This window comes from Notechis scutatus, chromosome 4, assembly GCF_049901735.1.
Source record: "Notechis scutatus isolate UNSWTSFEM ecotype Mainland chromosome 4, rNotScu1.2, whole genome shotgun sequence".
NCBI classification, from domain to species: Eukaryota; Metazoa; Chordata; class Lepidosauria; order Squamata; family Elapidae; genus Notechis; species Notechis scutatus.
The window spans coordinates 26,688,606-26,832,784 of record NC_142012.1 but is presented as its reverse complement, the minus strand read 5'-3'; the positions used below and the strand labels follow the sequence as shown (position 1 = coordinate 26,832,784).

Here is a 144,179-nt window from a genome sequence, read left to right as displayed (position 1 = left end):
AATAAACATCGATTCATATCGGAAAAGAGGGTCACACTGTCATATATTATTTATTAAACTTATTCATCACCATCTTATCTCTGGGTGGCTTACACTATTAAATTGGAAGAGGGAATGCACTGAAGGGGGATGGATGTATGTATGTGTGTATGTGTGTGTGTATATGTATATATGTATATGTATATGTGTGTTTTTACAACTGTAAAAGTCTGACTCACAGACGAACACAATACAGAAGCCTGATGATGGCAGATGAGATTCTGCTGAAACGTTGCTACAACTTTAAAAGCACAACTATAATGACGTGGGAAAATAGCTTGTAAAATGCAGAGTTGCAAATAAAATGTTATATTTTATCAAATGTACATAATACTTAAATAGTATTCTTTTATATTTTACTAATGCATGGCTGTATAAAATCTTAATAAAGCATTCGGTATAGTCCATTTATAAGAGAAACATTGGTCCAGTGACTTAGTCACTTTTCTGGAATTTTAGAATACCAGTCATTTAATAGCAAATCTATAATAATAAATACTCTGCATTAATATTTTTCCTGTTATAAACTCGCCAAGCACCCAAATTGCAGCCACATGACTATGGGGATAGTGCAACGGTTGTAATTGTGAGTTTAGGTCATAAGTCACTTTTTCTGAGGCTGTTATAAGTTTGTCAAACAATCGTAAAACCAAGGATTACCTGCACAATGAAGTCTTTATGCATTAGTGCTATTTTATCATACTGAAACACCTGAAATCAGTCTGAATTTTATGTCTCTTGAAAATTCCAACCCCCAGACTGAACTCAAACGGCAAGTACAAAAAGTTGCTAACATAATAACACAAGTTGTAGCTATGATACCTATGTGTGCAACAACCACATTATTAAAAGCTGAAGTACTAACTCTTCTTTTCTGCGGTGCTGAATGTGCAAGGATATCACTTCCTTAGAAAACCCTTCTCTTGAAGGCCATTTGAGGTTCTGGTGGTTAAAATACTGACTCATGTCTTCAGACAGAAAGTGGTGGCTTTGGCTCAGCTTGTATTAAAAGAACTGAAATATTTCTGATATAAAAGCTGTTAAAAGATTCCAAGGTAACCAAGAAGTATATTTATAATTTTGCATTATTAGATCACATCCTGTAAAAAATAAAGGTGAGTTGTCTGTCTCATTTGGGGGAACATACCAAAAAGTTCCCCACTCCTTTTGTAAAACTTAATGTTTTTCCCGTTATAAAGTACATGATGTGAATGCACACAGAATGGAAATTGTGATTCAAGCCCTGAAACATAAAGCAACTTGCACATGAAACTGCAGAGCTGAGGCAAGATCAAGGCCTGTATATCTGTAAGGATCCTCCTTTTATGCTTGGAAGGCTAAATCTTAACAGAAGCTGAGAACCAGCTGCTTTAATGGCATATTTAAAATATGGTTTGCAGGCTCCATGTTTTCCTTTGGCAAAATAACATTTATTTTGCAATTTATCATGCTTTGTTTTTGGGTGGGGGGGGGGGGAAGCCAAATTAATCTGGAACTTCCTCTCAAAGTGTAAGGAGTGCAACCATGATCATGTGAACGTTTAGATGTACTTAAAATGTTCTTCTACAGTGCTTCCTCCCTACCCCCATCTTGTCACAAATTATTCTGAAGTTGACCTGATTTCAAGGGTAGTTTGTTATGTTGCAGGTTCAATTGCTGTTGAAGGGCAGCGGTCTACATAAACCAAATATATGGAAATGTGAACTTATTACCATAGAGGTTTTTGCATCACATCCTTAATGCTAAAATGTCATCTCTGTGTCTGTCTGTTTGTCTGTCTGTATGTATGTGTGTGTGTTAGAGAGAGAGAGAGAGTTTTCATCAAAAGTATAAATAATTTCAGTAGCTTATCGCCTATTCTTAAAATATGTATCTTCCTGTATCTCTTATCTATAAACAAATCCTTATAGCTGTATTGTTTCAGTCCTGATTAGCAAAAGTCTATTAAGGGCTACTAGAGATAACAGTGTATCTCTTTTAACCTTGATCAAATAAACCAGCTTTATAAACCTCTTTTAATTATTAATACGTCAGTTTCTTTTGTATGCCTTGTGTAACATCTTTCCCCATGTCATTTTTAAATCCACCTTTAAATCACTCTCAATCAAGTCAGCTAATATTTGTTCCTCTTCCATAGCATCTTTTAAACACAGTCCTGTTTGTAGAGGCAGTCACTCTTAAAATCAACTTCTCTGACCATTGTTCAAAAATATATTTCAATATGTCCAATGTTAAAATATTTTGCTTCATTCTGTATTTCTATGGGATTGAGTATTATTTTCTGTTAATTGTAATATTTAATTCCTTTTAGTTGTACCTATACTGATTTGTGACAGATTGTAGCTTTCCATTTCATCCAAACCTTACAAGTGTGGCTTACAATTGTAGTGTAGGAACAAGCCATGAGGAATGAGAAGAGGATATGTAATATGATACTAATTTAATACCACATGAAATCCATTTGAACCCCTTTAAAATGGATTTTATATTCAGGTGTAATATCACCAGTTTTTAGCCTGGAATAATATATGAATGTATCCATTATGAAGTAGCATTATATCAGTGGTTAATAACTCTATGTGAGAATAGATAATGGCTGAATTTATGCCACAATGCTTAGCCATAATCTGAATTTTTGGCTTAGCTATGTGTGTGAAGTTGGCCATTGTTACTCATAAAAATGGTTTTTAGCTTAGTGTTATGGGTAACCTAGCTATACTGATTTATAAAACATGATTAATAAAAGTTATAGCATAGCATATTGAAGCCCAGATAATAGAACACTACTATTATAGCAATAGCACTTAGACTTATATACCATATCACAATGCTTTACAGCTCTCTCTAAGTGGTTTACAGAATCAGGATATTGCCCCTAACAATCAGGTTCATCATTTTACTGATCTCAGAGGGATGGAAGGCTGAGTCAATCTTGAGCCGGTCAGGACCAAACTGTTGGCAGTAGGCAGAATTAGCTTGCAATACTGCATTCTATCCACTGCACCACCCTGGCTCTTTATGACACTTTGAAGACAATAATTGGTTGTAGAAGGACAATGTAATACTTCTGGGAGTTGGTTCTAGATTTGATGAAGTGATGTGCAAATGAGGGTATCTTGGCTAGTTTTATCATAGTGGAGAAAAGAAGTAATGGCTGTCCCTTTGTAATTTATAAGTCTGTAATAAATCAATGGCAATTTAATATATTGAACATCAGATGCTTTTTATTTTACTTGTAGGTGATTCCAGCAATGGGAAAAATTTCTTTCAGAGTACTTTTTCTTCCAGTAGAAGAAGGCAGTTTTGAAAGTTCATTATTTATAAATACCTCATCTCATGGAATATTTTCATATCAGGTAATTATTAATTTACCAGCTTGAGATACAGATTTCTAATGATGGTGTAATGGACCAACAACTGAAAGCTGTCAAAGTTATATAGTCCAAACAAATAGAATTTGCAGAACATTACATGCTGTATAAGAGGTTAACATTTTATGCTCCTCTAGCTGTTGCCATCATGAACGGATTCTGCATTAATATTGGTGACTCTGCATTAAAAATAACAATTTTTATGAATTTTTTTTAAAGACAAGCAGCCTTGTGGGGAATATTAATATTTTGATATTCATCTCACATAATTTTAAACTGTTATACTATTTGGCCTTGATTTATTTTTGCAAGGTATGAGGACACAATGTAAGTTTTATGCCAGACTCATTCTACAATGTAAGCAATCATGCTTCATTTGTATGTTTAATTGCAGAATTGGTCTTACCAGAGTGTGAGCAGCTGGCATGGGAAAGATACGTTTCCATAGTTTGTGTAGATGGCTCTGATTTTTAAGCAGTTCTATTGCTGGAGCAAAGCAGAATGTTTGATACACACTCATTCCTCTCTTTTCTACCAGGAAACATAATACATTCATCCTTGTCTTACAAAAAGCAAAGACCCTCATTTCACTATAGTGGAGACCAAGGCATCATGTCATCAGAGAATATAACACCTTTAATCATAGCCCTAGTTTTTATGCTAATGTGGAACTTGGGTAAAAAATGCCTCCTTTTTGAACCCAGCTTCTCTGGCAAATGTCTCTTACTTTCCTACTATTTTTCCTTCTTTCTGAAGACAGCACTGTCTTTGTAAACTTGTGCTGTCATCAGAGTGCCTTTGGAAAGACAGCACAGATTTCCAAAGATATCACAGCCTTTGGAAAGCTGTTCTATCTTTGAAACAAGTGATTTTGGAGACAACAGATTTCTGAAGACAGAAGCTAGAGAAGTTGGGTCTGATAAGGACACAGCAAAAAGTTAAAGGTCGGTGTATGAGACTAGCATGCTGGGGGAATGAAGGTTTGCTGGCACTGTTAGGCCACCCTGGGCAGCTGCTATAGATTTGGGAGATGTTTGCAGGACAAGCTGGATTCAAAAAGGAGACAGCAAAGACAGGGAGGTGCTTCTGCTTTGGCCATGGAAGCTGAATGTAAAAGATGAGAAGTTAGTGTGGACAATTGGAAAAGAAGACAGCGGGGTGAGTGAATGCTTGCTGGAATATCTGAAGCTTCCTGGGACACTATAAGCAGCCCCAGATCTCTGGTTTTGGGACCACTTGCCACCCTGCCAAGCAGCCTGCAGGGCAGCCAAAAGAGTAGAGATGCGGGGTGGAGGAGATAGATTGGGGGTTAGTTGGAGGCAATTTGTTAGTGAGCCCTGGGGTCTGGGAGGGGCCAATCCTGGAGTGGCTTGGATTGAGGTGGGTTCTCCCTTAACGATGTGTGATTCTCTGTTAGCAACAGCAGTGTGGAGTGCCAGAATTGTTGTCGTAAGTTAATGCGGTCAGATGACATTAACTATAACCACACTGACAACCCCAATCCCAATTGTGGTCATAACCTAAGGAATACCTGTAGCTTCTTCCTTTCAAGAACCCTGTTTGTAGTCAATGCTTTTATACCATATGAAAAATTCCTTTATTTTATTCTTTTATATTATATATTTTCTATAAATGTTCTTTTCAGACACTTAAAGAAAGAAAGCAACTCTGTGACAGAGGAGAAAGCTATAATTTTATTTTCATCCTGATTTTTAAAAAGATAATAACCATGCTGGCATGCAGAAACATTTTCTGTTATATTGCATTCCTTTCAACTTTACTTGAGGAAGAGGTTTTTGTTGTTGTTGTTGTTGTTGTTAATCCTGGGGAAGAAGCTCTTTTTAAAATGGACTATGTTTATTTTTAAATAGGACATCCTATTTAAGTACCAATAGTTGAAATCTTACCTGTACTTCAAATTGCTTTTTTTTTTTTTTTTAACGAATCCATCTTACAAACTAAAATGCATTTTTTGGAAATTTTGTTTTACTAAGCTTATTCAAATATATATTTATCTTTAATTTGTGGGGTCATGTGTATGATTCTGATACAAAGTTGTGGAAAGAAGTGATACCTTATTAATATAGGCAGCCCCCAGGGTAAGACCGTCTGACTTAAGGACAACCACTAGATTAAAAGCAGGCTGGCTATCACTAAAAATACCAGTGGCAGATGGTGCTGTCCTTCCTAAGCCAACAAAGCATTGAAGCCGCATAATTCTTTCAGGAACCACCGAAGCAGAGTATTTTTTATATATAGCCTGTTTTTAGCTGTTCCCAAAATATTGTGCAGCTTCATTGCTTCATTGGCTCAAAGAAGGATAATGCCACGCTCCCCTTTTTAATAATAAGCAGTCCTAGGTACAGGACAGAGATAGGGAACTGTTTCTTAACCAGACTACCTGCATGTTTGAAATATGTTTATTTTTAATCAATGTGCTAAAAAACCCCTTAATATATGAAATTTGAACATATTCATGCTGTCCCCACCTCCCACCCCCCCAAAATGTGTTTTAATTTTAGTAGGGATGAATTTAGAAGTATTTAGAGTTGAGGCATTCAAGGGTCTGACATGCATTTGGATCTGGCATGAATTTATTTATTATTATCCCACCTTCATTATTTTTATAAATAAGCAGTGAACACATACCTAATTCTCCTCCTCACAACAACCACCCTTTGATTTGTGATTTGTGCTGAGAGAGAGAGAGACAGAGTGAGTGCTTGGCCCAAAATCACTCAGCTAGCTTTTATGCCTAAGGCAAGACTAGAATTTGCAATGCTAACCCTAACCCTAACCCTGGTGGCTTACCAACTAGACCAAATTGGCTCTCCTTGCACCTGTTGGCTATCCTTAAAGGAATGATACCTTTTTCTGAACTTAAATGATAATCACAGTAGCTTAGGGAAATAGAAAATTGAGCATAGTACACTACAAAACCCCTTACCTAAATTACTAGGACTGTGCAGCTACTATGAGAGTTCAGAAAAGTTGTTGCTTCTTTACTTTGTGACACTTTTTAGGGATACATGAAGAGGGCAAATGGTATATCAACTTTCACTTTTTAAATTAAAATTTGGTCTGTTTGCTTGTTTTACAAAAAGTGAAAGCTAGATGGGATAGCTGGTTCAAATATATTGAAGGAAGGATTATCTATTTTATCTATTCCAGTAATAATATTATGTCATGCATGTCTTGAACACACACACACGAACATGCATGCATGAATGCACACTTACACACTTTTAATGCCAATACAATACAGTAAAATCTTGATTTATAATTATAAAACAATGGAGAAAAAAGTGTAATTAAATCTGAAGTTCTGTTAAATCTGAATTGGCAAAATTTACACCATTACTTCATTGCCAGTTTTGCATCATTTGCAGGCACATCATGTGCATAATTTAAAGCAAAATGCAAACAAATACAAATATTAATTTAATATTTTACACAAAACTATGTTACAAAGTTTTGAGGACTGTTTTGTAAGAAACATAATTTGTTGTTTAGGCAGGGAGTAGGTGTGATGTTCAAAATAAAATTTTGGTCAGTTGAATCTGAAGTTTCCTGAAAGGAAATTTTATTTGTACTCTCTGTTTACTGCAACAATATCTTTTTGCTATTTTAATACCGCAACATCTTATTTATTGTTAAAATAGCATTATATAAAAGTTTTTGTAAAAGACTGCAGTTCTTTATTACATTTATTGATGGAAATATTTAATATAACATGCTGTTTTTGCACTAGGTATTTGGGACTGGAACTTCAGAGGCCATTTCAGAAGATTCTAAACAGGAGTTAGCAAACACTTATTTGCTGTTTCCACATATCAATAGTATTCAGATCTCACAAACACTGGTACTGTATTTTTTTTTTTAATCTACTACTCTTAATGCCCATTATTAAGTAGAGTATTAATTGGAGTTTTAGGTGTGACCTGGAAATTGAGAATGGGTAAATGTATTGACATTTGAAGATTGTAATAATGAGTTTGCAAATGGTGGGAAAAATAACCCTATTGACGAAATAACCAATAACTAAAGGGCTGTGGTTTTGCAGACAAGTGTTTCCGTTGTGTTGAGGTTTTTGCTCTAAAAATAAAGCTAACTGTTTTGCTTTCTCATGCACCTATGCTTTGACATAATTCTCACTCACTTTCACCAGCTAATTTGAGCAGGCAAAATTTCTGACACACAAACCAGCTTGGCACATAACTGTTAAATAAGATACTGTCAGAAAGAGAGAATTTCTTAATGAGATTTTTAAAAGTCTTTTTCAATTTGCTTATAAATAAATGTTATTGAGGATTTCATTACATTGATTGCTGCTGTTACTTATTCATAACAACGTTGAGAAAGTTAGATCAATCCATAAATTGTTCTAAACCAGTCTTAAGTGCTTTTACATAGTATTATGTAATACAGAAATGCACAATCTGATTCCCTTGGCTGCATTCTTTTAAACATTGCAACATGTAATGTGACTGTGGAGAAATAATTAAATTCAGGACTTGGATAATCATATATTTAATTTTAATTTAGCAAATATTATTTAATTTTTTACAGAATTTAAACAATTTTTTAGAGCAATGTTTCTCAATCTTGGCAACTTTAAGATGTCTCAACTTCAACTGCCATGTTGTCTGGGGAATTCTGGGAATTGAAGCCCACACATCTTAAAGTTGCCAAGATTGAAAACACTGTGCTAACGTATTGTTTTGTGGTTTGTATTTGAAAAGTGTGAACCTCAGCTCGGAAAGAAATATGGATCTTTCTTTGTAGCACTTGTCTGCTGAAGCACTATCATTGATCAATAGTGATTGGCCATTTTATAATAGATTGTTATCCAGAACTGAATTAATTGAATTAGCATACTGACTGGCCACTTTAGAGTAGAAAAAGTAGGAATGAGAATTTCACAAACAAATCACTGTGCTTTCCAAGATTTTTTCCGTTTGTGTCATTGTCTTTAGAAACTTTGGCCAGAATAAAAATACATTGAAGTCTGCAGAACACAAATATTAGATTTATTTGTGAAAGAATATAACTAAAGGGTGTGATTTGCATGCTAAAGGCTGGGCTTCCCACTTTGCAAACAAGAAAATTTTTAAATGGAGCTAGAACTATGGACTGCTATGTGAACTGTTTTTTAAAAGCTCTAGCTTAATGAGGAAAAAGAAGTGTTTTATTGACTGTTTTATGGATAAATATGTTTTAAAGGGCAAGATACACTTCCATATACTAATAAACATAGAAAAGGGACAATAATAAGTCTACACCTTATTTTAAATTTAAAAAAAAAACATGCAAACTCGATCACTGGCTCTGCATGATGTAGCAGAAGCAAGGGGAACAGGTTTGCTAAATTAAACGTGGTAACAGAAGTTTACTAGCCTTAAATTAGCAAGGCTGCTTACTCTATACCATGACAACATAAACAGGCCCTAGTTTATTAAAAGATGGATTGATTATTTCAATTGTTATGCTGTTAGTCATTATACTGATTTAGTAAATATTCTTTTAGTGTAGGTATAAGTGTAGATTTTGCTGTTTCTCCTGAACTGTATTTTAACAAAGCTGATAATAAACACAAATTTGGACATTAGGTATTAATATTTCCACAAAATATAGTGCTTATAGAAAGAATTTAAATCTTAGATCTTATAGCTCCCACTTGTGGAAATTTAAAACTTTGAATGTAAGAATGAAATAAAATTAGTAATAATGCTATTTACATTTATTAAATTTTATATTATGTTTTTATAATTTATATTTTGGATGCAAACTCTTCAACAAGTACCTTTGACAATATGATTATACAAAATTATAAATACTTTTACAAGTGGTTACTTATTATTTTACAACAAATAACATACATTACAACATTAAAAAGCATACATGCCATTTGTATCTTGTTAAAATGTCTGAAGTACATTATATACCTTATATAAAGGAAGGCTTCTATGACCTTGAGTCTAGCAATTAGAGGCCCAAATTTCTTATTTTTGTTAGGAAGCCCAAGATTTTAACACAGAAGAAAGTACTTCTTTGTACTTTGACACAACCTTTGTTCTACTTAGATATTATCAGTTTCTCCTTATTTTCCTCTAGATTTCAATTTCTTGAACTATTTTATAAAACTACTGGTTATGTATTTTTTTCAGGCAGAAACTAGGAATGTCAGTCATGTAAAAGTTCGCCTTGAATGCAGTTTACATAACAAATTGTATCATTATTTTAAGGTATGGCGTGTATGTTTGCTGTTAAATTTGCTTTTACAAATATAAGCCTTTTATCTATGAGCAATAAATTGAGCTTCTGTTAGATGTGACTTGCACCAGTTCTGATTCATTGCTCAGGTATACATTACACTGGAGTTATCTTTTCAAAACTAATTTTCCCTTCTTTATCTTTATCAGATCTTTTTCAAGTAATATATTGTCTAAGTGAACATTATTATAATTATTTAATAATTGCTGTTAGATATTATCTTCTGTGAATAATTAGCTTTGTTAATCAAAGCCACTTTTATTCTAGATATTCTTTCTCTTCAACTTCAAGCTGGATATTATTTAACACAGGTTTCTGTGCTATGTTTCCCTTCTGTCTTCCTATATTGGGGATCTTAAAATGGTGTAGACACCACAATTTCTGTTATTAAAGTGACTCTAAGAATCTGCAAAACTTGCCATTTTAAATTCTAGGATGTTCCAATCCCAAGAACAGCTGGACTGGTGGTATTCAGAGGAAGAATGGAACATTATAGAATTATCCAGAATTATCCTTTCCCAGAATCAGCACTTTCACATGTATCTGTTAGTGTTTAGAAAATACTAATTTTATCATGTTTAGTACTCCATCTACGAAAAAAGTAATAATTAGTTTCAAGAACTCTTTCTTCCTGGATTACTTTTGTGGAAGGAGAAGTCGACATAATCTCATACTAGTAGAAGGTAGCATTTGGAGACTAGCATTCATAACTCTCATTTCCTGACTCCCCTTGGAGAACTAACAAAATGTAGAGGGGTTACAGGTAGCCCTCAAATTACGACCACAATTGAGCCCAAAATTTATGTTGCTATGTGAGTTTTGCCACATTTTACGATCTTTCTTGCCAAAGTTGTTGAGTGAATCATTACAGTTGTTAAATTAGTAACACGGTTGTTCATGGAATCTGGCTTCTTCATTGACTTTGCTTGTCAGAAGATCACAAAAACTGTTCACATGATCCCAGGACACTGCAGCCATGTTAAATGTGAACCAGTTGCCAAGCATCTGAATTTTGATCATGTGACCATGGGGATGCTGCAACGGTTGTAAGTGTGAAAAACGGTCATAAGTCACTTTTTTTGGGTGCCATTGTAACTTCGAACGGTCACCAAACTGCTGTGAGGACTACCTGTACTCCTGAATAATGGAGGATTTTGGAAGTTCTGGAATGAAGGGCAGTTAGCTTCCAAAAATGTTCTTCTACCAATACAATGTTGAATATCGAAAAAGCTTTTTCTTTAATACTCTTCATTCATCCTGTTTATTTAACATAATCAAACTTTTCAATTACATTTCAGATTTGCAGACTGACTTCTAGATGCAGTAGTGCAGGGGTGTCAAACTAGATTTCTACAATGGCTGGATCAGCATTATACTTGGCTTCCATGGGCCGGCCTTGGGGGGGAGGGGAAAGATGGAACAGATGTCTCCTGTAGCACCTTACCGGCCAAAATGGGGTGTGGAGGGCGTGGGGACCCCCACACCCCATTTTCAGCCTGGACTGCCTCCTGCAGCACCCTGCTGGCCAAAACAGGGTACAGGGGTGCCCAGTGCATGTGGCTTCGTGCTCCATTTTGGCTGCCAGAGGCACTGTGGGCTGGTCCTTTGCTATTTCCAGGCTGGCCCCGTGGGCCAGATTTAAGCACCCTGAGGGCTGGATCGGCTTGCAGGCCTTGAGTTTCACACCCCTGCAGTAGTGGATCTGACAACATTGCATCATCAATAGTGATATTACTACCCCTTCCATGGTTGTCTAATTATATGTAAATTATAAATTAAATTTACATATAATCATTAGATAGACTAAATTAAACTTAAACTATTTACATGAAAGCAACATAATATGTATGATACCGCTCTTCTTTGGGGTATCTGTCAAAAAATAAATAAATCCCTGAGCTAGTGCATACAAGAAGAATGCCATCAGAGCATCCCTTTGCTTGTCGCACCAACAGTTTTGTTTTGATGTGGCTAACACCCCTTTTATGACTTGTGTTTATAGGTTTTTAATTATTCACCTGTGGTCATTTTTGGATTTTCCTTTCATTTATATTAGAATTGTTGCTTTGCATCCAATGACCTGCTGCTAGAAATAAGCTTAATGGTCCGAATGAAAAATGTGCAGCATGAATTTGTGGATCTTAGACAATACTTACTGGAGAACCTTTTTGTAATTTATGTAGCAATGGATAAAACACAGACCTCAGGTAAGGCCAAGATATAGTACCATTTTAACTTTAATTTTTTTAGACCATAGTATAGTATTATAGTAGAGTTTACATTTGCTTCTGGTTTTGTTCTTTTTGTATAGATGGTTCTTCAGTAATCTTGTACGTATTACATTCGGGGAACAACCTTTTGTATGTGCAGGTAATTTTTAAATATATTATTTTTGTGCTTAATATTAGTTTTGCTCTACACTTTTATGTTTAATAAATTGCTCACAAATTCTTGTTGGTCCCTTTATGCCCAGGCAGTTATAATATAGCAAACTGTGATTGTATTTAAAAAGAAATTGGAATAGAAATCCCTTAATTCAAGGAACAAAATGCAAACAGGATTGTTACCAACATGTTTATGATCTTGAACATTCTTTATTTCACAATCTGATTTAGAAAAAGAGATTAATCCAGGTTCTTTTGAACGTCAAAATTAGAATTTAAGTATTGAATCAGGTGTGCAAGGAAGGAACTGTCCTGGAAACCAATATTGAAACTTGCTATAATAATGATGATGATGAAGAAGAAGAAGATGATGACACTTCCTGCAAAAACACCAGCGGAACTGCAAAAAACTGCGCTATTCAGAGATCGTACATTTTAAGAAGATACTTGATTGATACCTAGGACGCTGGCAGCAACCCGTATCAACCATCAGTGCCAGTCAATAATATGTGTGATACATTTTTAAATGTTCAGTTGGCTGAGTTTCAGGTTTAATGAATAAAAGTATAGTAGTAGTAGTAGTAAAATCAAAACAATATTGTCCCTTAAGTATCTTTTTCTCTGGATGATGACCAAATACTTTTGTGGAAAGGCTGCTTTACTCAAGAATCTTTTAGCCAATGAAGTGAGAAGTGGAAAGTTTTGTGTAGATTTCCAGCAGACTAAGGAGAGTGAGAGATACAAAGAAGTTTTCCATTTGGGGAAATATTTTTCTGTTCACTCTCTTTATGCATAATTAGACATTCCAACCACCTCTTTCTATCTCTTCTGAACAAAGGAGAAAAATCAATCAATTCCAATGAATATTGAAAAGGAGATTAGGACATAACTTTTTGTGTAAATTTGTGAATGAAAGAATTTGCATAAGTAGGGAGTGGGGAAGTGATAGCTTAAAAAGACCCAGAAGAATTTTCTAATTTGGTGCTAATTCTTAGTATAAAACTACGTTAACAGACTTGAAACTGTAATGGCTTTGTTCAGTAGTACGAGCTCAGAATAAGAATGGCTTGATGGGACTAACTGCAGGGACTTGAAATTTTGCCTGTTTATAGCAACTACGATAGTAATAAGTGTGATGTAACAGTATAATTTCCTTTTTTTACAGGATGTAAAACATTTGACCCAGGAAAAAATATTTTCTTTGCTTTTTGAGCCAATAATGCTGCCATCATTGACCATGAATTTCACAAATGTAGCTTCTATTATTTGTAAAGGTACAGTATTTTAATATGTTGTGTAGTAATAAGAAGTGGTATTTTGTGGGTCTGTTTTTGTTCAGAGGTAAAAACTATTTTCGTTTTAAGCATTTTGTCTACCTTTCTAGTAAAAGAACAAAATATATTAACCTAGCATACTGTATAATTTGGCTTTTTAAGAACATTTCAAGAATATATTTTATTAAAATTCATGGTCCTTTTGATAGGACAATTAAACATAAGTCACATTATATTATGGGAAAAATGCGTGTGTATGAAATACATGTAAGTATAAATGTATAATTTTAATCTCAATTTATTCATCTTGGTAAAACAGTATGATGCAAGTGAGAAATTAAAGTGGGTAAGATATCAGCATAAAGTGTGGTCCCCCTAGGAAAAATAATATTCTTTCCAGACAGTTGCTTTCTTTAAAAATATTTTGTGTTATGTAATAGATGCAACTTACATAGACTTCTGCAAAACCTTTGATTCAGTGGTACATGACAAACTACTGTTAAAACTAAACTCCTATGGCATTTCTGGATCCCTTCATAAGTGGATTACTGCATTCCTGTCAAACAGGCAACAAATAGTAAAAATAGGGAGCGCTATATCAAACCCTGCTCCAGTTAACAGCAGTGGCCCCCAAGGCAGCGTTCTAGGACCCACACTCTATATACTCTATATAAATGACCTTTGCGATCACCTTATAAGCAACTGCGTCCTCTTCACGGATGATGTAAAACTATTCAACACCACCGACAATGCTACTGTTCTTCAAAGTGACCTTGATTATGTGTCTGAATGGTCAAACATTTGGTAACTCCAAATCTCGACCAACAAATGCTTTGTCCTACACATTGGTAAAAAAAAAAATCAGTACACCAAATACAAGCTAGATGGATATGACCTTGTTGATGATCCTCACTCTGTCAAGGACCTCGGAGTACTCATATCTAATGATCTAAGCACGAGAGCTCACTGTAACAGCATTGCCAAAAAGGCATTAAGAGTTGTAAATCTAATCTTAATGAAGCTTCTCCTCTGGAAATATTGAATTGCTAACTACAGCATACAAAACCTTTGCTAGACCAATATTCGAATACAGCTCATCTGTCTGAAATCCGCACTGTATATCGGACATTAACACAATTGAGCGAGTCCAGAAGTATTTCATGAGAAGAGTACTATACTCCTCTGCTCGCAACAGAATACCCTATATCACCAGGCTTGAAATTTTGGATTTGGACAATCTTGAACTACGCCGCCTACGGTTCGACTTAAGCGTAGTACACAAAATTATCTGCTACAATGTCCTACCAGTCAATGACTACTTCAGCTTCAACTGCAACAATACAAGAGCACACAACAGATACAAACTCAATGTTAACCGCTCCAAACTTGATTGCAGAAAGTACAACTTCAGCAACAGAGTGGTCAATGCCTGGAATACACTACCTGACTCTGTAGTTACATCCTCAAACCCCTACTCCTTTAACCTCAAACTATCCACTATTGACCTCATCCCATTCCTAAGAGGTCTGTAAGGGGCATGCATAAGTGTATCATCATGCCTTCTGTCCCTGTCCTATTGTCCCCATTTATTCGTACCTATTTCCTGTATTCTTGCTCATGTTTATACTTTACTATTTTGTAAGCGATTGACAAATAAAATAAAATAAAAATAAAATAAAATATTTTAGGGTTTTTTGCATACTTAAATTCCCAACTGGGGATATGGTCAAAGGCATAGTAAGGGTTATAATTGTGTATATTTTTTTATTTTAAACCTGTTTTTCATTAATTTTCTTTCTAAATATCTAATTTCAAATGTGAGAAATTGCTTATCTTGAGTATGGTTTATCAGCCAGTTACAAATCCATCTACTGTTGATGCTGTCTTATTTTACATTTTTCTAACTTACCAGGAAGTGGGTTGTACTTTGTCAAATGCTTTACTGAAATCCAAGTATAATATGTCTTCAGCATTTCACTGGCCCACTAATTTAGTCATTTTGTCAAAGAATGCAATAACATTTGTTTGACATGATCTTTTTTTGACAAACCGATTTTGGCTTCTGGTTATAACTTTGCTTGCTTCTAGGTGTTGGCAGATCTGTTGCTTGATTATCTTTTCCAGAATTTTCCCAGGTATTGATGTCTGGCTGATTGGTCTATAGTTTCCTGGATTAATTTTTTCCCCTTTCTTTGACATAGGTACACTATGTGATCATGAAAGCAACCAAGAAAGAGTTAATCTTCTGGATAGAACAACTTTACTTAAGCCCTGTCTTTTACATCCAGTGATAGAAGGGTGAGTTTTTAATGCAAGTATGTAATAACATACTACAATGCAAAGTCCTCAAAAATAGAGGAATGCATATTCTATAATTTAGAATTAATCCAGATATCATAATTCATTTGACATGATTTAAAAGCAATTTCCAGAGACTCAAGATTGATTTTTTGACATTTGGAACAGATATATTTTATTATATATTGAGATTATATAATAATAATAATAGATAAATAAGTGGCAATGCTACATCAGGAGGGAGGAAGGGAGAGATGGAAGGAAGGAAGGAAACAGGAAGTTTCCAGATTAATTTTCATTTTCCTTTTTATTGTATTTTGAAAATCTTTATCCATTGTACTGTTTTGATTCAGAGATATTTATATAATATTAATTAAAATTATTGACAGTCTTCACATTTAATTGTGCATTTTATCTCTGTAGATATTTTGGAATTAATCCATTTGCAGTGGTATTTCACATAGAACCACATCACAATATTTCAGCATTTTGGTCTGTGTGGTTTACAAATAATTTCGATTTTAGCATTATGCTAAATGATGTGTATGTGTCAAGGCAAACTAAGGATATTCTAAAGGTAATTTTTTTTTAACTTCTGGTCTCATAATGCACTTTTCCTCAAATGACCATCTATATATAATAGCGCTTTCATTCAGCTCAGTCATACCTCCTTTCTTTAATTTGTGTATATATCTATATTTTTATTCATTCTACATAAAATACTGATACCTTATATGGTATAAACTATGAACATTTATATGAAACAAGGATTGAATCATAAATCATAAAATAAAATACAAAATACTGTATCATAAAATACAAAATTTCAAAGTCAATTCAGGGCATCCCACCAACAGTAATGCACAGTGCAAACACATCATATTGAACCAATGTGAAACTCTACTGTGATTTGGGTATTGTGTGTTAATGAGTACAAGGCCTCTCAAAAGGTCTAAGTAAACTAGTATGATCCAGTTTGGGGCCTTCCCAGTTTATTTTAGCATTTGGTAGCTGTGAAGTAAGCTGTTTAACTTTCTTATTCTAAACAGCTTCTAAAATGCCACTAAAGCATCCGTGCACATTTTAGAAATGATCCTACTTGTGATGGAATTTGTGAGGCTCAAGTGAAGTTGTGAGAACATTGAATGTTGAATTGGTAATCAAATTTCACTTTGGGGCAGTATATTTGAAGAATGATCAATAATCTTCCTAGTCTTGGCTTTATTGGAATTAATAGATATTGAAGGAAATATCAGAGAGGGAAGCAGCAGAGAGAAGTAGCAGGACAAACATAATCCTTGTTTGCTGTTTTATTTTCATATACACTAGGATTAGAATCAAAAGACGTAAAACCAAGTAGTATTTGTTTTTGTTTTTTTTACCATCAGCTAAATCTGAGGTTTTTGCCATAGGTCCTGAACTTCACAGGAGCCCTGACACTACCTCCTGGTTGTTGGAATGTGTTTTCCTTGAAATATCACATACAGGAATCTGTAACAAATTTATTTTCCAGCATTTTTGTGACTACAAATGTTGGAGTGATATTTGAGATTCCACTACAGATTTATTCTGCTTTGTCTCAGGTACTATATTGCTCTAAATTTATAAATACAGGAATGTATTGAATAGTAATATTATTACAAAAATGGTACTGTCTCTTCTACTTGCAACGTGTTATCTATGAAATTATTCTCCATAACATATAAAGACAGGAAAACTGTTAATGAAATAATAAATTGGTCCCAGATGGCACTTTCATCTGGAGAAATATATGAATAAGATTTTCCTGGTCACCTATTAATGTTTTGGATTTTAACTGACATTGTTTCATTTTTTTAAATTTATTGCCATCTGTAGTCATAATGTTTGAATGGTGCAGCCATATAAATTGTATTTAAAAGGTTAAATAAATAGCTAATTGAAGGAATTTTTTGCTGAATCTGAGTAGGACCCAGGATTTTCTGAAATAGGACCACAGGAGTTTTCTGCTTCTTTCTAAATTACTTTAAAAAGGCAGACACACATACTTTAAAATTATGTCACTTAATTTGTATTCTATTTGTATTTTAAAAATTCCCAAAACACATAAAACATAAGGATGAAACATAGTGCAAGCCGGCTTACATTCAGAAGCTTATTTTTGCAAGATAATTTTGCTTAACTATTTTCCCCCCAATTATCTTTCAGCCAGGAGAGAGACATTTTGAAGCCATAGCACATCATGATATGTACTGCTCCTTAAGAATGTCAGACAAAGGTAAATGTAGAAAAAAAATATTTTAATCTGTTATCAAGTAAAATACAACAACTAGCATTCATTTCTTTGCAACACTATTTATTCTTTAAATATCTTCTGTCCTTTCTGCTTAATTTTGTAGTACAAAGATACACACACACACACACACACACACACACACACACACACACATATATTCGTAGATTTTCATGGGTACAGGTATGTAGGTCTAGGTGTGTTCGGGTCTTTTCCTGTGTAAGATTAAGAGTATCTTGGCAATGTTTCAGCGAGGTCCCACTCGCCATCCTCAGGCTGGTGCTTTCGGCTTCATGCCAGTGCAAGCAGTGTGTGATCGGAGCTGCCGTCTCTCTATAAATACTGGTGGTGGGGGCTGGTGTGCTGGGCTGGTTGGCTGCGCTGCTGTGTCTTGATTGGTTGATGGAGTTGATGTTGGTATAATGGGGTGTAATTTCCTGAGTTTTCTGATGTGATATCCTGATATCACAGCCACCCGCTCAGGATATCACATCAGAAAACTCAGGAAATTACACCACAAGAACTCAAGAAGTTGCAACACAGCAAATGACCCAGGATATCACAGCACAAGACCAAGGATACCACAGCAATAAGTCTCACAAGGTCATCACACAACCCATTACCCAAGCCGTTACTACACAAGAGGCTAATGGAAAAGAGATCAAAACACAAATGACCCAGGAGATTACAATGCAGGACCCAGGATACCACAACAAAAGAACCTGCAAGCCCATCACACAACCCATTACCCAAGCCATTAAAACACGAGAGGCTAATGGAAAAAAAGATCACTACAAAACAAACGACCCAGGAGATTACAGCACAAGATCCAGGATATCTCCACAACAAAACTCACAAGGCCATCACACAGCCCACATAACCAAAGGTCCACATACAAATACCCACGAGAACCTCAGAAAACATACACACACACACACACACACAGTAGGAAAATAGGGCAAGGCAGTACATCAGAGGAAAGATAAGTCAGAAGCTGCCTCCAGCATTAGGAAGAGAAATAATGGCAAGGTTTTTTTTAAAATATAAGTCCATGTATTACAGGGGTGTCAAACTCAATTTCATTGAGGGACACATTAGGGTTTGAACATGGAGGGTCAGGTGGGTGTGGCCATGGTAGGCATAGCCAACTCGACATCACTTGTGTCGGGGGCACCTGTGGTGGCCCAGGCGGGGCTGGAGGGATCTACTTTTGCTAGTAGTTTGTTCTGCTAGCAGTCTGCCAGCGAAAACAGCTCGGGTGGCCCTGCGCAGCTCTCCCGGTCTTCATTTTCAACTGTGACAGGCTCCTGCAGCCCTCTGCTAGTGAAAAGGGCCACTGCACCTAGCCCTCTCGAGCTCAGTTTTTGCTGGCAGAGGCACCATGGGCCGGTCTTCACTGTTTCCAGGGCAACCCCATATGCCCAATCTAAGCACCCCATGGGCTGGATGTGGCCCACAGGCCTTGCCTTTGACACCTCTGATGTATTAGATAAAATTTGTTCTTTAATTTTTTAAAAAAGTATCGATTCTTTGGTACTTTCCTAAAATGAGATGATGATCAGAGAGGTATTAATTAAAATAAACATTGTATAACAATGCAACTGAGTATTATTTTTATTTTAGCAAACCTTCTTTGGGAAAGAAGTCTTTCTCTCGACAGCTCGACATGGAATGTGGATTCTGATCTTGCATATGAACTCCACGAAAAATGGCAAAAAATTAAGCAGAGTGAAATTTGCAGGTTTGCATAATAAATACATATATATTTATTTAGCAATTTTGTCTGAAGCTAGAGTTGTGGTTTATAATTAAATTTCTATATGTAACAAAAATAAGCATAACTCAAATTGGAATAAAGAAAAAGTTCTTCGCAGTCACTTATGGGTAAAATGCCAACTATAGAGTGCAACTTAGCTTTTTTCTGGCTTAATCAGACCATAGATTTGGGAGGAAGAGCTTGGAAGACAGTCTGGAAACAGGTCCCCAATTGGCAATTTCCTTTATCTCACATCCCATTGTCATCTTGTTTGTTCAGCCACTATCAAAATTAATCTTCACTTTTTTTCTTCTTAAAAATACAATAAGTAGTGGAGTAAAAGCACTGCCAAGGGTCCAGGGTACTTGAGGCACCCTATCATTCCACTGGGATTGGCCCGTCTCATCCATGCTGGCAGAGGAGGGATGCTGTAGGCCCTGTCAGCCTGATTACTGGGGTCCAGGAAAAGGACCTTCTTCACCATTGCACCTGCCCTCTGGAACATCTTGCTCCTCGGTGTAAGGTCGGACACAACCCTCCTGAGCTTTCCTAAGAGCTGGCCTGGCTTTGCCATTCAAGTTGGGGCCCCAATGGGGCATCACATCAACCATGGAGGTGGTTGATCAATTAACACCCCACCACCCCCAATCCCATCTGTATTTGGATCATAGTGTTTGCTTGTATTAATTTATATTTTTAATGTATATGTATATATGTTTTCTAGGATTGTAATCTGCCCAGAGTTACCCTGTGGGCAGCCAATAAATTTTATAAATAAATATTTTTTTAAAAAAACAAGAATTAATTTCACAAATATTCCCAACTAAAAATATATAATTGATACTTATAATCAAAGCACCAAATGTATTGACCATTGTTTTTCACGCATTATCTCAACAGAAGAAATCTGAGGGAAATTATTCAAGCTGTTTATCAAAAAAATCCTGAAGAATCATCGTCTGCATTATCTTTCCCCCACTTGGTATCAGAGGCAGGTCTTACACTGAACTTCAGTGCAGCTGCACCAATGAACAGCATGGTGAGATTATATTATTATGATCCTGAAAAAAATTATAATGTGTAGGTATTGTATCAATTTAAAAGAATTTTGACATCAACTGCTGTGTTGGAAAATTGTAGAACCAGGTTGAAGCCAATAATTTAGCTTAGCACATTGAACATACATTATAATTAGTGGAAAGAAAAAGTTCTGACATTTATAATCATGCTGTTTATATATAATTGCAAATATTTGAGAAAAAACATTAAAATTTATAACATTCCAAAATATGCCTCAAAACTGTATGTTAATAACTTGAATTCTTGTATTTTAATTATTTATAGGTAAAATATTTTACGCTAAGAAACCCTTCATATTTCCCAGTTACATTGCAACTCCTGCCTTTGTCTTTCTATCCTGATCCTCAAGCTCCACTGAGTCTACTCAGCAAATGGTAATTAACATAACTATTAAAGAATATGACTTAAACACATACAAAACAATTCCATCCATATCTATGGTACTAAATATATGTAGTGGGAGGGATGTGATGATAGCCATTAGTCCTCTTATTACTTTTACACCACTTGAGGTCACCCTGGAATAGAACAGATTATAAATAAATAAACTAAGTTTATTAGGTTTATCAAAAAAAAAAGTGTAATACAGTATGTGAAAACAATAGAGAAAACAGAAGAGACAGTATGTGTAGCTATGCATGTTTTAGATCTTCTGTGCTCTTAGTGAGTCCCCAATTCCAGTTGCTTTTTTTTCCATAGAAAAGAGCATGCATAGAGCATGCAGAGGTTGAGAATAAATGATAGCAGATGTGAGTCTGTACATTCATTCATTCGTTTGTTTGTTCCTTCATTCTTCATTTATTGTTTTGCAAGGTAGCAAAGCAAGGTAGCACTTCCTTACCCACAAACAACGACCCTGTGAGCCGAGTTGGGCTGAGAGAGAGTGAGTGACCCAATGTCATCCAGCTGGCTTTTATGGCTCGGGCTGGACGAGAACTCACAGTCTCTCCTGCTTTCCAGCCTAGTGCCTTAACTACCAGACCAAACTGGTTCTCAAGATTTGTAGCAGAAAGCTGGAAAAGTGGGGATGGTACAGAAGCAGAATGACAGAAACGGCATTGCAGTGATGCTTTGTCCCTTTTGTGCATGCATCAGGATGATATGACACTGCATTTTTTTTTCCAACTGGATGAAAGTACCAATCTCCTGTGGCTATTGTGTGGGGAAATTGGTCTAATTCTCTCAAAATTCTTAATGGTGGCCATATGTTTTCTGGCAATAAAATTTATAATATACTTTTGAACTGTATAATATCCTTTCTTACAGTACAATGACGAGCAATACAAAATATTTGAATTAAATAGAAACTTAAAATAACTTGACCTTTTCAGTTATTTCTGTGACATTTTCTATGTTTGGGGGTATAACTATTTTAATGCATTTGGATGCAGGTTTGGTGCAAATATAAAATCTATTAATTATACAACCACTGAATTCAGATTGACAGAAGAGTGTACTTACCGGGTAAGTTTGTCTTGTGTTAAAGTGATGTAATACATAAAAAATAGAGAACTTAAAAATAGATCTACATTAAATAAACTCTCCAGCAATTTACTTTTTTTCAGAATGTGTTGTTTATATACACAAAAGGTACTCAGCTATTCAGAATTATTATTTGCTAAAAATATAGAATTAACTTTTACATGAGGTATATTTATTAGTTTAAAAAAAGAAAAACCCATTGTCTCTATTGCAGGTTTTTCATTTTTATGGAACAATCAAATAATACAGGATAGGTCCCAGAAAGATAAACCCTATTATTAGAGAGTATACATTAAAAGAGCAAAGTTTAGTTAGAATACAGACTTTAATCAGTCAGGATTAAAAATGGGAAGAAAAACTGGCTCTGCCACTGAATAAAATGATTACCACAGGTAACTAATGACAGGAGTTAAGAAAAAGAAGTTTGGTAGAAACACCTCCATATTTTTAAGTGTATTGATGATTGCTTCCAATGCAAATGAAGAGAGAAAATCTTGAAGAAAGATTCACTTGCTGGTTGTAATCCATTTTTATTTATTAGGGTTACCATATCTTGGGTGCTGGGTGATAGCAAAAAGATACAGAAAACTAGTTATTTGATGCCATCTAATGGGTGCATAGATCTATCCATCCAAAGTATGATGGTTTATATTATTATATTGGAATCTAATCTACATATTAGATTATATGTAGAAGTGGAAATCATTTTGTCTTGGGCAACAAGAAGTTTTCCAAAGATTCAAGTGTGATATGCAGTATCTCTAGAGAAAAAGAAAAGAGTATAGAAAGACTTGCAAAATTTTTATTTGACTATATTGACTATGTGGCATGGATTCTGTGATGTTCAAAATTAGTTAATTTTATTACAGATGTAACGATCATGCTTAATGTGTTCATTGATTTAACCAGTCTATTAATTTTGATATATATGTTCTGTAGTCCTGATATTTCAGTTTTTTAAAGGGTGTTGCCCTGTGTGTTGCCTAAGCTATTGTTTATGCAGAAAGTAATACTGTAGGGCAGGGGTGTCAGATCTGGGCCACCGTGGAAACAGCAAAGGACCAGCCCATGGTGCTTCTGCCAGGGAAAACGGAGTTCAGGAGGGCCACGTGCAGTCCTCTTGAGCTCCATTTTCCCTGGCGGAGGGTTGCAAGAAGCAGTGGCAGCTGAAAACGGAGCTTGGGAACCCATTTTCATTGGCAGAGCACTCAGTCCACCACAGCCCCCCCCGATAGTGATATCGAGCTGGCCATGCCTACCCTGGCCCCCGAAGGTCAAACACAATCCTGATGCAACCCTCAATGAAATTGAGTTTGTCTCCCTCTGCTGTAGAGTAAAAAGAAGATACCTTAATAATAATAAATTTATTTATGTATTATATCAATTTATATAGTCTTCCATTTCATAATTATGAGTCTGAGTGGCAAACTGTTTCTTGGTTTGTTGCTAAAAGTAACACATTGAGTCTTCATCTCAACAACATTCATTTCTTAATAAAGACTTAGAAAAAGAATTATTTTTTTACAAACAGAAAAGGCATCAGAATATTTTGTTGAACCTTATTAACCTTATGTTTACCTAATCTTATTAATTTAACTTATTAAAAATGCAATTTACAAATCAATGCTAAGTGATGCCATAAAATACAAATATAACTAATATGTTATTTTATTTTACTTGGGGGGGGCGAACCCCAGGAAGGCCATGATTATTGCAGGTCTGGTTCTGAGATGCTTCATTTGAAATTGCAGCCTCTAGAAATGAAGAGAGTTGGTGTTGTCTTTACACCTCTTGACTACAGGAGAGTAACTTCCCTTATATTAGTCAGGTAAATCTACTTTTTTTTACTTACTTCAAAGAGAGTGAAGCTAAAAAGTATCATTGCAGATTTTTAAAAATGCTTCACCTCTGAAATGATAGGAGGTTGATATAAACTAGTGGTTCCCAACCTTTCCATCTCCGTGGACTGGCAGGGGCAGTGGGGAGCGGCAGAGGGGTTTCGCACGCCCTTGCCTGTGGCTTGCAGGGCCCAGTTCCCAATGGGCTGCAGACTGGGTCCGGGGTATGGACTGGGGGTTGGGGGATCCCTGATGTAAACTCTATAGTTTATATAGTTCATATGTATAACATATAATTCATATGTAAAATAGTTCATATGTATACTATATAATAATTATCCATCCTTGAATATTTTATGTTGTCTGCCTCCAGTAGTCAGTTTTGTGCACACAAATACAGAGCTCTTAGCTTTCTTTTATTGGAAATATCTTTTTTCCATCATTAAAGTCAGTGTTAATTCAAGGTGTTCCTATATCCATGAGATCTTCAGGATAAATTAATTCGTTAGGATAAGTTAATTCATTAATACATTAGGAAAAGGAATTATCACTGTTTGTTTTGAGATATATTGCACATATTGTATGCTGTCGGATGATTTGTGATGGTGCTAATATTTTTTTCTTAATGTAAGTTTGCATTGATTTATTTCAGGAATAATTTGACAATTCTGGATATGGTTCATGTTGAAGGCATTGGAGCAAGAGAATTATTGAAAGTAGGGGGAAGGTTACCTGGGGCTGGTGGATCTCTTCGATTTAAGGTGCCAGAGTCAACCCTTATGGACTGCAGACGACGTGAGTACAAAATTTGTCTGTTGGTAAGGGATTGAATTGAATTAGTTTCCAGTCTACAGAATATGTATGGTTAGAAGAAAGGGTTGTAGAGACTAGGTTCATAACATGCATGTATGTTTATTCACGTATCTCTGATTCCTGTTGTGGCTATTTATAATCATAAATATGTGCCATAAATGCATGGATAATATATAATGTAGTACAGATATTTTTTGCATTAATACAGGGAAGATGTTGAAGGGGCACTGCATATCATTGTTATTCCCACCTCACCATCTTGCCTTGCATATAAATGAATGTATCATAACAGCATTATGGGAAGATTTGTTAGCATTTTAGAACATTGAGATAGATCGACTGCTATAAAAATAACTATATCAATTTTATGACTTTCAGAACTGAAAGATGGCAAGCATATCCTGTCTATCACAAAGAGCTTTAAAGTTGAGAACATTGGTCATCTTCCTATTACTATAATGTCTATGAAAATTAATGGGTACAGTTGTCAAGGATATGGGTTCGAAGTACTTGACTGCAGGGAATTCTTTTTGGCATCAAACTCTTCACGTGACATTAGCATTGTGTAAGCATTTGTTACTTTTATTGATAAACTTATTGTTTCTTACAGTTGTCTTTAAATATCAATAATGAGCAGAACGTTCATTCCATAAAACATTTTCATAGAAAATACTATAATTCCCAAATTCTTACTAGTAAGGATTTTAATAAAATTTTACTTCAGTAATATATTATGTAATTTGCAACATTATTTGAGATGTTGAGATTAATCTTTTAACAAGACACAATTTGCTTTGCTGGCTGCTTAAATCATTATTTATGGTTATTTTTTTTTGTCATAGCTACCTATAACAATAATAATGCTCTAAAAAGAAAAGTTCCATAGGCTAGTTCAGGTCTGAGAGTGTTCTTCTTTAGCCTTCTTTACTCAGTCTTCTGGCAAAGGCATTTCTTGTTATGGTATTCTTTCCTGAACGGCTGATATTGTTGCTGATATTAGATAAGAGAGATATATTAGAATAAGATTATGCATTCAAAGCATTTTTTCATTCTGTGTTGGAATGATTACACCTTTTCACGATTCATCTTTCTGCTAAAAATGGAAAATATTTCTGGTAGAATCCTGTTACCCAGGCATTTACTACTTTCTTGCTTTCTTTGGTACATGTCTATGTTGGTGATGCTTTGATACCACTCCTGACTAGAGCAGTTAATGAGGCCATTATGTGGATATATAGCTTCAGCATGTCTCCTTCTCAGCAGAACAGTTTGCTCATAGTTTAAGTCTGTGTGTATATATGTGTGTGAGAGAGAGAGGTGGAGGGGAAGAGAAAAGGAGTGCCTTCAGGAAAGTATGCTTCCACAACAGAAAAACTGGCCTTTGCCATCTTCTTGCTCTTACCACTGACAAGGTATACCCAGCTTGGTCTTCCACAAGGCAGGTGCTGACCGTATGAGACCGCCTTCCCAGTTCTTGTAACTGCCATGTATGACCTTGGCAAGAAAGCCTTGCATACCTCTTCAGCAGTGGGAGGAAGAAGATAGTAAAGGTCAGCTGGGTGGTGGAGCACTCCAGTAGAAGAGTCAGGCTTCAGGGATAGAAAAGATAGGGAGATGAAGGGCGATGAAGTATGCCTAAAATTATAAGTGCAGGTGGTCTGCCAAGCACCTGAATTTTGAACACATGACCATCTTAGAGCAGGGGTCTCTGATCTTGGCAACTTTAAGCCTGGAGGACTTCAACTCCCAGAATTCTGGGAGTTGAAGTCTGCCAGGTTTAAACTTGTCAAGGTTGGAGAACCCTGTCTTAAAGGACTAGGTGTAAGTACCACTCGTTCAGTACTACCATAACTTTGAATGGTCACTGAATGAACAGTTGGAATTTGAGACCTACCCATAACGATCTTGTTCCCAGCAAAAGCAACTATGAAAGAACTATTTAAAAAAAGGCTTCATTGACTTGTTTTTTTTTTTTCTGGTGCAGTTTTACTCCAGATTTTACATCATCTTGGGTTATTCGTGAACTGACTCTGGTTACTGCTGCTGGCATCGAGTTTCACTTTACTCTCAATGTGACCCTTCCTCACCATCTTTTACCCATATGTGCGGATGTGGTACCAGGCCCCAGTTGGGAAGAGTCATTCTGGAGGCTCACAGTACTCTTTGTAAGGTAAAGCATTAAGAGTCTCAGGATGCTTTCGGTGGGATCCTGAGGAGAAATAACCATACAGGAATAGTTGTTACATTATTTTAACAGATGAGGATTTTTTTAAATCAATTGCCACTAAACTTTTCCTCTAGTTGATTTTTAAATTTCATTATGAAAGAGAGTTTTTTTGTTGATTGCTCATACAAGTAGTTGGTCTCAACAAAATTGCTTGGTATCTATCAGGCTTTGAAGAATATACAAACCCAGAAAAAAAAAGGATAACCTCAGCTGTTAAACAGAAACTAAAATATGTAAAGGTGCTGATAGTCTGACAGCCCACTTATTCTGGTGGAGAAGAATCCTACATCCCACATACCGTTTCTTAGTGGGTTTTGCATCATACCGAGGTACTAGGCACAGTAAATTCTGGAATCTATCAGGATCCTGGATGACTTTAAAATAGTGTTGAGAGAATACATGCCATGCAGTATTACATATTGAATCCCTTGCTACACAAAGTTTAGGATATGGCAACTTGTATAACAGTAATTGTCCTTTGACTATAACTTCTTGGTGCCTTCAAATGTATTTTATTAAATTGAGGTTAAATGGACTTTAATTTTTGCACATTTTGCATTACTGTTTCTATATGTGTGTTTGCATCTGCAGTTTGTCCTTATTTGGTGTGATCTTGATAGCTTTCCAGCAAGCACAGTACATTCTAACAGAATTCATGAAGTCAAGACAGCGGTCAAATCATAATTCTACATTGCAAAACAACAATTCTGTGGACATCATCAGTTCTGAAACTTATAAGTAAGGCATTTTATCTTTCTATATATAAAATTCCTGGAAATCTTATTTAAAGGGGTAATTGATATTTCTAAGATCTTAGTAGGGATGGCTGCTGTTTTATGCCGAGAAGGCAATTACTGTTTAAAAAAGTTTGGATATACATAATCTAGATTTGCATATCAGAGTATATGTATATTTGCATTTTGCAGTATCTTTCCAGTGGAAGAGGGACAAAAAATCTAGGCAAGATGGACATACAACTTTAATAGATAAATAAAATAAAAAAATGAATATTCTTGTTATGACATATATTAAGGGAGCCGGGAAATATAAAACTGAAGGAAATACAGAAATCCTTTTAGAAAGTATCAACTTGATTTTCAATTTTTGTGCTTGGTTCCATGTTTACAACTTGTTTTTTATTGTGTTGTTTTTGGCAATTGTATAGAAGCCATGCAATCTTTTTTTATAGTAAGTCTTATAATTTTATTTTAAAATTAGGAGCAGCTGCAGAGCGTTTACTGAGACTTACAGTTCTTCTGATAAAGGGAAAGGCAAAGGATCCGTTTTGGTGGGCGCTGCAACCAGCCGTAGCCAGAATGCTGCCAAGAGGAGTCCGGCAACATATAGTCATTCTCAGAAGAAACATAAATGTTCTGTGTACTACGGTAAACAAAAATCAAGCCCAACGACTAGTAGCAACATTCTGACAACAGATGAAAAGCCGAGCCAGTCAGCTGAAAATCCTATTTCAGCACCAAAGGAAGACATTTGTACTATTAATGAAAACTGGCTGAGCTTGAAATATGCAAATAGCGTAAACATGGACATGCAAAAGAACTTAGCACATCCAGAGAACTTTGTAGATAAAGACGAAAGTGCATTGAAAAGTGCAACACTTATGAAAAACATTTCTTCAGACTGCAGTTTGAAGGAGGGCCTTCAAACAAATATGTTTCCTAAGGAAACGAATATTAAGTCTCCAGAAAATTTAGCTGAACTCAAAGAACCTGAGTTATGTCCTTCAAAGTCATCAAAGAAATTGTCGGAAAGTCGCTTTCCAAGATCTTCACCTCAACAACAATCAGAATTTCAAGAGAGTTCCAGGAAAAATGGAGGTAAAAATTTTTAAAATAAAAAAGGTGTCATTTTGAATAAACTCAACAAAGAAATATGCATGACAGAAAATAGTTTTTTGTTAACTTCTAGAATTTTGAAGATAATGCTTAGAATTATGGCCATAGAAGCTGGACTATGTCCAATTAGCAACCCTAATATGATATTGCAACCCCCAAGCATTTTAATGCTTTTAAGAAGTGACTTTTAATTGAATTTTCAGCATTCAACAGTTACAAAAGATATGCATATATGACACAAAGGCTGTAATTTTAGGCATATTTACTAGGATTAAAACAAATTGTAAAAGAGGAAATTCCTTCAGGGTAAGTTTTAAAGTGATTGAAATACAAGCATAGTTTTGTTCACCTTTATTTTACTTTCCAGAAAGAAAAGGGTTTTGCCAATGTTTTATTTTATCTACTCAGACCCAAATATTTTTTTAAAGTATCTCTGAAAGAATATTTTCAGTTAAGAAACAGAGAATTTTTAAATCCAATCTAACACAACACTGATTTTTACTATAAATTTCAAGTAACACAGGTCCATAATTTTTCATGGTTTATTAGTGGTTATTACAAGGTACATGTCTTTTTATTGCTCAAGGAAATAGTCAGCAAGTGCCTCTCAGGAATGAAACAGGAAACTGTGAGACGTTGCAAAAACAGGCTAGTGAACAGATTTCCACAGAGAAGATAGAGAACAAAGGACTTAAAGATGAATTACTGTATTCTGGAAAACGGGAATTGATTTCTGCTGAGGTTTGTATTTTATATTTCTTTGTTGAAATATTCACTTAAAAAAAAGATGATAGATCGGAGGGGGGGGAGTTAAATATCCAATTTGTGGAAAGTTTTATTGAAGCTAATAAAAGCCCAGTGGTTACAACGAGATGAACTTTATATAGTAGTCCTATTTTGTTTCTTGTTTCATATTTTTTAACAATTGTCTATCAGTATGCCCCAGGCACTATGTGTGCGATGACCCAAGACATGGCCCAAAGGCAACACGGTCAAATAAGCAAGAAGGGTCCCTTTAGTACCTCCAACTTTGTCCCCCAATGTCCAGGTTACCTTCGGCTAGAGAAAAATCTCTCCCAAGTACAGTTTTTAAGTGGAGGAAATTCAGTCCGAAAACAAAGTACATACAAACTGTAAATAAAAATCCACACAAACCACACTGCAATAATTAACTTGACAGGGCAGGAGAAGTAATTGCAGACTTGAAAGCCCAGCAAAACAGTTGGGAAGATGCCAGGAACCCCAATAAGCCTTGACAGTACCAGATAATCCACAATTTGCTCCCAACAACTTTGCTGTGCCCAGCTTCCCTTTTTAAACACTATGTTCCCAGCTGCAGCTAATGAAGGGAATCAGGGCCCTTTCCTCCCCAGTAAGCCATGCAACTCTCGTTGCTCCCTTCTCCATTCCTCCCTGCATGCCCTAGGATGAAAAGGGGGTGGGCCTGGATCTTCCTCCGAATTCCCTCTCCCTTGCTCTACCTCTTCCCTGCTCTGCCCAGCTGGCCTTTGCCCTTCCCCAGTTTCTTCCACAGCCAACGGAGCCACACTCCCACTCCCTGTCAGCTGTTCGGCCTCCCCCTCTGAATCAGATTCTGACAGGGGCATGACAATGTGTGTGTTACAGTAATTGGAATTACTAGCAATAAAGTACAAGCAATATAATTGTTAAAAAGAATAACACTTTCAAAATATGAAGATTGGTTGAAGTGGGTTAATGAGCCCCATTTTTACAAATTAGAAAGTTTAAATCGTTTAATTAAACATTTTTTTTCAAAGCTTTGCATGGTCTCTTAGATCAAATTAGATGCTGTATACCCAACATGAGGTTACTTATATTGTTTGATTCACTTTAGATTTACGATTTTGTGATCTTAACACCAGAAGAAAAATATGCTGCAACTATATTATACAAAACTGAAATAACTTTTCAGGAATCTTTGAACCTCACTGGAACAGCAATAACAGTGAGTGAGTGAAAAAAAAGAAAAGAAGAAAGAAAGAGAGAGCATTTATAGTAGGTCTGCTAATAATACTGACTTGGTTTTTGTCAGTCAAAATTGTACTACTTATTCTTGCTCCCATTCCAGCCGTTTCTAACTCAAAACAGAATAAAAGTATCAACTTTCAACAGTTGGTTATATTGAATATGGTTCTAGCACATGTATATTTAAAAAAATTATTGTATCTTTCAGCAGGAAGAAGTTCACCGAAAAAATGGGTCCCAAGAGAAAAAAGATGGACACTTGCCCAATACTAGCTGGAATAGACATAGGACAAATAGAAAAAATAAGAAGAAGCATATAAACATATCTTCACGGTAAGCATCACTACCTTTACATATTCACATTTTTAAATTAGAAGATCAGCACTGTTTCTACCTCTTAGATTTTATTGGATGTATTCAGAGTGCTAGCAGTCTTTGAGTGTATTTTTATTCTGAATGTCCCTGTCTACAGAAGGAAGGACTTTTTCTAATTCCTTGCTCTTCTTCCGTCACCATTGCTGCTGCTGTTTCAAGGGGTTTCTGCAATATTTTAGAATGAATGCTAAAAGGACTCTGAGGAAAGAAAAAAATGAAGAATTTTTTTTAAGCAGAATTCTTTGGCTGGATCAGAAACCTTTGCCAAATAGGAATAGTAATTCTGTGTAAGAAAGGGAGAGTTTGGCTCCATCTATTATTTTATAATTATTTATTTCACTCATTTTCTTGTTAACATGTAACCTATCTTTTTAGGTGGTCAAGTTGTTGTTGAAGTGCTATTTAACCCAAGCATCCAATTTTAATATGAATTGTTGCCATTATTCCAGGGGTGTCAAACTCAAAGCCTGCCAACATCTAGAAACAAGTAAAGTAATAACTAGCAGTCAGCACGGGTTTGTTAAGAGCAGATCATGCCAAACCAATCTTATTTCATTCTTCAACACAGTGACTAAATTAGTAGACCAACAAAATACTGTGGACATAATATATTTAGATTTCAGCAAGGCATTCGACAAAGTAGACCACAACCTACTTCTTAGTAAGCTAGAAAAAGGTGGAATAGATAGCACCATCACTATATGGACTCGCAACTGGCTGACAAACCGTACTCAATGAGTAGTCCTTAATGGGTCTAAGTCTACATGGAGGGAAGTAAGCAGTGGGGTACCACAAGGTTCCATTTTAGGCCCAGTACCCTTCAATATCTTCATTAACAACTTAGATGAGGGAATAGAAGGGGAACTTACCAAATCTGCAGATGATACTCAGCTGGCAGGAATAGCTAACACCCAAGAAGATAGGCTCAAGATCCAGATGGATCTTGACAGATTAGAACATTGGGCCGTATCTAACAAAATGAAATTCAGTGTAGAGAAAAGTAAAGTCCTACACTTAGGCAAGAAAAACCAAAAGTACACATATAGACTGGGTGAAACCAGGCTCAATAGCAGTAACTGTGAGAGGGATCTTGGAGTCTTATGGACAACCAATTAAATATGAGCCAGCAGTGTGCAGCAGCAGCCAAAAAAGCTAATGCAATCCTGAGTTGTATTAACAGAGGGATACAATCAAGATCAAGGGAAGCACTAATACCACTCTATAAAGCCTTAGTAAGACCACACCTGGAGTACTGCATCCAGTTTTGTTCACCACATTATAAAAAAGATGTTGAGACTCTATAAAAAGTACAGAGAAGAGCAACCAGGATGATTAGGGGACTGGCGGCTAAAACATACAACGAATGGTTGAAGGAACTGGGCTTGGTTAGTCTAGTCAAGAGAAGGACCAGGGGAGACATGATAGTGGTCTTCCAATATTTGAGGGGCTGCCACAGGGAGGAAAGGGTCAAGCTATTTTCTAAAGCACTTGTAGGCCAGACAAGGAATAATGGATGGAAACTGACCAAAGAGAGATTCAACCTGGAAATAAGGAGAAACTTTCTGACAGTGAGAACACTCAACCAATGGAACAGCTTGCCCTCGGAAGTTGTGGGAGCGCCATCACTTGAGACTTTCAAGTAGAGATTGGACTGCCATTTGTCAGAAATGGTGTAGGGTCTCCCGCTTGAGTGGTGTGTTGGACTAGATGACCTACAAGGTCCCTTCCAGCTCTGGTTATCTGTTATCTGCCTGCGGGCCGGATTCGGCCCATGGGGTGCATAGATCTGGCCCATGGGCCCACCCTGTAAACAGCAAAGGACCGGCCCGCAGTGCCTCTTCCAGCGAAAAGGGAGTTCTGGGGTCTGGCCTCCCCGAGCTCCATTTTCGCTGGCAGAGGGCCGCAGGAGGCCATTGCAGCCAAACACGGAGTCCGGGAGGGCTGACGTGGCCAAAAATAGAGCCTTGATGGGTGACATCGAGCTGGTCATTCCCACCCTGGCCACACCCCTCCCCATTCCCCCAAGGTCAACACAACCCTGATGCAGCCCTCAATGAAATCAAGTTTGACACCCCTGCATTATTCATTCATTGATCAGAGTAGAAAGAAAGAAAAATGCTTTTTTTCTTGTTTGGGGGACATTTTTACAGGGTTCCTGAGCAGGCTGAACTGAAGCATGTGTGCAGTGAAAGGCATGAACTCAGAACTACTATTAATATAAGAAATTGGTGTGCTCAAAGCAACGGGGAAACTTGCAAAGGAGATGATAAATCTGCACACAGAGAAGCAGGTTGGTAGTAAAACGTAAATGGAAGGCAAACAACAGTAACCAGTTTTTCATTTGAAATCCTTTTTATTTCGGTCCTCAAATCAAATCCAAGAAATAAATTGATTTGATGCTATAATAAGGAGAACATCCTAGTCTTTATATTTGACTGTTTGATTAGGAAAATGGGAACCAGTGACCAAAAAGAAATCCATATTTATAAAACTGGACATTTCTAAACTTGAGGGATAGTCCTAGCTTAAAAAATGATCTCTCTCTTAGTCTGCCATTCGTTAAAGTTGTTTAATCTTTCTGTCTGACAAAAGATGGAATAGAAGAGAAAGTCTGATATCCTGGTAATCACACATTTGCTTATTTACGAGAATGCAATGATACGAGTGTTAAAGTTGGTTTTGTTGACTGCTTCCCGAAGAAGGTTTCTACCAGTGGCCCAAGAAGAAGTGCTTGGAGAGGTTTTGTTCAGATTCAAGTTCAGATTGTGGAAGTTCTTCTGGAAGTGTCCGGGCCAGTCGGGGCAGCTGGGGCAGCTGGAGCAGCACGAGCAGTTCAGATGGAGACAAGAAGATTCCTAGCAGGCATTTCCTTCCGTCAAGTACGTGGGGGTCTGGACACGTGTTCTTTCTCTGCTCTGGGAAAACGTCACTGCATGTCACCACCTTACATTAAACTCTGACTCCCCCACCCCCGAATCTTAATTGCTATTCATAAAATAATCTTGAAAATAACAAAAAACATCTTAATTGCTGCTATTAAAGTTTTTAAAACAAGCACACCTATTTTAGGGGATAATATACAATCAGTTTATTTTAAAGGGATTCTGATTAAATTAAATTTCCAATGAACTTATTAACATATCTCAATATCTGAATATCGCTTTTAAAAAGTTTTATCCCACTTTTTATTATTTTTATAAATATCTCAAGGCTCTTCTTCCTATTTTCCCCACAACGACAACTCTATAAAGTGAATTCGGCTGACAAAAAGTGACTTTCATGCCTAAGGCAGGACTAGAACTCAGAGTTCCTGGTTGCTAGTCCAGTGCCTTAACTGCTAGACCAAACTGGCTTTTTTATTCAAAACTAACTCTTCCTGAATTTAACTACAGATAATCCTTGCTTATAAGTACTCATTTAGCAACCATTCTAATTTCCAGTGGTGCTGAATGAGGAGAAATATGACCAGTCCTTGAAGATGCAGCTATCACCGTGTCCTCATGATCGTGTGATCATGATTTGCACACTTGGCAACTCACAGTTATAACAGTCCCAGTATCCCACAGTCACGTGATCACCATTTTCAAACTTCAGTGCTGACTTCTGATAAAGTCAATGAGGAAGACAGCAGGGGGTAGCAAAAGGCAATCACATGACATTGTGCTTAACAACTGGGTGGAATTTGCTTAATGATGGCATTTGGAACTGCCATTGGCATGGTCATGCAGTAGTGCTCTTTACAAGTGCATCACCTAGTTGGCGGTCCCAATTACCGTCATTAAGTGAGGACTACCTGTATAAACAATCGAGTCTTTTCATTAGCAATTCCTATTTGTTTTTCTTGTTAACCTTTATTAAATGTATATTGGGATTACTATTTTGAATGCATTTTAATACTCTCATGAGTTAATAGCATAGTTTAAAGGAACAATGAAGGCAAAGCCATTGAAAAAATGTTATTATTTCTGAAGGCAAGGAGACAAGTTTATTTATACAGTTATTTATCAAAAGAACCATGGTGGCGCAGTGGTTAGAATGTGGGCTAATTCTGCTGACTGATAGCAGTTCAGTTCTCACCTGCTCAAGGTTGACTCAGCCTTCCATCCTTCCGAGATGGGTAAAATGAGGACCCAGATTGTTGGGGGCAATATCCTGACTCTGTAAAACCACTTAGAGAGGGCTGTAAAGCACTGTGAATCAGATATAAGTCTAAGTGCTATTGCTATCAAATTTATACATTATGACTTGTTACTGGTATTGTGGTCTTATATATTAGTTCTGGATGGGAATGCTATGTCTGTCCCTCAATCTTTTTCTTTTCTGTGACTTTTTGGAATCTCTACAGAAAAGAAAGAAGATCTCTAGAAAGATGCTAAAAGTCCCGTTAGGGATTGCCTGTTAAATCATATAGTCAGTGTATTATATATATGTTATTCCAATCTCTCATTCTTAATTTTGCTTTTTGCAGGGGAAAGCATTTCATGTAATGACTTTTCACCTGATACGCCCATTACTTTAAATCTTTCCCACAACATCTGCAACACCAGGTAAAAACTTTTAATAGTTCCTCTTTTCTACAGACCAACTGTTTCAAATATAACTAACAAAGAAATGAAAAGCAAATGTTCTAATTCTAAACTTACTTATACATTTGATAATGCTTTTTACTGTTTATTTCATATAAAATATTAAAGTGCCCCTTTTTTTGGCTTAACAGTATGTATGTATGTATGTATGTATGTATGTATGTATGTGTGTGTGTATGTGTGTGTGTATGTATGTATGTATGTATTTTCTTAGTAATGTTAACCAATTCTGACTGCTTTGTATTTTTAGATCAGACAAAAGAACAGCTAGATGTTGCCATGCAAATATTTTGATAAAAAACCCGTATAGCCATTTTTTTTATACTTGGATTACATTAGATACCATGCCTGGAATATATGTCCATTTATGAACATAACCATGGTGATACTCTTTGCAGTGGAAAAGCTATGTTGATCGTTAAAAAAAATAAAAATATTTATCTTTATTTTTAGTAGAGAAGTGAACGGTATCGCACAGTATCCAGAGAATTTGTGTACCAGCTTCACTGATATAACCACAGATCAAGACAAAAATGAAGGTTGGTTAATTAAAAAAAGATCTGACACAGTAACTAAATCATACCAATTTTATGCATAATTTTTATTGTTTGTAATATAAGGCAGATCATCCAAACAGTCCTGCATTATTCATTTTCTTTCTGATATATCCAATGTTATATAACTAATGATTAATTTGTCTTTATTGCTGTTTCACTAAGATTTGTGTAACTTAAGTGAAACTAGGTAGTTTGTTTAGGGTGAATGATTGCTTAAATTTCACTAACTTAACAGATATTAAATTAGATATTAAAAATCCCTTGTATTTCTTTCTTTTTTCTTCTATTGAAAGATAATGTGCCCTCAAGGTTTTGTTATAATTAATTGTTCTTTTTTAAATTTCTTACTTACTGAAACTTTGATTCAGAAATCTGGAGCTTCATTGAGTACATCTAGCATCCTGCCCCTTTGACAAAATTGGATGAGATCTACAGGCAGTGTCCATTTAAAAGAAGATAAAGTCTAGATGAAATCCTAATCAAATAAATAGGTGGAAAGGAACTTTTTAAAATGTAATTTTTAAGTTGATAAGTTACTAAAATTGTTTACATAGGTTGTCCTCAGTTACAAAAGCAGTGTAGTGGGGAAGCCAGATTCACTTAACAATCGTATTACTAAATTAACAACTGCAGTGATTCACTTAACAACTGTGGCAAGAAAAGTCATAAAATGTGGCAAAACTCACTTAAGATCTGTTTTGCTTAGCAATGGAAATTTTGGATTCAATTGCAGTTATAATTTGGGGACTACCTGTATTTTTTGATGAAGGAGGAAGTGACTTCTTTATATATTTCTCTTCTTTTGCCTTACCATATTTTTATTTTTCCTTGTTTTTATGTTTTTTCTATTTTTGTCTTTCCTGCTTCCATTTTTTACTTTTTATTGTTTTTTTAGTTTGCATTAGTTTTTATTGTTGGAAATTGCAATCTTTAATAAAAGTACTATAAAAAATTAAAATGACATTTTCCCCCAAAATAAGAACTGCTGATCACCTTATTGTTCACAAAAGGTCAAAAATAAGTATGATGAGAAGTTTTGTCAGAGCTAAAATAAGTTTGCAAGTACATTTTCTCCTTTCTGAATACCTTAATCAAGAATACCAACTTCCATGTAAATAGATTGACATATTATAGTGATTGGATTTACTTTGCTTTTTTATGGGCAGGTATTAGGAAAATGACAGACAGTAAAATCTCAGAAATTAGGTAGAAAATTATCCCAGATAATAAATGAATAATAATAAATGAACAAGCAAATTAAGTCTTTTTGCTCATTTTTTGTCTAATTAATTGCCATCTAAGTCATAAAATGTGAATGACAAATGGGAGCATAAAGTAGTTAAAGCAGAAAGACTTGCTCATCCAGCATTTTCAGAACAAATATCCACTTCCTGTTCTTCCATTTCTCACAGACTCCCATTTTTAAACATTGCTGCTTCTGGAAGGTGTGTTTCAAAAGACTGGAATAGTCCTGTGAATATAATAATTCAGCATCTCCTCTAAAATATTGGTCTCAAATAGACAGGGTTCCAAAAAGAGAGTTGGGGACTAACATCACTTTCTGCAAATATATTATCTTTCCCAGAATCTCTAAGAATTCAGCTTCAGTCTGTAGCTGGGGTTTCAAACTCATGGCATCACAGCGGCATTACATGACGTATTGGGACTTTTTTCCCCTTTGCTAAAACAGGTGTGGCCGTGGCCAGCACATGACTCATCTGGCCCACGAGCCGGGAGTTTGACAGCCCTGGTCTATAGGAAGCCCTCACTTGGAACTGGAATTTCTGTTGTTAAGTGATGCCATCGTAAAGAGGGATATCATGTGACTGCATCACTTAGCAGCAGCAATACTGCCAATCCTCGTTGTCAACATTAAAGATCATGGTACATTAAGCAAAGAGCTCACATGACTGTGATTTGCAGCTTCCTGCCAGCTTCCCACAAGCAAAGTCAATGGGGAAGCTGGCAGGAAGTTGCAAATCCAAACCCCAGGTGGCTCACAGGCTAGCGGGTGGATGCTCCTACGACCACAACACACTGCAATTGTGTGAGACAATTGTTAAGTACTCCGATTACATCCCCATGATCATGGAAATGCTATAAACATCCAGAACTTTTGAGGAAGAGTCGTCAGTAAATTTCTTTCAGCACATGTCTCCTGAATTTGCAGAGTTTGATACTGGCTGAGAAGTCATAACTTTTACAACAAATTCATATGATGGATAATCTTCAGCCTTATGCCCTTAACTTTTATATCAAAACTGTATAAACCTCAGCCAATTAAGTGGCTAGAATGTTGTATATTATAAGACTTAATTTGTTTGGGTGGAAATACAATGTCGCATAGCATTGTAATACTGATGTGTGAAAGTTTTTTTAAAAATATATATTGTATAAATATATAACATGCTATAAATTTTATTTGCCTTTCTAGGTCTCTATCCAGCAGGAGATTTGTGGTCATCCCAGCCTATCTGCCTGACAAATTACAGTCTTGAGAACAATGTATCGTGCATGATCCAGGAAAACCCTTCATTACATAATAGGCAGGTTTTTTTTAATTTTTACTATGGTCTTCACAGTCTGAGATTGTGTTGGGGGTGGGAGCTGGGACTTGTCCTCTCACACCTGGAAGATGTGGGATCCAGATTAGGAGGGGCTGTTTTATTGGAAATATGTTTTTGCTGTGACTTTTGAGCCGAAGTATTGGTTTTAATTCAGTCTTTCTGAAATTTTTCTTACATTATTTTTAATATCTTGCAATAGCTTTGTTGATTGGAATCCACCCTGTGATGGCCAGCTTAACATGTACTGTCCAGTAGAAGTGAATGAGTACGGTAAGTCTTCTACAGCAGTGGTTGCCAACCAGTGGGCTGGGGACCACTTGTGGTTCATGAGAAAATTTTGGTGGTCCACAGAGAAATGTCCCCTCCAAAGTACACCCCCCTGCAAAGCAATTAATCCAGGCTGCGCCGCCCACATGGCCTGCCCACCCGCTGGCCCCCACCCTTCAGCCGAGCACAAACCTTACCTTGAGTAGAACCACGTGAGCTGGAACTGGAAGGTAAGACCAACGGCGGGGGAGGGGAATCCGCCCCAGGGTGGCTTGCTGGGAAAGTCAGTCCCATATTCCAGAGCTGCCGTAATCACAGGACTGGGCTTTTGGTCATCCCGGAGCAGCTCCTCTAGTCCATGGCAGGCCGGTTCACCTGGGTGGAGGAGCAGCTGCTCCGGGACGACCAAAGGGCCAGTCCTATGACTACTGCAGCTCTGGAATATGGGACCGACTTTCCCACCAACATCAGCAAGCCACTGTCAGTCAAAATTCATATTAGTGGTCCACGGAATTTAAAATTATGAATTTGGTGGTCCCTGAGGTCCAAAAGGCTGGTGACCCCTGTCCTACAGAACCATTAGTATTTTATATATGGAAATAGGTGCACTTAAATAGGCATTCAGACTTCCACTGAATAGCTTTGGTTGTTCTCCTAGCTTTTGCATATTGCACTGTCAGCACACACTCAGGTTTGGCTTATGGTGACTCCCTCACACACACAGACTCAACAACCCTGGAAAATAGCCATGCTGAAATCACTTTCAACCAAATACTGAGGCACAATCGGTTCTTTAGAGACTCGGTGAACGTAAAGTAACAGTAGAACTTTACTCATTACAATAGATATACATTTGCTCTTTCTTGCACACACTCATTCACACTTTCCCATGTTTTGGTCAATTAGACTGGCAGGCATTAGCCAGATGGACAGAAGCTGCCAAGTCTGGATCGAAAAACGAATTGGAGTCAGGAGCCCTTTTGCTCCCCAAATCCTTGTTTGCTTTGCTTTATTGATTGACAAGACTAGCAACTACTCTTTTCTTGTTAATATCCAAATCTGGTAGCTGTTGATGGGATTTGGGAAAGGGCTTCCCATGTGCTCAGGCTCAACTTCTTTTGTTTGGGTCAGGAGACATTTTTTTCTTTTGTTTCCTTAACAAATTAATTCCTTTTTATCTATTTCCCCAAAGGGATCTTTTAGAATGGATTACTGGCTTTTATCCACCCTGCTTACTTGCCTGCTTTGTCTTTAGATGTGGCAGCTTGCCTGTTTCAGTCACCTTCAATATCTGTGAAATGGGTATCGTTCTTCACTCACCCAACCTATATTATTATTTAGTATAGACCATGGGTGTCAAACTCAAGGTCCGTGTGCCAGATCCGGCCTGCAGGGTGCTTAGATCTGGGCCACAGGGCCGCCCTGGAAACAGTGAAGGACTGGCCCTCAGTGCCTCTGCCAGTGAAAATGGAGTTTGCGAGGGCCACGTGCTGCCACCGCAACCTCCGTTTTCGGCTGTGACGGCTTCCTGACACTTTCTGCCAATGAAAACAGAGGGGGGAGTGTATGAGCTGTCCTCTTAAGCTCCATTTTTGCTGGCAGAGGGTTGCAGGAGACCATCGCAGCCAAAAACTGAGCTCGGGAGCCCATTTTTGCTGGCAGAGCACTTGGGCCACCACAGGTGCCCCTGACATGAGTGATGTCAAGCTGGCCACACCCACTCTGGCCCCCAAGATCAAACACAACCCTGATGTGGCCCTCAATGAAATCGAGTTTGACACCCCTGGTATAGCTTGTCTCTCCTATATTAATGAACAAAAACATGATATAAAAATGAAATCTACTTTTAAGTCCAGATTGATTTATGATGGATTACATAGGTATGTAATATAGTAGCAACGGGAGTAGTTTTCCACGGCATTATTTTGGGAATTTAAAATTTTCCCAAATAGCCTTGGAAGCCTCCCATGCGAATACTAATCTGGACTGACCCCTTTTGGTTTATGGAGATTAGCCAGAGTTGATTAGGTGCTGCTGTCAGCTGGGCATAAAAACAGGAGCTAGGATTCATATAGTAATTATTCAGATAACTAATGTAAATTATATATGTTTATTCATACAATATATAGATCCACACTTTGATACAAAGTTGACTAATACTGAAAATCCTTCTGTCTCCTAAAATAAAGAAAATATGAATTACCATAATGGATTTCCATGCACAGAAGAAATTCAAAATTCAAGCTTCATTGATCACAGCTGTCAGTCTTCATGGAACACCCCACCTAACCTTCCTCCAACCTGGGAACCCACCAGTTATGTCAACCCAACAGTAAGTATTACAAATGGACTGTTTCATGCATTCTGTTATAGCAGTTCAAACATAATCTTTTGGGGTTGTCCTTTACATATTCTTGGGTTTCTTTTTTTAAAGAGTGATGTATTTAACATTCACATTTCAATTTAGGTGGCTTCAATTTCAGTTTTGATTGTAATTTTGGCACATTTAATAACACATGCTCTGAATTCCATAGGTTTCATTGTTCAGTACATATTTAAATACACGTTTTCATTATGCATGCAATGAAATGAGTAATGGAAAATGGAAACATGTTGGTTTTTGTTTTTTTCTGGATATAAAAATGGATTTACAATCCTGGTGCAGTGATTAAGGCATAGGAGCAGGGTTTAGGAAACACAGGGTTCAAGTCTGCGTTTACCTGGAGAACATGCTTGGATAATGAGGGGCTGTGAGGGCATGCGTACGTTGTTAAGGCTGGTCCTTCAGCAAAATGTGCCTAAAAACAAAATGTTTATTTCCATTTTAATTTAATGTTCACCTTAGCTTGCTTCAGTTTCTCAAGTGCTATTTAACTGCTTTGTCCCTGGACTTCAGACATCTTTTGCACTCCCAGTGACACCTTCCCTTTGCCTTTCAGTCCTACCTCTCAAGCACCAGGAGTTTGTCGCCCATGTCTGGCCTCTTTGGTTCCATCTGGGCCCCCCAGAATGATGTCTATGACAACTGCTGCCCTGTCGGCGCTGCCACTCCACATTCAGCTCAGGTGGAGAGCCAAGCAGTTCTATGTAAGCAGGAATGTTACCCGAGGTTTAACCCATTCCGTGCCTATATGAATTTAGATATATGGACTTCGGCAGCTAATCGGAATGCAAATTTCTCTCTTCCTAGGGATTCGGGTTATTGTGGAAATGTGTGAAAAAGGAATGTCATTTTTAAAATGTGAACTTTAAAAAAAAAAAAGCTTTTTCTTTTGATTACTAGAATGAACTGGTGGTTGAACTAGAATTCAATGTTGGTCATTATTTTGGCACTTTTGTATGAAAAATAAACTTTTTTTTTTTTACCAAGGCATCTAGCATTTCTCTTTTCTGACAAAACACATTCAAGCATAAGATGAGCAATGGTGTTCTAGAGAAGTCTCAATCGGCAGTATCGTGCTATTGACTCCCTAGCTGCTTTCTTTTTTCATTTTGGGAAAGTAAAAGAGTCTTTTTAAGTTTTGTCTTGTTTCTTTCAGAATGAAAAGCCATCTAACATTTTCTGACTTCATTCATGTCTATTTCATATATTTTTATTTAGCAAGTTTATAGTTTATTTTTTCTGATGCTTTTAAGGCAGTTAACAGCAATAAATAGAAAAAAATAGCCATACAAATAATTGTACAAAACAAAATTAAGAAGTACAGGAAATCCTTGACATATAACAGTTTGATTAGTGACCATTCAAAGTTATAATGGCACTAAAAAGTGACTTATGACCGTTTTCACACTTATAACTGTTGGTGGCATCCCCATGGTCATGTGGACAAAATTCAGAGACTTGGCAACTGACTCATATTTATGACGGTTGCAGGGTCTCTGAGTCATGTGATTACCTTTTGTGACCTTTTGACAAAGTCAGTGGGGAAACCAGATTCAATTAACAACCATGTTACTAAACCCTTGAAGTGATTCACTTAACAACTGTGGCAAGAAAGGTCATATAACATGGGGTAAAACTCACATAACAACCGTGTCGCTTAGCAGCAGAACTTTGGGCTCAATTGTGGCCGTAGGTTGAGGACTACCTGTAGTATATGTTAACTGTATAAAAGCCAAAGAAAATTCAATATCCCCATAACTGCGACTTCACAAATTCTAGCGGTTTTTGTTTTTACTAACAGAAGTTACCCCAAAACCTAATTCTGAATATAAGGCCATATTTCCAAAAATAAAAACATAAATAGTTGTGAAAATATATAAACACGATTTTCTTTTTGGTCTCTGCATATCATATATGAGTTTGCCACCTGTGCAAAAATCTTACTGGAATTTTCTAGAGTTGAGATTTCACTTCTAGAGTTGGGAAATTCACTTCTATTTTTGCATAAAGCATGTTCTTCCATTTTCTTCCCTTCATTTTCAGTGAACATAGCAATTGACTCTGGAACACTCTTGGCTGAGTTGTTGTTCTTACTATACTCTTAGAACTAAAAAAAAGTTACAAATAATTCCCCTTGTTTCAAAAAATGCTAATAGGATGTGGCGTCGTCATTTCTTGCCATATGTATATCTATAAGCAATATACTATTTATAAATATATATTCATTTTAGAGATAGCGGCATCCTCAGCACCTTCTATGTATTGCATAAAGTCTGAAAAGCAGGTACATGAGCTTGATGATTGATTACGTAGGCTTCTTCTAGATCAGGGGTCTCAAACACAATTTACCTGGGGGCCGCTGGAGGCAGAGTCTGGGTGAGGCTGGGCCACATAATATTATACTTTATATTATACTTTATATTTATATTATACACTAATATTATACTTTCATATCACGGTGGGGGCCACAGGATATCGTCCTGCGGGCCGCAATTGGCCCGTGGACCGCGAGAATGAGACCTCTGTTCTAGATCAAGGGTGTCAAACTCAAGGCGTTAGACCTGGCCCCTGGGCCTGCCCTGGGAACAGCGAAGGACCGGCCCGCAGTGCCTCTGCCAGCAAAAATAGAGCTCGGTGGGGGGCACACACACTGTTTTTGCAGGCAGAGATCTATCAAAACAAACTAAAATCAAAACAACAAAAGAAAAACTTTCCTTTTTTTGCATTTGAGCATCTAAGAAGGGACAGGAAAGGAGAAGGGGAAAGAAAAAAGACAAAGAAAAAGAAGGAAAGGAAGGAGATTATAATGAGAGGGAGTGGGAGGGTCTGAGGGAAGTCCTGCCTTAGCGCTTGGCTACCACAGGTGCCCCCAACAGGAGTGACATTGAGCTGGCCATGCCCATCCCAGCCATGCTCACCCTGCCCCCCCCCCAAGGTCAAACACAACCCTAATGTGGCCCTCAATGTAACTACGTTTGACACTCCTAAATTAAATAGATGATGATAAATGGATGGATGGATAGATAGATATAGATGATAGATAGATTAGATAGATAGACAGACAGATGATAGATAGATCAATCATAAAATTATCCTGGTACCTTGATGGGCTTTGTTGGATCTCCAACTTCTTCTTTTTTTCTACCTTGGAGAGGCTATAACCCAAATTAATCACAGTAGCTCTTATTTATGGCTAGAGAGAGCCATGTTAAAAGTCAAAGTCAGAGTACGTCTTGTTCCATAAACCTTTGGCTGAAGCTCTTACCCTTGAGGCTTAGCACCACTAATACTCCAGAAGTATCACTTTACCAGAATTAAGGCTGTAATAACTAAATTCCAAAGCCTGGTCTTCTTTCTGTCTTTGGTTCTTTAAATGGAATATGATCAGGCAAAACAAACTCTGAAGGACAGCAAGCGGATGTAGGAAAGGCCCCAGCCTTCCTGCCATCAGCAAATATGAGTTACACAGTCATTCCTGCTAGCTATCTGGCAGAGGGACAAACACCCAGCTATAGATAGGAAATCTTTATCCTTTACCCAATGTCATGTTCTTCCCTCTGTAGTTTGGATGCTAAATACTGTATTAAAAGTAAAGCTGAAAGGCTTTGCCCTTGTGAGATTGGAAACCAGGAAACATATACTTTTCCCTTCCTGAGTCAGATTTCTCATCCTAATCAGCAGATGTCCTGATCGCTCAGTATCGACTTATGACCAGGTGGTACTTATGGTTACAGCCAGTGGTGGGATTAAAAAAAAATTACTACCAGTTCTGTGGGCACGGTTTGGTGGGCATGGTGTGGCTTGGTGGGCGTGGCAGGGGAAGGATACTGCAAAATCCCATTCCCTGCACACCCCACTAACCTGCTTTCCAGCTCTGTTCTCCTGTGCAGGGCAACCAAAGAAGACCCAGCCAATCATCTAGGACTCGGGAGGCAGAGAATAGATGGGGGCGGGGCCAGTCAGCGATGGTATTTGCCGGTTCTCCAAAGTACTCCAAATTTCAGCTACTGGTTCTCCAGAACTAGTCAGAACCCGCTGAATACCACCTCTGGTTACAGTCCATATTACTATTTGTGCAGCATCTTATAAGATCCTACAGATGTTGACAGCTGAAGTTCCTGCTACATATGTGTATCTTACTCATAGCCCAGACTGAGACCGCTTCTCTTTAATTTTACTCAGGAATTCCAGTTAGGTGGTTTTATAGGTGTGTTTTAATGTTGTTTTATATTTTTATACCGGTTTCTTATACCATGCGTTTTATAGAGGGTTACAGATCACTTATGAACATATTTCTTGTCCAGGTCTGAAGCCACAATAAAAAATGACTAAGACCATAATTCAAAGGCAGCACTACATCACAAAAGCCCATCGGAAGTTCATTTGGAACATTCAGAATTTCCATTTTAAAGCATGATTTTAAATCTTTCAGATTAATGAGGAATAATCTTTTTATTATAGGATTTTCTTAGAAATCAGCAGATACAGTTTTTGAGCCATCCAGTGTTGCTGTTACATCTTTTAAAATAAATACACTAAAAAGCTCAGTAATGACTTCCTCCCAGATGTGGTTTGTGTCATACTACACTATATGTTGGATATCAATTCCCATATTAACGTGCTCTGAATCTGTTGCCACATAATGCTGGATCTAATCAAGCTGTGAGGTTATGCCCGCCCCAAAGTCTTTTACCTAAAGTGCCAGCAACATATTTTCAAAATTGCAAATCTTCCTTTAAGCCTAGAGGACCGCAGCAAATGGCTGATATCTAATCTGTGTGATTAAGATCATGATTTAATCTTTGCACGCTTCAAATTTTACTATGGCTTATTGAGGCACAATTCACAACTGACTTCCAATCATCTGAACTCTACTGAAATTGCACTGTGTTATGTTGGAATAATCTTCACAGACTCTCACTGAAGAGCAGACCACACACTAAGCCAGCTTTAATGGCTGAGGAACTCTGGCAGTTGAAATCACAAGTCTTAAAGTTGTCAAGGTTGGAGACCCCTGCACTAAACCATTGTGCATGGGCACTGCTTCTATAGTAGGATTATTCAGGATATTCGAGGAGGTGATTTTACTTCAACATGGTTTCCTCACTTCTGAAAACAAAGTAGGCACATTACATAGACAATCAGCTCATCAACAAAAATTCCTCTGCAGCAATATTTCTCAACCCCGAGCAACTTTAAGAAGTGTGGACTTCATCTCCTAGAATTGCTGACGGAGAATTCTGGGAGTTGAAGTCTACACAACTTAAAGCTGCTGTGGTTGAGATACACTGCTGTGGATGCGGGGGAAATCAAATTATTCAAGTCCCAACGTCGCAAGTGATCAAACAACCAGGTCTTCATGGCTTTGTGGAGCCCTAGATGCATACTATAGGGTCCTCAATCCCAGTCCATGGACCTGGCTGCAGCATGCCAGAAACTGGGCCGCACAAGCAAGCAAAGCCTTATTTGCAGGATGCAGGCAGCACATGAAATCATGCCCCTCTCATCTGCAGAAAAGCCCCTACAGAACTGGCCCCTGGTGCCCAAAAGGTTGGGGGGTCACTGCTGTAGGCAACAATCTAATCTCCAAGAGAAAGTAAATGGGTTAGGATTAGAGAAGGGAATGTCTATTTTATTCCAGAGCAGAGAGACAGCACTGGAGAAGACCTGTTCAATGTAGAAGACATTCTTGAAAGCTAGGCAATCAAAGGAGCTCTCTCTTTAAGTCTGATCAGATAGACAGATGCCACTGAGAGAAGGTGTTCCCAAAGATCTGAAGCCATCATAGGATTTAAGTGTGACAGCACTTTGAATTTCTAGAGTTCTGCCTAATAATTCTTCACCATTTTTTTCTACCCAGTCTCGTCTGATTTATTTAAAACAATTCACTTTTTTTAAAACAAAGAATTTAAATGGAATTCAGGTGGCTTTTGTTGCTTTTGAACTTGTTTAATTATCAGGTGCCTATTAATGACAATCCTGTATTTTATTATACGGTAAGGTTTAAAAGCAACTGCCCAGCAATCTACATTTTGCTTGGTTTCTTGCATCCTCTTCTAACTGCAGCAATTAACAAATCTCAAAAATAGCATCCGAATAATATTCAGAAGTGATTTTCAAGCACCAAGATTTGGAAAAACAAAAACAAAAGACCCCTGCAAGCAAGAAGGAATGTTTTGAGAAGCCCAGATTTTGAAGATTTTGGCACAATATTAGTATTGATCTTGCTACATCCTCCTGGTGTAAAAGGAGAAGCAGGGAACTCTTTCTGGATTTTGAAGGACAGCTTCAAAGTTGGGAAGCAATCTGCTAGAATCAATTGGGTGCTCCTGTTGCTTTTCTAGTGATCAATGAGCTGTGGCAAAACCCTCTTCCTGCTGACCCGCCTCTTGAAGAAGTTATCAACAGAAATTTAAGAGGAATTCTCAGAACAAAGTCTATCTTTGTGGTCCACGTCAAAGGAGCTTTATAAGAGTTGTGATCCCGATAGCTCACACAATAAAAACGAAAGCTCTCTTCAACCCATACAATGGCTGCAATCTGAGATACTGCGGTGTATAAGGAGGCCAGAGCATTGCTATCCACCCTCCTTTCCTTCTCACTTCTTTTCTTATTTGCTTTCAATTGCTTCTTTCATGACTTCCTTTGACTCTATGCAGTGGCCTAACAAAGCGTAGAACGGAAAAGGGCTGCAGCCCAAAGAAGCAGTGATTTTTATCCCTTTTTCATTTCAAGCATTGTTTTATATATAAAAATAGTACATCTATATTATCAGATTTTTGATAAAAGAAACCAGCTTGAGAACAATTCCAGGGGGGTAGGCTACTGTGACTAAAATTTAGAAATTTAAAAAGTCAAAATGAGCATGAGCATTTGGCAATGTCATCCAGTATGTTTTCTTCTATTACACCCTTAGACTTTTCTAACTTCGGGAACATACCGTCTTTGCTATAAGCAAGACATCATAGGAATAGCCTTGGGTCAAGCCAAGATAAATCTTAGTTCAACGTGTTTGTCACCAAAGGCTTCTGGGCTGCTCACAAGCAACAGATGGAAAGCTTATATCTCTCCTACCATTATTCCTCTGCAATTAATAACTGGAAGCAAGATCCCTGATTCCCGAGGTGATATTTCAGTATTGAAGACCAATACCTTATAAAACTATCCAATGTAATGGCCATCACTGCATCTTGCAGTAATGCATTTCATTGATCGATAGAAAAACAGAGTTGGAAGACATCTTAGAGGTCTTCTAGTCCAACCCCCTGCTCAAGCAGGTGACCTATACCATTTCAGATAAATGTTGTCCAAATCTCTTATTAAAAATTCCCAGTATTGCAGCACCCACAACTTCTGGAGACAGGTTGTTCCACTGATTAATTGTTCTTCTAACTGTCAGGAAATTTCTCCTTAGTTCTAGGTTGCTTCACTCCTTGATTAGTTTCCACCTATTGCCTCTTGTCCTTCCCTTAGGTGCTTTGGAAAATAGGCTGAGCCCCTGTTTTGGCAGCCCGTTAGATATTGGAACACCGCTATCATGTAACCCTTACTCCTTCTTTTCATGATACTAGCTAAAGGTAACAGTTCCCCTCGCACATATGTGCTAGTCATTTTTGGCTCTAGGGGGCAGTACTCATCTCCATTATAAAGTCGAAGAGCCAGCGCTGTCCGAAGACGTCTCTGTGGTCATGTGGCTAGCAGGACTAAATGCCGAAAGCACACAGAACACTGTTACCTTCCCACCACAGTGGTCCCAATTTTTCTACTTGCATTTTACATGCTAACTGCTAGGCTGGCAGAAGCTGGGACAAGTAACAGGAGCTCACTTCATTAGGCGGTGCTAGGGATTCGAACTGCCGACTTTTCTGATTGACAAGCTTGGCGTCTTTATTATATTTTATTTTATTTATTTATTTATTTTTGTCAATTGCTTACAAGATACTAGGTATAAGTAAAACATAGTTATGAATACATGGGTACATATAAGAAAAATAAAAAATAAAAGAAACAATAGGACAGGGATGGTGGGCACGTTGGTGCGCTTATGCACGCCCCCAACAGACCTCTTAGGAAAGGGGTGAGGTCAATGGTAGACAGTCTAAGGTTAAAGTTTTTGGGGTTTGGGGAAGAAACCACAGAGTCAGGTAGAGTATTCCAGACATTGACCACTCTGTTGTTGAAGTTGTATTTCCTGCAATCGAGTTTGGTTGATTAACCTTGAGTTTGTATCTATTGTTTGCTCTTGTGTTGTTATGGTTGAAGCTGAAGTATTCATTGACTGGTAGGACATTGCAATGTATGATTTTATACTTAGATCGGACCGAAGGCGGCGTAGTTCTAGGTTTTCTAGGTCTAAAATTTCGAGTCTGGTGGTATAAGGTATTCTGCAACAAGTAGAAGAGTGGAGAACTCTTTTTTTGAAATATTTCTGGACTTTCTCAACTGTGTTAATAGCAGATACATAATGTGGGTTCCAGACTGATGAGCTGTATTCAAGTATTGGTCTAGCAAATGTTTTGTATGCTCTAGTTATTAGTGTAATATTACCAGAGAAAAAGATACGTAAGATTAGGTTAACAACTCTTAACCTAACAACTCTGCCTTTTTGGCTATGTAGTTACAGTGGGCTTTAGCACTTAGATCATTAGCGATTAGTACTCCAAGATCCTTGACAGAGTTTGGATCATCAACAAGGTCTTGACTATTCAGCCTGTATTTTATTTTCTGATATTTTTTTTGCCAATATGTAGGACAGAGCATTTATTTGTTGAGATTTGAAGTTGCCATTTGTTTGACCATTCTCATACATCGTCAAGGTCTTTTTGAAGGGTAGCAGTATTGTCTGTGGTGTTGAATAGCTTTACATCATCAGCGAAGAGAATGCAGTTGCTCTTGATATGATCACAGAGGTCATTTATGTAGAGTATGAAAAGAGTTGGTCCTAGAACACTGCCTTGGGGGACACCACTGTTGACAGGTACAGAATTTGATAGGACGCTCCCAATTTTGACCATTTGTTGTCTGTTTGACAGGAATGCTTCTATCCAGTAATGCTGGTGTCCAGAGATACCATAAGATTTTAGTTTTAGAAGTAGTTTGTCGTGTACCACTGAATCAAAGGCTTTACAGAAGTCTATGTAGATTGTGTCTATTGCTTTGCCCTGATCAAGTTGTGTAGTCCATGTTTTTGCAGTGTAAGAGTTGCAGATTACATGATAGTTTTTTCCTGAAACCAAATTGTTTATTAGAGAGTAAGTTGGTTGTTTGTAAGTGGAGGAGGATGGATTGGTTAATTAGTCTTTGCCACTGAGCCACCGCATCCCTTTCCTCATTATACTAGACATTCCCAATTCCTGCAATCATTGTTCATATTAATCTACCCTTTGCAAATAAGTCCTTCCTTTAGTCTGTATTAAATATCTGTCCAATCAGATTCACTGGAAGACCCTGGTTCTAGTGTTTGGAGAAAGGAAGGAGGGGGAAAGCCCATGACCTCCACACCACCCATGATTTCTTTTCTCTTAATTATCTTCTTATTTTTTCTTTTTTTCTTTTTCCATTTAACTTTTATCATTTCTTTCTATTCTGTTTCTTGAGGCTTGATTTGTATAAGATTTTATGATTATAAATAAAATTCTTAATAACGCTTTATATATACAGCTATAGTCAAATTACTAACATTTGGAAAGAGCTTGTTTTAGAGTTTGGGAAAGAGGTAAGTTAGATGGCATAATGTTCACCATTCCTTTAATATAGAAGCTTCAATTCTGTTTTTAGAAAGGAAACATGTGTGTCCTTCAGATAGTACCTCAATTAGCACAAAATTGCACCTAAAATCAGAAATCCAGATTCATCCAAGTCAATTGCTCTTTACCTCCATAATAACACTTATCATCATCACATAACATAAAATGGAAGGTTGGAAAACCTTGATGGGACCCATATAGGAAACTGCAGAGAAGAAACAAAAATACCTCACCAATAAAACTTTAACCCACTTTATAAGTGATTTTTCTGCTACTGAGGCTCAAATTGCATTGCTTGAGGCAATTTATAAGCATGCAAACTCAAATATCTGACGATAAACCCTTTGCAAATATTGTCCTACACACAGAATGAAGGTAAGAGTTCAGCACACAGAAATAGTTTTTGGTTCTATTTTTTTTTGGGGTTTGTTTGGTGCCTCTATTAAAACTAAAATATCATTTGTTGCATTGGTGAAATATTAATAGCAATTTAGGTATGCTGCCAAGTGGTTAGTTATATCTAACTAATACAGTACTTTTGTATTGAAATAATACAAAAATGTTTAACTAATTAGCCTGGTATTGAGTGCAGAGAAGAAAAACAAAGATGATTAGAGGATTGAAGACTGTGATGAACAGTTGTAAGAAGTGGGTATCAGTGGTGGGATTCAAATGTTTTTACTACCGGTTCTGTAGGCGTGGCTTGGTGGGCGTGGCAGGGGAAGGATACTGTAAAATCTCTGCTGGTTCTCCAAACTACTCAAAATTTCCGGTACCAGTTCTCTAGAACTGGTCAGAGCCTGCTGAATACCACCTCTGGTGGGTATGTCTAGTCCAGGGGTGTCAAACTCACAGCCCATGGGCCAGATGCATCACATGCTGGTCCCGCCCCTGCCTGGTTTAGGGACGGGGGGGAAAGTCCCAACACGTCATGTGACGACGCTGTGATGACGCGAGTTTGACACCCCTGGTGTAGTCCAGAGGTGGTATTCAGCAGGTTCTGACCAGTTCTGGAGAACCGGTAGCGGAAATTTTGAGTAGTTCGGAGAACCGGAAAATACCACCTCTGACTGGAGATTTTACAGTATCCTTCCCCTGCCATGCCCACCAGGCCACGCCCACAGAACCGGTAGTAAAAAAAAATTGAATCTCACCACTAGTGTAGTCTAATAATGAGAAGGACTAGGGGTGACATGATAGCAGTCTTTTAATATTAGCTGATTTGTCACTTGTGATCCTAATGGGGCAGTCCTTATAAACCATTCAAAAACTACAATTAGTTCAAAATTCAGAAGCATGCATATTTTCCAGCTTCTGTCATTGGAAGCATGCAAGTTTTGTGAATCCTGCTTGAATCGTCAGTTGATTTTCAGGTATAATTTAAATTGTTTGTTTTAACCTATGAACTCCTTCTGGCCTGACACCTGGAATATGCAGGATCATCTACTCCAAGTAGAACTTTTGGAAGTTGCTACCCATTTATAATTTTGCAAAAAGAAGACACACATATAAGTCATTCCTTATTCATTGATGCAATTAATATAATTTTTAATTCAGTTAAATCAGACTGTTTTTGTCTTAGCCCATTGAATAGTTTGGGATGCATTTATAGTCCATGCCCTGAAGCCACTTGTCCAGTTTGCAACTAAAATACCTCTAGGGAGATATTGTGAGGTTTGCATTAGGTAGTGGTCTTGAGTTGTTTTCTGCCCCAAAATAGCTTACGGATAAAAGTCATTTGTCCCTGAAGTTGCTGTTTGCAGGAACAGCAGTTGGGGCAAGCCCATTTTTAACAAGAAACAGAGGGAGAGATGGAAGCTATCCAGAGTGCCATTCTTATTCATTTTCCTCCAAATTAAAAAAGATGTTAAGACAGCTGGCATTATGTTCATTTTAAAAAGCTCTCCCACAAGCAGGCAAAATCCAAGGAAAATTATTTTTACCACTAGATGTCACCAAAAGCTTAGACTTGTTCCATGGATTTTCTTTACAAACCGGTCAATCAACTCTGACTGTTCTTTGAAAGGATACTGAAGTTGAAGGTCAAATACTTTGGCCACTAAATGAGAGAACTAATGGGGAAAGACACAAATTGTTGGGAAGGATGGAAGGCAAAATGAGAAGGGGACAGCAGAGGATATGATGGCAAGATTGATGCAATGAACATGAATTTAGGCAAACTCCAAGAGACAATGGAGGACAGGGGAGCCTGGCATGCTGTGGTCCATGGGATCAAGAAGTCTCAGACATGACTTAGTGACTGAACAACAACAAAAAATCAAGACAATGATTTTTTCCCCCTAACAATACAGATCAATGCATTTTTCAATTATGAAACCACAATGCCAATCCATGACAAGCATTTGATGCCCCAGTATTTCCTGATTATTTAGGAATAAAGAGAATACAATGGCTATAGTACTAGAAGATGGATCTTAAATAGACCTAATTTCATGCACATCTAAGAACTGTGAATAATATAAATGGGATTACAGGCAGGGGTGGGATACGACAGGGTTAAAAACCAGTTCGGGATTTACGAGCTTCCCTGCCCTATGAGCCGCATACCTGTTAATCGTCATTACCACGTTGCGTTGCGTGCCGAGAAGCAGCCTTTGAAACAGCCCTCTTTTCTTGTTTTTTTAAACTGCAGCTGTGCCTCATTTGGCAGCTGAAGTTGAAAAATCAGGAAATAAAGATCAGGTAAGAGCCCATGTGGGTGGGTGGGCAAAAACATCAGCAGACATAGAACTGGTTCTATGTCTGCTGCTCTTCAGAGCTACCGGTTCTACAGAGGTGGACAGAACCGGTAGAAAGCCACCCCTGATTATAGGCATATAAATGGGATTACAGGCATATACAGAGAAGATATGGGGGACAGATGAAATATTCTTTGCAACACCACAGCTATTGTTATGAGATGATGTAAGTATGAAAGGCCAGAGGTTGTGTTGAATATCATTAAACATGTTTCATTATTTTGGCATCATCTATCTAGAAACAGCTGCATACGACTAGAATGATGATCCACTACAGAAACTATTGCAAAGGATGTAAAAGTATAACCTAGATCACGGATGTCAAACTCAATTTCATTGAGGGCTGCATCAGGATTGCGTTTGACCTTGTGTGTGTGTGTGTGTGTGTGTGTGGCTGGAATAGACATGGCCAGAGTGGGTGTGCCCAGCTCGATGTGACTCATTGAGACCCTGTTTTCAGCCGCATTGGTCTTCTGCAGCCATCTGTCAGCAAAAATGGAGCACGGGAGGGGGGGGCTGTGCGTGGCTCCCTGAGCTCCACTTTCACTGGCAGAGGGCTCCTGGAGGCTATTGTGGCTGAAAACAGAGCTTGGGAGCGCCACGTGCAGCCCTCCCAAGCTCCGTTTTCACTGGTAGAGGCACTGCGGGCCGGTCCTTTGCTATTTCCAGGACAGCCCCGTGGGCCAGATCTAAGCACACTAATGCAAACACTAATGAAATGACACTTTTGATTATTTACATTTTTCATAGTCTTTCATTCAAAAAAAAGCCCTTGCATGCAGTTTTATTGATACCATTCATGACTTTTTAAATGCCTGAAGTTGAATATTGCTTTGATGATTGATACATTACACATTAAAAAAAATTGAATAGCAAAATATCAGTGGAAATTCCTGAACACCTTTAAGAGAACAAGAGAATCAATTATATACAGTATACCGGTAGGTTGAAAAAGTGATATGAAGTGATTTTTACAGATATTGAGGAATTTTTTCCATTGCTCCAGAAGGCATACATTATCAAATTACATGCACACATAAGAATGTCCTGATAGTACAAGTACTTCTCCTGCCGAAGCTGTGGACTCTTTCTTAGATGAGGTTTGGTGATGTTGATGTACCCCACAGCACCTTTAAAATATATTTTACAATCCCCTCAATATTTGTGCAAGAGGAAGGAATAGGTTATTGCACTGTGGAGATAATATGGGAAGGGAGGAAAAGTTTATGAGTTTTGCCCCATTTTACAATTTTTCTTGCCACAGTTGTTAAGTGAATCACTGCTGTTAAGTTAAGTTAGTAACATGGTTGTTAAGGGAATCTGGCTTTCCCCATTGGCTTTGCTTATCAGAAGGTCACGAAAAGTGATCACATGATCCCAGGATGCTGTTACGATCATAAATACGAGCCAGTTACCATGTATCTGAATTCCGATCCTATGACCCTAGGGATGTTGCAGTGGTCATGTGAAAAACATTCATAACTCACTTTTGTCAATGCTGTTGTACCTTTGGAACGGTCATTAAATGAACTGTTGTAAGTTGAGGACTGTAAATAAAACTCGTTGTACTTTATAATGGAGTTTTTCTTAAGCACAGAGGCACTGAAGAAGATGAAGGTATTTCACTAGGAGCAAACCTGACTAGGGAACAGAAAGTAGTGTATATTAAAGGGAGTTCATGAAAGTTATCTATTAAGGAAGGATATTGAAACATACTGCTTTTGTAATACAGATTACTCTATTTAATTACATGGTCTAATTGTGGTGGCTTATTAAAACAATAGATTTGTTATGGTAACAAAACTGTAATGGGTTGTAAGCATGATAGACTTATTTGTAAGAAGTAAAGATACAAGGGAAAACCCAAGTCCTAGGCACAGAAAAACTTCCACATGTTAGTGACAGATTTATGAATAATATATTAAGACCTGGGAAGACAAAGATGATCAGCCAATAGATAAATTAAACTCTTTGCAGCTCATTTTAAGTTATTTAATAAACTTAATTGACTGTACTATTGTGTATCATGATTGAGAATTTATCTCTCTCCCTCCCTCCCTCCCTCCTTCTCTCTCTCTCTCTCTCTTTCATGGCAGCAGCATTGGTATTGGTATTGTTTATTTAATGGAATAGTCATAAGACCTCATCAATAACATAACGTAAATATATAACAAGACAAAATGCAGATAAGTTAGATATATAAGAATACAGTAATAAAAACATATGTGGAAAACCAGGGAGTCAGAAATCGGATAATAGATCACCCTTGCAGGATACACCGATTTGTTCAATATATTGTGTTCTTAGGACCGCTGCCTTGATTATAAACTTAGCAGTCCTACGAATGATGTGTACATTAGAGGCCCGGAGGAAATATGACAATCTGTGGTTTGATTCCCAGTGGGCTATTCTTTCCAGTAGAAATGATAAATATTTAAGCCTAATGGGTCATATATTTGGCAGTTGAACAAGATGTGGGAAATATCTTCAATGGCAGATGAACCACATAAGCAGGTTCTCTCGTGGTATGGTACATGGTGGAAGCGCCCATGTCTAGACATGGAATCCAGTAACTCAAATCTGGCTCTGGTATAGGCTCTTCTCTGTAATTGTGGCATATCCATTGAAAGGTATTGTTCAGGTTGGAAGATGTTTTTATTCTTAGCCAACCATCTAATAGATCTGTTTTTTGCTAATAATTCCATGTCAGTCTGGGCACTAATATCCAAGACTCTCTGTTTAAAAATTTCCCTTGCCTGGGAAGCCCTTGACAATAGATATTGGGTAGAAAACCCATGTCTTAAGATGGCTCTGTGGAGTTGACTGGGCCAGGAGTTAAATTGGAACTTATTTAACTGTTCAGTTAGGCATAGTTTGGGAAGTCTATCCGAATCCACTGATTGTATCTTTAGCCAGTACGTAAATGTTTAAATTATTAAGTGGCTATATAAGGAGTGGATACCCAATTCCGCTCTGACTGCTGAAGCAGAAGTGTTCTTATCAGTCCCCAATAAGTGTCTTAAAAAGCGGGTCTGTGTTTGTTCAAGTGGGGAGGCTTTATTTAAACCCCACAGTTCTGCACCATATGTCAGCATTGGAACTATTTTTGCCCTAAATACTTTCAACATAGGGGTCAAAGTGCCTGGGTAATTATGGTTAAATAATTTATATAATCTTTTGGTGCTTATCTCAGCTCTTAATGCACTACTTTTAAAGTGATTAAACCAAGATCCTGTATTAGTAAAGACCACTCCTAGGTAGGTGTAAGAATTTACTTGTTCGATTGACTCCCCATTAATCTGCCAATTATATTTCCTACTTTTTGTGCTGAAAACCAACACTTTGGATTTGCTTGTTGCTACTCCCTTTGGTCTCGGACACTATCCCACTGGGCCAACCTACAATGATATCTTTGCAACAGGCTGTTGGCCCTCAGAAGCATTTGGAGTCTGTTTACCAATTTGGCAGTAGTGAAGGCAAACATCTAACAAACCAGTGCGTCTTTTTTGACTCTGAGGGAATCTTGGATAATATTACACCTGTGGAATGACTGGGAAATGTTAGTGTCCCACCCAATGCTCACATTAATTCCCTCCCTATAATGACAAATGACAAGCAAGTAGATTGACTCCCCATTAATCTGCCAATTATATTTCCTACTTTTTGTGCTGAAAACCAACACTTTGGATTTGCTTGTTGCTACTCCCTTTGGTCTCGGACACTATCCCACTGGGCCAACCTACAATGATATCTTTGCAACAGGCTGTTGGCCCTCAGAAGCATTTGGAGTCTGTTTACCAATTTGGCAGTAGTGAAGGCAAACATCTAACAAACCAGTGCGTCTTTTTTGACTCTGAGGGAATCTTGGATAATATTACACCTGTGGAATGACTGGGAAATGTTAGTGTCCCACCCAATGCTCACATTAATTCCCTCCCTATAATGACAAATGACAAGCAAGTAGATTATTTTCACCTATTGTCCTGGAATATTGCTGGCTGGAAAGCCAGAGCCATGGATGGTGACTTGGAGGATTTCTTGATAAACTTTGATCTTATAGCCCTTCAGGAGACCTGGCTGACCACGGATGAAGAACAGATCTATCTGCCTGGCTTTGATTTGTGGACTATTCCTGCAGTTAAATCTAAGACTAAAGGAAGGGGATCTGGAGGCTTGTCAATTTTAGCCAAAGCAGAGTTGGGCTGGCAAGCCCAGAAGCCCGGCTTTGGTAATGCTTCTGCTTCTCATTTAATTGTCAAGTTCTTCTATGGTTCTTTCGGATTGATATTGCTGAATATATATATCCCTCCTCGCTCCTCCTCTTATCATACACCTAATATCTGGGCAAATTTGGAAGAGACAGTTATAAAATTAAATGTCCAACACCCTAACGTTACTTTAGTTTTGGCAGGAGACTTTAATGCCAGGGTAGGGGCATCTTTACATAACTGTGTTTATTCTGGTGTTATTCCTGAGGATTATTTACTAACTATCCCTCCCTGGCATTCCAGTGATTCCAAAAGAAATATTGCAAGTACACAATTGGTTTCTATGATTTATAACTGTAATCTCTATATTATAGGAGGTAAGGACTATGGTTTTATATATCCTTTTACTTATCACTCAAGTAACTCCAGTAGCGTTCTAGATTATATATATGTTTCAAGAGATAAGCTTGAGAGGTTTGCAGATATACAAGTCCATGTGAGGGAAGGTAGTGATCACCAACCAATTTCAGTTTTATTTCAAGGCAGTTCAGATATACGGAGAAACTCATCTTGTGGCAAAAGGTTTTTTCCAAACCTGGAAGTGAGACAGGATAGAAAACCCAAATGGCCCAAAGTTGATACTGCGGCATTATCTATTTTTTTTGTATTCTGCACAACCTCAGATCTGGAGAAGCTTAATTTCTCATTCATCTTCAGGCTCAGATAATATTATGGCCCATTATGATGATCTATGTCATTCACTGAAGAAATTTCTTACCGTCAAACTTCTGATAAGAAACCACTAAGTTGGAGTTAGCTGGTTTGATTCTGTTTGCACAGTAGAAAATATTTGAGAGCTGCAATGCGTAGAGTTCAGCGATGTCCCACCTCAAAAAACTATAGCAACATGTTGAAAATTAGGCGTGATTATAAGAAATTGATAGCATCAAAGAAGGCTTTAGAACTAAATTATGATCGGACTTGGAAATTTGGGCAAAAGGGTCAAATTCAGCTTTCGTTTGGAATGCTGTCTCGGGTATATTGAAGGAATGTAAATTTTATTTTGATATCCCCATTCCTGCTTCAACCTGGGAGAATTTTTATTCTAATCTTTTAAAATCCAATCAGGACTCTATGCATACCCAAAGCAATGATTTATTAACTTTAGAAAATCTCCCTATCTGGCCCCGTTTCTGTTTCAGAAATTAAATCCATTATTCAATCATTAAAAGCTAATAAGGCACCTGGTGAAGATTTTTTGCCAGAATTATTTAAGACTCATATGGACTGGTGGGCGCCTTTGTTAGCAGGGCTATTCACCTTTATAAACAATACTGGCCACATACCTGTGGGTTGGGAAGTGGCCATTATTGTTTCCTTACATAAAAAAGGAGATAGAGGCAATCCAATTAATTACAGACCAATAAGCCTAATTGGAATTGTTGCTAAAATGTATGCAAAGCATTTGTTGAGCAAAATTGAAATCTGGGTTATGGCAGCAGCATAAACAATAATTTTATTTTGGGGTAATAAGATCCCATTTTAATTTTGAAGAAAAAATAAATAAGAAAAGAGCCTTTAGTTACAATCCATGCAGTACAGGCTCAAATTCAAGGACATTTTGAGTTTAACAGTAGCTGAAATTGAGCACAGGTTGTTACTATATGCAGGTGGTATGTCTTATTTATAATTATATATTTTCTATTTATTAAATATTTATCAATAGTGCAATAGTGATTCAACTAATTGGAGTAAACCCCTATGTTTACAGTGCCTACAATTAGTATAGTATACTATACACCAGTGGTGGGATTCAAATTTTTTTACTACCGGTTCTGTGGGCGTGCCTTGGTGGGCGTGGCAGGGGAAGGATACTGTAAAATCTCCAGTCAGAGGTGGTATTTGCTGGTTCTCCAAATTACCCAAAATTTCTGCTACCGGTTCTCCAGAACTGGTCAGAACCTGCTGAATATCACCTCTGGTATGCACAAAGACACACACACATATCATAGTCTATTAGGTTTGTTATTGAAATAATCCCAAACCTATGTTTTACTTCTTATTTTAAAAGATGAATATATCTGCATGAATTTTGGAACATGGGGTTAGAATATCATACTAGCTAGTTAATGGAAAAGGGTCCTTAAAATATTAAATGATATATTAAAGGTATTAACATGAAATTAATTTAACAAAAATTACTGAGCTCCTCAGATAATATTTTCAAAGTGCAGATTAAGTTAATTATACCAGAAGGTAAACTGTATGGGGGACTTGTTCTTAAAATATTGGATTATCATATTAATGTTCCATTTTGACATGAAGTTTGATATCTATATGGTTGTTAATTTTCTGTTACAAAGATCATTCAGTTTAAGGATATGAATGAAGTTCTTATATATGACAGTCTTGAAGTGTTACTATATGATGAACTAAATATGACATATATATTTATAAAAACTATTTTGTTAAGAAGTCCCCCCCCCTCAAAATTATATGTTAGCATTGAAAATATGTATTTTGTTGAAAGTGGAATGAGAGTACTACTATACCACCACTCTGCATCAATTAACTGACTTGCTTATTCCTGTAACTCTGTATCCCACCATCGCTTCCCTTCCTTATTATTTTAAGTGGGTGGCTTCGATGGTCTACACAGTGGGTGTGGAAATGTTTCTCTTCACCCTTCATGTCCATCCCAAAATACTTTTTTCTCAGTTCCATTATCGCTGTGTTTTTATAAACACCTCAGGGAGGACCTACTCTGTCTCTCTCTTTTTCCAGGCTGAATAATGGCGGCCTTTGTATTCTCTTGAATATAAGCCACAGTTAGCACTTCTATTGCTGATTATTTCACTGTTTTATGATACCAACAAAAGACAAAAGACAAAGGAAGGTAATAGAATAGGAGCTGTGTTATCTTCTTCCTTTCAGACATATACTCATTTTGAAATGTAATGACATACCCTGGCCATATTCATATCCCCATTTGGGAGACTTTGAATTTATAAAACGGTTTCAATACACAATAACTTAATTAAAAGAAACACACTGCAGCTAAATTATTTTGCATATATATTCAAAAGGACACACACACATATGCACACACCCACATACACTCTGTAACTGCAGAAGCACAAAAGCATAGAGTTGAAGGGACTTGACGAAATGAGTAAAGCTTCCCCCCTTTTTCTGGGCAGTAGGTTCAAGGGCTAAATTGCTCTTACTAGCAGAACGCTTTTCAAAACACTGAATCTGTCTTTTTGAAACCATTATTCTGAACCCAGTATTCTATACTGAGACAGAACCGGTCTTGATCTTCTTGTATGTGATACCTTTTTTCATGTATTGGAAGAATACTATCATATTTCTCCACCTCTCCAGGCATGTTTTCTCAAGGCTAAACAGCCCAGCTGCTTCAATATCTCTTTGTAGGATTTAGTTTCTAGTCTCCCGATTATCCTTTTGACCCTGGTTCAGTTTCTCTACATCCTTCTTAAATAATATTGGCTGGGAAAGGAGAGAGTACTCAATCGGTGTTCTGGAACAATTACTTCCTGTGATTTGGAAAGATTTTAGTTGATGGCGTGTAAAATTGCATGTGCTATCATGCTGCTAACTAATATTCTGTTTGTAATAAACTACTTGAGGGCCTGTTTGGTGTAAGGGTGAAGGCATCAGGCTCGAAACTAGGAGGTTATGAGTTCTATTCCTGTCTGAGGCAATGAAGACGGCTGGGAGACTTTTGAGCCAGTCACTCTTTTTCAACTCTAGGAAAAAAAGAATGGCAGCCACTTCCAAAAAAATCTTGTCAAATGAACTGAAGGCACATATGTGTAATAGCAATCTTAAAATTGATATGAATCATGTAGATTGTGACAGTGAAGGATGTTTTATTTTTTTGATAGGTAAGATAACTACTCTTAATATTGTACTTATCATTTATTCCTATTAGGAATTTTCCTGAAATATTTATAGTTTATTCAGCTATGCCTTGGCAATTTCAGTCAACTTCAACAGTCTTAGCAGAAGTATTCCCCCCCCACAAAAACACTCATACATTTTCTCAAAATATGTTACAAAATATATTTTGGAATTCAAATTAATTGATATTTGGTTTTTAAAAATCCATAATATAGAGAGTATAGTTATTTTTCACATCTATATCAAAACTGTTTTTGAATAGATTTTCCAAAAAAAATTCTTGTTTTTGTTGATAAAGTTATTGATTCTTCAACACATGCTACTTCAATGTCAAATCATGCAGCTGTGATTCTAATTTCACATAAAGATCACATCAAGTATTAATATCACTTTATAATGCCTTGGTAAAGCCACACTTGGACTACTGCATCCAGTTTTGGTCACCACGATGTAAAAAAGATATTGAGACTCTAGACCAGGGGTTTCAAACTCAATTTCATTGAGGGCTGCATCAAGGCTATGGTTGACCTCGGGGGGCTGGGGGAATGTGGTGGGCTGGGTGGGTGTGGCCACCTGGGTGGGCATGGTCAGCTTGACACCACTCACTGGGAGTGGCTGAGTGGGTGGGAGTTGCCAGCTTGACGACACTCCCCAAACTGCTGGCATGTTTCCTCTTTGCATTGGGTAGACCAGGCTGAAGCCATGCTGGGCCGATGTTATCTCTTTGCACTGGGTAGACTGGGCTGAAGCCACATTGGCCCGATGTTCCCTCTTTCCATGTGCACCTGGTGGGATTGGGTAGACTGGGCTGAAGTGATATGGGCTGGCCCCTTACATTTTCCAGGAAGGCCCCATAGGCCAGATCCGAGTATATTGTGGCCCAGATTTGGCCCAAATGCCTTGTATTTGATCCCCCTGCTCTAAAAAGAGTACAGAGAAGAGCAACGGAGATGATTAGGAGACTGGAGGCTAAAACATATAAAGAACAGTTGCTGGAATTGGGTATGTCTACTCTAGTTTAATGAAAATAAGGACTAGGGGTGACATGATAGGAGTGTTCCAATATCTCAGGGGCTGCACAAAGAAGAGGGAGTCAAAGAAAGCAATATATTATTCTCTAAGTTAGCTACTTCAATGTCATTACTATAAAATTGACTTACATTTGGTGGAGTGGTTGCTTAGCAAGATGGGCTGTAATTTTGCTGATATGAAAGCAGGCTATAAGCCCAAGTATGCTTTTCAAAATGAAGCTCATGCTGACTACTTTCTTGATATTTCCAAAGTGGTATTTTGTAAGACACAGATCTCCCCACTTATCATTACATCAAGATGCTACCATCACTTTAACTGAAAAAATAAGGAGTGGCTGTTACTGCCTCCAGCTGCAAGGGAGTGAACCAGCCCCAGTCCTTGGGCGTTTAGTTAGATAAGCAACTCGAAGCAGAGGGAACAGATTACGGCTGAACCACTTTACACCTTTGGAACTTTGCCAGACTGCAGTACAGGAAGACTTACTAAAGAAGTTAGAGGATGTTACACAGACTTTAACTATAGTGCATAAGACAGTTGCCCCACTAATTGATTTGCTCTCTATGCTCTATGAAGAAGGCTGCAAGTGCATTATTGAAAATTCAAACACGCTACCAGGAGTTGCAAACATAGTCCCACAAATCATAGACTTTGCAGATCAACACTCACAGAACCCAATCTCAGCCACATTAAAGAGCACTTAGATATCTGATACAGACTGTTCCAGTGCAGCGATTGGTAGCACAAAGCTGTGGGATATTTTCTTTGCCCCAGTGTTTCTCAAGAAATGCCTTTGGCTGAGCAATATCTTTGTTCAGCCAAACCGAAGGACATTCAACCATTATTACTTTCATATGTCTTTTATTGCTTGGATTGAATTCTAGGCCCATCTTTTCTGTCAAATATATTTAGCTATGATGTAGGGTTGTTTTTTTTAAACCAGGGGACGTGGGATGTGGGTGAACCGCTAGAAGGGTTTAAATTAGGGCTTAGGAAACATTGGAAGCTATGCTTCATGCCGGACATGGGAGGCTTTGTGAGGGCTTAGGCATTCCAACGTCTGCCTCATTACAGGCTTAAATACCTAGCTTAGCAGTATGCATTGGCAATTCTCCTGCAGTACAATAGAAACCAGTTCCCCTTGATTAATGTGCATGTTCTATCTCTGTGAATATGATCATAGATGAAACATGCATGGGATAAAATAGATACCCATGTGGGAGATCCAATGACTACATTCCCTGTATCATACTAAATACGGGCTAGCGACTTTAATGCAAGAACTAGAACAAGCAATAAACCCCTCTTCCAAATTTTATTACCAGCCTCTATCTTCTGTAATAACATCTCCTTTCATGCTGCTAGTCCAAGAGTAGATTCAATGACTACAGAGGATTTTGTCTTGTTCAAACTTTTACAAAAATGAACCTGGTAATACTAAATGAGTTTTTCAGAGGATTATCAGCTGAGTTCACCCACTGGACAAATAAAAATCTTTCTTAGACTAGGCCAGGGGTGTCAAACTCGAGGCCTGTGGGCCAGATCCAACCAATGGGATGCTTAGATCTGGCCTGGGGTTCACTCTGGAAATAGTGAAGGACCAGCCCACAGTGCCTCTGCCAGCAAAAATTGAGCTCTGGAGGGCTGTGTGTGGCCCTCCTGAGCTCTTTTCACTGGCAGAGGGCTGCAGGAGGCCATTGCAGATGAAAACTTGGGCCACCACAGGTGCCAACTCGAGTGATGTTGAGCTGGCCATGCCCACCCAGTTGGCCACACTTACCCAGCCCTCCAAGGTCAAACACAATTCTGATGCGGCCCTCAATGAAATTGAGTTTGACACCCCTGGACTAGATTATGTTGGAATCCTCCAAAGTTTAATTCCCTATCTACCTAGGTTTGCAGTTGTTAGTAGATCTGAAAGTTTACCACTTCCCTGTTACCTAGCTCCTGAAAACTTTTGATAGGGCACAGATAACCAAGGCCAGTGACCTTTGCCCTACTTATGCTAAATAGACATTTCAGCAAGCAACAATAACCACCAACCTTGTTAGACGGGAACCAGGCAAAACTCTTTACTAAGTCATAAAGTGGCATTAAGTTAGGTAACATTGTACTTGCTAATTTAAATAACTGTTTCACTCATTGTTAACTGACTCCCAATCTGTTATAATTAGGCATGATTGAAGAACACATCATGTTCGGATCAGTCATGAATGGTGTGAAATTTGGAACTCTCTAAATGTTATTTTAACTTATACAAATGGAATCCTGGCTTTTGTTCAATTTCTGACCTAATTGGAAAAAAGCCCAGCTTAATTAATTCATTTTAAAAAATGCTACGTGACTAACCTGGGAACTTTTGATTTCAGCTGCCATTAAAAAATAATTCTGCCATCTTTTGGAGGATGGTAGCCCTATTTTTTTTTTTTACCCTATATGGACAAGCAGAGAATTCAGTGGCAAGACTTGCGAGTTGGATGCAATCTCTCTTCCCCACTGGCCCCTGTTCACGAGATCAGAAATATAATTAAACAATTTAAACCAGATAAAGCCTCAGGCTCAAATTTTGTTATGTATGAATAATTTGGAATGGTAAATCCCAGTGGTAGCTTCACTTCTCACAACAATAAATCATTCAGCCATTATACCAAAGGATTGGGGCTTGGCTATCATCATACCAAATATGTAAGAAGGACAAAGAGATGATCAAGCTAACTACCACCTAATCAGTTTGCTAACTAGAATCAACAAAATGCATGCCAAACATCTACAGGAGAAACTAATTGATTGGCTTGAAACCAAAGACATTCTGAGGGATGTACTGGCTAGGTTTAGAACAGGATGTTTAACATTAGTCTATGCTGCAACATCTAGTAGGAAAGATTATTCCCTCCATCTTGACTAAAGCCACAGTTCAAGCTGAGGCAGCCTCAAAGCATAATGTTGCCACCACCATGCTTCTCTGTGGTTATGGTGTACTTTTGGTGATGTAGTGTTGTTTTTATGCCAAATGTACTTTTTTGAAGTATGGCCAAAGAGTTCAACCTTGGTCTCATCAGACCATAATATATATTCCACATGCTTTTATTAGGCTTGATGTAAGTTTTTACAAAACGTAGCTAGGCTTGGATTTTATTTTTTGTAAGAAAAGACTTCCATTTTGGTACCCTACCTCACAGCCCAGACATATGAAGAATACAGATTATTTTCACATGGTATACAACCAGTACTAGCCAGAAATTCCTGTAGCTCCTTTGATGTTGCTGTAGGTCCCTTGGTTTACAAGTTACAAGTTTTCTTCTTGTTTTTTCATCAATTTTGGAGGGGCATCCAGTTCTTGGTAATGTCACTGTTGTGCCGTGTTTTCTCCACTTGACGACTGCTAACACTGTGTTCCATGGTGTATCCAATGCCTTGGGAATTTCTTTGTATCCTTCTCCTGACTGATACCTTCCAGTCATGATCATCCTTTAGAGCAAAAGTCATGGTCTGGAAACAGCTTACAAACCATGACTTTTGCTCTATAAGGCAACTGAGTAAATGTCAGAAAAATCCTAGTTTAAGTGATGGCAGATTTGTACGGATTATTTAATATCAGTTTGAATGTGATTGGTTAATTCTGAATACAGCCACACCCCTATTTACAAGTGGGCGACACACTTATGCAACCACATTATTGTACATTTTTATTTTTCTCTCTCTAAAAGATTTCAGTTTGTTTTTCAATTGAATTGTGCAGCTTATAGTTTATATTAAAGGTGGAAAAATTCTGAAATGATTTGTCGTGGTCTGATTTTTTTAACATCTCAAAAACCTGGCATAAATTCGCTAAATAAATACATTTATCAGAGGTGCACAGACTTTTTATATCCACTGTATATTTGTTACTTTCGGTTATGTTAATATCAACTTAAAACATGTTTCTTAGCAAGCCCAGGTTTGGAAGACTTCTGTCAGTCAGAAATTAACAATAAACACACCAGAAAAAAAAAAATATTCCACTTCAGTACATTAGGTTTTTTCAATGTGGTGCTCCAAGGCAAGTCGGAACAATAATTTCCAGAATACAAAATACATATTTGATAAAACATTGCACAATATTCTTGTGTAGCTCGACAGAGTACTAAAATCAATGCAAGTATTTTATACAAGGCCATCTATAAAGGAAAATGGAGTGGGACAATCACTGCTGCTAAAGTTTTGGGATGGGGAATAATGTGGGAAATCAATACTATTCACATATTACATGAATATTCAGATAGTCAAGTCAACAGATAGTATTTGTTGACACTTTCAATGCACTTTAAATAACTGTGGGCCCAAGTACACATGACATGCATTTTGAAATTGCATTTTGAAAAAATTATCAGCCTCCTTGGGATTTAATAGCAACATATGCATATTATTTTAATCCTTTCTTTTCTATCTTTCAAATAAATCTTACAATTCTCTCCATCAAATAATCTGTTGTTTCCAATTAACAAAACTGTGTTGATGTCAATGAAAGATTTTATCCAGAGATAGGAAGGAATTGGAACAGTGGGAAGCAATTTTCATTGGACCATCATAGAGGAATCAAAGTCTAACCTCTTTACTTTAATCCCAATACAGATCAAATACTAAAGTTCAGATTATCAGTGTTGTGATAATGCTGTATGAGAGAAGTATAAATCTTCTATATCATTATCCCAATGAATAATATAGCATTCTATACTATCATGTGTGCAGGACAAGTAATAAAATGTACATCATGATACAAACCACTTATATCAATGTTAATTTTGTGATATTGTGATGTGCATTATTTTTGTATCATCAGATTATATTGTCTGTCCTTTGCCATTTCTGCTTTATATTTTTTTTTCCTGAGTCAATAAAGCTATGAAAGGTTTTCTTTAAAAAAAAGTCTTAAAATACTTCATACCAATCTCTGGTATGTGTGTCTGTGTATAATGTATGTGTGTGTACGTATATATCTATGTATTTACACACAACACACATTTGTAGTTTGACCCTTTCCTAAATAATTAAATAATTAAAGTGAAACACACTTCAAGATACAAATGTTTTTCACTGTATATGTGATCATGTAACTTTGCATGCGTTATTTCATACTTTGATTATAATCTGTTTCTTTATTGATCTGTTTAAAAAAATACAAATATTTTCATTTAAATATCCATTGTTGCATGTGTTGTCATTTTTAAACAAATTTCATCTCCAAACACTAACTTCTGATAACATTCTGAATTCACAAATATTGACATCTTTACTGAGCTAATAATAAAAGTGTAAATGGCATTCCTATTTAACTAAACATCTTCTATACTGTATTTAGTCATTATAAATACCTTCAAAAGTGATCAGATAACTAGGTTTTAATTAACTGAATAAAACTGTCAAGCATCATCTTTGGTATTCAAGCAAAATACTAATTTTATAAATCTGATTGGCAGTAAACTGAAGACATCATCATGATAAATACAAAAAAAATAACAATTTGAATTAACAAATATACCTTATGTTCTCTTCAGGTTAAGGCCTTCAGAATTTTGTTACTTTAATATTCAGTGCTAATCTTAAATTGAAAGTCAATATTAGTGAAGATTGATTTTTATATCTAATTTGTACATTGATATGGATTATAATTCTACAATCTATTGATCTCTATGAACTGCAATAGAAATGTGTTCTTGGGTTCATTTTTTGCCTCTATACAAAACAGTATCACTAGATGCAAAATTATTAGTACCTTTGCTATTTTAGAGATAAAAAAAGATAACTAATATCTGTGCATATTTACCACATAAAGATTATCAAATGCCAAAATGTATTTTGATTATTTATTTAGAACTGGGATATAAAAATATATCAAAGAATCTTTAGCTTGCAAGCTCAAAGATATCTATTTATTTTAATTACCAAAACATACAAGGCAATCAAATGCATTTTATAAACCTGGATATGAGAGACTAGATTCAATTTCTTCCTCACTCTTGAAGCTCTGGAAATGGTTTTGGGCAAACCACTATGTTTCAGCCTAAGATACTTCCTGAGCTATTCTGAAATTTAAAAATGCTATAAGATATAGCAACATTTGATAAGGCACTTAACAAAATAAATAAACCCTTGATACGTATTAGCCAGATCTGAAAAATAAGATGGCAATAAGCTTTCTACAAAGTGGTGCATTATTTAAAACAGAGATCCCCATAGGTATTCATCATTCTTAAAAAATATCATCCAATATGTTTAAATTGAAGGAACATAAAGGAATCAAAGATCATTGGAATGGGGCTAAGGAAGAGAGCAATATGGGTGATAACCACAGAGGTTACTTGAAAATGTTTCTGGCAAATTGTTAAATACATTAAATATTTCATAAAATGACACTGAATGCATATACTAAACAAGTATACACCCCTTCTCTCATTTTCTGAGAAAAAGTCTAGGACAATATATATTATTCATATATACAGACAGTACGTGCAGCTCTAATTACACATACAACAATATATTTGAATAAAGATATACTTTCAACAACTTTTTTCTGTATTAAATCCATGTTTATTGCTTAAATTTTATCACAGTGGAGATTAAATTATTCTTAATCATCCGGTCAATTTTTGTATACTTTCTTCAATACAAAAACATTAAAACTAACTCATTCATACACTCTAGGCTCTGTCATTCTCCCACCACTCATTGCCTCTTTGTGTTCCCTCAGTTGCCACATATTGATAGGATTGTAAAAAGATAAAGCTATAGGCATATTAAATAACACCATACTCTTCAAGTATCTGGAAAGTACAAATGCCTGTACTAAATTTTAGAAATGCATCTGCAGTTTCTACTTTATTGCTATAATATAGAGGCTCCTGATGGGATGGTAATGAAGCATCATGTCACTGTGTATGAAGATGATTTTAGTCTACAGTTTTTAAGAACTTTTCCCACGTTAGTGAATACACAGTTTAGATTTGCTTTTGTTTTTATTCCTAATGCTGTCAGACATGGGATTTCAAACTGCAAATAAATAAAGTATACACCCACAACATGTGCAGTGCAAATTCCAAGTAAACAGGATGACAATGAAATTTAATAAACTTATAGTTGCCAACACTGGTTTAACGGGACAATCCTAATATTTGTAATGCCCTGTATTCCCATTCTCTGTTTAAAAACAGACACCTATTTTGGTTGCAGTGATTGAAAAAGCATTGTGCAGAAAAATAATGCTACGGATATAGGCAGAGGCACAGTGTTTAACTAGTTTATAGGTTTAATGTCATGCATGATATCAAACCTCTACAAAAACAATGTAACTGACCAAAAGATAACCTCCTTTAGATTCAAATAAATGATGTTGGCAACTAGATAACATGTATTACATGGACCAGATTACTGTAAAGATTATAGACAGAACTAAGTGAACCTCTAAAACATTATGGTTTGGGGGCAAAAACTTAATTGTAGTAATATAATAGTTAAGACATTCAACTTTATAACAAACCAAAAATGGTTTGATTCTGCATTGCTCAAGGGACAAGAATAATCCTTTTCCAAAGAGCCAGTGCAGAATATTTTTTTCTCTGCTTCATTTATTTTTATATCGATTTATTATATCCACATAGCCCTTGTAGTTATTGAAAGAGAACAACTTTACTATGGCATAAATGATGAATTAGGGAAAGGAAAGGAACAGAACTAAAATTTACATAAATATAAAATTACACCTTATGGTACTCTTGTACAATTTCCTTTTCTTTAAAGAAATGAAAGAAAATGGAAGAGTTATGTAGTATATCAAAACTATGGTGTATCGTTATCATATTCTTCAATGCCTTTTAAGAATATGATTTTTATGGCTGCATTATAATTCTACAGTTTGTTTATTGCTATGTACTGAACACTATGAAAGATGACTTCAGTTAACATCATTGTCAGATAACAAATTAAACCTTAGATAAATAGAACCAAGATTTCTTTGCTAAAATATAAATGTGCATGAAAAAAGGAAGAATCTTTGTAAGTAAAAGGAAACTATTCCTTTTCTGAGACACACATATTATTCACAAATTGAGCAGTCATGAATATACCTAATGAATTACTTCAGAGAATTAAGGCTTCTAGAAAACTTCAGTGTCAGAATGACCTTTCTCCATCAGTATTAAGAATAAAATACTTTATGTATTTTAGGTTGTGCTTCATTTTTCTAAAGATTTTTCTTAGTTCTGCAGAATTTAATTGCATAAGATTACATACTGTAGGGGAGCATTAGAACTGTTTATTGTTTTACTTTAAGTAGGTGTTAGACTATGTTACAGCTATAAAATTTAACTATAGTACTGATTTGTTGCTAATGTACATTGAGTAGTTGGCTCATTTCACCTTTTTTTCATGTTTAATGTGACCATTTCTTCTATACTTGCCATTTGGTATCCCATTCTGGTAATGTCCATTGACAGTAATATGTTCATCAGTGGACCAAAAATGTTTGCTTTGGTTGCAAATAAATTTTGCTATCCTGGCCAAAATGTAGTAGAATAAGGCAGTACAAAGCAGCACAACAAAGGCAATATCCAATAAGAAATACTGATATAAAGAGACAGTGTAAACTGCGGATCGTAAATGCTGTGCTCCATTGTGACGAAGGATGTAATTAATCCAGTAGACTGTTCGATTAACAGGATGAGCTGGTTGGTCTCTATGGATTTCAGACAGCTTCCGGGCCTGTCGCCTGTAGCTATGAAATAAAAATTAAAAAATAATAATAATAACAAGAACATTGCTGCATTTTAAATTCTAACATTCCCATACTATTTTATCAAAATTAAACATAATTTATTACACAAGTAATCCTCAACTTATGATCCCAGTTGGGACTGGAATCTTGGTTGTTTAGCAAAGCAGTCATTCAATGAGATATTCCTGACTGCTTTGCTGAGCAACTGCAATCCCGGCACACTTTGTTGTCATTAAGCAATGCCGCAAGTTGTTGAGAAGGCAGAACCTCAGATAAGGAGCATGGGGTGCCTGGGGGGAGGTGGAGATTCTGGGAGGCTCCGCTCAAGAGCGGAAATTCCTCCCTGCCAAAATCCAGACAGGATTCCGAGCCCCTGAATGGAGACACACTTCCAAGCTGACTGCACCTATCCTCCCAGGGCCTCCTCAACTCCCCCGAGGCACCCCACACTCCTTTCCTTATTGCTCTGCCTCTCCCCTGCCAAAATCCACTCAGCAGGCAGCGCCAACTTGCCACCTTCCACTGACTTTCTGGGAAAGCTGGTAGAGAAGATTGCAAATGGCACATGATCGTGGAAGATTTAGTGACCAGCCATAAGTAGAAACAGGTTGCTTAGCTCCCTAATTGCAAGTCACTTGATTGCAGAAGTGGGGATGCAACATTTTGTGATAGTTAAAAGTGCTTTACAAACCATAAAATATCCTTTCTAATACCACCATCATTCCAGACCTCCATTAAACAAATTGTTGTAAGTTGAGAACTACCTGTATGGTAGATGGTTAGGACAGCATAATTACCCTAAGTTCTTTATTTTACTGAAAATTTAGCAAATTTTTTTTAAAAAGAAAAGACAATTCTTACCTGGGATCATTAATAACTTTCACCAGTGTATTATATAACTCATCCTCCGTAAGAGTCTTCCAGTTTAGTAGTAGACCCATGCCCTTGGCCTGCACTCGAGTCATGGTATCATAATGGTCTCCAAAAAGAGGGATTCCCACCACAGGAACACCATGGTACAAGGTTTCAAAAATGCTATTCAGACCACCATGACTAAGGAAGACCTTAATATTAGAGTGACCTACAGCAGCAAAAGGTAAGGTACAGGAAAGAAAAGTTGAATCACAATACCAAACAAAATCCATGCATCTAAAACTGGCATGTGCATTAAATTTAATACTGGAATAAGAAACCCACTCAGATTCCTTTGACTCTTTTTTTCTTACAGATGGTAAGCACACATGGAATTTCTCACTACAGTTATCATAGATAAGACACAGAAAATGAAATAACTGTACTCATTATGTTAAGACTACAAATGAGATCAAACGCAAGTTGACCCAAAATGACTTCACTTTCTTAATGACCATAGAATTGACAACAATATATATTGCATAAAAAACCCATTCTGCTTAAGATATTATCTTAAATAACATTAATATATCTGAATTTAGCAATCTTGTTAGCCTTATTTGCAATCAAAAGAAGTATTTTTCATTCCAGTAATTTACATTAATACTACATGCAAACTGAAAGAATGTATTTTTACAATCAGATGTTTTATTTATCGAAACCTGAGAATAACTTTAAGAAGAAATGTGAGTCCTTAAATGGTATTTCTCCAGAAAGATTGATTTTATGTTAGTAGGCAAACTATTTAAAAAAAAATTAGTACATGGCAAAAGTTAATTTGTTAGGCTAGGATTAAGAAGATCCAGGTTCATGTCCACTACAGCCATGGAGGTTCATTAGGTTACTTTTCACCTGTCACTGTCTCGATGTAACTATCTCATATGATTCTGGAGGAAAATTAAATGGAGTAGTATATAAACTGCGTTGAATTTCTGGAGGAAAGACAGAATCTGTAACTAACGTATATATAAACTTAAATATATACTGTATAGTACTCAACAACTTTTATTGCCAGGGTGATAACAAAACTTTCTTAGGTGATTAATGCACGGGTGTCAAACTCAAGCCTCCGGGCTGGATCCGGCCCATGGAATGCTTAGATCTAGCCGCGGGGCCACCCTGGAAACAGCAAAGGCCTGGCCACAGTGCCTCTGCCAGCGAAAATGGAGCTCGGGAGGGCTGCTTTTAGATTGCAGGAGACCCTGTCACAGCCAAAAACGGAGCTCGGGACCCCATTTTCACTGGCAGAGCACTTGGGCTGCCACAGGTGCCCCCGACATGAGTGACGTCAAGCTGGCCACACACCCCCTGCCCCCCCCCGAGGTCAAAGACTACCCTGATGCCACCCTCAATGAAATTGAGTTTGACACCTCTGATGTAATAGCATGTGAGAATCAGTTTAGTTCATGAGGAAAAGAGATGCTGTCTAGGAAATGATCAGATAAGGAGAGCAGAATGCCCACATCTGAATAACAGGAAGAGAAAGAAAATTAGAAAGGATGTGCTTTAATTTATCAGACTGTATAAAGTAACAGCTGGAGCTTTTATACTTTCATATTAACAGATTCTGTTAATATAGCGCTACAATAAGATAGAATTAGTTCATCTGGTTGTGTTTCTTATCTGGTCTACTCGGGAGGCTGACAGATGGGTACATCATCTTAAGTATTTAATAACCTGAGTGTTGGTATATTTACCTGAAGTGCCTTTTCTATATACGCTGCAAGAGAGTCCAGGAATGGGTAAGACTCCTCCCTCTTACGTTATTGAGCTGAGTCTGCCAAAGGTATAAAAAGCCAGCCCCTACTGCTGTTCCCCAGCTTTTAGGAGAAGAAACTTGACAGATGTAGTGTGTCTCTGGAAAATAAAATAGTGAGAAGACCCTTCCCCAACCAAGACCAGACAAATACAGGGTGGGGCTGGACTCTCTTGCAGCATGTATATTAAGTAAATATACCAATGCCAATTCTCCTCCACGCTGCAACGAGAGTCCCGGAATGGGACATACCAAAGCCTGAATGTCCAAGGGAGGGTCCACGTATGGTCCACTCAGTCCGACACTGGAAGAATCTTCTGAAGCACTCTCCTACCAAATGCTGCTTCTGCAGAAGTGAAGGAGTCCAGTCGATAGTGCTGGATAAATGGAGAAGGCGACGCCCAGGTAGCCGTCTGGCAGATCTCCTCAATGGACGCCTGGGTAGCCCAGGCTGCCGAGGTGGCTGCACTCCTAGAAGAGTGGGCTGTACGATTCTTGGGAATCGGGAGAGATAGAGTCTCGTATGCAGTGGAAATACAAGCCCTGATCCATCTGCCCAATCATGGATGGGGAAGCTGTGCTCCCTAAAAAAGCTGGTTGGAAGGACACAAACATCACTTCCGTTTTATGGAAATAGCAGTTCATTTTACATAAATACGGAGGGCTCTCCGTACATCCAATGTATGTCACTTGTGTTCTAACTTGAGGCTTAGGGCAGAAATCCGGTAGGACTATTTCTTATGCCCTGTGGAACCAAGAATTGATCTTTGGAATAAAGATGGGGTCTAAGCGTAGCACCACTCTGTTCTTGTGGAAGATGCACAAGTCTTGTCTCATAGAGAGAGCTGCTAATTCCGACATCCTCCTGTCGATGTGATAGTAAGGGCACCATGAGGGTCAAAAAATGATGGCCCACCAATCTTAAAGGCTTGAATGGTGGTCCTGTCAGGGCCTGGAGTACCTTTGGGAGATCCCAAGTGGGATATCTATAAACTACCGGGGGATGCAGATTTGAGGCTCTCCTCAAAAACCTGCGCATTGATGAGTGGTGGAGTAGAGAGGTATAATTATCCCACAACAATACTGAGGACAAGGCCGTAACCTGTCTGCGGACTGTGTTTGGTGAGAGCCCTTTATCTAGACCTTCCTGTAAAAATATCAGCACATCTGAGACAGATGCTGATGTAGGGTCCAGGGTCACCAACTGCAGAAAGTTCTCCAATAGCATCATAGATGCGATTGGTCAATGGTTTATGAGATGCTTGGATGGTTTGAATCTCCTTATTTGGTAGATTAGTCTCTTTCAGAGATTTCCACTCAAGCACCATACAGCCAACTGGAACCACTGAGGTTCCAGGTGGAATAAGGCCCCTTGGCTGTGGGAAGTCCTGCTGGCCGGGATTCTCCACGGTCAAGCGATCGGTGTTCATCAGTCGGCAAACCAGGGCCGTCTGGGCCAATGAGGCACCAGAAGTACCAGCTCTGCCTTCTCCTCTAATATCTTCCTAAGTATAGCCGTAATGATAGGAAGAGGGAGAAAGGCGTAGAGGAGACCTGAAGGCTATCTGCTCTGAAGTGCATTGGTCCCCTCTGCTCCCTGGGTAAGAAATCTGGTGAATAAACTGCCTACCTGCGCATTCTGGGGAATAGGTCTACCACTGGGAAACCAAATCTGTCAGACAGTTCCTGGAAAAGGGATGGATGAAGGCTCCACTCCGAGTGGTTGACATTGGTCTGACTCAACCAGTCGCCCTGGATGTTGTCGACCCCGAGATGGGGTCTGCCCCGAGGGACAGAAGGTGTCTCTCCGCCCCCCGCCCCAGACATTCGGCCTCTCGCATCAAGGATTGGGATTGGGTCCCACCTTGTCTGTTGACATGGGCCTTGGCGGCCACGTTGTCTGTCATAATCAACATGTGAGACCCTGTCATCTTGTCCTGGAAGTGTCTCAAAGCCAGGAAGATAGCCTTGAGTTCGAGCCAATTGATGAGGCTAGACCTGTCTGTCTGGGACCAATGACCCTGAGCTATCTCGCTTTGCAGATGTGCCTCCCAGCCATAAAGATTGCCATCTGTCATGATCATGATCCTGTCTTGTTCCTTGAAAAAATGGCCTTTCCTGCTGGCCTGGGACTGCCATCACTGGAAAGAACGGAGGACCTGTGGAGGAACTTGGACTCTGATGGAATAGTGGCTGGTTCCCGCCTGTTGAAAAAGCAGCAGGAACCATTGCAGAGTTCGGGCACGGCACAATACCGATACAGGAAATAATCTTTCCTAGGAGTTGTGATGGAAGAGACAGGGGAACTGTGTGCTGCTGTTGACTCCAGTTTATCAAGTTGTTCAGATTCTCTTGGCTATCCGGGGAAAGGAAAACCTTGCAGAGAGTCATGTCGATGATCGCCCCTCGGTGTAGGAGATGGGTAGTCAGTAGAAGATGACTCTTGTTGAAGTTTATGGAAAACCCAAGTTCCTGCAGGAGCGGCATCATGGTCTGAAGGTCGTGTTTGGCGGAGTGGGTAAAAGATAACTGAATCAGGATATCATCTAGGTAACATAGGACCCTAACAGGTAGGACGTGAAGGAACACCGCCAATGCTGCCAGAATCTTGGTAAAGAGCCTGGGGGCCAATGAAAGGCCAATGGAAGGCCCAGTATTGGTTAGTGCTTATTGTTGTAGCAAAATCGAAGGAACTGGCAATGAGGAGGCCAGATTGGGACATGGAGGTATGCCTCCATGAGGTCTATGGAAGAGAGGAGGTTGCCCTCCCGAACGCTCTCCAGAATAGTGTGGAGGGACTGCATCTTGAAGCGCCTGTAGGCAATGAACTTGTTCAAGGACTTCAGGTAGAGAATTGATCTCCACCACCCCAAGGCCTTTGGGATCACAAAGAGCCGGGAACAGAATCCTAGCCCCTGTTGATTCACTGGAAGTCTTGAATGAAAAAAGCCTCATCTGCTCTCTCTGGGGATTATGCCTGCAGATGACTTGTAGAACTTGTTTCTGCCTCTCCAGCTCTAGAAACAGCCTCTGGGCCAGCCTGTAAATCCCCTGATTGAAGCAATGGTTGGCTCTTCCCTCTCATCTGCTCCAGGTTCTTGGCAAATTGCTTCTCTAAGGCAGCATGCCTTCTTTCTTCAGCCCTGAGTTTGGATTTCAAGGCCTTCTTAGGTGCAAAGGCCTTGGCTCTAATCTTAGCTGTAGCTTCCCATTTAGCAGAATGGCCTCGATGTCTTCTCCTCTTTAATGGCCTCATGGAAACCTCAGAGCAATGGGCCCAGTTGTTTAGATTGGGCCAGATTGCTCTCTAGGATTGACACTAGAGGCACTGCAAGCTTCCCCTGTAGTGTGTCCCCTTAATGTGTGGGCCAGGTGAACAGGCTCCCCACTATGAGGCCCGAAGAAGCAGCGCTACTCTGAGGCCTGATTTAAAATGGCCGACTGCCACATGTTCTGAGGCTGACTGAAATCATCATGAAAAACGCTCTACGAGCCCAGCAGAACTACTGATTAAATCGCACAGCTGAGAGGTGCTGAAACTAGAGCTCCGAATGTCAGCTGTGCACCAAAGAGAAACTGCATGGGAGGCTTCTGCCGACGCTCCCAGCCACTACCCACAGTTTTTTTGGGCCAGAGCCCCAGCGCCAAAGTCTTGATGCTGAAGGAAAGTGGATCCCCGCTCTCCTTGATGGTACAGCTCCACCGGGTCCCCGGGAGCTGTGCTGTTGTTATTTCTTTTCCTTTCTCCTTTCGATTTTGGGTTTGCTGCTGTGTATACTAGCAGAGCTCCAGAGACACATTGCTCTTGACGATCAAGGAGCTGAGTCAAAAAGCTGGGGGCCAGCAGTAGGGACTGGCTTTTTATACCTTTGGCAGACTCAGCTCAATGATATAAGAGGGAAGAACCTTACCCATTCCTGGACTCTCGTAGCAGCGTAGAGAATAGATAGTTCTCCTATTATGCAGGCAGTTCTCATTCAGTGATTGCAGTTAATTCTGGCACAAAGGTCACTAAATCTCAGTTTCTAAGAGAATCGTGTAATTTAGAGAGGGAGAGAAGCTGAAAAATTGCTGATTGTTGCCATTTTATTCAGACAAAGTTTTCTCATACAATGTCTTGTGCCTGACCCTTTCTTTGCACTCTCCCAAGGTGGAGATTGCTTAACCAAGCTATACTCTGTGTTCTTAATTAGTTGATTAGAAAACTCATGCTGCTGCTGGGAAATTGACTAGCTCTTAATCGGTTTTACACTGAAGGCTATTGTTGTTGTAAATATGTGCATTGGTCAGAAAATGATCCCCTTGTTGCTGTCAAATTTGCAAACAGTTCACTATCTCAGGCTGTTCTAAATAAAGACTACCTGTACTTCAGTATGAATATACCACATATAAATCTATAGGTCTTATGAATGTTCAATTGATACAGTATTTCACATGTAATTTGTGTTTATTACTAAGTAGTATAGTTTAGTCTGTAACAACCTGCTCAAGACATTCGTGATCTCATTTCCATATGCCTCACACATTACCTCTGAGGGAATGTGGATCTTGATACAAAAAAACTGTTCCACTATCTAATTATCCATGTTAACAATGTTCCTATACAGATATAGATTACAAATACAGGTAGTCCTTGCCTTACAACCATTTAATGACTGTTCAAAGTTACAATGGCACTGAAAAAAGTGACTTATGGCCACTTTTCACATTTACGACCGTTGTAGCATTCCTAGGGTCATATGATCAAAATCCGAATGCCTGACAACTGGTTTATATGTATGTCAGCTGCAGTGTCCTGGGATCATGTAATCCTCTTTTGTGATCTTCTGACAAGCAAAGTCAGTGGGGAAGCCAGATTCCCTTAAATGTGTTACTAACTTGACCAATGCAGTGATTCATTTAACAACTGTGGCAAGAAAGGTAATAAAATGGGCAGAACTCACTTAACAACTCTCTTGCTTTGCAACAGAAATTTGGGGTTCAATTGTAATCGTACATCAAGGGCTACCTGTAAGTCTAGTATTAAAAAAACAAATAAGGCACAAGAGATTAATTTTAAATGATAACTTCCTACAATACTTACCTAATAAATCATTTTGTGGTAACCACTCTATAAGTTTTGTATTGTTACCTAAATTCCTGGGATTTTTACCTGAAAATCTAAAATACAAAAGAAATGGAAACTTAAAACTACATTTGAAAAAGAATACATTAATGTATTGTTAGTTTTTAACATTCAAATTATCAATAAAAATAAAATAAATCAATATGAAATTAAATATTAAATATATCCATACAGATATCTATCTATCTATCTATCTATCTATCTATCTATCTATCTATCTATCCATCCATCCATCCATCCATCCATCTATCTATCTATCTATCTATCTATCTATCTATCTATCTATCTATCTATCTATCTACACATACACACACCGTAATCCAGGGGTGGGATTCTACTGGTTCTGACCAGTTCTATAGAACTCTTTGTTAACTTTCTAAGCAGTTCAGAGAACCGGTAGTTAGAAGCAATCCCCTTTTGCTTTTTTCCACCCTTTATTACATTCTTGCCAGAACGCCTAGACTTCCTGTCTCCGGAGCTTCTGAGGCTTCGCTTTCTTAAAGGGAAGGGTTGTTTTAAGATTTTTACACTGCTGTTGGGAGGAAATATTTCCCTGGACAATCAGCACTTTGAATAACTGAATAATGAAGCAAAGCTTTTAGTGATAGGGAACCAAGATGAGTGACATTCAGCAAGGCTTCTTGGCTAGCGAGAAAGATTGACATTCAAACGTGAGTTTACATACCCTTTCTGAGTTTTGGTCTAAAACTGGTTTTTGATGAAGGTTAATTCTGTGCTTGGTGATGTTTAATCCTGTGTTTATTAATGGGATAATTTCCCCTATTCAGCTTCAAGAAGCAACAGCTACTGTTGTGATTTAATTATTTTTATTGTGTTTGAATTTTTTCCTGCCTCATGGTTTCTTTTTTTATCTGGGGAGGGGGTGTTCCTTCACTGCTTTAGTGGTATCTGGTACTGTCCTTTTGGGGTGTACTTCCAAGAGGCAGGATGCAAGCTTGGCACTGATTTTTTTTTTTACTGCATTTCTGGGGAGCATGTGACCTTTCCTTAAATCTGGATGATTTCCTTAGGATATCTCGTGAGGTGAATGAGAACAGCTGGTATCTTTAAGTGGTGCAAATGGATCTAAGGATTGCTTTTCCTGGGTGTGCTTTTTCTGGAGAGCTTAAATGACCTCTCTGCTGAAGGGTTTCACTTTATGAGCAAGAGATGGCTGCTTGATAGTTATCACTGCATTTTAACTATTTTGTATTTTTAATCTAATGATTGGTATTTAGGGCAGCTTTTTGCAAGCAAAGAAGCTTTTTGTATTTTTGTACAGGTAATCCTTGACTTACAACAGTTCATTTAGTGACCATTCAAAGTTACAATGGCACTGAAAAAAGTGACTTATGACCATTTTTCACACTTATGACCGTTGCAGCATCCCACTGTCATGAGAGGCCAGGCGAGGAGAAGTGCCCCTTGACATGAGTGATGTCGAGTTGGCCATGCCCACCCAGTCACATGACCACCAAGCCACACTCACCAACCAAGCCACACCCACATAACCGGTTGTTAAGAAAACTGAATCCCACCCCTGCCGTAATCCCATAGGTACAATAAATATACTGAGTAAGTGAGTAAGTCTTAAAAATTAGTTTCAGGAGGTTACACACCATATTGTAATAGAAAATACACTAGACTGAATAAGGTAGTGTAATGCATTGAAGAATTCGCTTAATTTTATTTACAGTGCAATGAAGAGAAAATAAAGCAAAATACTGGGATATTTTTTGGATCCTCCATACTGGGAGACAACATGGGAGTGGGGAGAAGGAAAGAGCAACAGGCCTCTTTTTTTGGCATATTGATTGTGGGCAGTTGGTACCCATAGCAGCTGCGTGACAACAGGCTTATTTCAGGTATACATTTATTCATCGCAATCCATTGACTTTGGACAGCGAACAATATCAAAACAATTAAAACCATAAACACACAAAAAGTTACAAATTATATATATAGGCAATTGAGAATTAGCTCAATAATATAAAAAATAAACACTGCAACAGGTACCGAAGCCCCTAACAGTTTCGGGATTCCAGGCTCATGTACATAGCCAGGTCTTTTTGTTGTTGTTAGTTGCAAAATCTCATCTGACCCATCACAACCCCCTGGACAACATTTCTCCAGACTTTCCTGTCCTCTACCATCTTCTGGAATCCATGCCTACTGCTTCAGTGACTCCATCCAGTCACCTCATTCTCTGTCGTCCCCTTCTTCTATTGCCATCAACCGTTCCCAGCATTAGGCTCTTCTCCAGTGAGTCCTTCCTTCTTATTAGGTGGCCAAAGTATTTGACTATTTGAGTTTCATCTTCAGGATCTGGCCTTCTAAAGAGCAGTCAGGGTTGATCTCTAGGACTGACCTGTTTGATCTCCTTGCAGTCCAAAGGACTCGCAGGAGTCTCCTCCAGCACCATAGTTCAAAGGCCTCAATTCTTTGGCACTCAGCCTTTCTTATGATCCAACTTTCACAGCCATACATTGCAACTGGGAAAACCATAGCCTTGACTACATATACTTTTGTTGGCAGGGTGATGTCTCTGCTTTTCTTATGATCCAACTTTCACAGCCATACATTGCAACTGGGAAAACCATAGCCTTGACTATATATACTTTTGTTGGCAGGGTGATGTCCCTACTTTTTAGTATGCTGTCTAGATTTACCATAGCTTTCCTCCCCAGGAGCAAGTGTCTTTTAATTTCTTGGCTGCAGTCCCCATCTGCAGGTCTTTAGAACCTTACAAAAGGCTGGCTCTAGGTATCCATTAGCTTTTTAAAATTCTTTCTTTCCTTCTTCTGTATAACATGGAGAACTGCAATGGGTATGGAAGGGCTGCTCAGGTATGATATGATACAAAGCTGAAGTTACCAACTTTTGGGGAATCAAGTACTAGACTTTATGGAATAACCCCAAACTATCTCTGGAACTCAAATGGGTCCATTAGTCATCTGAGATGAGCTGTTCAAATAGGTCCAATCTCCCTGCAGAGAGTGATGGCATCAAAGAATTGGGGATTACTAGGGAGTGATATGACTATGGAAGGAAAGAAAACAATATCTTCCCCAATTTCAGAACACTATGCTATTGCTCTCACAAGAAAAAACAAGTTGGTTTTGTGTTGGCCTTAAATGATGGGACAGGTCCAGGGCTTCTATGATGGTTATGAACTTCCAAATCATCTGTGACCCAATACCCAGAGAAGACAGGATTGAAGTATGCCAAACTATAAATCTGGGCAATCTTTCTTTTAGCCCAATCATGGAGTTGAAAAGCTTAAGCAAGAAAGTTGCTATATAGCAGGAAGGCTGGTACACAAGCATCAGTCTTAACTGGTCCCTATTAATGACCAACCTAATAATGTCTCACACCTGGTAATCTGGGGAGCAAAGCCTCTGAATGCCTCCCAGCTTTTTCAGATGACCACCATCTCATTTCTTTTCCCTGGTGTCTTGGCTGGTGCCTCTGTTACCACAATTATCAGCACCAACCGCCATCAGTACAACCCAGCTGCCTTCACTAGCAGCTCCAATCCTCCAGGCCCACCTCAGCAGGTAAGAGAAAAGGATTCTCATGTCACATACACTGCCTCCCCAAGCCACCAGACTGACCAACCAAAGTTGTTACTAGTTCAGGCCAGATAATTCCCACTGTTTGGTTAATGATCTCCAGGGACTCTGTCACAGCTTCAAGCACAACTTACCCCAAACCAAGCACAACATTCTAAAAGTTATCTACTAATGCCCCTGTACTAGTTGCACATCCAGATTCAGTGTCATTATAGGACAAAAAAAAACAAAACAAAAGCAAAAATAGAACTAAGGAGGGTAATTTCTGAAACCCTGGAAGTCTCCAAACCTATAGCCATTCAGTGTTGCTAGGGTTGAGCTGAAGTTTGATATTACCCATTCAAACTCCCACAGCTTCCAAACATCAAAAAAGGACCTCAATAGCATCACTTAATTCACCAGATGCGGAAATGTACATATGGATATCAGCAATGTACTAAAACCTCGCTCCATGGCAACAGATGAACTCACCCACAGCAACTTCATGTAAATGTTAAACAGAACAACTGAACTCTGCAGAGCCCCACAAAACAGGGCTAGGGGTGGATTTCTCACTCCTGATCAACACTACCGGAACCAACCACCAAGGAAGGAAGAAAAACAGTGAAATATACAGTGCCGCCCATCCCTAACCCCTGCAAAGAAGTATACTATAGCTGATGGTGTTGAAGACAAGCAAGAGGTAAAGTAATGTGAGTATTCTCTGAAGCTGCCTCAAGAACAAAGGCCTTGTGCAACATGGAACAGCCCTGAGTAGCACAGGAATCGGTGAACAGAAAAAGAACATCACCTGAAAGTTAAGTGGCGTGCTGCAGATCCTAGGGAGTGCTGCACCACTGGGGCTCTCATACCTCGGAGAAAAGTGTGAGGTGGTGCTTTTCAACGGCCTAGGGCAGGGGTGTCCAACCTTGGCAACTTTAAGACTTGTGGACTTCAACTCCCAGAATTCCTCAGCCAGCTTTGCTGGCTGAGGAATTCTGGGAGTTGAAGTCCACAAGTCTTAAAGTTGCCAAGGTTGGACACCCCTGCCCTAGGGTGTGTGTGCTAGGATTGAAATCGAGTCCAGGGCCTCTGCTTTAGGCCCAACCTTGGTGTTGCTGCTGAGTGCTGTTGTTCAGAGTGGCCTAGATAGAAGGGAGATGGAGAATTGTATCCCTTTCGCTGGGAAGGGGAGAATGTCACATCAGCACAGTCAAGTTAGCATAAAAGGTTCACCATTACTGGTTTAGCATAAAAACAAGAAGCTAATGGGAGATATGATATAGTTTTTCTATAGTTGAATAACTGTCACATGGAGGAGAATATGGATTTATTTTCCACAGTGCCTGAGGATAGGACAAAAAACAATAAGTGGAAGCTTTAAAGAGATATATCCTAATTTGAAATTAATAGGAATTTCCTGATTGTGTGAACTATAAAACAGAATAGCTTGCCTACTCGTGTTATAGAAGTCTATTACTTTTCAAACAAAGATTCAAACAAAGATTGCCTTTGTTGAGACAAAGGCATACATACTTTAGTTCAACTTCAGCAGCTGGGATAGTTTTCATGGTAAATATGAATTATACTCCTGACATGCAGTCCTGGCACTACTCCTTAATCACTTCTAATAATACCCCCACAATGATAAGGCACCAGTAGAAGATTAACAACTTTGCACTAAAACAAACATAGTGCTGAGTCAGCTGCAAAGGCAGTCCATTTCAGATACCTGCTTTATATACACTGATTTTTAATTCTGAATGTTAACAGGCACACCTAAATGATATATACACATTACATTTTCAGAAATACATTTTGTTTAACCTTTCATTATATTATATCAATTTCTATTTACTTAAAGAGATTAAACGAACTGTACAATTTGACCAGAAACACCCAAATGTCACCATATATTGACTGACCTGGATTACGACATAGAAGTTTTTCCATTTGGAAAGAACATTTAACAATAAGTACACCCTCACACTCAGCAAATGCACTAGGCATTCATAAGATCCAGCAACATAATCTTTTGGTTAGACTGCTACATGAAGCAAAACCAGCCAATAGCTCCCCTGCCTCTTACTGACTCTAACCTGATGGAATGGACAAGTACTGCATCTCACCCAAGATTTCACTGCTGTTTTTGAAATTGAAACAAAATATCTGAAATTGTGAAAGTTTTTCCAGAACCAGACAGAAACTTTTATGTAAAAATGAGAAAAGGAATAGATACTTTACTCTCGGATCCACAGGTTTCCATAAAACAAAAACATTCATCAATCCTATTTTATTTATAAATTAAATAATGACAGTAATATAACTTACCTCCAAATTACTCTTTGAGGAAGTCTAGCCAGAGCACGTGCCAATTTATCAGCTATATCTTCATGTAAGTATTTCACTCCAGCTCCAAATGATACAAGGACAAAGCCATTTTCAGTAGCACCATTCACCCATGTTTGCAGTTCCTATGGAAATAATAGGCTTGCTATCAGCAAACTTACTATTGTAAATACATCCAATAAAAGTATGATGTCATAACAATAACATAGTATTTAATTGAAGATTCATCAATCAATAAATAGCCCAATTACTATTTAAGATGCTCTTATCCTATGCTCAAAGTGGCTTGACTCGGACAGTTTAAGAAAATAAATGTATTATTAAAGCTAAATGTCAGGGTTCCAAATAATAGATCCATAGTAAGCGAAACTCCGAGGTAAGTGGATTCCTCAAAGAATAGCTTTATTGGATATATCATATTGGCACAGATCTGGTGAAAACCGACTCTGAAGGTTTCCACGGTTTTCACCTAATTAAAACCTTGAGGGCTGACACTGAACTACTGTCCCTTGAAAAAGAGGTAGATTGTATGAATTCACAGGTGACTTAAAAAATTTCAATTAGAGTCAAGTATCCTTCAGTGTGATATCTGATTCAGATGTAAGGGTAATGAACTAGAAATGTTACCTAAAAGTGGGTGAAATCTGGAAAATACTAAGGGATAACATCATATGCCCAAAGATTGCAAAGTGGAATTTGTTGTTTAGACAGAAATGGCTAATAAAAGTAAAAAGTTTTCTTCAGACTGCTATGTGTGAAATATCCCACAATGGCACACGTGGCATTGAAACAATTATTAATGATTGATCTGTCTAATGTGTGCAGATATCCAAGTGCTAGGGATGTATTTTCAGATAATAACAGAGTCTATTACCGTGTTTCTCCAACAATACGACCTCCCCCAATAGGAAGACCCAGCATGTTTTCCAGGCATAAAATGAAATTAAGCCCCTCCCCCCAAATTTAGGCCTATTTTAAAACAAGCAAAATGGGGGAAGGGTGGGGAGACTTGCCGTTAGGAGCGCCCCGTGAGTAGCAATTCCTCGCCACCAGCTGCTCCTAATGGACGATCATGGCAGAGCGCAGAGAGCTCCTACTCCTGCCAAGAACCTTTGTTGCAGACCCAAGACCTTCAGCGCCCGCCACTGTTGATTTCCCTTCTGCCCATGCCGCTGCTGCGTTTGGAGCTGCCACTTCCATGTTTGGAGCACTGCCGCTGTTTGGAGCACCGCTGCTGTTTGGAGCTGCCGCTTCCGTGTTTGGAACACCACCGCTGTTTGGAGCACTGCCGCTGTTTGGAGTTGCCATGTCCGCATTTGGAGCTGCTGCCGCGTTTGGAGCTGCCGCTTCCGCGTTTGGAGCACTGCCGCTGTTTGGAGCACCACCGCCATTTGGAGTGCCACCGCCGCTCCAAACATGACTGCAGCTCCAAACGCGGAAGTGGCAGCTCCAAACGTGACGGTGGTGCTCCAAATGGCGGCAGCACTCCAAATGGCAGCAGCACTCCAAACACGGAAGCGGCAGCTCCAAACGTGGCGGCGGAATGGGCAGAAGGGAAAGCAACAGCAGCGGGTGCCAAAGGTCTTGGGTCTGTAGCAAAGGTGTTTGGTGGCAGTAGGGAGCTCTCTGCGCTTTGCCATGATCACCCGTTAGGAGTGGCTGGTGGCGAGGCTGCCCGCGGGCGCTCTAGATGAGGATGCAAGGGGAATTAAATCACCCCGAAAGACGGCCTAGCCGTTTTTCGGGCTCAAAAAAATATAGACCCGACCTTATTTTATGAGAAACACGGTAGTAACCAGAATTTTGACAGCTACTTGCATTGTTTAGGGAATCCCATCCTTCCAGAATGAACAGCAGATCTAACATATTTCATCTGAGTTGTAGAGGGCTTAAGGAAGAAATTAGGTAGAATTTGATCCTGCACAAATGAAAGCTCAAGACTACCTTAATAATAAAAAGGCACTATGTCAAAGGAGAACTAAATGCAATGTAAGTTTATCAATAAATATAATCTACTGTTCTGTTAAGCTGATGTGAAAACCACTAAGAGACTATTTTCCAAGCAATCAAGAGGTATGAACCCATGGTCAAGTGCTTAAAGGGCATTGAAAATAAAAACAGAACCAGTGATAAATTTCGTCCTAGATTAACTGAAGGATTCACATATACAGAAACTATTTAACTATTTAAAGACTAATGGCAAGCAACCAGCAATGTGTCCAATGGGATGCAAATAACGGTGCTTGCCATCAGAATTGAAAAGAGCTGGCTCTTTCCCCGGGGAAAGGGGAAGTAAGATACAGTGTTTTATTATGCTGGGTATCTTTTATATTTATCTTTTATTGTTTATTATAATTTATCTGACTGTTGTAAGCCATCCAGAGTCATTGCAAGTTGGGCTGTATACATGTTATTAATCAATAATTAGTAATATAATCACTTTCATGGAAAAAGTTCTGAATGGTCTCAGTTTATGCCTTTAGCTTGATCATGGGAGACCGACAGAAATATCTTACCAAAGTGAAATATGAATGTCCATGATACAAAGCTATATTTGGATACTTAAAGTTCAGCAAACCTAGCAGAGAGTTATGAGAATATGGTATCATCTTAAATAATTTTTTGACCAGCTTTGCAATCAAGCTGCAACATAACCAGAGACACTGGTGTCTGCAAATGAATTGAGACCATGCCACCATCCACTGAAATATTGAACACAGTCAAGGTTGCCATGGAATGCAAAATATTTATTTCTTGAATACCCCATCTACAAAAGAGGCTATCAAGAACAAATTATTGTAATTAATTCATGCAGCTAGGAACATATGCCAGCACACTGTCTTTCTCTGTAAGATGACTACCCATAAGAAAGAGATATGAGGCCACACACACCAATCCCACAGCCTCAGAAAGAGGTTGAGTAAAGAGGGCAATTTCATGCCACTCTACTGGTTTATGCACGCCACTCAAAGGTGATATTGAGCAGATTTTGACCAGTTCTGGAGAACCGGTAGCGGAAATTTGAGTGGTTTGGAGAACCGGCAAATACCATCTCTGACTGGCCCCACCCCCATCTATTCTCTGCCTCCCTAGTCCCAGCTGATCATCTGGGTCTTCTTTTGATGCCCTGCACAGGAGAACGGAGCTGGAAAGCAGGTTAGTGGGGTGGGGTGGGGAGGGAATGGGGATTTTACAGTATCCTTCCCCTGCCATGCCCTCAGAACTGGTAGTAAAACATTTTGAATCCCACCACTGATGCCACTACTATAGAACTATCAAAGAGAAACTTGAATGATTGACTGAATACATGCAGCAGCCTGAATATTGTAAACAATTCCAGTTATTAGTATTGTTTCTCCACTGGATTTGTGTATGTATGCTCTAACTGCAGGCTTCCCACTTCATATTATATGCATCTATAGTCAAAACAAAAAACAGCAAAGTCTGAGAAAGAATGCACCACCAGTTCAGAAAGACGAACTCATGTGGAAAGTGTGAAAAACAGAACACACCAATTACAGAACTACAGTTCCTAAACTTGCTATGTCATCATAGGACACAACTACAAAACTGTAAGAATAATTAATATCTAGCTAGTTAATTAATCAGTAATTTATCAGTTAAGTAATTCACCATTTGGAGACAAAACTCTAGATAAACAAAGTTTGTTACCATCATATCCAGCAAGTCTCTAGACGGCAATATTGAGATTTGTATCATGATGATTCTGCACTGATATGTGTCTATTGCTATAACTGGAATCTTGGAATGGCACGGATCAGACAGCCTGACCAGAACCATTTTAATGCTCGGTTTTCTCATGATTCATGGGTAGAATTGCCAGAAATTCTGCTGGCAGAGCCTATGATGATGAACAGGATTAGTGGCATTCCTGATAACTAGGAGGACTGTGGGTCTCATGGAAAAAAATCCCCATTGCTAAGCAATATCTGAAAAGGAAATTATGGAGTAATTTTAGCTCACCAAAGATCCACTTCTGTTTTCCATTAGTCAAAAAACAGTATCGTGATGAATACTTCACCTTCTAAGACTGATTCAATAAATTATAATCTACTTAGGAAACCCTCTTAGGTTTTACACTTGAGGGCTAGGCATAGACAACAGAAGCAGAGGGATGAGGGGTGGGGACATAGGAATTGTGGGTTGCAACAGTGTGAGCACTGAAAATGGCAATTGCTATAAACAGAAGAAATCTTGTAACTGATATTTTTTAGCCTTAATATGACCTTCCACTTTTGGAGTTTATGGGCCTCATACATTATTATACCCAGATGCATCATTCCCAGTTGCTGGCTCAAAAATATAAATGATTTGGCAAAATTAAGACCTCTTACCAAGCCACTGCATGAAACAGACTTAGAAAATGTTGAGACATGGACTAGTTTCAGCAGAACTCAGCAATATCAGAACACAAAATTATCAAATAGGTTTAAGTGAGGTTTCCGAGATATCTAAAGTGTCAGGTGCTCAGAACATCTTCCCAGAGAAATATTTATCAATGCACCAAATAGTCCTATAATTTGCTTTGTTCTAACGAGCTGGGACTCCTATATAAAATGGAGAATGAATAGTTGGATGAAATGGTTAAGGCATCAGGCTAGAAAACAGGAGTTGGTGAATTCTAATTCTGCCTTAAGCATCAAATGAGACAGTCACTTTTTCTCAGTGCAACTCACATCACATTGTTGTGCAAAAACCAGTAGAACAAAGGAATATTAAATATATTCACAATCTTTAATTATTTATAAAAATAATAAAGGATTAAAAAAGAAAAAAAGATGCTATTAGAATGCTTCTCAGAGTTTTAAGCACTTTAGTATTTTAAAATACATGATTACAAGACAGATATGGTATTGTACTTATGCTACTGAGTGTTCTTTGTCCTCTTAGAGTTTTTTTTAATTAGCTATTCTTTGCAGGCATAAATGCTAAATGCACAGCTGTGACTATATAGTGTGAGGTCCCAGCTGGCAGTAACCAGTGGTGCCTAATACTGAGCTTTGTTTCAGATAAACAACGCACGCAAATACAAACATAACTGAGCTTCAATGTCTAAAATTGTCTCTTTTCAGCTCTTGGAATCAGAGATGCAGAAGCATCAGTGACTATTTCCTAATATTTTTCTGACAAATCCTTTATAGAAAAAGATACTTGCAATTAATATGTAACTTAGAAAATAAACTGAAAGTACGATTATAGATTTATATTATCTCCTTTAAAAATGTACAAATGGCTACAATTTAAAATATGCTTGATTTTATATGGTTTTCAGCATTTATTAATGAAACCCTGAGTATTCATTTGTAGAGGTATATTTTTATATAAAGTGATTCTGGTTCATTCTTCATATAAATACATAAATTATAAAAATAAAGGCTAAAATCAAATTGAGAATTTAGATCAAAGCAAACTTTTATTAAAAACCATTATCATGTCTCCACACCCAGATCAATTATATATCAATTTGGTAAGATATCCTCTGAAAATCCAGCCCTTGTGGCTCACTGATGCTTCTGCTACAAGACTTGGAAATACTACTATGGTGTTACAAAAGGATTTTTCATTTTGTTTCCATGGAAATCTCACACTAGGACAGTGCGAAATATAACTCTTAACCAGGACAGCTAACAACAAAGAATGATGGCACTTGTAGTTGAAACCACATAGGTTCTCAAACTTGTATTATTTGGTACCATTTTTGATTCTGAAGTGCTATGCTTATTATTCCCATTAATGCAGCAAAATGGTGTCCTAATACATATACCAGAGAGATAGACAGATAAATGTAATAATGAACTGGCTTGCAAACAAAACATTTGCCATTCATTTTTCAAGCCTGATCTTCCACCATCTCACCCCTCCCCTTCCCAATCGAGTCTTCTCATCTACACTACTCAGGTGGCAAAGCTAAATGTAAGATGAAGCTAAGGAGACCAAGTGATTCCTCACTTTTTTCCTCCAAGACTAAAAAAATTATCTGGGGCTATTGGTAGTATGCTAGAAGTATGTCAGCATGTTTTCATTCTTTTCCTAATAAAGTTTATAATCCTGCTCAAGCCCCCAATAAAGTATGCTTCATAAATAAACTTTAATAACAACAATAACAAATCTACTTCACAAATAATGATCCACAACGGGCTTGGCAGGGAATTAAACACATCACTAATTACAGGGGCAACAACCCCATATCGATCAAAAAGGACGCAACACTGGCAGAAGAATTAAACTGCTTCTTTGCCCGGTTCGAATTGAATAGGTCTTCGAACACACTGCCTCTACAAACCACCGGTACTTAGCTGTTCACAGTATAAGAATATGATGTGAAGCAGGTGCTTAGAGCAGTGAATGTAAAGAAGGCCACTGGCCCTGATGGGGTACCTGGGAAGGTACTCAAAGCATGTGCTGACCAGCTCACAAGTATGTTTACAAATATTTTTAACCTTTCTCTTACACAAACCATTGTTTCATCTTGTCTCAAAACTTCCATTATTATTCCAGTTCCCCAAAAGCCCTCTCCTGATACTTTAAATGACTATAGACCAGTAGCTCTCACACCCATAATTATGAAGTGTTTTGAAAGACTGATCTTAAAATATATACAGGATTGCCTCCCATCGACCCTTGACCCATATCAGTTTGCCTATTGGAATAACAGATCCACAGAGGATGCTATTGCCATGGCTCTCCACTTTGCACTGAACCATCTGGAGCATAGTGGGAGCTATGTAAGGATGCTTTTAGTTGATTACAGCTCGGCTTTTAATACCATGATTCCGGATATACTGATTAAGAAGTTGCTAGAATTGGGCCTCTCCTCTCACATCTGCTGTTGGATAAGGGACTTTCTTACTAACAGACCCCAAACTGTTAGGATTGACAACTATTTTTCCTCCACTCTTGCTCTCAGCACTGGCTCTCCACAGGGCTGTGTGCTGAACCCCCTTTTGTATTCACTCTACACTTACGACTACACTCCCTCTTGTCCCACTAACTTTATAATAAAATTTGCAGATGACACCACATTGTTGGGACTCATATCAGAAGATGACGAAACAGCCTATAGGTCAGAGGTTCTCAGACTGGTCTTGTGGTGCAAGAGTCATAACCTTGCCCTGAACATCAAAAAGACCAAAGAATTGATTATAGACTTCAGACGATGCAAAGCAGAGCCTCTCCCACTATATATCAATGGAGATTGTGTGGAAAGTGTTCATAGTTTTAAATTTCTAGGAACTCATATTTCCGGCAACCTTACTTGGTCGGTCCACACTATGGCCACTGCAAAGAAGGCCCAACAGCGCTTGCACTTTCTAAGGCTGCTGAAAAAGAGTGGTCTGGATGAGAAGTTGCTGGTTACTTTTTACTGTTCTACCATCGAAAGCATTTTGGCATACTGTATAATGGTGAGGTATGCTGGATGCTCTGTAGTGGATAAGAAGATGCTCCAGAGAGTTATAAACACAGCACAAAAAATCATTGGTTGCTCTCTTTCTTCTTTGGAAGAGATTGCGAAGACCAGACTCCTCTCTAGAGCACAAAAAATCTCCACAGCTCGTTCTCATCCTGGTCATTCATATTCCAAATTGTTACCCTCAGGGAGATGTTATAGGTGTCTTAAAATGAGGACTAATAGACTGAGAAACAGTTTCTTTTCCAAGGCAATAATTGCCTTGAATCAAATAGTACATTTGTGATTTAGTTCTATGTATAAAGTGGCATTTTTAAACTATCTAACTTAATATATATTTTAAATAGGTTTTAGACTAGGTTATTATTATTGTTGTTGTTATTATTATTATTATTATTATTATTATTATTATTATTATTATTATTATTATTATTATTATATACTGTGTAGTGTGATTGTGATGTGGTGTTTGGGGCACTGTGCTGGAGTAGTATTGTTGTTGTTGTTGTTAGGAATGTAAGTCACCTAACAATTGGGTTGATAAACATATAAACCAGGATAGACATTTTAATACTGTCTCTTTAAGGGAATGCTAAAATTGTAATTGGGTGTGGTTCCTCAAATGTCCATAAGATGGAGCCAGAAACTTGGGTTGTTCTGCCCTGTTGGTGAGAGTATTGCTGTTCCTGCATTTCCCTATTGATTGTTGCTGATCATAGTTCTTGGATTTGATGTAAGTCTGTTACTGAACTGTTTATGATACTGGACTTTGATTTTGGATTATCCCTGGACTGAAAACTGACTGCTTTAACCGTGAATGACTTGGACTGTTTGTTGAACTTTGCTTAATGGTTTTACTTGAAGTAAAAACCTACATTTTTACTATACAGTGTATCTGTGTGCTGGTTGTGTGTTATTCTTCACCACTCTCACTACGTCTCCCTGTGTGCGCTCATTCTCCTAACGGGGAATTACCTCAACACTGGTTATGGGCCCAGGCCATACCAGGCTCAGATAACTGAGAGCTGGTGTGAATGCACAGTACTGTATACAGACAGTTGTTTACTGTTTAATTGTGGGTTACTGTCCTGGTAAAGATGGCACAAGACCTGTCAACAAGTCTATCACTGATAACCCGGTTGGATGGAACAAACTATGTTTCCTGGTCTATGAAGTGCAGTCTACTTCTGCATAGAGAAGGGTTATGGACTGTAGTTCAAGATCCACTGGATGTAAATGCTTGGGATCCAGATAATGAGGACGATGCCAAGAAGTTAGCTGACTTTAAACAGAACAACAAACAAGCTCTTTGTATAATTGGACTAACACTGAGTGACCAGCAGCTAGTCCATATTCATAGAGAAGAGTCTGCTGCTAAGTGTTGGGAGAATTTGAAGAGGGTTTATGTTCGTGACAGTGTAGGTGCACACATACATCTTACACGTAAACTGTCTTCTGAAAGGTGGAGATATGTTAGCTCATTTGAACTTCATGAAAAGAACTTTTCAAGAGCTACATGAAAAGAGCTACATGATATTTTCAGAGCTGCACCAAGTTTACATAATTCTTTCCTCATTGGATGAAAGTTATGATGATTACGTATCTTCACTGGAAGTCCTGACCAGAGATGAACTGACGCTGACTAACATAACCGGAAGGTTGTTAGAAGTAACAAGAAGGCGACTGGATTGGAATCAATTGAGAAAGGAACAACCACAAGAAGAGGATTTGTTTTCAACTGCCTATACTGTTAGGAAATGTTTTTTTTGTGGGGCTAGGGGACATATAGCTAGATTCTGTAAGAAGGGAAAACAACAGAATACTGGTAATCACCAGAAGGCTAAGAAGAATGTTAGTTTAGCCATATCTAGCAATTCAACTGCAAACCATGATTTGTGGGTTGTTGATAGTGGAGCATCGCAGTGCATTACTAAAGATAGAGAGAGGTTTGTAAAAATGTCTACGAGTAAGCAACATGTATCATTGGCAAATGGATGGAAGATGAAAGCGTCTGGTGAAGGTACTGCATAATGTTCTTGTGTAAATGAGCATTTAACTGAGATAACTGTATAATAGAGAAAGAGGGTAAAAGTGTTACTGCTAATTTAGAGAATGATTTATATGTGATACATGATGACCAGTTGAAGATGGCTAACTCGGTTTATAACAATGTTAAGCCACATGATGAATGTATACATTTTCTGCATAGACGTTTGGGGCACATTAATTTCAAAATGCTCAAACAAACTGTTGAATTGTCAGAGGGAGTAACATTAAAACCCTGTAGCAAGTATTTAAACTGCAATGCCTGTAGCCAGGAGAAGAGCAAGGTTATTCCAGCAAACAGACTTAATGGGTTTAAGACCAAAGAACCTTTAGAGGTTGTGTTTGCTGACATAACTGGTCCTAAAAAACCTAGTTTGGGAAGTGCCTGCTATGCTTTGAGTATAATGGACCATTACTCATGGTACGGTTTCTGCTATCTCATGAAAAACAGAACAGAAACATTCCAACATTTCTTTAATTGGCTAAGATTTGCTGAGAGAAAAATGAGTAAAGTAATTACTTTAGTTACTGATAATGGGACTGAGTTTATTAACAAGAGATTCCAAACTATGTTGAAATTGGCTGGTGTCGAGCATAAATGTTCTGCACCTTACAGACCACAACATAACTCGTTTGTAGAACGAAGAGGGCAAACGTTACAAGCTATGGCTCACACTATGTTATCTGATTCGGGTTTGCCTGAAACACTGTGGGGTGAAGCCATAATGTGTAGCAATCGTGTTAAACAACGTAGTGAACACAATAACTGGAGAATTGCCATTCACTCGGTGGCATGGCAGAAAACCAAATTTAAGTTATCTACATACATTTGGAGCTCCAGCATGGGTGTATATTCCCTCACAAGTAAGAATGAAAGGGCAACATAGAGCTAAGAAATTATTCTTTTTAGGTTACGAAGCCAATCATAGATCATTTAGATTCTGGGATCCAGGCACAGCTCATGTTTACTGTAGCGCTAGTGCTAAATTTCTTGAGCACATTGGGTGGGATAAACTGGAACAGGAATCCAGCAATGATGTCATTATTGACACCCAAATAGTTGTTGTTGTTATTATTATTGTTGTTATTGTTGTTATTATTGTTGTTATTATTATTATTATTATTATTATTATTATTATTATTATTATTATTATTATTATTATTGGAGTGAATGATAATCACCTATATAGATATATATATATCTAAATTAATAGAAAAAACAGCTTGATATAGTGAATATCCAAACAGCCAAATTAAGAACGCCTGACAGGCCAAGATAATAAAGAGAGACCTTCAACAACTTCCCTGCACAGGCGGACATGGGCCTGGGTGCTCGCTGTTTTGCCGCTGGGTGGGTAAGGCTGTGAGGGTTAAGCCAACAATAATGCACGGATGGCCTCGAATCTAATAAGAAAACGAGGTGTAATAATTCCTTAGGTTATGATAGCGGTCTTCCAATATTTGAGGGGCTGCCACAGGGAGGAAGGGGTCAAGCTATTTTCTAAAGCACCTGTAGGCCAGACAAGGAATAATGGATAGAAACTGAACAAGGAGAGATTTAACCTGGAAATAAGGAGAAACTTTCTGACAGTGAGAACAATCAACCAATGGAACAGCTTGCCCTCAGAAGTTGTGGGAGCGCCATCACTTGAGACTTTCAAGAAGAGATTGGACTGCCATTTGTCAGAAATGGTGTAGGGTCTCCTGCTTGGGTGGGGAGTTGGACTAGATGACCTACAAGGTCCCTTCCAACTCTGATTATCTGTTAAATCTGTTAAAGCTTTTATGCTTTCCACACCAAGACGGCGTTCTGAGGGGAAAAATCAAATGATACAACTCGGATAAGGGCGAAAACGCCCACGCCACTATTGCCGATGCAGAATGGGCGTTGGTCCTTACCTGACACGCCATTTCTCTGGAGCCGTGAGGATCATCCAGAGAGTGGGAGATGCTTCAGTCTGCGTCGTTGAAGGCTGAGCTTAATTACTGAGGAATGCTCCACCCTCCATCACGTGGCTCCCTTGCGTTCCCCAGTTTATGCGAAGTTGAGAGTGAAGAGAAGATCGTGCTCTCATCTTACTATGCTAAAAGGTTCATTGGCCGAAACAAGACCCCACCAGATGGTGAAATAATAAGGGTGGGGCTGGATGATCCTCACGGCTCCAGAGAAATGGCGTGTCAGGTAAGGACCAACGCCCATTCTCCTGAGAGCCGTTCGGATCATCCAGAGAGTGGGACATACCAAAGCTTGGCTGTCCTATGGGAGGGACTCCGTCTGGTTCTGTACTCTCTGCAGTTCCTTGAGGACTCGCTGGAGGACTCGTCTACCAAACGAAGCCTCCGCCGAGGCAAATATGTCGATCTTATAATGTCTAATGAAGGGAGATGGGGAGGCCCAGGTGGCCGCCCGACAAATATCAGCAATTGGAGCCTGGGTGGCCCAAGCTGCCGAGGTGGCTGCACTTCTGGTGGAGTGTGCTGTTATTCTGCTGGGAACCGGCAGAGCCTGGGACAAATAAGCTTCGGAAATAGTAGCTCTAATCCAGCGGCCGATAGTTGAAGGGGACACTTTGTGGCCTAATGATTTGGGCTGAAAAGAAAGGAATAGGGATTCGGACCTCCTGAAGGGCTGGGTACGCTTAATGTAAATGCAGAGGGCCCGTCTCACATCCAGGGTGTGCCAAAGCTTCTCCCTTTCCCGCGAGGGATTGGGGCAGAAGTTCGGAAGTGTGAGTTCCTGTGCCCTGTGGAAGGCTGAGTTGACCTTGGGCAAGAAGGTAGGGTCTGGCCGGAGAACCACCCCGTCGGCATGGAAGATGCAAAGGTCCTTCCTCACCGACAAAGCTGCTATCTCCGATATTCGGCGAGCCGAAGTAATGGCCAACAGGAACACGACTTTGAATGTTAGGAACTGGAGTGTGGATTCCCTGAGAGGCTCAAAGGGGTGTTTAGTAAGGGACACGAGGACCTTATTGAGGTCCCAGGTAGGGTATCGGTGAACTGTTGGGGGACACAAGTTAGTGGCTCCTCTGAGGAATGCCCTAATGCGAGGGTGGAGGGAAAGGGAACCCAGATTGTCACAAGCAATGACGGTTGAGAGGGCTGTGACCTGACGCCTCAGGGTGTTCGGGGAAAGTCCTTTCCTCAGATCTTCTTGGAGGAATTCCAAAACTTGAGCGATGGAGGGTGAAAGCGGGTTGACCTGGAAACTATGGCACCACTTGCAGAAACTATTCCAAGTGGCATTGTATATTCGGGTTGTGGAGGGCCGCCTGGCGGCTAAAATGGTATTAATAACCTGGTCAGAGAACTGCTCCTTTCTTAAACGTTCCCGCTCAACCTCCAAACGGCTAACTGGAGCCACTGAGGATCCGGGTGCTGGAGGGGCCCCTGAGAAAGGGATATCCTGCTCGGGGGGATTTTCCAGGGAGGGGCCACCGATAAGTTGCGGAGGTCCGCAAACCATGGGCGTCTGGGCCAGTAGGGTGCCACTAAAATCAGTTCTGCTTTCTCGGAGATGAGCTTCTGGATGACTCTGGGGACCAGGGCTAATGGAGGGAATGCATATAGGAGCCCTGTGGGCCAGGGGCAACGGAGGGCGTTGTAGTTCTCGGCCCCATGGGAGGGGTACCTCGAGAAAAACCTGGGGAGTTGTGTGTTGAGGGGGGATGCGAAGAGGTCCACTGACGGGAGACCGAACATCCTGGACGACTCCCTGAACAGTGACGGGTGGATGCGCCACTCGGACTGGTCCACCGTGGTCCTGCTCAGCCAGTCTGCTTGGGTGTTTAAGTCCCCTGAGATGTGTCCGGCTTTGAGGGAGAGGAGATTGCGCTCCGCCCAACGGTTGGGGCTCCTTGAAGCAATGTCCCTTGTTGATGGCGGGACTGGTCCACCAGAGGAGAGACGTGAGGACCCTTGAAGGCACCTTGACCGTGGCCTTTGAATTGCTTCTGCCGGTCCTTTGGAACGGGAGCAGGAACCACTGTAGGGATCTGGTGTGTAAACGGGCCCAGGGAACAATGGAGATACATGAGACCATTTTACCTAGTAATTTAGACAATTCTAAAAGTGTTACCTTTCTTGATCATCTGATGTGTTTGACGGTTTCCTGGATGCTAAGGAATCTTTCCGAGGAAAGGAAAACCTTTCCTTGAACTGAGTCAATGACGGACCCCAAGTGGGTGATCCGTGTAGATGGTAACAGTTGGCTCTTTTGCCAGTTTACTAGGAACCCATGGTCTTGGAGGGCAGAGAGGGTAGCTCTGATATCCTTCTCTGCTTGGAGTCTGGAGTGAGACAGGATGAGGATGTTATCCAGGTAACAGTGGAGGCAAACCGGGAGGTTCCTGAGATGGGCCGCCAGAGCCGCGAGGACCTTAGTGAAGGTTCTCAGGGCAGAGGCCAACCCAAAGGGAAGGGCCACATATTGGAAGTGGTGGTGGTTGTAGCAGAACCTGAGGAATTTGGAATGGGAGGGCCGGATTGGGATGTGAAGATACGCCTCTGACAGGTCTATAGAGGATAGCCAGTCCCCCTGCCTGATGCCCAGTAGAATGGACTGTAGGGTGTGCATCTTAAACCTGAGGTAGACCAGGTAGCGGTTAAGACGTTTCAGGTCTAGGATAGCCCCTGCCCCTGCTGGGATGGTGGGATGGGTTGTATGGCCTGTATGTTGAGGAGATGCTGAATAGCTGAATCCATTAAATTGCGTTTCATGGGATCCCTCGAGGGGGGGGATGCCATAAAAAAGTCAGGGGGGGCGCGCTGGAATTCGAGCGCGAGACCAAGTCTGATGGTGTCCCGGACCCAGGCATCGGAGGTGGAGGAGTCCCATCGGTCGGCAAAATGCTTGAGGCGTCCGCCGATGGGGAGGGAGGGATGGGATCTATCTGGAGCGCCGGAAGGGCTTCCCTCCTGAACCCCTGAAGGGACACCTGTAGCTGCCGCCCCTCCTGTTCCTGTCGCCCGGATCGGCTCGATCCTGGGGCTGGAATGGCCGGGAGGGGGGTCTCGGGTACCTGGGCGGGAAGGGTGACTGGTAGAAAGGTCGGGAGGAACCTCTCCGAAATGGCTGAGGGGCTCTTGACTCTGACCTCCGAAAAAGGGGGGGAAGGAATTTTTTCTTGCTTCGGGTTTCGGCTAGTAATGGCTCCAGGGCAGTGCCAAATACTTTGTCCCCCTTGATGGGGGCAGAGGCCAACTTAACCTTGTTTTTTACATCCACCTGCCAGTGTTTGAGCCAGAGCAGGTGGCGGGCTGTAACATGGGAGGTTATTGCTCGGGTGGAGAACTTAACCGCGTGGTAGGTGGCGTCGGCCGAGAATTCTGCCGCGGCCGTCAGTTTGGCGATGTCCTGATGTGCCCTTGTGTTAGAGGGGGGGACATGCTGTTTCAGTTGGCGGAGCCACCGGATCGAAGACCTGGTGAAGAAGGAGGCGGCCGTAGCCGATCTAATGGCCCAGGCGTCAGCTTGGTGAGCCCTACGTAAGGCTAGTTCGGACCTCTTGTCCTCGGGTTTCAGAGCCTCCAGGGGGTCACTGGGGGAGGAGGAGGATGCCAAGCCCACGATGGGCTCATCTACCTCGAGGGAGTTAAGCAGGTTGCAGAAGCTTGAATCGAGGTTAAAGAACCTCTTGTCCTGGCTAGATGGGGCAGGAGGGGCCCTTGTAGAGTCCAACTGGTTTGAAACTAGGTCGTGAAATATGGGTAGAGCCGGAATAACCTCCGCTTCCACCATGGGCTGCCTAAAAATGGCGTCCTCTTGTCCCTCCGCCGGGGAAGGGAGAGCCGAGGGGGACTGTACAGACAGGCCAGATATGTTCTTGGCCTTAAATAGGAGTGATTTAAACATGTGTGGCTTGAACAGACCCACAAAGGTGGGTTGATCGGGAATGAGACCCTTGTCCTCGGACATGTCCCCTTCCATAGGATCTATCTCCGATAGAGGCTCCCCGTGGTGCGTAGACCCCCATTCAAATTCCCCCTCCTCCCTGAACTGATCCAGGTCTTCTATGACCTCCTCCAGTTCCCCTTCTGGGAGAGGGCTGTCCCTCTGTAAAGGTACCTGACCAAGAGGAGGGTCCGATCTAGGCGAGGACCTGACTGATAGCGACTCATGTTCGGGCGCCATCGATGGGGGACTGGACTTGGACATCTGTTGAAGGCCCTCTGCAATCCCCTGGCGGATGGCCCGTTCCATCCATGCCTGCATTTGTGCAGGGATCTCGACTGTGGCGGCCTCCTCCTGGCGCAGACCAGCGGCCGTGGGCGTGAATGTAGCTTCGGGCGTCCGTCTGGTCGTTGGTCCAGGGACCTGGTGTCCCTGGGATGAGCTGCGCCTGGAGAGGGAAGAGCAATCTGGAGGAGGGGGGGGGTGTCTGGAGGTAGAAGGAATGGAGGGCGGGAGGGCTGGAGGCACCGGTTGTGACTCTCTAGATCGCCTGTCAAATTCCTTCTCCAGTGCCTTATGACGTCTTAGGGCGTCTCTCTGAGAGGCCTTGGAAGGTTCCTTAGAAGCCTTCAATGAAGGGCCTTTAGCGGAATTGTCATCTGCCATGTTAGAAGTAAGGACAGTAATAAGATCTAAAGGCGGTTGGCTCGCCAAGGGTTCGACCTACAACAAAGGCCGGGTGTCCTTTCAGCTGGCCCGCGCCCCCTTTTGGAATTTAGATGTATACAATCTATAATATTATTATTGTTATATATTCCACTGATTAATTGTCCTCACTGTTAGGAAGTTTCTCCTTAATTCCAGGTTCCTTCTCTCCTGGATTAGTTTTCATCTGTTGCTTCTTGTCCTGCCCTCAGGTGCTTTGGAGAATAGTTTGACTCCCTCTTCTTTGTGGCAACCCCTCAGATATTGGAACACTACTCTCATGTCATTCCTCATCCTTCTTTTCATCAAACTAATCATAGCCAGTTTCTGCAACAGTTCTTCATATGTTTTAGCCTCCAGTCCCCTAAATCCTCTTTGTTGCTCTTCTCTGCACTCTTTCTAGAGTCTCAACATCTTTTTTTACATCATGGTGACCAAAACTGGGTGCAGTATTCCAAGTGTGGCATTAAAAGTGTACATCAATCTTACTGAAAATACTGTTGCTTAGAATTAGTTGTTTTATTATTAAATGCAGTTGACCCACAAGCCACATGAATCCTTTAGATCAATTTACAAAGTCTAAATCCCTCTGACTTTGAATATTCTGGGTGTATTTTTGCAATCACTGTATCATTCTCTCATAAGAATGATATTCTGTCAGTTTAAAAAAGAAACATTTTAAAAATATAACTGAAAAGCTGAAAAAATATTGTCCTTCTCTCAATTTAGAAAATGTATAATCTTTAAATAAGTACTAATTTACAGTGAATCTCAACTGCATGGTTTAATTTTTTCAAACTTTCCCCCTTATATATTTGTTCCATATTACTAGATTTAAAAGCAGAGTTTAATTTATTTAAATAGTGATATTTTCCTTAGTTTAAAATTTTTATATTCATTTATTATAATTTGGACCCCTCACCACTTTCAGAATGAAGAAAGAAATATCAGAACATTTAGTAACACTGGCAAAGTAGGGGAGGTGTGAGGTATTTATTTCTCTTTCCCCATTCAGCACCTGAACAATGAAGAGCAAGCATATTGGCAGCTGCTGTTCACAAGGAATGAAAGAGAAAATGTTCACAAGTGGGTTAAATGCAGAAAACAGGTACAGTAAAAAAATGGCAAGAAAGGTATGATGGATAACTGCTAAATAGCAAGACTGCACTGATATAATCGATATAATTTTCTGGAGTTTATTAAAAACTATCTTTTATGTTATGTAACTATTTACCTCTAGATGATGATTAAGAAAAATGCTTGTTTGGACCCTTTGACTGGAATGTCTTTTTAAAAGGACAGTAAACTTATTAGTTAAAAAGCATGTGCTAATACAACTACAAACAATGTTTCAATGTTTTATGTGACTCACACATCATTTTAAAAATATAAGATTCTTTACCGAATCACACAAAAACACTCAGGTCCCAAAGAAAGCAAACAAAACGTTGTGACTTATATCATTCAAATTACAACTTACTGCACTATTTTAAGACAAATAATTTGTCTTAATGACAAATAGATATAGCATATATTTAAACAATCTTAAACATCTCTTTCACAGATTTAGTGAAAAACAATCAATTAATTTTTACTAACTTGATTTGAAGCTCTTCTGCTTTTTAAACTTACTGAAATAAAAATTATTAAAATATCAAACAGCGTGAACTATCCGGTGTTGATTACAACAATTGAAATTTCATGTTTCTTAACTTCATGTGGAAATGTGGTGAACAGCTGGTTGAACAATGTATAACTTAAATATTCTATTCATTAGTTTCCTAATGTCATATTCCTCCAAATCAAAAGCACTCCCTCAAATTCTCTGGAGCTGTTTACAAGAGGACCACAGAGGAAAGAAGGAACATATAGAAACAAAATAAAGTAGCATGCTTACAACACGATCCTGAGAATAAATAAGTATGAAAACTATTCACATATAATACCCAAGTTGTACAAGCTTTGATAACAATAAAATTTAGCAAACCTTACTTCTGGTAGAGGACTGGCTGGTTTGGTCAGGATTCCTCCCACGTAAACAACATTTGGTAGCGTAGGTCTTGGAAACTCCAGTGCTACATCAGTACATAGCATCCACAGGCTGGATTCATGAACCAATTCATACATGGACCTTGCTGGTTGTACACTATACTTCTGTATTATCCTTTCATATTTTGGCAGAATCAAAAAACTGACTCCAAATCTTGAAACCAGATAAACAATAGTGTTCTTAAATCTTTGTAGGAAGTTCATATGGTCTGTGAGAAGTGAATTAAATTCAGGGACGTATGCTAATGGTGCAGGTGCACCTACTTCTGCTGGATACCAAAGGCCAGTGGAAAAAACAGCATATTTAATTCCTAAAAGATGGGCAATAACAAACCCACACATCTCATTAGGATCTACTAGTAGCAAGTCAAATTTTTCCTTTTTCAGGGCATGCAGGAGCTTTTTGTTGCCCACAACCATGTCACAGTTCTTGGAATAGTGATCCAGAATATCAAACAGCTCCAATGCTGTTTGACTCCCAGAAAAGATTCTTCTCATTTTGGATTGAAGAAATTCATCTGAGGTGGTTGTATTAAAGAGCCCTGGGTATCGTTGTAGTCTGTAATGACTTGATGGAGGGATTTCTCTGCCCTCAGACAAAAGGAGAACAGTCTGGTGGCCATGTTCATACAAAGCTGAAGCCAGGGTCTTGAAAATATATAGATGGCTTTCAAACAAAATTGGCGGCACAATAACTATTTTGGCAGCCTTTGAAATTCCAACAGCACTCCACAGAAGAATGAAAAATGGAATATAAGACTTCATAGCTGAAATGATAAACAAAAATGTTATTCAACACAACTGAAATGCCATTTAAATATTTACCATTACTTAGTAACAGTTGGACATTTTAAGCCAGTCTTTTCCAACCTAGTACTATTCAGTTTTGTTACAATTCCCATAATTCAAGATATTTTATTTGAGATGTATTCCAACATGTCTGGAGGGCATCAGTTTTTGGAATTTTTTTTAAACCATAACAAACTGTCACTGAAATTGATTTTACTGACACTCAGAGAAAAAAAGCTTTAGAATATAGCTTTTTATGGCAAAAAAACCTATTGTTTTCCTAGGAACAAAATTACCCCCAAAAAAAAACATACTAGGAGGAGACTTAAGCTATATTATATAGAAAAAAGAGAAAGTAGAAAGCATTGAAAGACATAGACGTATGCCATAAATATATAGTAGCTATGCTGCCTAATTTTTTCAAATCACATTTCAAGTACAATTTCATCCAGGAAACTTGCCAGTTGTTCAATAGCTCACAATATATCTATCTTTAACTAAGATCTGCAGATATTAAGCATATAAGATATGCTATTATGTCATAGGAACCTTGTCCAACTGATATCTTAATATTTAATCATCATTAATGGTAGATAGGATGACCAGACCATTTTTTACCTAGTCACCTTCTCAGTTGGTCTTATTTGACCAGACCATTTTTACCTAGTCACCTTCTCAATTTCATTCTACAAATGATGTATAAAAGCTTCCAAAGTGGTACTCTTCTAATACAGTGTGGGGGATAGCATACAAAACACTTCTCTTTCAGTAATTAAAGTACTGACATTTTCCCCCAAACTATACACACAGAGAAATCCAGGACAAACTTATGAAACTGTCACACGAACCTGGAAAAAGATGCCACCGTTTTAATTATTCAGAGAAGGAATTCATCTGCACTTCTCCTTTTTGCAAAGCACCTCTTTTGGAAGATTTGCATACTGTAGCTCTAATAAATAATGTACCATGAAGAAGAGATGGGACAGAGTTGTAGACAAACAGAAATTGTTCAGCAACCATTTCAAGTTACAACAGCACTGATCCTATGGTATATACACCTGGTTCTCAGAGTTATCAGTTTTGGAGCACCCCTGTGGTTACACAATCAAAATTCAGGTGCTTGACAGCCTGTCTACATTGAAAGCAACCCTCTACCTGCCATCTCTGTCCTTATTGTCACCCTACATTCACTGCCCCAGCTGACTTTTCCATCTTCTTGCTCCTACTGTTGAACAAGCATGATTGGCCTGGAATTTTGTGAACAGCTGTTGGCCACACAAGGCTTTCCAGCAGTTTCCTCCCAAGACCAGAAGATGCCCTTGCATGACCAGCAGCTGGCTCACAAACTATGGTGTTACTATATGAAATAGCTAAAGATATACTTAAAACAAGTAAATCACCAGCTAATGGAATATGCGGACCCTTATATCAAACCAACCTCTTAATTTATTTTAGTTCTGATTACAATTCTAATATAAACTTGTTAATATACAACTTTTTAATAAAGATGAATAGAAAATTTAGATGTCAGAATTCTACTCTTGCCACATTCCACAATGTTTTTGTGATACTTTCATTAAAAATATAAAAAATAGATTTCTTGGTTTGTTACTCCATTATCAGAAATTGTATTCCCAGATAATAAAACTTTGGTTTAATTTGCTTTGGTGGCTATTAAATGCTAATAAATATTTTTCATGATTACCCAGTATAATATAGTGCTGCACACTTCATGCTTTAACAGGAGCCTGAAACATATATAAAATGCTGCTGCTCTAAAGAATCCTCTTGGTAACATTAATGTAAATGCAATAGCACTTGGGAGGGTAGGGGAATTCAGACCCCAAAGTACAAAAGTCAGGCTATTTTAAACACAGCAAAGAACTACTGCATGAAATATATCTCCCAAACCATTCTCAAGTGTGCAGCATCCCAATCTATTGTAGAGATTTTGTCTTTTATTTTGTGTAACATTTGTAGTAATTATAATCACTGATTAAACAATAATGATGTAGGTTGAAAGATTATAACGAATTGTTAAATTATATATTAGGAATTAGGCAAGAATGAAGATAAATTTGTATGCTAAATTAAATAAACTCTTTTAAGAAGTTGTTTGTAATGAAAAGAAAGGTATAAGAAACTAATAAGGGCTGTCATCTATCATTCTTCTTCTAGTATTAAGATTTTGCAAAATGTGGTATGGAATGAAAAATTAAAATACTTAATTGTAATACGAAATGAAATGATGTACAAGAGGACACTTTGTATAAGATCTATACAATAAAGAATTGAAACAAATCTCGTCTGATGCAGAAATATTAGAATATAAAGGAACTGTTTCAACACTGGAAAATATGTAGATTATAAAACAAGATGACAGTGAAAATAGAAATGACAACTCAAGAGAATGTCCTGAATAATATCTATTACTTGATTTACAAAAGAGGTTAAAGCTTCAACAAAAGGTCTTTAAGATAGGAGGAAAAAAAACTGAAGATAAAATCCTATGACATCCAAATGAATTAAACATAAAGACTGCTAGTAGCAAAAGGAAGAAATGCAAAGTTGGCTGGTTTGACCAAGGTTAAACAAAGACAAGTTTTTATAAAATTCTGGGAACCTTTATGGAGTTTTTTTTTTTAAGCAAGTTTTATTAATTTCAAAAAACAAACAAATCATCATCAACCATTACATATTTAAACCTTTTTCCATTATAGATTTAACAAGTCAGATAAAACCTTATCTTATACAATACATTTCTATATTATTTCATCTATTTCTTTCTGACTTGATTATCATCACTCTCTTTCTATGTTTCTACAAGGTTTCACCAATACTCTCAAAGACATAAACAGACACAAACATACATATAAAAATCTTTTAGTAAAGTAACTTGGCCCCAGGTACCTCTCTTTTATATGGGCTTTAATTATATTCATGCTCATCTTACAGATCATTACTTATTTTATTTACCATTCTGTATCTTCTATATAAACTTCTCCACACATTTCACTCTTCATAATTCTATCTTATTCAATCCATCTTAATTTAAATCATTATATTTGTATCTTTTGCCCATCCTTTATTATCCCTCTATCTCATTCCTTATAATGAAAAAAAAAAAGAATTTCTCCTGAAATCACTAATCAGAGTATGATGCCTTTCTATCCTCTCCCTAAATTAATTAGATTAACATTTAAAATATTCCCTTTTTCTCTTGTTTGCTATCATTGTATTTATTTTGCATCATATTTTTCTCTTTCTTAAATGTTTTTTAGATCTTAAATCCTTCATTTTCCTCGCTTTCTTCCTTCCTTCTTTCTTAGATGAATTTTGGGATTCATTGAAGATGGCGTCTTCATCTTCCTCTTGTTCTTCAGCTTCCATCTGTATTGTCTGTTCATAGTTAACCAACGCCATTTCTAAAAAAAAAGCTTTTTCCATACCATCCTTACAGGCTGCTTTTGTTTGCTCATATTCATCCCTCAGTTCCTCAAAAGAAAAGGCCATTGTAGATCTTTTCTTTTCTTTCCCTCTTTCTTCTCACACCAACCAAAATATTCCAAAAGAAAATAAGACAATCCCAAAGTCCACAATCCTCAATCAATCCAAGCCAAGCCAAAATTCCCCCTTTCTCTTCCAGGGGTAGTATCAGACAAAGGAAAAAAGAAAATTCAAATCTGTGTTTTGAAGCCTTATTAAGATTTTATTTCTATTTTCAAATCCTTAAGGCATCTCCTCCAAGAAAATCCAACCAGATAAATATATTTTTGTCCTCTCCCTTCCGACTTATCTCAAAAAAAGCTAGTTTTACCTGAAAAAACAGGTTTCTCAATATCCATTTATTAATTCCGTCGGGGAGAGTAAACTTTCCTTTCAGCACCTCAGAATTGCCGCTTATTTTCTCTTGTGGAAAGAATCATCCAAAAAGCCATCATTTTCAGGAATTAAATTAAATATATCTTTTAGAGTCCTGGAGTCGACCAAGAAGACTTTCACTTTTAAAAACTTTCTCCTCTTCCTCCAGCGCCTTGCCCAGCTGCCGGCTTCTTTGTGGCGGCCATTACGGACCGCCGCTACGCTGCACGTCTTGGTAAAAGGAGGTTCTGCCGAAGCTAGGAGGGGTCTGCAGCACCCCAAACCCTTTCCCGGATCCCCCCCTTCCTTCAGCTGCCTGCAGGGGCCTTGCCGCCCCTTCCGGGATCGGAGCCCCAAAAGGACTAGCGCGGCAGGATCGCGCAGCTTGCGAATCCCTACCGCCGCAAAGCTGAACAAACTGGAAATCCTGTCTTCCCTTTATGGAGTTTTTGCTGACACCAGAACTAAAATTTTAATAATTTCTAGATCTGCATATGGATAAGGGCCATATGATTAAGACCAAATGGAAACAAGTTTAGATATCTTGTCTGTTGGCAGCATATACTGTATTTTTCAGCACTAAGAACAGGTAATCCTTATGACCATTTATTCAGTGACCATTCAAAATCATGATGGGTCTGAACAAACTTATGACTCCTGCCTGAAATTCTGACCCTTGTAATCCCCCATGATCAAAATCCAGGCATTTGACACATCCCCGCTCTTATGACAGTGGGACTCTGCAACTCCCACCACCACTGTGAACCTCAGCAAGCTAGACCCACTGATGAATGGGCCTCTTGCCTCTCCCTCCCTCAGCACTCCCAAGAGCCACGGGCCTTATCTCTGCCCCATCACACTCATAAGGGCTTGGCTATCATCAGTATGCAGAAATTTTGCTGGCTGACTTCCTGTCCCTGGCTAGCCTTGGGGAAGATTGCTAAGCCTCACAGGGGCTGGGTGCATACAGTAAACAAACAGCATTACACAAAAAGGGAAATGTAAGTGGACCAAGTCATGAGAGACAAGGAGAAGGCCCAGGCTTCTCAGAAGTGTCTGGGGAAAGTAGGAGATCTGTGTGCTAGAGTACTTAGTTAGCTGAGACCTTCCAGCCCATCATAGGTTTTCACATGTTGGTGGGCCTACCTGGTTGAAACCTTCCAAAAGTGGTGGGCCAGAGCAAAAGTCCACACCTCATGGGAAAGCCAGGGGGAGGGAGGAGATTGATGCCCTGCTGGCCCTAGCAAGCTGAGGCCTTCTGGGTTCAGTGGAGCAGGCAGAACGCCTAGGCGTCTCGGGACTGGCAAGTGGGAGAGACATGCCACATATGCTGATCAACCTTGCCAGCTGAGGCCTCCTCACAACCTGCATGGTGGGCTGGTAGGAATTATGCCACCCAAATCCTCCCCCACCCCTTGAGGCACATCTGTTTAGTCATTTAACAACAGCAACAGAAAGAAATGGGATTGTGGTCATTGAGTGAGGCAGTCACATGACAACAACTACTTACAACCCAATTCCAGACTTAATTATGGTTGTATATCAAGGACTATCTGTACATTATTTTATATTGGTTATTTTATAACATTATCCTGAGTGTGACAGTAAACATCACATACCTTTTGTTTCTCTTAGATTTCTCAATTGGCTTTGATACTATCAACCATTTCCACTTCTATCTTTATTTTTTATTTATTTTATTTATTTTATTTGATTTGTCAATCGCTTACAAGATAATAGGTATAAGTATATACAAAGTTATGAATACATGAAATGGGTACATATAAGAAAAATAAAAGAAACAATAGGACAGGGATGGTAGGCACATTGGTGCGCTTATGCACGCCCCCTACAGACCTCTTAGGAAAGGGGTGAGGTCAATAGTAGACAGTCTAAGGTTAAAGTTTTTGGGGTTTGGGGAAAAAAACCATAGAGTCAGGTAGAGTATTCCAGACATTGACCACTCTGTTGCTGAAGTCGTATTTCCTGCAATCAAGTTTGGTGTGGTTAACCTTGAGTTTGTATCTATTGTGTGCTCTTGTGTTGTTATGGTTGAAGCTGAAGTATTCATTGACAGGTAAGTCATTGCAATGTATGATTTTACTTACCATACTTAGATCAGACCGAAGACGGCGTAATTCAAAGTTTTCTAGGTCTAGAATTTCAAGTCAGTTTCAGTAAGAAGTATAAGGAACTGTCACATCTGTGGCTATTTCTATATGGGATGTCACAGAGCTTGGCTCTTTCTCTATAGCTTTTTAACATCTTAATGAGGTCACTGGGACAGATCATCCACTGTTCTGAAGAGATGTATTATCAGTATATTAAGAAACATATGCTAACAGGAAATATGAAAAAGAATACTTGGTAAAATGCTAACAGCAAAGAGGCTCAGTTTAGAAAAAAGAACACTGTAAAAATAGTGTGAGAGAAAGATATTGAATAATGTAGATATAGAGAAAGATATAATACCAAAGAATGTACTGAAACAGGTTAAAGATTAAAAAATAGAGGAAAATTACACTTGGTGTCAGGTAAATAAATAAAATGACATAGAGCCTCCAGTAGAGAGTAATGATAAAAATAAAAGTAATAAATTATTTTGGATGGAACTGAAGTAAGAGAATACTGGAACATTTTTTGCAATTTGTATGGGAACAATATGTTTTAAGAATTAAAATGATTGCTAACCAAGTTAGTGTTCAAGAAAAAATGGATTACAATAATTATATATTATTGTTATTTGATTTATATTCATTTTGTACAACTCAAATATAAATGTGGGATTTTTGAAAAATAATAAAGCTTTAGGTATACATATAGTGATATCTAAGCAAATGTTAAAATATGGTTTCTTTAACATGTGAAGACGGCACCAGTGCTGATAATTGGAATATTGTGATTATCGTTTCATTGAATAAATGGAAAGAAAACAAGGGCCAAAAAAGTGCACTGGAAAATGCATGAAATAATTCAGATTGAAAGTGATATATAAAGTGAAAAGGTGAAGTAAGGAATATTTAGTGGGTCTGCTGCAATGAATTACTGTTTTAGTAGTAGAGAACATACACGACACATACAACACTCTAAGGAAGGATGTATACTAGAGAAAACAAGTTACCTTTCCTAGATATCCTTATCAGCAGAGAAAACAATGGCAAAATGCAAATATACTAAGCAACAATCCAATATCTGAGAAGAGGAACTGCACTAGAACATTATTCAGACAAGCAAAAAGCACACTGCCATATCCCAGAATTCCCAAAAGAGAAAATAAGCTACCTCTACAACACCTCCCAGCGCAACCACACCAACATATCATCATGAAAATGTGCTTAGTTATAGGAGTTATCACAACTACAATCAATACAATCTATGAAAAGGATAACTTTCTTATACATTAAGAATATCTCTGAGACAACCCCAGCCTACTACAACTTCTTGGCATTATTGGAGCACAAAAAGCAATGAAAACTCCCCAAAACATCTTAAGCATACTGAAAGACTCACCAACAGGAAAGAAGGAATCACCCACAATATAAGGACTCAAGCCAATTCTGTTGACTCTTGTCTAGAGCCAGTTTAGTGCTGACCATTGACTAAATTCCTGTGTCTAGGCAATAAATCATCTTAACTGGAACTTAATGTATGGTCCTGATTCTTTGCACCTGACATTGATAAAAGCCTGGCATTTTGTGAAGTGTCAGGTATGATTTTTCAATGTGACTGTGCAGTAAAGTACAAAAAAATTCTTGTCAAATAGGATGAAAAATTGCATAATCTGGCATTGTGCAAAAAACTGTAGCTTAAAATCAACCAGATCTGCACCGAAGTTAACGGAATAAGTTATTAAAATATCTCATAACAACTTCACTTTAGCTAAAGTCATTTGCTGCTTTCAAAAATAACTGAATTTTTTTGAGGAAATGTTACAAAACCAAAAGTATAATAGTCAGTTTATAGATATTTCTAAAGAAAAAATATTTTATCATTAACATTGCTTCAACCGAGAGAATTATTAGTTGATACCAGTCTTAAAAATGCAAAAACATGGTTAAATTAATTAATTGGAGTGACTATATAAGCATATTTTATTGAGGTGTACAACCATTATCTATTTGAAATGAAGAAAATACATACAGCCCTGCAGCCACATGTAGCTAACTCCCCCCTTTCCCCCAAACATTGCCATTTCTAATACTATAGTTCAGCAAAAGAGAAAAGTGTGTCAAGATTAGTTGGTGGGACAATTCCTAGATTCTGCCCATTTGCTTTTAATGGTCAGTTTAATATTGATTTGAACAATTCCATTTTTATAAAAAATTAGAATGAATTCTGTTTTGAATGAAAGGTTTTTTTAAAAAAAACCAAGACACTATTAATCAAATTGTATAAGACAGTTTTACAAGCCTTTTGTTTTCTAATGTTTCTCGTTTCCTAGAAGCAGTGCTATTAAGTCTACCACATTATTTCCTAACTTTCTCTTTGGACTATTTAGAACTTGCAGTATCCTTAACATAAACATTAGTATATTCTCAAAATTTACATCAAAACATCCAAAAAACCTTTTTTTTAAAAGTTTCAGCTAGAGAGGATCGGTATCAATAATTTCTATAGCTTTTGAGTCCAAGATCTATTAGCAAATAGAGATTTCTGCAGAACAGCCTAAACAGAGGCAAGTAGAGATGATGCAAGAAAAGAGCTGGGCTATGTCACTTTCAAATGTCAAATGGATGGAAAAACAGTTCAATATTGGAGAAAGACAGGACAGATTAAGATTAGTCCTAAATTATTTACTGCACGCAAAATATAAGAGTTCCAAAATAATTATTCACACATTGTTTCTGGACTGTACAGGATTTGGATTTGGTACAAATTTAGTCAGCTGAATATCTGATAGATCATGTGGACCTAGATTACTTAGAACTGAACTGCAAAGTTAACTATTTGCACACTTCATTGGCCATAAGCTTCCCTGTGGAATATATTTCTATACATGCACACACAGATATACATACACCTGTCATAATCACTATCACTATATATTTTCAATAGATGTATTAAATTGGAAAAGAGAAAGATGACAATTATTTCTCAAGGAGATAAATGAAAACAATATAAATCGACTGATATTACCTCACATCTTCCCATTTCTTTGTTCAGTTCACTGCACTCTTTCTGATCACCCTAAATCTTCATCAAGAAGAGTATCCATGGCTATAGATATGCTCTTCTAACTAGTGAACAGCATTACAGGGTCACCTGTTGAGTAATCTTTGCAGCTTCAGTTTGTACTTCTCATGTTACCAGGAGGTTTTAAATTGCTTAGTTGTTACACTATTAAGAGACAATAGAACAGGGCAGAAATCGCAGCACTGTATTTATCTAACTCTCCTGAAACAGTATATTCATTTACTAATGAGCTCTTAATTAGCACTTAGTCTAGTGATTGTGTATCATAGTAAAAAAAGATCCTACGGTTGAAATATTCCCTAAGAAATGTAGCTTCTCAGAGATAGGACCTGCAAAATTATAGAAATTATTTGGCCTACCCCTGTGACACACAATAGTAAATTTATTTTCTCTTAGTCTACTTTCACTTTCCTTCCACTTATCCAGGTTCCTTCAGTTAGCAGGCTATTCCTTTGTGTATATAGTGGAATTTCAGTTAGAATGTGGTAGTTTGAAATCAGAAAAAACATATCTGAAGAGTTCCAGCCAATAGGCTTCTGCTGTTCAATTAGGTCAGAGACAGGGGAGATTATTAGGACAAATATGTCACCTATGATGCTCAACAGTCTTTATGATCTCAGGAAAGAATTTCAAATGTAGCTAATGAAATATATTGTTGCGCCATATCTGCCTTGCCTTCAAGAGTGTCTGCTCCCCTCCAACTGATCAAGTAGGGAGAACTTGCTTCAGGTCCCTTCCATCAAGCAGTAACATCTTTTTGAACCCAGGAATCAGGCAGTGCCTCCTCTGTAGAACAGCATCTCAAAGTTCAGATGACCTCAAATCTTTTGTAAGGAATTGAAGGTCTAACTATTCCCCCAAGCATTTGGATCAGCCAATTGGGCAAGCTGTTTTTTTTTTTTTTAAACGGGGCTATTATTTGAATCTTGGACAATGTGGATTTGGATTGTGGGATTGTTGCTGTTTTAATTCTGTATGTTGCCCAGAGTTATTGCTGTAATATGAACAGCCGCTGAAATCATTTAAATAAATAAATAAGTAGGACAATACATTTTGGAATATCAATATCCTTTTGCAAAAGTATTGTATTATGCAACTTTGGTCATTTATGTATGTATGTATATGTAGTGTGTGTGTGTATGTGTGTGCGTGTGTATTTATACATGTGCCTTTGAGTCGGTGTTGACTTCTGCCAACTTCCTGGACAAGTACCTGCAGTTTTCTTGGGAAGATTTCAAACATGATTTTCCATTGCCTCCTTCCTCGGGCTGAGAATGAACGACTGACCAAAGTTCACTGCCTAAGGCAGGACTAGAATTAAGATAGTTTCTAGCCTGGCATTTTAACCATTACACCAAACTAGCTCCCCCTAAGTTTGGGTGAGGAAAAAAATAACGATTTAAGAATAATTTATGAATTTATACATTAATGAAGGAATGTCCCAGATTGCTTCTCACTAGGATAAACTAATGCATCTCAACTTTCATAGAGCGACTGGTAGGACCTATTGAAATACCTGGCATCAATGTTATTAGGAAAAAAACCTTCCACTTCTTCAAGAACATATATACATTTACAGGCATTCAGATATTTATTAATAATTTGGGATTAATTTTAAAGATCTGACTAAAAGATTAAATTAATTACCTCTTACCATCATTATTTTTTTTAAAGTTTTTATTGGTTTTTAAAAATAAACATAAACAAACAAAACATAAAAACATCAAGCCATCCTCCATATGCATATATACAGTGTGCCGGTTTTACCATCATTATTTTTGAATCCCAACTGAGATATATGTATCATCAGTTAAGGATCCCCAGGGCACACAAAACAAACACAACTCAGCAATAATCTGACTCAACACAGGGCATGCTCCTACTTTCACATATTGTAATCCAAAATTCAAATTCTACAATTGATCCATACTTTTATTAATTTCAAACCAATGAAAATGTTTTATTAGGAAATGTTCTTCAAAATTATTTATTTAGCAATGGGGAGCAGAACAATATTTCAAAATAAGATAACATTTTGGTGACATTTGTATTTTAGGTTCAGTCTGAAGACAAAAATGTGGACAAAATAAATATAATAAATTATATAGGTGTGCATGTATATATTATACACGTGCGTGTGTGTGTGTGTGTGTGTGTGTGTGTGTGTATGTATGTATGTATGTATGGTATTCGGCTTTGTTCGGGTATTTTCCCACGTCATTATAGTTGTGCTTTTAAAGTTGTAGCAACGTTTTGGCAGAATCTCATCTGCCATCATCAGGCTTCTGTATTGTGTTCGTCTGCCACAGACCAACACAATACAGAAGCCTGATGATGGCAGATGAGATTCTGCAAAACGTTGCTACAACTTTAAAAGCACAACTATAATGACGTGAAAATACCAAACAAAGCCGAATACCATACATGTAATACCAGAATATATATATATAAACTTAAGAATATATATATATATATATATATATATATATATATATATATATATATATATATATATATATATATATATATATATTAGAATTAGTTATTAGAGTTCATCTAGGACTCTAAAAAAGAAATAAATAGCTAATTTTTATGTATGATTTTAATCCTTGATTAAAATCTTGACAGAAAATCTTAAATTATTTCAAAATCTTGATCAATTCTGATTTTTGACTAGTGAACCTATCTGCACTAGTGATTAAGGTATCAGGTTAGAAACCAGGAAACTGTTAATTACCTCTTACCATTATTGTCCTGCCTTGGGCAGGAAAGCTGACCCGGTGACTGGATCAGACAGTCTTTCTCAACCCAACTCACATCACAAGTGTGTTGTTTCAGGAAAAATAGAAAGAGAAAGGAGTATTAGATATGTTTACCACCTTGAGTTATTTATAAAAATAATAAAGGTGGAATTAAAAAAAACCTCTTTAAACAGTCTTCTCTAAATGCTATATCTAGGATACCTGCACCATCCATTATGCCTTCTCCAATCTCTAAATAGAAACTTGGCAGCAAGACAATTCAGAAACTTCCTGAAAGAATCATGCTAAGCAAACTTTGTTTTCCAAGAAATCTTGGGTGTGTGTGTGTGTGTGTAATTAAGTATTTCATATCTCAGTGTTTGCATGCTGCTACCTTCCTGGGAAGAAATAGTAATGAACATACACATAGACAATTGAGAGCAGAATCCACAGCAACAATGTGAGACTTGAAATGAATGAATCTATTTAATTGTTTGAAATAGTCATTCTCCTACAATAGGAAGCACCATTTTTAATACATTGTATAGGCCAATCAAATAACAGTTAAGATTCTGGTAAAACAAACTTGTCTGTGTTTGCTATATTGTGTATGAAAAAGGCAGAAAATGGAGAGCCAAATTCATGGATTTTTAATTTTCATGTTCATTATATTAATAAATGCTCACAATCATTTTTAAATTAAGTTGTATGATAATATAAATTAAGGATTAAAGTGTTTTTTCAATTTATATCATTCTATGTAGAGCAAATATTGCTAGTCATGGATTATGAAATAAAATATAAGCAATATATATTTAATTATTAGAAACAATAGCCAACTTTAGTTTATTCAATAAAGAGTAGTTAAGCAAACATAGCTTAGTGCAAAAATCAACTGCAAAAAACCACAATAAGCTGAATTAGGAAAATCTGTTTCATAAGACCAACAGACAAATCTTTACATATTTCTCCAAAGAAGAGAAAAAGAGTTATACAGCAAAATTACATATTCCTATCTATCACCTTCATGAAATAGCTGTTCATTATTATAACTTATTCCACAATATATCCATTAATCTGTTTCAGAGGGGAGGGAGATATTTTTAGAATATTGCTTTTGCAAAGTGGAAATAAGAAATAAATTCTGAACTGGCTTGACTTGAGGGCCAAACTGGGCTCTTCCAACTCTATGATTCTGTGATATTAGAACTCAGCATAACAGTATTTTATACATGACTTCAAAAAAATTACAGAGCCAGCCAGCCACTATCAAACCTTCCTCTTAATCACAATCATCACTATCCAAAATAGAGTTACATTGCCATTTGTTCTAAATAAACTGAGTCTATTTAGTTCATTACTGTCATTTGTTAAGAGCAAGCAAAGAAAATATTACTATAACAGAAGAAAAAAGGCACATAAACATAAGAGCATAACCGTATTTTTACCTGCTGAGGCCTGGAGTGTGCTACTAATAACGCAGCAATAACAAAATGGAAGAACTTCCTAATATGAAATGAAATTGGTATAGGGAAGAACCAGGCAGTGGAACCATCTAATTAGACACTGTCAGCAACCTTCAAGCAAAATTATGAGAGAAACTAAAACCTAATCAACTACTTGTGTTGAGGATTTGAGAAGAACAAAGATATAAGTAAGCATATTGTTACTGCAGAGATCAAGGCCTATTAGAAGGCCTTAAATATGAGACCTTCATCTAGAAGGGAGCACCAAGATGCCATATTGAAAGGAGAAAAAAGGGTTCATAAAACCAGACAGGTTTTGTCTCCCTCTGGAGGCGAGGAGGACAGACGGCCCAAATTTTAATTTAAGGTAAAAGAGTCTGTATTACAATGCTTTTCAAATTCTTTGTTATATAACACATTTCTCAAAATGCATACACAGTCAAGGGCTTTACAGAAGCCATTTTCAAGCCATTTTCACCAAAGACACACAGACATTTCCACCCACTTTTTTGGGGGGGAAAAGTGCATCTTATGGAGTGAAAAATACAATAACTGTTAAGAGCAAAGAACATGTACAATTCATGCAAATGGCACTTGGGACATGTCGCAAAGAAGGTATAAGTGTAATCTATAAAAGGAAAACCATAATTAGCAGGATGTTTCTTTTTCTTACATTTCCTATAATTTACAAAAAAGAAAACCCCAATATATTTGGAAATGGGGTATTTCTGGAAACTTTCACAGGTGAACAATGCGCTATAAAGGTTTAAATTAGTTTGACAGTGGGGTCCATTTGAACTACTACTAGGGTAATTAATGCTTGATTCAAAGCAAAACTGGGAAGATGAGTTGTGACTCCTAGTACCAAAGTCAGAATTAATCCACCCATTCTGTACTTTGAACAAAATAAATTTGACTGAACATCTCCTAAGTGTGATTATTTATTTATTTATTTAAACCATGTATGTGGCTGGCATCCTGTTCTTCTGATTCTGGGTGACTGGCAGTGAATTAAAACTGGAAAACAGCAAAACCACCTCAACGTTTTATTTTTTAAAAAACTAAAATGAGTAAAACCATGCAATCCCTAGGCTAGAAGGGGCATCGGTCCTACCTGATATGCCTTTTCTCAGGGAGTCGAAGGGAGAATCCAGGCTGGGCTGTTTCAAGCCTTGTAGATCTGCAGACAGAGTTGAAATCTGAGGACACGCCCCCCTGGTAACGGTCCCCAGTTCTGAATGAAGTTAAAGCAAATTCCGCTGTCCATCATCATCTAAAAGATAGTCCTCTCCATGAAAACTCCTCTCCTGACTATGACCAGACAGACTTCAGGGTGGGACTGAATTCTCTTTTCGACTCCCTGAGAAGAGGCATATCAGGTAGGACTAACGCCCCTTCTCTACTGAGCCGAAGGGAGAATCCAGGCTGGGACATACCAAAGCTGGCTGTTGGCTGTCCTACAGGAGGGAATTGGTCTGGTCTGAAGTCCCCGCCTCTACATGAATGCCCTGCAGGACTCGCCTGCCAAAGGCTGCCTCCGACAAGGCAAAAAAGTCAATCCAATAATGTCTGATAAACGGGGTCACAGACGACCATGTTGCAGCTCGACAAATGTCTAGAACTGATGCCTGCATTGCCCAGGCCGCAGCAGTCACCGCACTTCTGGTAGAGTGTGTGGTGATTCTCCTGGGCACAGGAAGAGCCTGCAACTCATAGGCTTTAGCAATACAGGCTCTGAGACAGTGACCCACGGTGGAAGGTGTCACCCTGTGGCCCAAAATTGACGGCTGAAAGGAGACAAAGAGGGACTCAGTCTTCCTGAAGGAAGAGGTTCGCTTGATGTAGATGCAGAGGGCCCTCCTGATGTCCAAGGTGTGTCATTTCCTCCCCAGAGCATGTTTAGGCTCTGGACAAAAGTCAGGCAAAATCAACTCCTGTGAACGATGGAATAAGGAGTTCACCTTGGGCAGAAAGGTAGGGTCCAACCGCAGAACCAACCTGTCTGCATACAAAGGTCCTTTCTAACAGATAAAGCTGCCAACTCTGAGAAATGCCTGGCCGATGTAATGGCCACTAGGAATGAAACCTTGCACATGAACAGACGCAGGCTGGCTTCACACAAAGGTTCAAATGGAGAAGAAGTCAGTGCCTGCAAAACCTTCGGCAAGTCCCATGTGGGGTCATGATGAATCACCAGTGGCTTCAAATTCGTGGCTCCCCGGAAGAAGGCTCTTACCCTGAAGTGTTGGGCAAGTATTTGAGTCCTCAAATGAAAGCACCGAGGCCAAAGCGGCCACCTGTCTCTTTAAGGTATTGGGGGAGAGACCTCTGTCCAAACCATCTTGCAGAAACTCCAACACATCTGCCACAGGCACCGAAGTGGGCTCCAATCAGTGTCTGGCACACCAACCGCAGAAAATCTTCCACATGGCATCTTATATTCTGGTCATGGAAGGTCATCTGGCCACCTAGATTGTCTGGATGACCTTTCTGGAAAAGTTCTCCTGTTTCAGGAGCCTCCGCTCAAGTGCCAGGTGGTCAACTGGAACCATTCTGGCTCTGGATGCTTGATTGGACCCTGGCTGAGGGAGATTCTTTTCGGGGGAATTCTCCAAGTTCTGGCGACTGGTAGGCCTACCAGATTGGTGAACCACGGTCGCCTGGGCCAGTAAGGGGCTACCAACAAAACCTCCGCCCTCTCCAACAGTACCTTTCTGATTGTCTCTGGGATTAGGGGAAGGGGGGAAGCATACAATAGCCCCCGTGGCCACCTGCACCAGAGAGCATTGACCTCTTCTGCCCCCGGTGCTGGAAACCTTGCAAAAAACCTCTGGACTGGTGAGTTCTCTGGAGAGGCAAAGAGGTCCAAAATCGGTCGGCCGAACTGTTCCAACATCTCCAGGAACAGACTGGGATGCAGTCGCCACTCTGACTGGTCGTCCGTGGCTCTGCTCAACCAATCTGCCTGCATGTTGGAAACCCCTGAGATGTGTTCTGCTTATATGGATAACAGGTGTCTCTTTACCCACCGGCACAATTGAGTCATCTCCTGTATCAGGGATCAGGAGCAACTGCCTCCCCGGCAATTTATGTGGGCCTTGGTGGCAACATTGTCTGTGAGGAGAAGGATATGCCTGCCTGTCACCTCCTGCCTTAGAACCTTGAGAGCTAAGCAGGCCGCCCTGAGCTCTAGCCAGCTTATGTTGTGGGAGAGCTCCTCCTGTAACCACCACCCCTGGGTAACCTGGGTTCCTAGGTGAGCCCCCCAACTGTACAGACTGGCGTTGGTGGTGATGGAAATTCTCTGGGGCTCCCTGTACAAACACCCCTGATCCATGGCCTGGGACTGCCACCAATGGAATGAGCGAAGTACCGCCACAGGCATTCAAACCCTCATCACTGAGTTTCCCCTGCCTGCCCTCTGATAGGGGGCATGGAAGCGGGCCCAGGAAACAATTCTGATACACGAGATCATCTTGCCCACAAGTTGAGACAGCAAGATGATAGGAACCTCTCTGGAAGACAGGATCTGTGTTGTCATGGCCTTTATGCTGTCCCGATGCTCCTGGGAGAGGAAGACCTGCCCCGCCAAAGTGTCTATGATTTCCCCCAAATGCAAGAGACGAGTCGACAGGACTAGATGGCATTTGTCCAGTTTTATCGAGAACCCTGATTGTTGTTGTCAGATCCTCCTCTGCCTGGGGTCAGGAAGAGGATTTTATCAGGATATTGTCCAGATAACACTGGATCCTTATGGGTATGGGCCTGAGGTATGCCGCTACGGCCACAAGGAGCTTGGTAAATGTCCATGGGGCTGATGCCAGGCTGAACGGAATAGCTCTGTATTGAAAGTGGCAGCTGCCATAGCAAAATCTTAGGAACTAGCAGTGGTCTGGATGGATGGGCACATGGAAGTAGGCTTCCAGCAGTTCTACCAAACCCAAAAAGTCTCCCTTTCAAATTTCCTTGAGGATTGAGTGAAGGGAGTGCATCTTGAATCTTCGGTATATCAGATGCCTGTTGAGTGCTTTCAAGTTGAGGATTGCTCGCCATCCCGCACCCCGTCTCCCGAGGCCTTTGGGATAACAAACAAAATTGAATAAAATCCCCGTCTCCTCCGGTTCCAATCCAGCAAATGCTGGATTGCCGATTCCATGACAGCCCTCTTTGTTGGGTCCCTGGAGACGGGGCAGCATACAAAGGCTTCTGGGCAGGAAGAAAGAAACTCCCGGGAGAGCCCTGATCATAAGGTTGCCAGGATCCAAGCGTCTGTCATGGTCTCTTCCCACTTCTGCCAGAAGAGACCCAGACAGCCCCCTATGGGAAAGATGACTTTGGCGTCACTTGTTGCGTCTAAAAGGTCTACCAGAGCCCCAGAAAGACCTCTTGCCCTTTGACAGCCTCTGGCAGCAAAAGCTGGTCTGTCAGCCTGAGAAGATCATCTCTGGAAGAAGGGCTTATTTTGATGGGGAAAGCTTGCTCCAGCCTCCCCATCTAAAGGAGAGCCTCCTGAAATAGGGTGGGGCGTGTCCTCAGATTTCAACTCGATCTGCAGAGCTATGAGGCTTGAGACAACCCAGCCTGGATTCTCCCTTTGGCTCAGTGGAGAATCAGTGAGGTTAATTCAAGCATTTAGACTTGTTGTTAAGTGAGCCCAGTTGCTTGATTTGTGTATTATCTGTTCATTATCTATTGCAAGAGGAAGAATCTATTTGAAATACACAAACCAACCAGCAGGGCTCATCGAACAAGCCTAAGTGCTTGAATCAACCTCACCGATTCTAGTTTAGGGATTGCATGGCTTTACTCACACGCAATGTCTCTAAGGGGGTTGACAAGTATATTGATCTACATTATCTTTATTTTGAACCAAATTATAACTTTAAAGAGTGAGGAGAAATAATGAATTTCTAACGGCTGTAAAGAAGATCAGAAATCACTTTCTTCTCTTTTTTTCTACATGCATGGTTGTTTCTATTTTTTTTAAGTTTCATTTCTCTTTCTTTCTTAAAATTCATTCTAAATAATTTCATGGTAATCTTATGTGAAAATCTTTAATCAAAATTATATTTAAAAAGTCTTTCAACCCAGTTACTATTGTCTTGTTCTGTTGCAATATTTGTTTAGAATGTGACTTAGCACCCTGGAATAATTATTTCTCTACTGATCTGAACATTGTGTGTGTTTGTGTGTGTCTGTAATCTTCAGGTTAGGCTATGAAATGACATGCTAAAAATATTTCAAATGCTAACCATATAACTAATTATCCATTCTGATAAATTCTAATATAATAAGTCTTCCCAGCAATCAAAACAGTGACAGGAGAGGAATTGGCAGAAATCACTTACTATATAAACATGCCACATTTTAAAGGTGATTACCATTTTTCAGTGAGCAAGTAGCTCATTAATTTTTACTATATATGCTTCATATAGCTGGAGGTGCCAGAGTTGCAAGGGAAAAATAAAACGCAGCATCTGTCACTAATTTCCTAGAACTACTGTGGAATTTTAAAGATCTGGATCCTATCCCAAGAGACCTGCAAATATTTGTAATTATAATATTAATGTGCAGAAGAGATTAATTATGATTATTTTGTAATTACTTAATCTATATTTTCTTTTTATATTTGTTAATTTTATATAACACTTCTCTCACTCTCTTCCTTTCTGCCCCCCCCCCCAAAAAAAATCCTGCCGGGGAAGAGTGAGAGTTCCTGGGAAGGATAAGCCAATAATACCAGGAATAAATGCCACAAATATATTACAGCCCAAAACATCAATATCAATTCAGGTACCCAGGTGCCCAACTAAAGAAAGAAAGCAGCTATACTGGACAGCAGCAACATAAGGAGATGCTAGAGGCAAATTACTTTAATGATAAGGTCAAAGGGATAATTTCATTATTTCTGTAGAATAGCGATGTCAACAGCTTTGATACCTTATGGCAGTGGTCCCCAACCTTTTTTGTACCAGGGACCAGTTTCAAGCAGAAACACTTTTTCAAGGACCGGCAGGGGGAGGGGGGGAGATTCTATTTTCCATTCCCAAAACTTTATGTTTACCCTACAACTAGCATTAAAGACACCTGACTGCAGTCTCTCTAGTTCTAGGTCTTGCCCAGCTGTGTAGCTACAAAATTTCATGCAGATGTTTCTCTTATCTCTGTTTGGTGAAAACAGGAATTGAATGAGGAGCATTTAGTCAGTGTGTTTTCCCTAGGAAGCTCCTGTAGTCCTTGTTTAGGGATCATTCAGAGCTACGATGGACCTCTAACATCCAGCCCAGGAAGAAACTGCTTCAAAGAAGCCGGGGTGGGGTAGCTTTTCCTGTTGCTGCACCTCCTCCGAGCGCCCGTTCACCCCACCCCGCCGCCCGCCCGCAGTTCAATCCAGTGGTCCGTTCTGCCTGCCTGCCTGCGTTTCTGGTTGTTTCGGAGCAGCTTCGGCTGATAAAAAGAGGCGAATAGTTATTATTCTCAGCCAAAGCTGCTCCGAATCAACCAGAAACGAAGGCAGGCAGGCAGGCAGAACGGAGCACTGGATTGAACCGCGGGCAGGTGGGCGGGGTGGGGGTGAACGGGCGCTTCGGAGGAGCTGCGGCGACAGGAAAAGCCACCCCCCTGGCTTCTTTGAAGCAGTTTCTTCCTGGGCTGGTGGAGGAGCGAGAGAGTGACAGAGAGAGGAACGAGGTGGGAGGAAACCGAAGCCGCTGAGCCGGAGAGCAGGACAGGCTTTGGTTGCTTCCTCCCTCCCCTTCTTTCATTTGTGTCCTTGATCCCTGATCCCAGCAGCATTCACCGAAGGCGAAGAAAGCCGCCATTTTTTAAAATTTTATTTTCTTTGCGGCCCGGTACAGAGTGCTCCACGGCCCGGTACCGGTCCACGGCCCGGTGGTTGGGGACCCCTGCCTTATGGGATATTTCCTACTTACAAGAACCTGCAGTACTATGAGATGAAATGAAATGGACATTCCAGTCGTTATCAAGTCGAAAAGCTACAGGAATTGATGGAATTAGCCAGAAATAAGACTAATGGCAGATAAAGAATCTATAAAGGTTCTAACCAAACTATGCTGACAAAACTTATATTATATATGACACAATATTCAATAGATTGGAAGAGATCAGTGTACAAATTAGAGTTCTACATGAAAGGAAGATGCCAAATGTTCAAGCTGACTCTAGAAAAAGCTCAGGAACATGGGCATTATTCTGATACATTATTTTGTTCCGTCAAATTAAGTCATAGAATGTGTTAAGAAAGATGGGATTCCTACAACATCTCGTTTTCATCTGAAATCTATACACAAATTAGAAAGCCACAGTCTGCAAGGAACATGGTGAAACAGTGAAATATTCTGCAAACTAATACTTAGTAGAGCAGCCTTGAAGGCCTTGAAAAAGATATTCAGATATTGTCTTTATCTACAGAGACCAGAATAACACAGGCAATGTTTTTTTTGGTGATAGTTTATAGAAGCAAAAACTGGACTTTGAAGAAGCATGATAAAAAGAATGCTGACACTTTGGTGTTGACTCCTGGTAATAACATGGAGAGCCAAGAAAACAAATGGATCTCTGAATAATTCAACCCAAAGTTCTCACATAAGGCAAATATTCAGGTTCAAATTATCACACTTGGGACAGATTATGCAAAGATCTAACTGTCTGGAGAAGTTTATAATGTTGGAACAGGTAGAATGAAAGAGAAGAGAGCGATCAGCCACAAAACAGATTGGTCAGTTAAAACAGTGACAGGTGCATTGTTGGAACCACTTAAAGGACTAGGTTGGGGACAAATCTGTGTGGTTACTAAGAATCAATCTTGATAGTCCACATAATCAATCAGTCAGTCAGTCAGTCAGTCAATACACTTAATTTTTATTTCCTTTTAATATTTGTTTTATAACCTTTATCCCTTATATTTATTTTCCTTTGCAGCTTCAGATTGCATGCAATAATTTTCTCTTCCATTTTTTTCCAGCAGCTCTGGGATATAACTGGGCTTATAATCACAGACACAAAGTTACCAATGAGCTTCTGTGCCTGAGGTGGATTTCAATCTGAATTTCCCCAGTGCTGCATAAGATCTTCTAAGATCAACTTTGGGGAAAAATATACTGATGCCAAAAATGTCATAGAATTAAAAATATAATCTCACATGGGGAATTATTATCAATTTTAAAAACACTACATAGTTAATAACACTGAATAAGAATCACTTGTTATAATTTATATATTATTTTCTCATACTTAGAAATATTGGGAGGCAAAATTTATTTTTGATCTACAAACTCTAATATTAATGCAGTGGTCTATGACTATTGCTCAGAAAACATGCAAATTAATCTTGATCTGATTTTAGGGCATTCCATAGTTTATATAACTTAATAATTTCCGAGTATCAATCAATTATTTCTAAATCTACATTTGTTTTTTTCTCTATTAGAAAGAACAACTGGTTTTCATCAATTTTGTCAAGGAATGTTCTTGCAATTCAGAAGATAATTTAGGAAAGCATCTTGGGGCATTATTAGTCCTTTGGTTGCTTTTATCTATAAATCATGATGATGTTGTCTTTTGCACATAATTGTTTTAATTCAATCTAACATGCCTGATGTTACATCCACTTAAATGTTTAGATAAGGCAGACTGTACTTCATTAGGTACAGCATCGATCAAAGGGACAAACTGAACTTTTTTCAAGAAACTTTTAACTCATTCAATCATTAGTGACAGTGATATTAAGTCAGAATAATTATCTTGTACCTAAATTAACTAGGTAATCATTAAGTTTCTTTCAGAACATTGTAATACTATACTTTTAATCATAGTAGTTGAGTAAAAGAATGGATATTGACTTGTTTGTGCCATCTATTCTGATTTATCTCATTTACATTAAACAGCAGCATAATTATTTGGTTAAATATACGAATTGCTGCTTCTATTAGTAGCTTAAACACAGGCAAACTTGATACCATGTCTATAAATGAGCAAAGCTCATATGAGGTATTTCCTGATAATTTATGTATTCCTGTTTAGTCTTCAAAAGCTTTGTAACGCTTATCACATTGGCATCCAAATACTTTGTCCTTTAAAGTTTTTTTTTCTTACTATGTACTGATCAAAGAGACATTGAACTCATCTGTTTTACTTTTAGTCTAGTACTATGGTTATAAATTGAAATGATTGTGCCATAATTTTGGGGCACTAACTGCAGGTCAGGATCAATGTAGGGAATTTATAATTAGAAATAGGACACTGTCTAAGTTTAATGGTGATTGGAAAGCCCTTACGAGACGTTTTATGGGAAACAGAAAAAAATGAAGTCACAATACTTGGTTTTGAAGATTAGAATAAAATAGATTATTCAGAAAATATAAACAATGCTTAACCATAGAGTAAAAGGTTAACTTATATTTACAGCTGTTATGAAAGAGAATTGGAACTTTTTAATAATCCTTTTTTTCCTTTTCTTTGATTTCTGCACTTTTGTCTTTGTGCTCTTTTTCCTCCTTTTTCATTCTAAATATTAGTTATTGTTAGTTTTTGTATTTAAAATTTCTAATAAGCATTTATTTTTTAAAAAAGGATCAAGATAAGAAATTTGAATCTCTCCCTCTCCAACCTCTAACTGCAACCACTTAGGAGACAAAAATTCTCTCTGAATCATGGGCTTCACATTTATTAAGAGAATAAAGATACCATTCACTTCCCGTAATGTTATGTCTCTCTGTGTCTTCTATTTAAAATTGTTTCATGTCTTTAGCAGATATCCAAGCTCTTTCTATGCTGTTTTTCTCATTTGTTTTTATTATAGTGGTCTTTTTCATGCTGTTATTAATGTTTCCCATATTTTTCTAGTCTTACCAACTAATTTGTCATAGCCTGATATAACTATATAAATAAAAAATAATTATACAGGTAGAGTAAAAATAGTTTTCATTTGCTTCACAAGGAATTAACATCATAAAAAACAGATGAAATATGATGAAAAAAAGAGGAAGGTACAAAGAAATTTGCGAAGAAAAAAGGAATATACAAAGAAATTTGCTAAGCGGAAAAGTAACAAAATGTATTGACAGCAAGTATTAATAAGACACAAATGAACCTTTGGAGACTTTCTTGCAATGGCCAGAATTACTTCACTTTAGAACTACGTAGTTTGAAAGTTCTACTAAAAATTCTTGTGTTTTGTTTTCAGTTGCTAATATTTCAAAAGAAATGTAAGAAATTACCCACCCAATTTTCAAAATGAAACAATTTATAATTCTAATACAATTCTAATTACAAAATGCCAGTTAGGCATATAATACATTTTCTAAAATGTTTTTAAATTTGTCTCACCTCACTTTTATTGACTCACTTAAACTTGCTTCTTTTATTAAACCTGCTTAAGCATGCAAAGAAAGGCTTCCACTATTTATTTATATCCCACCCTCATTTTTTACAAATAATGTAAGGTGGTAAGCACACCTTCTTCCTCCTATTTTCCCCACAACCACCATCTCACTTTTATTGACTCACTTAAACTTGCTTCTTTTATTAAATCTGCTTAAGCATGCAAAGAAAGGCTTCCACTATTTATTTATATCCCGCCTTCATTTTTACAAATAATTTAAGGTGGCAAACACACCTTCTTCCTCCTATTTTCCCCACAACCACCACCCTGTGAGTGTGATTGGGTGTGTCTGGTGCAAAGTCACTGGTTTCATGACTAAGGCAGGACTTGAACTCAAGGTCTCCTGGTTACTAGCTGGTCCCTTAACCTCTAGAACAAAATATGTTGCTATTGGGCATGTATGCCATTCAATGCATAAAACGACATTTTTCCAAGCTTGTTTTTCATGTAAATAATTATCATAATTCTATTATTTCTTTATTTCAAATTACAAATGGAAATAACATCAAATTGGCGTATTGGCAATTTCCTGTAAATCAATACATGTTACATTTACTAATTATAATTTACTAGTTATTATTTATAATTAGGACTGCATAGCAGCATTTTATTTCAAACTCTAAACAATGCTTTGGGATATGTGAAAATGCACCTAAAGCATCAGTTTCTGACTGTCTCTTTTCCTAGCTATGCAGTTTCTCTTAAATATAAGTAATATATTAAAGTATTGATAACCCAGTATCAGTAAACATTCTCACTTTGGGAGTCACTATTGCTGTCACCTATAAAAATTAAATCTTGACTACTTATTGCAACATTTATGAATGAAATAGTAAACACATTCCTTGAATAGTATTTTATGAGAAATTAGGCACAATTGCATTTAACATGTACACAATTTATGTACTTATGTTTTTCTATAAGTTTGTCCTTTGCTAGTTTATGCTATAATATATGTTTTATTTTATCACTTTGGTTATTATAAATTGGAGACAATTACTTTTAAATGAGTTGAAGATGGCATAGGCAATGTGATCTCTGAAAGAGATAGATGGATAATAAAATTAGCTAATCCAGAAATTGTGTATTGCAGTGGTAGACAACTTTAGGGTTACCCAGATGTTTTGCATTTTAACTACTAAAACTCCTACTAAAACTCCTACCAGCATGCCTACCAGCAATGAATTATGGGTGTAAGGATTTAAAATATCTTGGCACAACAAATCAAATGAAATAAATCTTCTCACAAGAATATAACAGCTGAATATAAAAAGAAAAAAGCTGCCAAGAAGAAAAATAATACAAGAAAGATTGCTGTCAGATTCCCAGCTTATAGGTGGCAATTACTATCATCTCATTATGTTTCCTTGATATCCTGGGAAAACTGCAACATGAGAGATAAGAGATCTAGATGCTATAGTTATAGAATAAATTTTGGTTTTAGCTTTTTATAGGAAACATAGATGAAAAAAATCAATATTTGATCAAAATTATGCAATTTCACTAAATGCAGTAGGTTCTTTGATGGATATTGACTAAGTGAAGAGTTAGTTATGTTCAGTTTCATCAAACTGAAGGCATATTGTAATATTTTTTTTATTTTTTTATTTTATTTGATTTGTCAATCGTTTAAAAGATAATAGGTACAAGTATAGATAGTTATGAATACATGAAATGGGTACATATAAGAAAAATAAAAGAAACAATAGGACAGGGACAGTAGGCACATTGGTGCGCTTATGCACGCCCTCTACAGACCTCTTAGGAAAGGGGTGAAGTCAATAGTAGACAGTCTAAGGTTAAAGTTTTTGGGGTTTGGGGAAGAAACCATAGAGTCAGGTAGAGTATTCCAGACATTTTCCATGCTGCGTGCCAAAAGTATGCACGCACTCGCGTATCTGCATCCATGATGCAATGTGCACATGACTTGCCCCTTCCCCTAAGCCTGTACACTGTGCTCCTCTGTGCATGCACATGCGACCCCCACACAGTGCAAGCCTCTGGAGGTGTGCACGCATCTCCCATGTGCACGTCTCCCCCATGCATGCGCGGCAGATACCAAACAATCAGCTGGTTGGTGGGGCGGCGCACATGTGCAGTGGGGCTCTTCCAGGCGATCTCTCACGTACCAGCAGAAGTGGCTCTGCGTGCCACTTCCGGTACGTGTGCCATAGGTTCGCCATCACGGGCATATCATATGTGTTGGACTGGTGATCATTATCCAAGGTCTCCAGCAGAGGTCTTTCTAGTCCTGATACATGAGATCTTTTCAATTGGAGATGTCAAACACTGAAACTGTGACCTTATTCAAAATCAGTCTTGTCCTCTGTCCTAATTAGCAACCTATGACTCATTAATGCAGAAACAGGCATTTATTTGCCTTACTCTTGTCTCTGGGACAAAGAGATTTTGCAATTTTTTAAATCATTCCATTAGTATGTAAGGGCAGAGACAACAATGGGGCGTCGATTTGATTGTAAAAGATACAAGTGATTATGCTATTTCTTTCCAAACCAAATGCTGATAAAGAAACGTATTGTTTCTTAGACAAAGTAGTAAGACTGCTGTGTTAGTCTATAACAGCCAAAGAATTTTAAAAAAAGTTTGGTAGGACCTTTTCCAACTAACAATTTTTGTTTAAAGGGCATAAATTTGAATGAGAACAGCTTTAAAGATCTGGAGGGCTTTGGAAAAAATAAAAATTGTTTGTGTTGGTGAAATTCCATTGCAGGTTTTTAAGCTGCTAGTGAATTTTCCATAAAATAACAAATGAGGCAAATTTTCAAGGCAATTTTTAAAAAGAAATTTTAAAAGATAAATCTATCAAACTAAATATCGTAAAGACTTTTAAAAAAATAAAATAAATCAATTATTTCTGTTTTACATAGATTATACCAGTATATCTGATTAATAAACATTCTGACACTTTTGCTTCTGAATATATCAAAGTTTTGGTTAAGAGACAAAATGTGGTGCTCAGTGATTAGAGACACCATTTGTACTACTGTTGTTTTCAGATTTCTGGTTATCTGATCAAATTTTTGTCAATTCCTTTGTACAGACTACAGAAGCAACCACATTCAAACCATCTTCCCATCTCCATATTTTATGCTCCCTACATTTATTATTTATTTATATCCCACTTGCATTATTATTATGAACAAGGGGAACGTATGTAGTATTTCCCCCTTCTTCTGTTGTCCTCACATCAACAACATTGCGATGTGAGTTGGATTGAGAGAGTGACTGGCCCAAAGTCACCCAGCAGACTTTCATGGCTAAGGCAGGACTAGAACTCACAGCCTTCCGGTTTCTAATCTGGTGCCTTAACCACTAGGACAAATTGGCTAGTTCGGATTCAATTTTTGCTCCATTTTGTTATGCATGCAAGAATTGCTAGACTTTACTCTGAGTAAAGAAGTGCTATTTAAGAATAGTGGAATTTAAGAATGGATATAATTTTCAACAAGGCATTGAAGGTACGTTTTTGCTTATTTGAATGCAACAAATCAGAGAATCATGAACATGTTATGATTATGTTAATAATAATTATTAAATATAACAAGACATAGTTGCCCTTAAGACCAAGGAGGAGTTATATCTTTATATATATCCAAATCTCTTTAATGACAGCTTTTTGGAAATATTCAAGCTCCAGGGGTACAACCAGTGCAATGTGAAATCCCCTAGACAGAAAATGATTCTTTTCCCAGATATCCTCTTTACTGCTATTCACTATTTTGTTTTCATTTTATTCAGTCTTTTCCATCCTGGAAATAACCTGGCTTTATTTTCCTATTTCAGTATCACCTTTCCTATCGTTTTTTTCTTTGGGCTTTTGCCAATTCTATGCCATATATAGTCCTATTTTTTGTGTGAATTACATAGCCAAGGTAAAGATTAAATTTCATAAAGATATGGAAGAGAGAGGTACCTTAGATCAGGGGTCCCCAACCGCCGGTCCGCGACCGGTACACGTCCACGGAACAAGTCTTACTGGGCCGCTGGTTGCTGGCGCCGCCATCTTTTTGATAAAAAGTGCTTCGGTGAGCTTTTCGGGTAGAAAGCTCACCGGAGCACTTTTTCATCAAAAAGATGGCGGCACTCCATGCTTCCGTGAGCTTTCCGGGTAGAAAGCCATTTCTACCCGAAAAAGCTCACGAGGCGCTGGCGCGCTGCTCATCTTTTTGATGAAAAAGTGCTTCCGGTGAGGTCACCGGAAGCACTTTTTCATCAAAAAGATGGCGGCGCCAGTGTCGATGCCGGGCACCGGCGCGCGCGCCAGCTGATGCGTGCAGTACGGCGGCATAAAAAGGTTGGGGATCACTGCCTTAGATGACAACAACACGTCATATTATTCAAAGCAGGATCACAGTATACCTCTTTACAAATATGTAATGATGTACTAATTTATTTGAGAGACGGTAAAGGAATAGAACAAGACGTACATTCTGCCCTTTGAAAGAGAAGGCTTTCTTTTTTCCTTACAGTGTCAGAAGCCTCCACAATGCGAGACAAATGTTTAGTCTCTGCCTGCAAGTTGAACAAAACTATTCATGAAAATGGAAAGGAAACGATTTATACAACTGAAGCTATACGTGTTTATCGCGTATAACACGCACTTTTTCCCCCTGAAAATAGGGGGCAAATGATGTATGCGTGTTATACGCCCGATATAATGTTAAGAAGCCTTCGGTGAATGCTGCTGGGATCGGGGATCAAGGACACAAATGAAAGAAGGGGAGGGAGGAAGCAACCGAAGCCTGTCCTTCTCTCTGGTCAGCTCTCTCAGTCGCTCTCTCGCTCTCCACCAGCACAGGAAGAAACTGCTTCAAAGAAGCGGGGGCTTTTCCTGTCGCCGCAGCTTCCCTGAAGCGCCCGTTTCTCCCCACCCCCACCCCTGCCTGCCTTCCGTTAATGGTTGAATCGGAACAGCTTCGGCTGAGTAAAAGAGGCGAATAGTTATTATTCTCAGCCGAAGCTGCTCCCAAACAACCAGAAACTAAGGCAGGCAGGCAGGCAGGCAGAATGGGACACTGTGGATTGAAGCGCGCCGGTGGGAGTGGGGGTGAAATTTCCCTCTTAAAATGAAGATGCGTGTTATACGCCTGTGCGTGTTATACGCGATAAATACGGTAATTACTAAAAATGCCTGGGATCCTAAACTCTCTTCCAAAAATTAACATGAATAAAATCTATCGCAAAAAAATAGAAAGAAGGTAAACTACATATCAAAAAGATTTTGGGGATGTGAGATTAAAAAAATCTGACTTCAATATACATTTTGAATATATACATTTTGGTTCAATATACATTTTCAGGTTTTTTTTAGATCTAAATGGCAAAGCATTAAATATTGTACATTCAATGTAGTAGAAAATGTAAGGTAAATGATGTATAGATCAGGGGTCGCCAACCTTTTGGACCTTAGGTACCACCAAACTCATAATTTTAAATCCCAGGGACCACTAACTGGTTCTGTGGGCATGGCCTAATTTGTGTGTGTGGCTTGGTGGTCATGTGACTGGCTGGGCATGGCTTGTATGTAAATATTATAAATTTTATATAAATATTGAATTTTTTTATAAAAAAAGAGCAACTTTTACCCAAAATCAGGCAAAGCAGGCAGGCATATTGAGTTGCTCACAGAATCATTCAGTGATCTATCTATTTGACATCAGCTAGCTCAGTCTCTCAAATTTGCTTGCTGCGAGTCTGCACTGAATAATAGTACCTTCAGTCCTAAGGGAGGTTCAGCTGTGCTTAAAAGCAGAGCTGAAGATCTAAAGACTAGCTAGAAAGCAAGAAATCCAACCATTTCCTGCTTCCTAGCTAATCTAAATCTCCCGGCACAGCAGAACAGATGATGGTCGGAAAAAGGAAAAATAGCAGTTTAGCAGGCAAGTTTGCCAGGTAAGGAGTGGGTGGGCGGGGAGGGTTCCCGTGGGCTATGTGGGCTGTTCAGCCTTGTGTTTCCGCACAACTTGGATTAATTGCTTTGAGGGGTGCTCTGGGGTGAGATTTCTCTGCAGCCCACCAAAATTTTCTCATGGCCCACCAGTGGGCCGCGGCCCACCGGTTGGCAACCGCTGGTATAGATAACCTTACTACCAAATGATTTTAAATTGTATTAACCACCAAGAAGTACAAAATGCACCCTCAAGTGTATTTAGCTGTGACTTCAAATGCATATCTCAAAAATCTCTTCCAAGATACTATATACCAATTCTTTTTTAACTGGGTCTGGAGAGCAGTTTATTTTTCAGATTTATAAGCCACCAGAATCATAAAAACAACTTACCAGAATCATAAAAATACTCTTGATGGCACTCAGTACTAAATAAACACAATAATACCAAAATCAAATGCCTTATAAACAGGCTTACAAAGAACACTTAAAAGCCTTCAGAAAATCTATTTTCAATCCCCCCCTCCAGGAAACAGATAGTATTAATGCTTGAGCTGCTTAAATTCCAGAATGCCCTTTCATAGGAAATCCAGTTTAGTGTAGTGGGTAAAGCACTAAGCTACAAACCAGGAGACGTAAGATGTAGTTCTGTTTTAGGCATGAAACCTGGCTCCACAACTTTGTCCAGTCACTCATTTTCAGCCCAACTCACCTCACAGGCTTGTTGTTGTGAAGAAAATAGGAGGAAGAAGGACTATTAGGTATGATTACCACCTTGAGTTATTTGTCATAAAATAATAATTAAAATATGGGATAAAACATATAAAAAGGAAACAAGAAAATAAAAGAAAACCATGCTTCTGGGCTTTAGCCTAATCTCCCCAAGATGAAAGTTAACTAACTTGCATGATCAAAGTGGTAAGACAATTCCATGGGAAAATATCATTCTACAAATAACCCAGCCCCCAGCCATCAAGTTAAAACTAGCACTTTGCATTGCTGTATTATAGCAGCAGGTAGAGACAAAACTAATCACAGGGCACTTGCCAACTTCAAATGGCATGTCTATTATTGATGGCTCTACCTGCACCAGGTTCCATTGGCAATGATCACTTCTTCTCTGATCATCAATCAACTGGATTACAGTAACATACTCTACATGGGGCAGTCTTTGAGGATAATCCAGAAGCTGCAACAGGGCCAGAATAACAGAGCTTGATGACTGATAGGGCAATTGCAGAAACTAAATTGCATCTAGATGCTGATAGAAAGTCAGTACAGAGGCCACAAGACAGGCATAATACATGCCCACAGTAAACATTTTTCACCAATTAAAACTTCAAGGTAGCCTTTAAAGGAAGGCTCATACATGTATGATCCAGAACTCCAGTTAGACAGACACGGCGTAAGTAGTCAGATCTTGCCATACCAGCCAAAACTGGGCAAAATTCACTCCCAGCCATGGCTTCCAACTGATGATGAAATCTGGAGTCCAAGAAAATCCCTACATCACAGTTATACTTTTGTGGCAGTACAATCCCATCCAAGATAAAACAGAGATCATAAAGGAATTCATGTACAAAATAAATTGCTCCACCTTGCCGGGGTACAATTTAAGCTGTTCTCTCCCATCCAGACCCTCATAGTCTTCAGCCATTGGAAAAAGTCTTTAATAACATTTCCAACATACAACCCAGTCATATTGCCAGATGAGCTCCTGCCCATAGTGTCTTCATGTGAATGTTCAATAACTGGGCGGAATGTGGGACAGATCCTGCTGGCATCCAATAGTTAAAGCAACCATGGGGCCAAACCCTACACCAAATCACCACCTCTGAGGAAGGAGCAGAACCACTATAAAACAAGTTTCCAAATCCTCAGCCAATGCAGAAAAATTCCATGTTTGATGTACTGATAGATCCAAAGAGACCAGGACAGGCACATTAGTTCTGTAATGATCGTGACATACATCATCAATCAACTGATACCACCTTTGTCCCATACCTAGTCCTGAATCCTGACAGATGAGGGTTGAGATAAAAGCAAACCACTATTTCAATAATCTTTGCTAAGAAGAGAAAGGAAAGTATCAGACACTTATCTAATATATCCAAATCTACACAGGGCCCATTAAAGAGGGGGTAACCCAACACCTCCTTAAGGAATGCAGGCATCAACTCATCCTGCATCGAGGCTTTCACAACCTCCAAGATCCAGGGAGAAACCTGCTCACCTCCAATCCCTAGCTTTCTGAAGAAGCCAAGAGGAACAAGGATCCAAGGACATTTTAGAGAGCATCCTATTTACCTTCTCAGAGAAAACAGGCCAAAAGGGAATGCAGGTAATCTGGCAAAATGCCTTGTGCTGGTCAGACAGTATACAGTTAATTGGGAATTGGGAGCTGTCCCCCTAAGGGAATGCCTCATGGGAAATGTAGTTAATGCCTCATGGGAAATGTAGTTCATGTCATGTGGTCACATCTGTAATCCTGATTGGTCACTGAATTGACCTCTAGTTGGGTTGGGGGAAGCCTTTGTTCTTTCCTTGCCTGGACCCAGCAGCATGCTGGATCCTTTGCTGTATCATTATGGGATGAAGATAACCATATTTTCACACTATGAAGACAATTATGCAAAGATTGGACATTAGATGAATCTCAACATAACTGTGAGTTATACCTTGAGGATGCCTATTACAATCCAATAAAGAAACTTTGTATGGAAGCCTTTGTAGAGTTTATCTAACTGTCTTTATATTCAGCCAGAAAGTTAAAGACAGAATATGCCTCAATAGAACTCAAATACAATCAAAATTAAAGCAAAATATTGAGCAAACTAGTTACAGAGGACAGATGGCAGCTCCTTTCCAAAAGGGAATTAACCACCCACAAAAGGCTACCAATTGATAATAGGCCAAAGCAGTAAGAAAGTAGAAACAGGTATGCTATAGAGCAGGAGTGTCAAACTCGATCCCATTGTGGGCCATATCATGATTTTGTTTGCCTTTGAGGGGCCTGGTCATTGCAGCTGACTGAGTGGGCATAGCCAGGGTAGGCCAGGGCAGCACGGGCTGATTCCTCGCTGACTCCAGGAAGACCCACGGGACAACTCTGGGCCTATTGTGGCCGGATCTGGCCTGTGGGCTGTGTGATTGACACGTCTGCCATAGACTATGCTCAAACCCATGTTCAGTAAAATTTAGTCTACCTTATATTCTACCAATGCACTGGACATTGTTTTTGCTAACTCATCTCATGAAGTTCTCAGTAAACAAGGGGTTTGACCAGCAGGAAAAGGGAATCTAAATGGGTCAGGTCCTCCAGAAGAAATAGGTGGCATCTGGATCAATAAGTAATCTGTCCATGACAAAGGGCAGATAATAGTAACATCCATAACCAGATTACACAATTACTCAAATGCAAAATCTAAGTTTAACACGTGATGTCCACATGCATCAGAGTCAATAGAACCTAGGATCGGCTCTTGGTTGTCATGGAGGCCAATGAAATTCCTAGCTGCAAGACTCAGCCCCTTCCACCTGGAGACTAAAGTTCCCCTGTACCAACACATGGCAAGGGGGAAATCTCTATCTCCAGTCTAGCAACCAGGTCTAGTTACTTAGGAAGGGATCCTAAGGAAGTGCACAGCAAGTGGTATACCAAAAGTATTCCTAGCTTATCCTACTATCTAACTGAACACATAGACATTCACATCCATTCACATTTGGAATAGCAATCCTTGCTGCAGATAACACATCACAGTAGATCAACACTATCCCAGCCTTGGCAATGAAGTTACTACAGGCCTGACATCTGGCTGGATAGATTCCTAAGAAGACCTCACTGTTTTCTCTCAACTGGGTCTCAGTGATATAATCCAAATTGCCCACTTGTCTACTACCAAATCAGTATTAACCAGCACCAGCTTGAAGCCAGGTGCCCAAAATCTGGCTACAGGATCCCAGGTAGGGGCAACTATTTCCCCTCTACTTAAGGGTGTCCTGTGACATTTTTCTTAGCTCAACAAGACCATGATAGTGCACTGTGTTCCTTTTCCACTGCACAACTAGCTTTAATCCTATTTGTTATGGCAACTTACATACACCATGTTCCTCTCTTTCTCCACAATTCCTTGCTTCAGTCAACCAAGTTCTATAATATTTTAGTATTTCAGAATTATGAGCAAAGAGACTGTATGTACTATATTAAGTACAGCATGCAGTTTTTTCTTAGTCTAAACCATTTATGAAAATGGAAAGTGAAGAAAACTATACTTTCATCCTTTGGAAATAAACATAATTCACATACAAAACAATTTCAACACTGTGACTAGTATTGCCAAATGAATGTATTAGCCTGAATGTATACTAATGTTCAATTGGCAATACTAGTCATAGTGAGGATCTATTTATTTCTAGGCACTGTTGCAGAACAGAATTTGATGTGCATATTTCAAAGCAAAGTGAATAATGTGATGACATAAGACAAAAGTGCCATAGAACACCTGACTGAGAGATGAACAGTTTAATAAATTTAATAAATAAAATAAACCAGATATTCCTAGAAAACAATAATGTTAAATAACTGCAGTAGTTTTTTGTTGTTGTTGAAAAGTGCCGGGGGGACTAACGATATTTGTTGTCTTTCTGGTAAAATATTATTTTGTGAATTGGTAACTTTTTCTGTGGCTGGCCTTTATGAACATCTCCATATCATGTTCTCAATATTTCACATGGGCTCATGAATCATTCCATCCTGTTTAACTCAATTTGAAAGGACAACTTTGTGGCACAAAAATATTTTATTATTTAGCAATTAGCATGTACTCGGTGTTGGCATTTCACTTTTAATGTTAGAATCATAACTGTCACTAATCTCTTTCTCCACACAATTAGTTTATAATTGTGATAAAAAGAGTTATCATTGGTAATCTTAGCCTGAAAATCTATTAGGAAAATAATAAATACCTTACATGACAAGTATTCTGAGAAGCACAAATGATGCTAAGATTCAGTAGCAATAAGAAGAAACAGATAGAAGGAGGTGATTACTGCAGTAGCACAGAAGAATGTCAGCAAAGTCAAACTGCACCTGACATTTCATCTTCCAAAAGTCACAAGGCCTTAATACTGCCTGATCCATTTCAGTAAGTGTACAAATATATGTCCTTCCATTATCATTTTGTCCAAGGACCAGAACCAATTCCTGCATTAATAAGCACCAAATATAGCCCCCATTCTTCACTTTAATTATATTTAATCTTCTGGCTGTAATATATATTTCATATTCTCGGCTCCCTTTTGTGCTGTTCCAGAGGGAAAAACCACTACCTTTCAATGATCTTTCAAGGCTTGTAAATTCCACACAAGATTTTCAGGTTTAACTTTTTGCCTGGCTTTAAAAAGCAAATTTTGGGTGCTCCCGGCCTAAAACTATTTTTCTTTCCATTCCTCATCTGACCCATTGTTACACAGCCAAGTAACTTTTTTTTATTTTCCTTCTTCCTCCTTTAGCGACTTTGGTTTAGCATGGCCAGGCTTATCAGGAATCGCCTATTTTCAGATCCTATCTCCTGGAAGTTCAAAGATGGGGTTTCATTTCTTCCTGAAACAACCAGGAACTTGCGCTTTGGCGCCAAGGCAAATACTGTATCCTCTTCCTGAAGCCCCGTTTAGATCAGGGAAGGGCCCGACCTGTTATTATACTCTTTACCCTGAATAACCTTGCATCCTCATCCACCCCCCACACCGCCAAAGAAGCTAAGTTTCGCCTCAGCACCCAAACCCAAAACAGGATTTCTCCATCCTCCAGCTCCACATTCCCATTCGCCCTACAGTTTTTCCTGACAAGAAGCCCCTCATCCCCGGAGGTCTCGGCCCTCAGTCCCCTCCGCGCTCGGCTGCAGCCTTCTACCTGCGAAGAAAACGAGAGTGGCCCCTACAGGCAGCAAGAGCGCATGGACTCGGCAAAGGCAGGTAATTTGGGGACGCAGCTCCGGGACAGAGGAAGAAAAGGCCGCTCCCAAAGCACAATTCAGAGCACTTCTAGCTCTACCATCCAACGCCCGAGGCCGGGAAAAGGCTGCGGCGAGCGAGGCCGTCTGGTCCAAGTGACTTGCCAGCTGCGATTGAGGAAACGAGAGCGGAGATGCGCTCGCGCAACCCGCGCCGAGGATACGCGCCCCTCCATATCACTCTCTCTCTCTCTCTCACCCACCCACCTCAGAGACTCCGGCATCCTTCGCTCTTCTCCCGAGCATACATCCCCCGCCTCGTCACTCCCCACACCTTTCAGCCAATTCCCACCTCCACCCCAACCTCCGTTGGGTTCAAGCGACCCACGAAGTCAAGTTTCTGGCAAGCTGCCTTCTCTAGCCGTCCCTTCTCGCCCCGGCGCGCGCGTAACTCCGGTTCCCCCCCCCCCCACACACACACCCAATTCCTTTTTTGTTGTTTTTGCACCTCTCGCGCACATCTTTTCCAACTTTTTCACTTGCCCCACCCCCGCCCACATAGCTTTCGGCGCCAAGTTCACCTTCAGCAACCCTCTCCTCTCTTTTTCGCGCGCGCTCTCATCAGAGCAAAAGGTACGATTTCTCTCCAGACTCTGCATTAGGCTGCGCTGACTTACCTAGGGTCCAAATCTGCTTCCCGAGCGTTGGAGCGTGCTTTTCTGCAGCTAGAAGTATTATTATTATTATTTTCTTCTGTTCCCGCGGCGATAGGGGGATTTTCTGGCTTTCTTTAAGCGGCGCGCGTTCTCGTTTATCTTTCGAGTCCGCTGCGGCTGAGGCAGCGGCGCGTGGAGGTAAGGACTTATCTTAGCCGCTGCACCTGCTGCGAGATTTCGCAATTGCCTCAGGCTTCAGGCAAAACGAGGGTTTCTGCAGCCCGGGGCTCTTTCAACTTCTCGGGACTTCTTCTCTTTCCCTGCCGTCGTCCACTGACTTCAGAATCGGCTTCTTGGCATCGGCTCTGTCCGTGGACCGCTATGACATTGAGTTTTGAAGATGTTCTCCTCAGTCTCGCGCGCTGCAACAGTCCAGCCCAAAGTCCCCAGAGAGAGAGAGAGATGAGAAGATCAGGCGGCGGTGAAATCCATTTCCTTCCACCTCCCGGGCCGAAAGCCGCTCCCAGAAGCCCCCGGACGCCTTCTGACCACAAGCGCTGGACAGGCTGCCTAGATCATTCCATGGGGCAATCCCCATCTCCACCTCCCGGCAGGCGGGACTGAGTCTCCCTCCCTCCAAGCCGTTTGGCCACTTAGAGGCTCTCTCAGCAGAGGGGGAGGGAGGGGTTATCTGAGAGGCGAGTTGCGACTGTGACACAAGCAGCCTTCAGAAAGGAAACAAAAAAACAAAAAAAGGGTCAACGCGAAAACGGCACGTGGCTGCCAATGGGCGGGGGTGTCCTGGATGGCGTCCAGGACTCCCAACACCATGACAACGGAGGGGAGATTTACAGTAGTACCTTGAAAAACAAAAGAAGGGGGAAGAGGGTGCCAGATTGGTCTGGTAGTTTAAGGTATTAATGAAACTAATTGTCATTTCTATACATTCCTGAACATCGGCCATCCAAGCAAAATTTGCTGCAGCAGTCAAAGCAATACTAGACAGCCCTGCATCCTTCCAGTTCCAGCTGCCACTTTTCCTCTGTAGAGTCCAAAGTGAAGCACCAAACTTGATTGCAGGAAATACGACTTCAGTAACAGAGCGGTCAATGTCTGGAATACTCTACCTGTCTCTGTGGTTTTTCCCCCAAACCCCAAAAACTTTAACCTTAGACTGTCTACTATTGACCTCACCCCTTTCCTAAGAGGTCTGTAGACAAGACCCCACTTAAACAATGAGTCCTGGCTCATTGCTTTGATTCCAAGATTGCTTCCTATACCACATAAGCGCACCAATGTGCCTACCGTCCCTGTCCTATTGTTTCTTTTATTTTTCTTATATGTACCCATTTCATGTATTCATAACTATGTATATACTTATACCTATTATCTTGTAAGCAATTGACAAATCAAATAAATAAATAAAATAAACAATGTGAATCCACTAATATTTGTTTAGTACAGTCAAGCCTAAAATATCTAGAAAATCAATTTAGTGTATGGCAAATACATGGACTTACAGTGGTTCAAATGTCAATGTTCAGTCTACCAAGGACACCAAGGTTGTTCTGTGTTGAAAAAATCAGACATTGGGCAGGTGTGAGCTCTTGATGGGCATACAGACACAATGTGATGGATATTTTGCCAAGGAGCACCACACTGAAGGGTAGAGACAAGACCCCACTTAAACAATGAGTCCTGGCTCATTGCTTTGATTCCAAGATTGCTTCCTATACCACATAAATAGTTTTCATTCACATGGGCAATTACTCAATTGGATGCTTTCAGTACTTTCAATGAAAACCCCTGATTTTATAAGAAAATGTTTCTTTTTTTTAATAAGAAAATTATTTGGGTTTTCACAAAACATAATACAAGTAAAATTTCTTTTTTTGAGAACAGCATGGTCCCGGGTTATCACTTCTCCATACAGACACAAATTCAATTACATATTCATCTTTGTGTTCTATTCCATATCTTATTACTATTTTAACATTTTCTCAATAATTTTTCCCTTCCCTTAGTTTTCTCAATCTTTTAATTATCTCATTCCTTTCTAAATTCAATTATATATATCTTTTTCTAAGTTTCAATACCTTTCTAGTCATTATATTTATACTTTTGTCTGTCCTGTTTCAATTTCATATTTTCTTTTCTCATTAAACAAATTTTTTCCCTGTAGTTACTAATTGGAGTATGACATCTTTGTATCTTTTATTTTTTATCCATTCAACTCTTACTTAAACTTCAATTTGTGCCTTTACAATTATAACATTCAGTGTAACACATAACTTCCAGTCAAATTCTGATTGGTACATTCTTAAAATACGCACTGTTCTTAAAGAGAAAATATATATATAACAATAATAAATAAAATACTTATTCTATTCCAATTCAGCTCTATCATTAATGTTAGTTATAATCTTTGACATCTTTAACATTTCTTTTCAATAGGGTATCATACTACTAGGAACACTTATAATATTTCCATAATTTTTTCATTTTTTCATGTTTCTTTCATATTCCCCTTCACTTAAATTTTTATAACACATTGATAATAATTAAAATGTTCCCCTCCTTTCCTAATTTCATTCTCTCATTCTCTTTATTTCATTTATTTAACATTCCATTACATTACAATGAGTATTTTATCTATCATTTTAATCACACTTGTTTCATATTTTCAAAGTTCATTTCTATTTCTAATATAACAATACTATCTTATGTACCCTTGCAGAATCCCCCTTTCAATTAAGTTTTCACCCATTATCTCTGTGTCTTCTAAATAGGCTTATACCCTTAATCCTTGTACGTTTTCCCTGTTTCTCTATGTCCTGTTTCTGTCCTTTATAATTTCTTTTCCTTTCCCTCTTCCCCCTCTTCTTCTCCCTTCCCTTTTTGACCCCTTCTCTCTCTAATTCTGATTCTCTCTTCTGTAATCCTCTCTTCTGTTTCTTCCTAATGTTGTGATTACTTTTAAAAGTATTCTTTTTGGGGGTTGTTTTTTCAGTTCTTAGATTTTTCACTCTCTTTCCCCCCTTTCCTTTCTTTTCCCCACATTGAAGATGGCTTCTTCTTTGTCCCGCCCTTCTTGTTCTACAGGCATTTCTTGTTGTTTCTCATAGTTCAGGATCTCCATTTCTAAAAATTGAAATATGAAGCCAAAAGAACCACTTCCTCCTTGTACAACTTCTTTCTGTTTTTTAAGTTCCATTTGCAATTCTTCCAAGAGTGATACCATTTTAAAAACTTTTAAACAACCACCCAATTAATTTTAGTCCTTTAGATCCAATAGCCAAAAATC

The 144,179-nt window shown here is 38.7% G+C and overlaps 2 protein-coding genes and 1 non-coding gene across 8 annotated transcripts in view; 2 read left to right on the top strand and 1 right to left on the bottom strand.

The window, feature by feature from the left end:
• Nucleotides 1-42,668, top strand: part of TMEM131L (transmembrane 131 like) — a 68,196-nt gene extending 25,528 nt beyond the window's left edge. Inside the window, exons 6-35 of one of the 5 annotated variants that reach the window (XM_087962998.1) lie at nt 3,279-3,395; nt 7,162-7,272; nt 9,578-9,655; nt 11,740-11,890; nt 11,995-12,053; nt 13,233-13,341; nt 15,543-15,639; nt 16,063-16,216; nt 17,052-17,222; nt 17,827-17,896; nt 19,535-19,652; nt 20,568-20,706; nt 21,012-21,121; nt 22,139-22,211; nt 23,927-24,057; nt 24,720-24,862; nt 25,259-25,445; nt 26,865-27,050; nt 27,699-27,845; nt 28,326-28,942; nt 29,547-29,701; nt 31,158-31,279; nt 33,472-33,611; nt 34,021-34,200; nt 35,790-35,868; nt 36,361-36,446; nt 38,899-39,010; nt 39,231-39,301; nt 41,488-41,630; nt 42,238-42,668. In XM_087962998.1, coding sequence (XP_087819124.1) covers nt 3,279-3,395; nt 7,162-7,272; nt 9,578-9,655; nt 11,740-11,890; nt 11,995-12,053; nt 13,233-13,341; nt 15,543-15,639; nt 16,063-16,216; nt 17,052-17,222; nt 17,827-17,896; nt 19,535-19,652; nt 20,568-20,706; nt 21,012-21,121; nt 22,139-22,211; nt 23,927-24,057; nt 24,720-24,862; nt 25,259-25,445; nt 26,865-27,050; nt 27,699-27,845; nt 28,326-28,942; nt 29,547-29,701; nt 31,158-31,279; nt 33,472-33,611; nt 34,021-34,200; nt 35,790-35,868; nt 36,361-36,446; nt 38,899-39,010; nt 39,231-39,301; nt 41,488-41,630; nt 42,238-42,516 — 4,335 coding nt within the window. In that variant the 3' untranslated portion in view covers nt 42,517-42,668. Of the gene's footprint in view, nt 1-3,278; nt 3,396-7,161; nt 7,273-9,577; nt 9,656-11,739; nt 11,891-11,994; nt 12,054-13,232; nt 13,342-15,542; nt 15,640-16,062; nt 16,217-17,051; nt 17,223-17,826; nt 17,897-19,534; nt 19,653-20,567; nt 20,707-21,011; nt 21,122-22,138; nt 22,212-23,926; nt 24,058-24,719; nt 24,863-25,258; nt 25,446-26,864; nt 27,051-27,698; nt 27,846-28,325; nt 28,943-29,546; nt 29,702-31,154; nt 31,280-33,471; nt 33,612-34,020; nt 34,201-35,789; nt 35,869-36,360; nt 36,447-38,898; nt 39,011-39,230; nt 39,302-41,487; nt 41,631-42,237 lie in introns of all 5 variants that reach the window. The other 4 variants (XM_087962997.1, XM_026668739.2, XM_026668735.2 and 1 more) reach the window with 4 other exon arrangements.
• LOC113412915 (small nucleolar RNA SNORA66) lies at nt 8,718-8,847 on the top strand. The gene has a single exon (XR_003370985.1). It is a non-coding gene; the product is annotated as a small nucleolar RNA SNORA66 (small nucleolar RNA).
• A 27,223-nt stretch (nt 42,669-69,891) lies between the features above and the next one.
• Nucleotides 69,892-141,506, bottom strand: UGT8 (UDP glycosyltransferase 8). 2 transcript variants are annotated; one of them, XM_026668634.2, is made up of 6 exons: nt 140,897-141,506; nt 103,852-104,675; nt 85,769-85,911; nt 79,845-79,921; nt 72,955-73,174; nt 69,892-72,093 (listed from the first exon to the last, which is right to left on the bottom strand). In XM_026668634.2, the coding sequence occupies exons 2-6, from the start codon at nt 104,671-104,673 to the stop codon at nt 71,730-71,732; spliced, it is 1,626 nt and encodes a 541-aa protein (XP_026524419.1). In that variant the 5' UTR covers nt 104,674-104,675; nt 140,897-141,506; the 3' UTR covers nt 69,892-71,729. The 2 variants fall into 2 exon arrangements, with proteins under 2 accessions (XP_026524419.1, XP_087819122.1); XM_087962996.1 differs by lacking the exon at nt 140,897-141,506 and adding an exon at nt 140,572-140,654.
• Nucleotides 141,507-144,179: the final 2,673 nt, after the last annotated feature.

Coding starts and splice junctions, on each gene's coding strand:
- UGT8 (XM_026668634.2), bottom strand. CDS start 104,673: ATGAAGTCTTATATTCCATTTTTCATTCTTCTGTGGAGTGCTGTTGGA. Junction 79,922..85,768: donor CCTCAAAGAGTAATTTGGAG/GTAAGTTATATT, acceptor TTTGTATTTTAG/ATTTTCAGGTAAAAATCCCA. Junction 72,094..72,954: donor AAAGTTATTAATGATCCCAG/GTAAGAATTGTC, acceptor TTTATTTCATAG/CTACAGGCGACAGGCCCGGA.